This window comes from Eschscholzia californica, unplaced genomic scaffold (genome assembly GCF_041429995.1).
Source record: "Eschscholzia californica isolate CP2 unplaced genomic scaffold, dmEscCali1.0.p SCAF_3, whole genome shotgun sequence".
Taxonomy (NCBI): Eukaryota; Viridiplantae; Streptophyta; class Magnoliopsida; order Ranunculales; family Papaveraceae; genus Eschscholzia; species Eschscholzia californica.
The window spans coordinates 5,223,346-5,326,052 of NW_028238420.1; the positions used below are offsets into that span (position 1 = coordinate 5,223,346).

At 36.4% G+C, this 102,707-nt stretch overlaps 7 protein-coding genes and 1 long non-coding RNA gene across 11 annotated transcripts; 4 read left to right on the top strand and 4 right to left on the bottom strand.

The window, feature by feature from the left end:
* Positions 1-9,125: 9,125 nt before the first annotated feature.
* Positions 9,126-13,693, bottom strand: LOC147547912 (uncharacterized). 2 transcript variants are annotated; one of them, XR_015238992.1, is made up of 4 exons: positions 13,058-13,693; positions 12,793-12,829; positions 10,494-12,307; positions 9,126-9,362 (listed from the first exon to the last, which is right to left on the bottom strand). It is a non-coding gene; the product is annotated as an uncharacterized LOC147547912 (long non-coding RNA). The 2 variants fall into 2 exon arrangements; XR_015238991.1 differs by lacking the exon at positions 9,126-9,362 and adding an exon at positions 9,523-9,925.
* A 7,931-nt stretch (positions 13,694-21,624) lies between these two features.
* On the top strand, positions 21,625-22,701 carry LOC147547913 (uncharacterized). Its single transcript, XM_086667966.1, has 2 exons — positions 21,625-22,027; positions 22,226-22,701. The coding sequence occupies exons 1-2, from the start codon at positions 21,625-21,627 to the stop codon at positions 22,699-22,701; spliced, it is 879 nt and encodes a 292-aa protein (XP_086524092.1).
* A 16,426-nt stretch (positions 22,702-39,127) lies between these two features.
* LOC147547914 (flavin-containing monooxygenase FMO GS-OX-like 9) lies at positions 39,128-46,536 on the bottom strand. The gene is made up of 7 exons (XM_086669668.1): positions 45,830-46,536; positions 45,414-45,484; positions 43,905-44,066; positions 43,101-43,183; positions 42,634-42,769; positions 40,091-40,264; positions 39,128-39,500 (listed from the first exon to the last, which is right to left on the bottom strand). Exons 1-7 carry the CDS (start codon positions 46,380-46,382, stop codon positions 39,297-39,299), a joined length of 1,383 nt encoding a protein of 460 aa, XP_086525794.1. The 5' UTR covers positions 46,383-46,536; the 3' UTR covers positions 39,128-39,296.
* A 9,923-nt stretch (positions 46,537-56,459) lies between these two features.
* LOC147547915 (JmjC domain protein JMJ24) lies at positions 56,460-63,329 on the top strand. 2 transcript variants are annotated; one of them, XM_086671794.1, is made up of 14 exons: positions 56,460-56,873; positions 57,194-57,767; positions 58,088-58,230; positions 58,343-58,442; positions 58,579-58,711; positions 58,806-58,860; positions 59,379-60,066; positions 60,273-60,602; positions 60,931-61,377; positions 61,464-61,536; positions 61,746-61,831; positions 62,052-62,171; positions 62,264-62,334; positions 62,950-63,329. In XM_086671794.1, the coding sequence occupies exons 2-14, from the start codon at positions 57,249-57,251 to the stop codon at positions 63,041-63,043; spliced, it is 2,859 nt and encodes a 952-aa protein (XP_086527920.1). In that variant the 5' UTR covers positions 56,460-56,873; positions 57,194-57,248; the 3' UTR covers positions 63,044-63,329. The 2 variants fall into 2 exon arrangements, with proteins under 2 accessions (XP_086527920.1, XP_086527921.1); XM_086671795.1 differs by having other exon boundaries at positions 56,527-56,873; positions 57,237-57,767.
* Positions 63,330-67,506: 4,177 nt separating this feature from the next.
* LOC147547916 (uncharacterized) lies at positions 67,507-70,637 on the top strand. The gene is made up of 3 exons (XM_086671760.1): positions 67,507-67,774; positions 67,982-68,071; positions 68,596-70,637. The coding sequence occupies exon 3, from the start codon at positions 68,625-68,627 to the stop codon at positions 70,332-70,334; it is 1,710 nt and encodes a 569-aa protein (XP_086527886.1). The 5' UTR covers positions 67,507-67,774; positions 67,982-68,071; positions 68,596-68,624; the 3' UTR covers positions 70,335-70,637.
* A 14,529-nt stretch (positions 70,638-85,166) lies between these two features.
* On the top strand, positions 85,167-87,655 carry EDL2 (EID1-like 2). Of its 2 annotated transcripts, XR_015238324.1 has the most exons (4): positions 85,167-85,220; positions 85,302-85,339; positions 86,391-87,310; positions 87,400-87,655. XR_015238324.1 is itself a non-coding variant. In XM_086671157.1 (2 exons), the coding sequence occupies exon 1, from the start codon at positions 86,544-86,546 to the stop codon at positions 87,291-87,293; it is 750 nt and encodes a 249-aa protein (XP_086527283.1). In that variant the 5' UTR covers positions 86,410-86,543; the 3' UTR covers positions 87,294-87,310; positions 87,400-87,547. The 2 variants fall into 2 exon arrangements, 1 of the variants encoding a protein (XP_086527283.1); XM_086671157.1 differs by lacking the exons at positions 85,167-85,220; positions 85,302-85,339 and having other exon boundaries at positions 86,410-87,310; positions 87,400-87,547.
* A 1,391-nt stretch (positions 87,656-89,046) lies between these two features.
* Positions 89,047-96,974, bottom strand: CLPB3 (casein lytic proteinase B3). The gene is made up of 10 exons (XM_086671208.1): positions 96,287-96,974; positions 95,625-95,843; positions 95,030-95,267; positions 93,945-94,140; positions 93,368-93,422; positions 92,852-93,002; positions 92,293-92,601; positions 91,556-91,821; positions 89,846-90,772; positions 89,047-89,490 (listed from the first exon to the last, which is right to left on the bottom strand). Exons 1-10 carry the CDS (start codon positions 96,575-96,577, stop codon positions 89,161-89,163), a joined length of 2,982 nt encoding a protein of 993 aa, XP_086527334.1. The 5' UTR covers positions 96,578-96,974; the 3' UTR covers positions 89,047-89,160.
* Positions 96,975-98,915: 1,941 nt separating this feature from the next.
* LOC147547919 (heparanase-like protein 2) lies at positions 98,916-101,814 on the bottom strand. The gene is made up of 9 exons (XM_086671700.1): positions 101,403-101,814; positions 101,276-101,312; positions 100,800-100,983; positions 100,566-100,717; positions 100,250-100,483; positions 99,986-100,175; positions 99,758-99,883; positions 99,465-99,564; positions 98,916-99,371 (listed from the first exon to the last, which is right to left on the bottom strand). Exons 1-9 carry the CDS (start codon positions 101,619-101,621, stop codon positions 99,051-99,053), a joined length of 1,563 nt encoding a protein of 520 aa, XP_086527826.1. The 5' UTR covers positions 101,622-101,814; the 3' UTR covers positions 98,916-99,050.
* Positions 101,815-102,707: the final 893 nt, after the last annotated feature.

The window sequence follows — 102,707 nt, forward strand, 5'->3', positions numbered from 1 at the left end:
CCCCAGAATCATCCTATGATTCCATCTTGCAGACACCCTCGTTTCTTCCGGAAATGTTGGGTGTATGCTCAATCCATCTTAAGTGTTACAAGAAGTTAGATTCGAGCTTCATCTTAATAGATACCAGACGAACTCTCAAGTTTAAATATTGTATCTTACTCAAGAAGAGCTGCCAGCCTTGCAAGCTACAGAATGAAGACGGCTCTACAAACAGAAGTTATAATTTGCACTTCTTCAACTCTGATATTTTGTTGTATTTCTTTAATTATTGTATTTATGTTTTTCTTCTTAGTTTATTGTAAAGACTTCTTAATATTAATGTAATCCCTTTCAAAAAAAAAAAAAAAACTATTTGCCAATACTAATTTTAGCATCTTTGTAGGTAATACTTCTTTTGTAGTAACTAAAAGAAGAATTATTCTCAACAAAAAGAAAACTAAAAGAAGAGTTAATAGTACAAAGAGAAGAACCGACTTGTTGTCGATACCAGTTCTTCTACTAACAAATGAGAAATTGCGGGAGGAAAGTACATATAGAGAATAACTAATGCAGAATTTAATAGTTCAGACAGAATTTAACCGTTGCAAAATATAAAAATAACTAATGCAGATCGAATGAATTCCACGAAAAATTGAATTCGTATGTACATAATTAGAAGAACTAAATCAATAGTTAATAATAAATATAAAAAAGTAAATATAAGAATAGGAGTGCTATAACAATTTTAATTCTTATTTCACAAACTTGAGCTACATCGAATTTAGGGTGTTAATCTGTTAACAAGACCTTCAAAGAAAATACATGTTTGTAAACCATTATCTTTGAATTCCCGGTTTTAATCTGAAATAAGAACTTCAAAGATAATGGATTACAAACATATATTATCGAAACTCTCTCAATTCTTAAATAATGGGAGCATGTTATGAAAATAAATTACATAAAGTGGTTGGTGGGATACTCTTACTTGCATGCATTGTAATCATAATATAGTCTCCGCCTACTTGAATATCTCTGCTCGCAATGAGTAGAACTCGACACTCGCCTATACGCCGAATCTGAAACATCTTACATTTTGCTTCTTCTTTCCGCATCCATGTTTCATGTATATTGGACTTTAGACTAATTCATAAATGCAAATCATTTAAATCATTCATCTCTCATTTGACTAGCTAGGTATGTCGCCCCAAAAGCTCGCTCAACAGATGATTCTCCCAACAATGTCAAATATTCTCTTCAATACCCTCATTTCCACCAATATCCCGGCGACTTCACTGAATGGACCCTAAGGATCAAGTCGATGACATCCCATTTACCATCTACTATCTTCGAGATTTCCATATCGAAGATCGGAAGCTTTACTCTCTGTTGGTTTTTGTTCTACTTGGGAACCCATTGAGTGCCTAAATAGTATGGCTTATTAGGATGAAAACTCACCATATGTTCATTAACAAGCTGGCAGATGAAGCTATTCCCATTATGAACTTCATAACTTCCCAACAACCACCCACATTATTTCTTAACTTTTCCCGCGGTTATCATATTAGTGAAGAAGAAATAATCGAATTTTTTTCCAGAATGTGGGGCGATTATGTGGAATCTCTCCAAATGCAAATAGTTACTTCAGACAAACAACCAATGTTTGCACACTTGGTGGTACGAAATTTTTCGACAGTTCTCTTGGTTCTTGGAGGAAAAGAGTTGGTCCAGTATAAAGCGAACGCCAAAAACCTACGGATCCGACGTCATGCACCGAAATGGGGCTAGCCCTACCGCCACCCCTAGCACGAACAACATCCTGAGAGCATTAGTATGGTTCATTCAACACAATGAAAAAACTACTAGGATTAGTAGTATTGGCTTTTAAGTTTTTTTTTTTGGTACAAGATATTGGTATAAAAAAAACTTGATACCAATATCGAAACAAGAGAAAATCAAGAAGTAGAAGTAATTAATCATAACGGAACAATGACTATTTAATATCGAAGAGACAGCAATGAAGTAAAAACTTGACACTTCCCTTGGTACCTCTAAATTATCAATGCCGTGAACCAAATTCACTTATAAACTAAGCAGTTCAAAGTGATGGGGATTGGCTCGAGATTGGTCAATGGAAGATGCCGATCCCAACCACATCCAGGCTGAACTCCAGCCGCATTTCACTAACTGTTGGGTCTGCGCGTGTATGTGTTTAGTTCTACTCTACCAATTCGAATTTAACCCTAACTATTAAAAGTTTCTAACATAACAAGTTAACAACTATCACGAGGTTTGGGCGTGAGACGACTCAGGCTACCCTGATCCCTATGGGATAGCGGAGTTACTGCGGTGGACCGGATAATCCCAAGAACTACTTAGCCATTTGCTTTTAGGACACAAAATGACTAGTTAAACTTGATATATACTGACACTTAACAATTCATTATTCTGTCCCACTAAACCAATGAAGGGTTCAATATTGATCCATCAACACGATCAAATTAGTCACGAGATTGTTAGGGTTATAAACAACATATAGTACTAGATATAAGAATTCTCATTTTTATATCTGCGTTCCTCCGACCTCAAAACAGGCTTTGTATTAGTTGAAGTGAACTCTGCGGCTTATGACGCCAATTTAAACAATCTCCTCTTTGGATTTTCAGTTGGTTTGTAGGCCAAAAGCTTCCTCTTCTTCTTTGATAAAACCAAACTCTTTCGCCTTTTTCGATTATTTGAAACAAAAATCCACAACAACCCAAATATCAAAATTTAATCATTTTTACCCTTAGATGGCTTCTTATAACTTAAAGATTTTTCAATCTCGAAAAAATCAATGATTTTAGTTCGAACCCTAGGGAATTCTGCAAATGAAATGAAAATAATCCATTAATGAAAAAATATATTGAAAATAGAGGAAAACCCTTAACGTAAAAATTAGAAACCCTTTAGGAAGAAACCAAAGTACGTACTTTTAAGTTTCTTTGTTTTAAACAAGAGGGACCAAACCATGGTTCAACAAGGACTCAAACCAAAATGGGTGTAACGCCAAATAGATATACTCTCGGAGAATTTTTTTGATTACATGAAAGATATCGATAATCGATTAAATTTCATGTACTCTCTGAGAATAGTGTGTTGATATACTCTCTGAGAACTGTTTCGATAATCGATTTCTTTCGTGTAATCAAAACAATTCTCAGAGAATATATCAATTTTGCCTTAAATCCATTTTAGTTTCAGTCCTTGTTGGTTCATGGTTTTGTCCATCTTGTTCTAAACCAAAAAAGCTTAAAAATACGTTAATGATTTCTTCCTAAAGGATTTCTAATTTTTACGTTAAAGGCTTTCCTCTATTTTTAATACATTCTTTTCATTAATGGATTATTTTGATTTCATTTGCAAAATTCCCTATGGTTCACATCCCGCACCCCCGACCACAGAGGCTTGATAATGTTTTTTAGGTACATTTAAGTAAGAATTTCAAAGATCCACCTGTTTGACTAATTTATGAGTAAATTGTCTTCCAAAGTTCCCGGGCCAGATCTTTAATAAAAAATTCTTAATTTTTAATAGAAAATGAACAACGCGTTCTTTTAAAGTTCTTAAAAACAATTTGAACTAATAGCGCGAGACTTCAAAGGTCTTAAGAACTTTGAAGAGATAAAATGTTAAACGCATAACCCCTACTTAAAGTTAAAGATCATGATTATTACAATGTAAGATTATCTTACTCTATTTGAAGTATGTTTGAACATATTTTATCACACACTTGTAGGAAGTTCATGTAGATTCTTTAGCTCAAGTGTTTATTTTGGTCACGCGCCCATTTTGAGTCTAGTGAAATATATTGTTTGTTGATAGATTAATTGACATTCGCTTTTCCAAATTTACCTCCCGTTAAAGCAATTAATCGATCTCCCTCTAACGTAATTGACTTATACTTAGTAATGAAGAAAGCTCCTCATAAAAGTTTTCAATGTGGGCCGGTGAAGATAAGTTCGGGGTCAATTATTTTAGTGGGATGTTAATTGCAAATAAATTTCAACCGTCTAAACTGGGTGCCGAAAAGAAAAAAAAACCTTTCTCATTTTATATACTAGTCACAAACAGAAAAATAATCCTATTCTATTTATCAAAGGGAAAAATTGTTAGATAGTATTCAAGTTGCAAATAACGTTATGTAATCGTCATTATTTTTTGTCCGAAGATGACTTAGTCTGGGTCGGGTTTATCTGAACTTGAGTCATCTAGGTCGAACTGATTATTGTTAGAGTGAGAATAGTCATTTCAGATTAATAAATTCTTGATTCAGACTTACTATATATATGACTCGAATAGAATTGAAATCACTCTCAATCCACTATTCAAATGAATCAGATAGATGAGCCCGATAAAAGATCAAACAACCTTAAGTCCACCCGAGTCAATTCAAATATCAAATTAGATTTACGATCTAGTTTTGAAAAAAAAAAACGAAAACTACCTACATCTTGACAATCAAGAAAAGAAATTTGGCAAAGTAAAAAACTTTGCTCCAAACATAATTAAATAGTCTGAAATATAATAAGAGATTTAATTACCGTATTTATGGAGTGATGGCTTGGAAGTTGCTTTCCCATACCACACATTCCTAAATTGTTTCACCTCATCAACATCGTTGTTGGCATGGCGTTTCAATTCTATGAAAAAAACTGTGAAAGAAGTTTTAAATCCAAACATAAATTACAGGATAAAGTTCATTCAGAGTAAAATAACATGGACAAAATCAAAATCAGAGAAACTTACCATCATTTTCGAGCCCTTGACCTGCTCATTATGTATCTCAAACGCCATATTTATCATTTCAGATAGAAATACTCTTAAGATGGCAGAGAAAGTGTCTATAGCGTTTCTTTTTATATAGACCTAAAGCCCATAGTTATCTCTCCAAACCGCGGCGATGAGCCCCTAGTTTTGACAAAATCATGGTTTTCAAATATTACTTCCCCCGTCTTACGTGGATCCTAAGATTCTAGTTTCTAGAAATATCTCTCTTACTCAATGTGCTTTTATTTTTCTAATATACAGCTGCGCAAGTCACGTTGTAAGAGTATATCGCCAGACTCCCAGACATTAAATTTTAAGAATATCTCCAAATCCTTGCTATTCAGGGATCTTATGTACTAATGAAAAATCTTCCTTTCATTGTTTTTTGGAAAAATATAAACTTTTCTTATCATTCTAATTTTCTTATAGCCAGAACAGAAATTAATAGGGTTGATTTCGTTTTGGCCCCCATATTGTGACCAACTCGCCGTTTTGACCCCCAATTGTGTCTAGCAGTTCGTTTTGGCCCCAGAGGGCCAAATTTTTTACCAAATTATCCTCGAAAGCCAAAATGGAATTATTTCTAAAAAAAAGGATAAAGACATAAAAGCCACATCACCCCATTTCTTTCTCCTCCACTTCACCTTATTTTTCCTCCATCACACCACCTCCTATCCACCTCACCTTCTTATCCGGCTAATTGTCGCCGGCCGGAATAAAAATTTCGCCGGTAACCTCTAACATAAGAAAAAAAAATTCTTCTTCTCTGTCTATCTCTCCTTTCTCTCTGTCCTACCTCTCATCTCTCTCTCTAAAACCTCCAGCGAAGGAAACCCCTTCGCCGGAGGTTTTAGAGAGAGCGATGAGAGGTAGGAGAGAGAGAAAGGAGAGATAGACAGAGAAGAAGAGAGAGAAAGGAAGAAGAAGAATTTTTTTATGTTAGAGGTGACCGGCCGGAATTTTTATCCCGGTCGGCGACCATTCGTCGGAGAAGAAGGTGAGGTGGACATGAGGTGGTGTGATGGAGGAGAGATAAGGTAAAGTGGAGGAGAAAGAAATGGGGTGATGTGGCTTTTGTGTCTTTATCATTTTTTTCAGAAATAATTTCATTTTGGCCCCCGAGGATAATTTGGTAAAAAATTTGGCCCTTTGGGACCAAAACGAACTGCCGGACACAATTGGGGCCAAAACGGTGAGTTGGCCACAATATGGGGGCCAAAACGGAATCAACCCAAATTAATAAGATGTGATGATTTTTTTTTTTTTTTTTTTTTTTGTTGAAATTAATAAGATGTGATGATAAAATAAAATTTCCTTTTTTCCGTAACGGGTGTGGATAATTTTCTCATTTTGTGAAAGAGACGTGACCTTCTGATTAATTAGAAATAGGGTCATGAATATTAACTGTTAGTTAACTTTAACTAACTACCGGAGGTGAATTTATTGAATACAAAAGAACAATTTATAATTTTTAAGGGCTATGTCAGGTATTGTCATTCTAAGAGTTTCTTAATTGTTATCAACTCTTTGTATGTTTGTCTCGCCAAAAGATATGTTGGGAACTGAAGTGCATTTCTCCATTCTCATGTTATACAATTACAAATTAATTAACAGTAATTAGAAATAATTATTACGGAAAAGACTAAACATCTTAAAAGTTAGGTCGTTAGGGCTTTGACTATAATCTCATGCTGAATGTTTACGTTGTTATATTTTGACTCCAGTTATGTTCAATTAGATGTTTTATGAAATTAAAGAAAGTTCATATGTTTATGAATCTGAATGTAGTGTAAAATAACCCTAGAATTTTTAAGAGGTAACAATTCTTCGTCGGCATAAAAATTAATTGACAATGGGTACTCATACAAACCTTATTAACAACTCCACAAAACAAATTGATCACAGCCCTCCCTAGCTATTCAGACGTTTTTAGTTATTATCAACTACCAACCAAGAAGTTGGGCCTTAGCGTTTACAGATGCGATGTAGCTTGGTATAGCCCATGTGACCTAGCTAAGATCTCGTCGTCTCTTATAGATGACCTAAAAAATTTATCCTCCACTGTGACATCCACAAGGAGTTCTGCGGGAACTCATCTTACTTGCTCATTTCTTTGCAGGACCCAACTCAACCCCTTGTACTCTTGTTGCAAAGTTTAGTGAACTTAGTGCCTGACCAAGACATTGTATGCAGAACAGTTTCCACAAGCATCAACATATTTGAGTCATTCCTCGCACGGTAATACATAAACGTAAAATAACGAACAAAGTTCATTTGCAAGTACCATGTCATACATCCAATTTTTTTGTACAATGTAGATAGTTTTCCCATAAAACAAAGACAAAGAAGCAACCCAGACATAAAAAAGTAAAACTAATAACCAAAATATATCTTTAAATTCTGAAACCATTAACATTAAACTCTATAAAAGTATCATCGCTCCACACTAATAAGCATCTTAATAAACTCAATTGAGAAAAATCTGGAGAGAAAAAAGTACATGTATCCCTAGTAATCTCTCCTACAGGATATATTAGGTCTGTAAATCAAAATCAAAATCAAATCCAAAATATATCATCTTAAAACTTGAGTAAATTAACATAAATGAAACCAAGTAAGCCAGAGTTAATTAACACAAACAAAATTAATTTCTATAATAATTCAACCCTTAACAAGTTACATTATGTTAAACACCAAATAGGTCGAAGAAAGCAAAACTATTAATTTAGATCAATACCTGAATCAATCGAAGATGAAATTCCAGAATCAACTACTCAAAATCACGAAATCTAAAAATTCGAAAAAGAAATAATTTTAGCTGCGTAGAGAAAGAGGAAGAGAGAACTATCAGCTAGTCAGAAAAACTATTTATTTGCCAAAAAAGGATTGTATGTTCTAGAAAATCAGATATGTTCTGAGCTATGATAGTCACTACAAAAAAAAATGGTGTATGGCCGACGACCATTCCCGACAGTTTTACCCAATTTCCGCCAGCAGTAGTTGCCTTTTGCCGACAGATTTTGTTAAAACCGTCGGTATAGGTTGACCACCGCAAACACTCCTTTCTACCTGGATTTCCGACGGAATATCTTTCCGTCGTAAAAGAGAATTTCTCGACGGTATTTTGTTCGCCGTCGAAAGTCAATTGGCGCGGACGAATTATTTGGCGAAAAGAAATCGTGCCCCCGTGAAAAGAAATTTTCTCCCGACCGACTTATTTAGGTTTTCCGTCGGCAATGAGAAAAAAAAGCCTTAATTTACGCAGCCACGACTTGCATTCCCGACTCTTTCTCTCTCCATACGTTTTTCGTTCTTCGATTAAGACCTAGATTAAGCAGTTACAACTTCACTTTCTCTCTGCAGCTTGAAATCAAGAATGTAAGTTCCTCCACCCCCCCCCCCCCCCCCCCCCCCCTCTCTCTTTGAACTTTTCTTTGTATGTTTTACTCAAGCTTGAATCAGTCCCTAGGTCAATTGCTGAAGGGTCTTTAATGGTTGATTTATGAACATGTTTTGACTTCAAATTCCTACAGATTTCTTAACTGCCTCACAAGGTATTCTCTTGTTTCATCTTCAAATTAGTATAGCTATTTATCATATTAGTGAAAATATTAATAGTACATTCTTCATTTGCTTAATGATGTTTCTTGAACTATTTTGATGTTTTTTAAATGTGTGTGATGCTTTTTATTTGCTTTCTCATTGCAAACTTTTTTTGCTCTATGCAAACTATTTTTTGTTTTCTACAAATTGTTGTATCTATATAACAAAACAGCTTGGTTGTGACTAGGACAAGCTGACTAGGATAAAAAAAAATAAAAAAAAGTTGCCAACTGGATTGGAAGATGACACCTTGTATTTAATCCTTAAATTTCACCTTAAATGTTCTCATATAAATCACCTTTACTCTTCCAATAACCAATTCATTTAGTAAAAAAATCTGGTTGGTAATTTAAATTCTCAATTAACTCCTATATTATCACATATAATTGAGAAGTAATAAATTATTTAATTCTCTTCTAATGGGAGCCCTAATGTCGAATTGACTACTCACAAGTACCCAAACCATTCACAATCCACACTCAGATGACTGTTCATCATCCCTTGTAGTCTTAAAAACCAGATATGTTGTGTGTTACGATGATGTTGTTTATCGTTTGGATTTTGTTTGATGATGTTTTTTTTATCTATTTTGATATGTGTGTATATATATATATATATATATATATATATATATATATATATACTAGGTATAACCCGTGCCCAAGGGCACGGGCAAATATCGTCAAACACAATGGTAAATTGTATATAGAAAATGATAATGATATAAAAATCCAAAATGAAAATTAGGCAATACCATAAATTCATGTCATTTAAAAATAAACATAAAATACCTTTTGACCAAATTGTAAAATGTTCTAAATACCCATTCGGAGAGGAGATCATAAAAGTTACATTACATTCCATGCAGATTTTGACAAATAACATCAAGGACTGAAACTTCAATATTAACATGAAATGAGATGTAAAACAAACTTTCAGTTGACTTTGTACGAGATTACTCATAATTCGTAAACCTGCAAAAAGAAAAAAAAACGAAAAAGGTTACGGTAGAGAGTGTATTGATACCCATTGAAAGCAAAAAAATGATAAAAACACACAAGAAATAAAGTGAAGCCAATTCGAGCAACAATGAAATTTTAGACGTATAGGGTCTTTTCTAGCTTAAAAAAATTGTTGAAGCAAGAACAATAAGAAAAGTAAAAAGGTTACGGTAAACAATATTAGTAGAAACTTACAGTGACAAAAAAAAGAAAAATAGACTTTATTCAAAATCTCTTGAAGAAATACCATGTCAGACAAAAATGTAGAGTTTCTGCTACTAATGAAGGTATTCAAACACAATAATGAAGTAGTCAAAACTCTACACCAGTTTCATTTTTATTATGAATTATGGTATCTTTTGTGCTCCTAAGGTGAATTCATCATCGGAAGCGAACGCGGGATGTGCATCGAATAGGCAGAGATAGGTTCTCCAAAAGCACTTAAGAGGAGAATTCAACTATATATTACGGGATTACCGAAGGTAAGTTATCTATATCTAGTCATTTGGAGCTTTTGCAGAATCAGATGGCATAACCTACATCGCGAAATGAATTCAACATCATGAAATGAATATTGCGAAGAGTCGAACTCTTTTTTAACTGAAAAATTGTAAAGTTGACAATAACTGATAAGTGGGGACATAATTCTCCAAGTAATAGACGTCAAACCTATTGAAAACAATAAGAAATAGGAGTACAAAACTTCACCAATGATTTAAGTTATTTAAAATAAAAAAGACAATAATACATATCAAAATTGAAATCTAAATGAACATAAATTCTATAAAAATACTCTGAAGTGGTAGGAAGAAATATTAACAACATATTTATCAAAGAGTTAGTTTTCGATACTTATAACCAAAATATCCAGTTTGACGCAAACAAGCTTACAATTCTTAAATACTAAAATTTTACATTTTTTGGAAAAAGATGATCCCTCAAAAGTAATTCCTCAAAAGTGATTCATGTAGCACAAAAGTTACAGAAATTTAATTCATTGTTTTTCCTGAAAAGGATGTTGTCTGCAACTAAGTCTAGAAAGAAAAACAAAATGAAACTAAAACATAGGTGAGCATAATAGAAGAATCAGTGAGACTAACTTACTTGTATCTTATGCTATTATATGATAAGAAGATACGCAGAACCCAAATCCAAATCCAAAATCAGAGGCTTGATTTTAGTATGTCTTTTCCCTTAAAGATGTACAACCATAAAGCATCTCATATAGAATAAAACCTGCATTCCATAAAATATGTGTTGTGCTAGCCCAATAATTCTCCTATTTGAATAGAAGTAGTAGAAATTATAACCTCCCACACAAATTAGATAATCTATCATGATTCAACTAATTGAATGAAACATTTGAACACAAATCCAATAATTCGCTATTTAAATAGACGTAGTAGAAATTGTAACCTCCAACGCAAGTCAAATAATCTATCATGATTCAAATAACTGAATGGAACATTTGAACACAAACCCAATAATTCCCTATTTAAATAGATTTAGTAGAAATTGTAACCTCCAACGCAAGTCAGATGATCTATCATGATTCAACAAATTGACGTCTACCATTTTATGTGAATCTCGGATCCCTGAATTATAGGTATCAACATTATCTTTTTACATGCATAAAAACTCAAATAGATTGTATGCAATATAGTAATGGCACCTAATTATATGAGCAGATTGGGCTACAAAAATGGGTGATCCGCCAAGAAGATTTGAATTCAGAGCTCAGCTCATAAAAAAACACCAAACTAACGTGAAGTTAAAAACAATGAGATATAACACTGAACTCACTCCATCAACATACAACTTAATAACAAAAACAATAACGAATTAAATTCGTTGTATCTAAGCATGGTTCATGGGAAGAAACCTAAGGAGCGCAAAATTTCTTAAGAATCACATGTATAAAATAAAAAGTTGACAAATCCACATAGAACGGTATTTTTAGATATAAAAAGCAGTAGCATATATATGTTAGGTAACTATAAGAAACCTAACTATAAATTTCGAAGGAGAGCCAGAAATAGAGACTGAAACAAAGAAGATTTAACGTAAAAGAAAGAGATTTCACAACTAATGAAGATATGGTAGAATTTTTGCATGAAATTTGTTACTACCAATTTAAAGGTAGAGAAGAAATTAGAAGCTACAGTTTTAGGGAAATAGCTAAAATACACCTCAATTTATCGTAAGCCCCGCTTTTAATATTCACCTTAAGCCACCAAATTGAAGGAACAGGATAATGTAATGAATTCATTTAGGAAATTTGTCGAACACTTAGTGTGTGTCAATGGTAAATATTGTAGGTCTCAATTTATCTAAGCACAATTAAAAAGAGAACAGAGAAGAAAAATCTAAATCATATTAGAGTTATCAGTCAGCAACATCAAAGTTATCCTCGATGAATCAGAATAAATAAAACCTTAAAAAATTTACACAGAAAGAGAGAGTGTGTATACCTGTAAAGAATGAAACAGTAAAACACTTAAAGATAAATGATAATTAGAGAGATGAAAAGGTCTTACCATTTTCTAGGAGCATCCAATAAATCTACTCTTAAACGGTGAAAATATTATACACCTGTAAAGATTGAAACAAAGAAATGCGCAGTATTATATATCTGTAAAGATTAAAACAATAAAACCATAATCTAAAGAGAGAGAGAGAGAGAAAATGAAATCGAAGTAATATCAGAAAAGTAGATAATTTTGCAGCTAGATCTCTAAACCTAAATCTAACTACCAACCAAATCGAACAAAACCCTAAATCCCTGAACCTAGAGGATGAAAATAAATAACATCACTCATTGTAATTGAATAACAATGAACCAATGACCACGAACCCTAAGCACCATTTCCATTTGCAAATATTCTGCCATGATTCATCAAAAACCTAAACACCTTAACCTGAAAAGAAATCCATAAAAATCATGAGAACACCATTAAAAAGAAATGAATAAAACTCTAAATCCCTGAACCAAGAGGCTACAATTCTTAATCAATTTCTCTAAACCTAAATCGAACTACCAACCAAATCGAACAAATCCCTAAATCATTAGAAAACTATTAAAAACAAATGAACAAAACCCTAGATTCCTAAACCTAAATCGAACAAATCCCTAAATCCCTAAACCAAGAGGTTGAATAACCTGTAATTTATTTTCAATACTTATCATCGAAGGATCTTCGTCTATTCAAGATCAAATTAGGTGTATTGTACTTACAGGACTTTCATTTTAGAAGAACTCATCCACCATATATAAGTATTGAAAATAAAACTATTTCGATCAAATTAGGTATATTGTACTTACAAGACTTGCATTTTAGAAGAACTCCTCCACCATATATAAATATTGAAAATAAAACCATTTCAATTTGGTTTAGATACTTACAAGATCATTCTTCCATGATTCATCAAAACACCTGAACCTGAAAAGAAACCCATTAAAAAGAAAGGAAGAAAACCCAAAATCAAAGAAATTGATGAAGAACCCATCCACCATATATAAGTATTGAAAATAAAACCATTTTATTGAAAATAAAACCATTTCGATCAAATTAGGTATATTGTACTTACAAGAATTTCATTTTAGAAGAACTCATCCACCATATTAAGTATTGAAAATAAAACTGTTTCGATTTGGTTTAAGTACTTACAAGATCACTCACTGTAACAATGAAAACGAACCCTAAACACCATTTCGATTTGGAAATCCTCTGCAATGATTCATCAAAACACCTTAACCTGAAAAGAAACCCATTAAAAAGAAAGGAAGAAAACCCTGAATCAAATAAATTGAAGAGAATTTGAAAAGAAAGTGATGAAGAAAAAGAATTGACGAAGAACCCATCCACCATGAAAATAAAACCATTTCGATTCGGTCTAGGTAGTTACAAGATCACTGTAACAAAGAACCAATGAACACGAACCCTACAACACCATTTCGATTTGGAAATCCTCTGCCATGATTCATCAAAACACCTGAACCTGAAAAGGAAACCATTAAAAAGAAATGAACAAAACCCTAAATCCATAAAAGAAATTGATGAAGAAATGGAAGAAGAGTGAAGGAGAAGATAAGAAGATAAGGAATTCCATCAGGTCATCAATTTCTTCATCAATGTTTTGTAACATCAGGTCATCAATTTCTTCATCAATGTTGGAACGTTTGGAGAGTTGTAACGCGGGAAGGGAAAGAGGGATAAGGCGCCAGGGAATATAACCGACCATATCAAAGGGTTTAGTCACTTTCTTCTTTGAGTAGGTCAATAAATCAAGGTGGGTAATAGATCTAAAGGTGAGAAACCTATCAAATTCGCAACGGACGGCCGGATTTGTCTTTTGGCTTGTCCCAGTCAGCACAAAACATTGTGTTTTGTTATATAGATATATAATGTCTTTTAAAATGTTTTGCTCATTGCAAGTTGTTATTTGCTCGTTGCAAATTGTTGTTTGCCTGCTGCCAACTATTGTTTACTAGATGCAAATTGTTGTTTGTCCCTGAAAACCAGATATACTCTTAGTTATGATGTCCTAAAATTTTATTATGTACTGTACATAATAAAATGTCCTAAAAAATTTCAGTAAAATAGTAATGTTTAAATACATTTTTATGTACTGTACGTAACAAAACGTCTTATAAATTTTCAGTAAAATAGTTTACCTTTTCAAAGGAATGTACAAGAAATTTTATTGTGTACTGTACACAAAAAAAAGTTCTAAAATTTTTCAGTAAAATAGTTTACGTTTTGGAAAGAATGTGTAGGAAAATTTTATTATGTACTGTACATAACAAAATGTCATATAAATTTTCACTAATATAGTTTACCTTTTGGAACGATTGTACAGGAAATTTTATTATGTACTGTACATAACAAGGATCGTTGATGATTTATGATCGGTTTCGCATGGTTAGGTTTCTACGAAGAGATTTCTTCGGATATCTTTGATTCCATGGATTCATGGATCTTAAAATCCTAAAATCAAGAAAGGAAAAAATAAAAAGTAAAAGTGAGAAAAGGAAGCCAAGAATAAAGAAAGTAGTTAAACAGATAGATGAATAATATTTGTAGAGAAAGAAAGAAATTTGAAAACAAAAAAAAAAAAATTGGTTAAGATTGGAGAGAGAAAAATAATGACAAAGAAAAAAATAAGGCATAAGGGGAGCTGGAGATTGTTGTTGGGGAGCTGTACTACAAAATCAATTTTTTGTACTACAGCTCCCTATACCAATTTGGTATTAGGAGCTATTTTTTTGGATCTGAAACTAAATAATGAAATATAGATGGATTACAAAAAATTATATAATTCAATTTTACTCATAATCTTCATCCCCATCGCTTGAATCGCCGCCATCGATTGAATCACCCTCATCTTCTTCGTCTGAGACTTGATTTCCCTTTTCAGCAGAATCTTGATATATGCTTTCGAGGGTGTCTTGCATTTTGTTCCTCGATTTCGGACTTATCGGTTTGTTTGTGTCTTCGCCACCACAAGCTTTCCTATTATCTAAAAGTTTACCAATTCGCTTGTTCTGCAAAAACAAACATAAAAATTCGAAGTGCATAACAAGTTGTAGTAGTCTACGTTTGTTTACAGTAGTTGATAAAAGATTTAGCGTACCAAACGCCTAAGTACCAGATCCAAATCAAAGAACATATTGCAATAACAAGTTTTGAAGCTAACACAACAATCTTAAGTATAACAAAAGGGGGAAAACAAACAAGCAACTAATATCATCTTATGACAAATTCTCAGCAAAATCTTAGATGTAAAACTCACTAAAACCCTAAATATAAAACTTACAAAAACCCTAGAAATTAAAAGGGGAAGAAAAACTCACAAGATTTTGGTTGATGTCTTCTTCATTAGAGAAAATACTAGGGAAGAATTAGCCGGAATTTTGTAGTTGATGACTGGAAAAGATTAAAAGAAGTCGGACAGAGATTAGGATAGACGATTTGAAGAGAGATCGAGTGGAAGAAGAAGGCACCGTTTTTTTCTTTTCTTTAATTCTGGTTTATTTTCATATATTACACTTGAGTCCCTTAAATTGTGAATCTTATAAGGTCTTTAAAATAATAACTCAAAATTTACATCTCCCTTTACTAATTTTGGCAGCTCCCCAACCATAATAGTTCCCCAACAACAATCCTTAGCTCCCCTTACCATTGGCCAAAAATAAGAGATAAAATAGATAAGAGAGAGAGAGAGAAATTACGTGAGGAGAGAGAGAAATTACTTGAGGAGAGTGAAAGAAAGTACGTAGAAGAAAACGTAGAGAAATAAACTCGGGCTTGTTGATGGCATTTTTGTAATTTTTGAGAAATAAATTCTGTAAATAAGATGATAAAATATTCTGGAAATAGGATAAAAAAAAAATTCTGTATTTTTGTAAACTCACCCACTCCCCTGAGCCAATGGACCTACATCTCATTTTTCTTCTGTAGGAAACCTCTTTCACATTTCCCACATTGATTTGGATGTTTTTCTCACTCCCTCTAGATTTATAGGCAGGACAAGCGGGTCATTTTTAAATTTCTTATTTCTTTTTACCTAATTTCCACCCCAAGTGCTTTTTAGTCGTTATGATATTTCGATGGCTTCTTTCACCATTACAAATCTTTTTTTGCCTAGCTGCCATTGTTGGAAAAATCCAACATATGTGGGCTCACCTATGTAAAAGTGTGTGTATGACTATCTTAAGGTATGGTCAAGTCAAATGGTAATTTAATACGGTTAACTATTGACCAAAGGTATCAAAGTGTCATGGGATAAACGTGTAGAGACTATTAAATGATTTTTAATTTCATGAGGGGTCAAATTAGAAATAAAATTCTATAAATAGGGGTTATAGTCCTCATTTGGATTTCTGCTCAATCTCTCCAATTCTAACTTGAGTATGACATCCCTTCATCACAAGAGAGATTATCTGGAGAAGAAGAACCAAATGGAAGATCATCAACCCAATCAAGTCAATCACTTGAGGATATGGACCAAAAGGTACGCTCCGCTTATATTTTCTTTAATCTCTTTGAATCTAATGGAGTTTATGTTATACGTGTATGTTTGTTATTTGGTTTAATCATAATCCTGTGAGAAGCATGATTAGATTATGATTTACGTATAAATTTTACAACAAGTGGTATCAGAGCCACTCCATTTTTAAGTTCATTGAGATAATTTTATGATTTCTCAAGTATTTTGTTCGTTCTTTTGAACAATATTAAGGTTAACTTTTGGAGATTTGAGGTTATCGTGATATTATATAATAATAATATTATTATGAAGTTTTGAGTGTCTTGATCATGAGAATACTGAAGTGATGTATTGTTCTCCGTTAAAAAGGAACAATTCGGTATGATTTTGGAAGAACTTTTGGTTATTTTAGTCTTCAAATCATGATAAAGTTAAGTAAAATTTATTTTGTATCAAGAAAATTAAGGTTAAAAATGGGTAGAGTTTTTTTTATGATCTTCATTGAGGAGAATTATGCTTTCACATATGATCATGTTAAGGTTTAATAAAATTATTTTGGATAAAAAAAATTTAAGGTCCAAAATTATAATTTTCTTTTGATTATTGTGATCTTTATACTCATCATAAAAGATATATGATTTCGATCTTCATGATAATCTTCATATTAAGAAAAAAAATATGGGTTCACTTGATGTTGAACACGATATAAATATTAAAGAGAAATTGTGTTTAATTGATTTTATTTAATAATCAAAATGTCGAACACGATTTTAGTATTAAAGAGAAATTGTGATTAATTGGTTTTATTTAATAATCAAAATTTAGAACTGAAACAAATTTGGTTGGATTAATTTGACTATGAATTAATTTAAACTGGTTTACATAAGGAAAATGTTGATTATTTAGTTTGATTAGTTTCTTTTTTATTCTCATGATCAAATCCTAGATTAAGATATGATTGGGAATGAAACCCATTTCATTAGTTTAAGATAGAGAGAAAAAAAATAATAATTAATTGATGAAGAAAAAGAATTTAATTAATTAAAATGAGTTTAAAGTAACAATAACTCATCTTGTAACCCTGGCTTTAAAGTGGGTAATAGATCTTTAAATTTTAGTATTTAATTTAAATAAGGATTTTTGAGTCAACAGTCCAAAATCTGGGGGGTAAACCCAAAAAAAATCCACTCTTGCCCAAAAATTAGTTGCAGGTCCAAATGTCAGTTTTTTTTTTATTCCCCTCTTGCCCTTGGACGGGACATGCTGACGTTTTTCCTGAAAAAAAAAATGTCTGGTAAATAAAATAATTTACCAGTACACGAAAAATTCAAAGTTTCAAAATTTTTTGAAAATTTGAAATTTTCAAACGAAATTTCAAATTCCCGCCCAGCAAACCATCTCTTCTCGGTAAATAAAATAATTTCCTGTAAACAAAAAATTCCAATTTTCAAATTTTTTTGAAATTTTCAAACGAAATCTTTTTTTCGAAATTTCAAATTCCCGGCCAAAATTTGAAAATTTTAAATTCCCGGGCAAATTTTGAAAATTTTAAATTCCTGCCCAGCAAAAGTGTCTAGTACAGAAAAAAAATTCCAGTAAATAAAATAATTTCCCGGTCACAAATTTTTTTTTTTCGAAGTTTTGAAATTTTCAAACGAAATTTCAAATTCCCGCCCAAATTTTCAAATTTTTTTACGAAATTTCAAATTCCCGCCCAGCAAAAATGTCTAGTACAGAAAAAAATTTCCAGTAAATAAAATAATTTACCAAAAAAATTTGCGTTTCCCGGGAATTTTTCGGTGGCTGTTCCGTAATTTTCTGAACAGTACACATTCTGATGGACGGGTTGTCAGATTATTTTTCAGAAAAAAAATCGTTTCCCGAGAATTTTCGATGGCATGAACGGTAAATACTTTATTTTCTAAGGGCCCTTTACGTAATTTTGACCCCCCAAACTGACACATTGGACCTCCTTTACATTTTTAGGCAACTTTGGATAGGATTTTCATTTTGGCCCCCTTTTTGGACCAATGACCCAATCCCTCTTTAAATAATGGCCTTTAAATTGAGAAGTAACCTCCACTTTAAAGTGGGTTGAGGGATTTTCAGTTTTAGAACTCGACTTGGATAATGTCCTTTGAATTGAGAATTTTCTTCCTTTTAAGTGGGAATTGATTATTTGATTAATTTAATTATTTCAATTTATTATAATGGGACCACTTTTACATACCACTAATATGGTGATGTCTGAATTGTTTAATGAAATTTAGTTTGTATAATCTTTTTTTTGTGGTAGAGGGACATATTTTCGTGAAAGAGACTTACGTTTTTGTCAAACAAGACTGTTTTCAGTAATAATCTTTGGATAAGTTATACATATTTATTTACAATAAAGTCATTTTACTGAATTATAAAGAGTGACTTCAGTCGGACTTTGTTTGACGAAATAGGACCAATCATACTAAGTTAGTGGTATGTTTGGGCACTATTTTTTGGACTTTTTCGAGTTATAGTTTTTTTTAAGAACTTGAAAAGATATTAAGGATTTTTCTACTCTAAATTTAAATAACAGTTCATGGGTACATGCCTCGAATGATAATAATCTAACATTTGAAAGAATTAATTGAAGCAAAATGTCGCCAAAGTGACCTCTTTTGTGTAGATTAATTTTTGACAATGTTGGACTCAGTTATGTGTTTGTAAACTCATGCGAACGTTATGTGGCCCAAAGGAAGTTTAATATTTGACAGAATTACAAATGCACCTGTGGTGATAAATGTGTGATGATTATTAGGTTTCCATGTGAACAATGACTTTAACCAAAGATGAACTTGTTGTTTAACATTATTTATCGTCAATATGTGATTGCTGCAACAAGGTACCACTTACAAATTAATATTACTGTCCAAAGACCTAATATTAATGTTGTGCTCGGTATCTTGGATGTAACCCATACTTATTTAAATGTTTTTAGAAAGTCAACCTAAGTATGTGAGCATGTAGGTAATTTTTCATTCTCTGTGAAGTTAAACTGTATGTGACTCCTACACCAGTGATTCTTGCTGAAAATTTTGTCGAGGTAACTAAGGCCATTGATTTTCTTGCCGAAGTCGGAAAAGGGTTTGAAAAGTATGATAAGGCAGAAACATGAATGCTTTCAGTTAACCTGACATCTATAAGGTACCAAGGCAATGGAAACATGAAGGAGTATATAATGAAGATGTCTCATATAGCTTCAAAACTTAAGGCACTAAATCTCGAGTTGTATGAGGCCTTACTCGTGCATTTGGTATTGAATACTCTTCTTACACAATTTGGTCAATTTAAGGTCAGCTATAACTGACAGAAAGAGAAGTGGACTCTCAATGAGCTCATTTCTAACTGTGTCCAAGAAGAAGAAAGAGTGAAGCATGAGAATTATGAAAGTGCTCATCTGACCAGTACCTATAAGAGAAAGGGCAAAGAAGGAATGAAGGAGTTTTCAAACATTTAGAGTTTTAGGACATGGTAAAATTCCTAGTCTAAAGTGAGTACACATTTGAGGATGTTCAACTAAGGGTATAAAAGTAGATGTTATAAGTCGAATAAAAGGATAATTTGACTCTAGGAAACATGCAACTACTTTATTGGTCTCGCAAGAAATCCAGCGCTATAAAGTTTATGGTCCCCCAAGAACGTTTTTTTTTTTTTTTGAACTTCAATATATTTTGAGGATGTTGAGTTTAGGGGAGAAATAAGGTTAGACATTGTCTTTAAGGAGGAATCAGTTGTGATCCCTACTACTACTTCTGACAACGTACCAATTATCATATGTACGATTGTCGAAGAAGCAGATTTGGAACCTTTAGAAGACAATGCTGAACAACTCCCCTCTCTAGTTCAGGAAGTTGTTCCTGAAGAACAAACTCAACAACCTCAAGAGGAAGTGTCATTAAAGAGATCCAGTATAGAGAGGAGAAGTGCTATTTTAGGTGATTACATAGTATATCTCCAAAAATATTAGGACATTAGTGGGTTGACGAAAGACGACCCTATCAAATTTCGTCAAACCATGCAGGATTCAAAGTCTGAAAATGGATCAACGTCATCAATGAAGAATACAAATCTATGCAAGACAATTAAGTTTGGGATCTTGTCTCATTACCAGAATGTTAGGAACTCATTGGTTGCAAGTGAATTTTTAAAACCAAACGAGATTCGAAAGGTAATGAGAAAAGATATAAGGCTCGTCTTGTGGCTAAAGGCTTCACTCAAAAGGAAGACGTGGACTATAAAGAGACTTTCTCTCTAGTTTCTTTAAAAGCCTCTTTTAGGAACTATTATGGCACGTGTTACAAATTTAGGTCTTGAGCTGCATCAGATAGATGTTAAAACAACGTTTCTCAATGGAGACATTGATAAACGATATATATGCAACCAGAAAATTGTTTGGAATTGGTGGTGTCTACTAATGTCGTTTAGCGGAATCACAGACATCACATGTTTAACATTAGTATCTCAGGATCACATGCATAAACTAATGATAAACTAAGAATCACTACAAGAAAAAACGGTCCTAACGACAAAAATTGTTGTCGCTAAACATTGTATTTTTGTTGCAAAAAATGTTTATCGACGAAAAATATTGAGTCGTCACTTGGTCGTAGAAGCACCGTCAGGGAATGTATTTAGGGCAACTCCAATGTGGGGCTCGGGCTCCCAATTTTGGGAGCCCCTGAATTTTAGGAACCCCGGGGCTTAGAGCAACTCCAATGTTGGGCCCCCAAATCTAAATTTTGTACATGTGTGGTGTACGTGTGTGAGGTTTGTGTTTTAATTTTCACCCATTAAATTTTGGCTCTAATATTTGAAATTTCAAATTTTACCAAAATTTTGGGGGAAATTTGAATTTCAAATTTTACCAAAATTTAGGGGGGAATTTGAATTTCGAATTTTTTTTACTTTTTGTTCACCTATAAATACAACCACTTATCCATTAAGTTTTCTACATCTTATTTCTATATTCTCTACATTTTCTTTCTACATTCTTTCCATCTTCTCTCTCCCTTCAATTGATGATAGTTATGAGTTAGCAAATTTGATCATTCAACAAGAGTTAGAAGATAGGGAAGATGATGAATTTTTATTTGGATTGTATCTAGAAGAGTTACAAGAAAGGGATCAACGACCACGTTCCCGTCATGTTGGTTCTATTCCGGGTCATCGTACGATAAATCGTAACAGAAAAGAGGGTCATGAACGACTGATGCGTGACTATTTTGTTGAGAATCCACTTTATGATGCTGCTACATTCCGAAATCGATATCGCATGAGTCGTGATTTATTTCTTCATATCCTAAATACGTTGGTTGCTCATAATCACTATTTTGCACAAGAGCCAGAAGCCTTCGGCAGAATGGGTTTATCGCCACATCAAAAGATAACTGCGGGTTTGAGAATGCTTGCTTATGCGACACCAGCAGATGCAATTGACGAATACCTTCGACTTGGAAAGACGACTACAATCGATTCACTACGAGAATTTGTATCAACGATCGTCAATGTGTTTGGCCCTCGTTACTTAAGGTCTCCTAATGAATCTGATATTTGTAGGCTTTTAACACTTGGTGAAAAACAAGGATTTCCTGGAATGCTCGGTAGTATAGATTGTATGCATTGGGCGTAGAAAAATTGTCCGATTTCATGGCACGGACAGTATACTGGTCATTGCCATAATCCAACAGTCATACTAGAAGCTGTTGCATCGTCGGATCTTTGGATTTAGCATGCATTTTTTGGGTTGTCTGGATCATTGAATGACATCAATGTGTTGGAGCGTTCTCCGGTGTTCGATGCAATTGCCACAGGTAAGGCTCCAACTGTTAATTTTGAGATTAATGGTAATCAACATGATACGGGTTATTATCTCGCTGATGGGATATATCCACAATGGGGTTGTTTTGTTAAAAGCATACAAAATCCGTTAACTCCGCAAGAACAATATTTTACGAGACGTCAAGAATCGGTAAGAAAAGATGTTGAACGAGCCTTTGGTGTATTGCGAGCTCGTTTTGCTATCATCCGAGAACCGGCACGTCTTTGGGATGTAGAAACACTAGGTGATATCATGAAGGCATGTATTATGATGCATAACATGATAATCGAAGATGAAGGACCTAATGCGACTAATGATTTTGATGGAAGAATTCCAGAAGAAGTGGTTGCTGGGGGAAATGAAGAAATGTTCAATCGTCTTGGTCGAGTTACAAGCAAAGATTTGCATACACGATTAAGGGCAGATCTTGTACAATACTTGTGGAATACTAAAGATCGCAACGACTAAACGAAACTATTTCCGTTATTTTACTTGTTTTTATGTATTTCGATTATGTGTTTGTAGGGAGTTATTATGTATTTCGATTATGTGTTTGTAGGGAGTTATTATGTATTTCGATTATGTGTTTGTAGGGAGTTATTATGTATTTGGTTTTCAATCAATGAAGTGCTATTTAAAATAACTACATAAATTCATACATAATCAAAACAACTAAAATTCATACATAATCAAAACAACTAAAATTCATAGATTTTCCTTTTTCCAATTTGAGAGCAATATCCTATGAATAGCAAGTTGTTCGGGATCCATTTTTGAAGTATCTTTGCCAACCAAGTCTATCCCCATTTTCATCCGTTCAACCTTGTTGTTATCTAGTTGCACGTCTAATTTTTTTGCTTCCACCTCTAATTCTTTATGTTTGTAGTCTATTTGTTTCTCTTGAAGGAGCATACTTCCATCGATAAGTTTATCTCTACTATTTTGTTTCTCCATTTTCTCTTTCCAAAATTCAAGCACCGCGGAAATTTCACTACCTTTGGATTTATCTCTAGCCTCCTTGCTTGCTTTTCTTCCAAGTGGTCTTTGTTGGGTTATTGAGGGAGATCCTTCGTCTTGGTCAAAAGAATTTTTTCTTTTGTGATGGTTTTTCAAAATTTTATAACAATGTTCGAACTTAAATTCTTTGTTGCCGTTTTGTTTAAACATCGCTATTGCGGAATTTATCTACAAAAATAAAATTTTAAATATGTGTCAAAAATAAAACATAATGTTGTCAAAATGTAATAAGAGTAATTACCGGATCATTATCATTTTCTCCGTTTTTTGGGTTCCTTTGCAACAATGCCAAATACCCACAAAACTTCGTGAAAAAATATTTTACGCGACAAAAAAAAACCTTGTCTTTAAAGATATTATTGGGGACAATGCTGCTTTTTTTAAGCGATAAATTTTTATCTCGGAAAAAACATTTAGCAACAAATTTTATAATGGTCATAAAAAATATTTTTCCCAACCAAATAATATCGTCATAATGTTATCTTTTCTGAGACAAAAATATATCTTGACACAAAATAACTAATTAGCGACAATTTTTTATTTTGTTACTGAAAATATTTTTTCGCGACGAACTATTTGGTCGTAAACACATCTTATAGCAACGAAATGTCATTTTCTCTAAAATTTGTCGTTAATTTTTTTCTAGGACATAAAGGGAAATACAAGTTTTTTTTTGTTTTAGTGACAATTCTAGCAACGAAATTGTGAAACGGTCGTTGAAACCCGCTTTTAGTGACATATTTCATTTCGTCGCCAGAAAAATGGTCGCTAGACCTGTTTTTTCTTGTAGTGAGTCTAGAAGATTACCTTAATCGCTAGTTTTCCCTCAAACCTTTCCAATCACTTTAGAAGACCAAGAGCTCCAATTGTAGCTCCTCTACTTGGGACACCGAGTGGTCTACTTAATCTCCCACCTGAAATCTAGCTAGAACTCCAATGGTAGTTTGATAAGAAGAACACTTCTTCTTAAATGACTAGTTGATAGCTTTTGAGAATTAGCTCACTTTCTCTTCTCTACTTGATGTTGTAGAGTAAGAAAGCTCTTTGAGAAGTTCCGCACCTTATTCACTGCCCTAAGGGTCATTATATAGAAGCCTAATAAGAGTCCACTTCTGATTTGGTTTCCTAAAAGACCTTTTTGAATAAGATTAAGGAAATAGTCGAAAATAGAAACTAGTTGTTATTTTCTCAATCTTTGATGAGGGAACGTCCAAACCTGACCAAAATTTTCAGATCTAACCTTCCCTATTAGGGGAACCGACCCTCCAATTTTCAGCCCAATCCGGGCCCAAAAAGTCCCTTTTTGGCCCTAGGCCCAAAACTCCTCTTTTGGACCTTTTGTGCTATCTTTGCCTAAACTTGTTTTAGGTCTATGAGACATATTTATGGCGTTCTCCCATGATAATATATTTCACTCCCACTAGTCATATCATCCGATTAAATAGACATTCTTATGTGTAACCCGTTGTACGATCCGGTCGAAGTTAGCCGCGAAGTACTTCGTAATTCGACGATCGTAGTTGGTTTCTAGCTAAACACTACGACCCCTAAATAAAGCGGACTTGATGATATTTTTCATCAATTGTCCTATTCGAAAAATTGCTCGCATTGCAGTCTTGGTCGAAGTGTAGGGATTTACATCCTTCTACTAGTGTTTATAGCGGAAATATGACATCTAATGTCTACACTAGTATTCCCAGGATCACATGCAAAACTAGTAATTAATCTAATGGAGATAGTAGATTACCTTAATCGCTTTTCCCTCGAACTAGTTGAATTGATTGAAGAAGACCAAGAGCTTCAAGTGTAGCTCCTCTACTTGGGACACGAGCAATCAATTTGATCTCCCACCTTGTTGTATAGCTAGCACACCAATGGTGGTTGGAAAAGAAGAACACCTTCTTCTTTGACTAGATTGATAGTAATGGGAATTAGCTCACTTTCTCCTCTCTACTTGATGTGGTAGAGTAAGAAAGCTTAGAGAGAAATTCCACACCTTATTCTCTGCCCTAAGAGTGTTTATATAGAACCCTAATAAGAATCCACCTCCTTTTAGGTTTCCTAAAACACCCTTTAGAATAAGATTTAGGGAAATAGTCGAAAATAGCAACTATTGGTATTTTCTCAATTCCCTAAGGAGATGACGTCCAAACCCAGCCAAAATTGGCAGATTTAATGTTCATAACATAAGTAAATGTCCCTCCAAAAATCAGCCCAATCCGAGCCCTAAAAGTGCCCGAATCGACTAAGGCCCAAAAACCCTGTTTTTGGCCTTTTTGTACTATCTTTGCCTAATTCCTTTTTAGGCCTATGAGATATGTTTATGGGACACTCCCATGATTATATCTCACTCCCACTAGTCATATCCTAGATCAATTTGTCACTCTTATGTGTAACCCGTTGTAGGATCCGATCGAAGTTAGCCGCGAATTACTTCGTAATTCGACGATCGTAGTTGGTCTCTAGCTACAACTCTACGATCCCTAAATCAATCGGACTTGATGATCTTCCACATCAATTGTCCTATCCGACAAATTGTTCGCATTGTCACCTTGGTCGAAGGACATCTCCTTCAACTCCTTCACGAAGGACATCTCCTTCGGACTCCCACTTGTACTTAGAACGAGTGCAATGCTCGATTCCCGTGTCAATTTGTATCTCATCTGATATGTCACATCATTCAGACTTTCTTGTTACCGAACACAACTGTCAAATACAAACAATTAATTTCTTAATCCGTTTGAGTGCGGCCATGCATTTTCAGTTGCTACTCATCAAGCGGCCGTGAGACACTTTTCCTAATAGAATTAGGACGACACAATCCATTCTTGTACTCCCACTCAACTTCACGTCTATCATGTCCTTGAAGGATTTATCCGTTCGGTCTGAAGGAGATGTCCTTCCGAAGGAGTGTCCTTCGACCAAGGTGGCAATGCGATCAATTTGTCAGTTAGGATAACGATGACCACACGTAAAGATCATCCAGTCCGGTCCAATTAGGGGTCGTAATGCTTTGCTAGAAGCCAACTACGATCATCGGATCAAGGAGTTGATTCGAGGCTAACATAGACCGGATCCTACAACGGGTTACACATAAGAGTGGTAACTTGATCGGAGAGATTTGACTAGACGGGAACTGGCTAAAGTTGGATGGGATTCAACTGGAAAGGCCGAAAGGGTCCGAATGGAGATTCGGGACAAGATAGAGGAAGGCTCTTTGGGCCGGCCATGAGATGGCCGACCAGAGTAAGTGGGCCGGCCATATAAGGCCCATAGTGGGCTGCCCTGGCCGGCCACACTTAAGGGGATTATCAAAATACCCCAAAAAGGGTATTTTGGTAATTATCTTTTCTGTGACCCAGAAAATAGAAAACCTAATCTGAATGAGATTCTAATTAGGGTTTGTCTATATATTGGGTCAGTTGAGAACAGAGAAGGTGTGGATTTTTCTCTAAGGAAAATTATACAGCTCTCTCTCTCTCTGAATATACAGCTATTGGAGAGAGAGGAATATAGAGAGAAAGTTCCCATTCTATCAATCTAGTCAAGAAGAAGAGTTCTTCTCAACCTTCTACTAAGTCCTAGCAGTCTGAAAAGAAGGGAGATCAAGTCTATTCACTCGGTGTCTCAAGTAGAGGAGCTACAGTTGGAGCTCTCGATCTTTGCATGCGATTGGAATGGTTCGAGGGAAAAACGCGTTAAGGTATTTATCCCTCTCTAGTTCATTGATTAGTTTGTGCATATAGGTCCTGGGCAATCTAGTGTTAAACATGAGATGTTTGAGATTCCGCTTACAACACTAGGTAGTGTATAGGATACACCAAAACCCTACAGTGGCATCACGAGCCGGTTGCATGAAACTATCTCTGACTAGTCGAATTAGATTCGAGCTTGATTGATTAGATGATTTTATGTTTAAATAGGGATTTAGACATAGAATTGATTAGTTTAAATTAGATTTAGACTTAATCTGATAGAAAATTGAAAGAGTTTCAATGGAAATCTTTAAAATTTGGTGTTTTTGAAAAGAGTTTTCAAAATAAAATTTTAAAGTGGATGGTTTTTTGAAAAGAGTTTTCAAATTGCTGGGTTTTTGGATGAAGAATCATCAAAAACAGCAAAAAGTTGGAATTTTTGAGAAATTTGGAAGAAAATTGGGTGCTGTCCAGAGACCGGACTGACCAGGACGCGTCCCAGGACGCGTCTGGCCAGTCGCGGACGCTCAGGACGCGTCCCAGTCCTTCCCGGACTGGGAATCCGAGAGCGTCTCGGATTAGGACGCGTCCGAGCATCTCGGACAGAAGGACGCGTCCGAGAGCGTCTCGGACAGGGATCCCGAAGGATCCGCGTCCAGCACCTGAGGTCGCGTCTTCCAGACGCGACCACAGAGACATGTCCGGACGCGTCTCGGATTGAGAATCCGGACGCGACCAGGACAGACCTTCTATATAGCGTCTGGGACGCGTCTGGTGAGACCAGAAGCTACCTCGGACTGGGAGTCCGAGGAGCACAGACTTGGGCAGAGCGTCTGGGACGCGTCTGCTGGGATGGAAGCGTCTGGCCTAGGGCCAGGACGCGACCACCCGAGGGACAAGGCACGGTCTGGAACGTGCCAGTCCGGGTCTGACCTTGGTTCAGACCTTGACCGAGACTTGACTGGGTCAAGTCAAAGGGTCCCTTGACCAAGTTTGACTTAAGTCTTTGGAGTTAGACTCGGGTCTTTTGGGCCTTGACTTAAGTGGGAGGTTATTTTCTTCTGCCAACTTTGACCATATTTTTTCCGAAAGCGACCCGGGCCCACCAAAGCCCGAATCGGAGTTTTTCCAAAACGATTTCAAAATCTTTTGAGATAAAACCAAACGAGCCATTAGTCAGAATTATGAGATAATTAGACTTAAGGCACGTTAGACATAGAGATGTCGGTAGTATCTCCCGAAAAGCTATCTAGAACATAGCAAACCTAGATTCGACCAAAGTAAGCGAATCTCATACATACTTGGGTGTTTTATGAATGTCATATTATTATGTGTGTATGGATGTGAATGCGGGTTCTAGTATGGCCATAGAATTGTTCTATCTTGTTTTTAAGCACGGATGGGTGCCCGATGTAATGTATTTAATTTCAAGTTTTATACGATCTGCGAATCGTTGAGTCTTGTAATTAGAGTTTAAGGGTACTATTGAGTCCATTGAAGAGCCAAAGGATGAGATCGTGGTTCGAGTGGGAGAATTCAATGGATGTTCGAGGATGGAGATCCAGGCGAACGGAGGTTAAACAAGCGAAGAACCTAAGAAGATTAGATCTTTTAGGTTAGGGGCCATACTAGGATCATATCTGCTTGATTTATTTTCTCGCGCGCATTTACTTATTTACGTTTTGTGTGGTGTATGATTATGTTAGAGTTCACAGTAATGCATGCAAACAAAAACGTAAGAGTCCCCAAAAAGAATTTTGAGTAATGCCTACCCAGATTAAGACACCTGTTGCGCCCTTGTTCATCGATGGTGGGTCATGCCAAAGCAGGGTGCCATCTTTTACCTCGGGACAATACGGGTAGACCTATGAAGAGGTCTACATGTCTAAATGGTTATTCTCAACGAGTCAGCAAAAGAGTTTTGGATTTCGAGGCAAAAGGATGAATCTAACACATAAGTGTTATTCATCAACCAAGAGTCATATGAGATATGATCAGTAAGGAGTTACTCACCCAGGAGGGTGAAGTTAAGGGCAGTGCCAAAGTACGCTTAGCTTCACAGGAATGGGGTCTTGGAATCGTATTATTCATAGGGGGACGGTTTTTCGTTGAATAATATGGCAAAAAGTGTTTTTGCGTAAACATTGAATGTAGTACTTAGCAAAATCCTTATTTTGTTTCTGTAGAGTAGAGATGGCAAATAGGATTAGTTCACGTTTAGATAGAGATCTATACGACTTTCTAGATTGGGAGGAAGATCAGAGAAGAGTTCTCGATGCTTCAAAGAAAGAAAGCGTAATAGAGCTACCAGAAAGGGAAGTGGAAGTCGGTGCCTATGTTATAGAGGTCAATTTGGCAGATATGGCTGACTCTCCCTCATGGGTATATGATACCGGATGTGGAGCTCATATAATTTCAGAATTAGATGAGCTCAAGGAGGTCAGGTATCTGACAAAGAGCGAGATGGTTCTACGAGTCGCAAACAAGGCAAGAGTTGCTGCTGTGGCTGTAGGAACTTTCGAGCTCAGTTTAGAGACTGGGTTGATATTAGTGCTACGTAATTGCTATTACGTACCGACTATATCGAGGAACATCATCTCTGCGTCGGTGTTAGACAAAGAGGGATATCACGCTATAATAAAGGACAAGAGTTGTTCTTTATACAAGGGTGAGATGTTCTATACCAGTGCTAGGCTGCGTAATGGTCTTTATGTTGTGAACATAGAAGACGAAATCCTGAACATAGACACGAAACGGCTTCGTACTCATGATTCTAACCAAAGTTATCTCTGGCATTGTCGTTTGGGTCACATTAACATGAAACGCATGCAGAAGCTTCATGCAGATGGACTTCTGGGATCGTGTGATTTGGAATCGTACGATACATGTGAGCCATGCTTAGTGGGCAAGATGACAAGATCGTCCTTCAAGGGGAAAGGAGATCGGGTGAGTGAACCCTTAGGACTGATACATACGGATGTATGCGGACCTATGAGTACACTCGCGAGAGGTAACTATGGCTACTTCATTACGTTCACTGATGACTTCACTAGATATGGTTACGTGTATCTAATGAGGCATAAGTCGGAATCGTTTGAAGTGTTCAAACAATTCCAGAATGAAGTAGAGAATCAGCTTGGCAAGAAAATAAAAGCCATTCGATCGGATCGAGGTGGTGAGTATTTGAGTCAAGAGTTTGAGGATCATCTTCGGAGTTGTGGAATAGTTTCACAGCTCACTCCTCCAGGAACACCTCAGATGAACGGTGTGTCCGAGAGGAGGAATCGAACATTGATGGACATGGTTCGATCGATGATGAACTTAGCCGATCTTCCTAACACTTTCTGGGGGTATGCTCTAGAAACGGCTGCTTTCACACTTAACCGAGCTCCGTCAAAAGCTGTAGAAAAGACGCCACATGAGATGTGGACTGGAAAGGTTCCAAAGTTGTCTTTTCTCAAAGTCTGGGGTTGCGATGTTTATGTAAAGCGTTTACAAGGAGATAAACTAGCACCAAGATCAGACAAGTGTGTCTTCGTCGGTTATCCGAAGGAGACAAAGGGGCATTACTTCTACAACCCGTCAGAGAACAAAGTGTTTGTTGCTCGTGATGGTGTCTTCCTTGAAAAGGAGTTCCTTTCCAAGAAGACAAGTGGGAGAAATATAGAGATCGAAGAGGTTCGATCTGAGCAACAAACTGGCACCGTTGCACCGATGTCAGAAGTCGCGATTCCTAACTATTATGAGCCGATAGAAGAGGAAAGAGGGGATGAGATGGTAGATCTCGGAGATCCTCCCGCGCAGAGCGAATGTGATTCGCAGGAGAACCCTCAAGGAGTTGAGAGTGTCTCACCTGTTGTTCAAGCCCCGCGTAGGTCCGCAAGGCTGATTGAGTTGTCTCAACGACAAGAGTTGTTGTTGGTAGAGGATAACGAACCCAGCACCTACAAAGAAGCTATGACGAGCCCAGACTCCGAAAAATGGCTGGGAGCCATGAAATCCGAAATGGAATCCATGTCTGAGAATCAAGTTTGGGACTTGGTTGATTTGCCCGATGGGGTAAAACCCATAGGATGCAAATGGATTTTCAAGATGAAAACAGACAAGGATGGAAACGTGAGTGTTTTCAAAGCTAGACTGGTGGCAAAAGGTTACAGACAAGTCCAGGGTATAGACTACGAAGAAACCTTTTCCCCTGTCGCGATGCTTAAGTCCATTAGGATTATTCTAGCAATTGCAGCTCATTACGATTATGAGATTTGGCAAATGGATGTCAAAACCGCCTTCCTGAACGGTAAGCTGGAAGAGGATGTGTACATGACACAGCCTGAGAGTTTTGAGGATTCCGGGAATGCTGGAAAGGTTTGCAAGCTTCAAAGGTCCATCTACGGGTTGAAGCAAGCAAGTCGGAGCTGGAATCTTCGATTCGACGAGAAAATCAAAGAGTTTGGTTTTCTGAAGAATGAAGAGGAATCTTGTGTATACAAGAAGGTTAGTGGGAGCAACCTAGTTTTCTTGGTCCTGTATGTGGATGACATACTGATCGTTGGAAATGACGTTCCTATGCTTGACTCCGTGAAAGAGTGGCTTAGGAAGTGTTTTTCAATGAAAGACCTAGGAGATGCAGAATATATATTGGGCATCAAGATCTATAGAGATAGATCGAGGAGGATGATTGGACTTAGTCAAGAGACTTATATAGATAAGGTTCTTGGGAGGTTCAAGATGGAAGACTCTAAGAGAGGATTCCTACCCATGACACATGGTACGACGCTTAGCAAGACTCAGTGTCCCCGAGATCCTGATGAGCTAGCACACATGAAGAAGGTGCCTTATGCTTCGGCAATAGGATCTATCATGTACGCCATGGTCTGCACTCGCCCAGACGTCTCATATGCTTTGAGTATGTGTAGTCGTTACCAATCTAATCCAGGGGAGAAACACTGGACCGCAGCCAAAAATATCCTGAAGTACTTGAGAAGGACTAAGGATCACTTTTTGGTGTATGGCGGGAAAGAGGAACTAATCGTGGAAGGCCATGTGGATGCGAGCTTCCAAACGGACAGAGATGATTTCCGATCGCAGTCGGGATATGTCTTTTGTCTAAACGGAGGAGCAGTAAGCTGGAAGAGCTCAAAGCAGACTACTGTAGCAGACTCTACTACGGAAGCAGAATACCTTGCCGCTTCGGAAGCAGCGAAGGAAGGAGTTTGGATAAAGAAGTTTATCTCCGAACTTGGTGTAGTTCCTAGCATAGAGAATGGGGTTACTCTGTATTGTGACAACAATGGAGCTATCGCCCAGGCTAAGGAACCAAGGGCACACCAGAAATCCAAACATATCCTAAGGAAGTACCACGTGATTAGGGAAATCACTGAGCGAAAGGATGTGGTCATTTGCAAAGTCGATACGGACGACAACGTTGCCGATCCGTTAACTAAACCACTGCCTCAGCCCAAGTATGAGAGTCATAGAAGAGGCATAGGTATAAAGCGCATCGATGAATGGCTTTAGGTTGTAATTGGATTAATGAAAAGGGGTTTTCATGTAATCAATTAGCTACATTCAATAAAAAGAAATAAAGAGTTTATTTCTGTCGTTAAATAATGGTTTAGTGTTTAATGACGGTCCAAAATAATGAGGAATTCCAGGTAGGTTTATCAGATACGTGATCTGGTAAATGGAACTCTACTAAGTGAACGTGGAATAGATTCATTATTGAGTCCCTAGTCCAGGTCATTGCATGGACAACAATGACTCAAGAAGACTAGCATGGGAATTGACTGATAGCGCAGTTCCATGGGCTATAGGAATATAGTATTTAAGTCAATTACATGGATGTAGATTGGGGAATCTACATTGGATTAACCCAAAGATGAGAGTTTTTTCAAGAAGTTGAAAAAGGCGTCACAAACTCTCATAGGCAAGATTGGAGAGATTCCGTAAACATGAGTGCTCCACTCATCTTATGTAAGGAATGTCGAACTTTGGTACTGTCAAACGCCGCGCCGTAAAAGGAGGTTATAAAGGCAGCATACTGGGGGAGACAGGATAGACATGAAGTTAAGTGGGAGTACAAGACTGGATGATGTCCTCCTATTAAGTTAGGAATAAGTATCTCCGGGCCACTTGAGGAGAAGCAACTGTGAAATGTGTGGCCGCACTCAAATGGATTAAGAGTTAATCATTTGAATTGACAGTTGTTCTCTGGATCAAGAAAGTCTGAAACGTGTGACGTATCAGATGGGATACTAAGCGACATGGGAATCGAGCATTGCACTTGTTCTAAGTACAAGTGGGAGACTGAAGGATTTATCCGTTCGGTCTGAAGGAGATGTCCTTCCGAAGGAGTGTCCTTCGACCAAGGTGGCAATGCGATCAATTTGTCAGTTAGGATAACGATGACCACACGTAAAGATCATCCAGTCCGGTCCAATTAGGGGTCGTAATGCTTTGCTAGAAGCCAACTACGATCATCGGATCAAGGAGTTGATTCGAGGCTAACATAGACCGGATCCTACAACGGGTTACACATAAGAGTGGTAACTTGATCGGAGAGATTTGACTAGACGGGAACTGGCTAAAGTTGGATGGGATTCAACTGGAAAGGCCGAAAGGGTCCGAATGGAGATTCGGGACAAGATAGAGGAAGGCTCTTTGGGCCGGCCATGAGATGGCCGACCAGAGTAAGTGGGCCGGCCATATAAGGCCCATAGTGGGCTGCCCTGGCCGGCCACACTTAAGGGGATTATCAAAATACCCCAAAAAGGGTATTTTGGTAATTATCTTTTCTGTGACCCAGAAAATAGAAAACCTAATCTGAATGAGATTCTAATTAGGGTTTGTCTATATATTGGGTCAGTTGAGAACAGAGAAGGTGTGGATTTTTCTCTAAGGAAAATTATACAACTCTCTCTCTCTCTGAATATACAGCTATTGGAGAGAGAGGAATATAGAGAGAAAGTTCCCATTCTATCAATCTAGTCAAGAAGAAGAGTTCTTCTCAACCTTCTACTAAGTCCTAGCAGTCTGAAAAGAAGGGAGATCAAGTCTATTCACTCGGTGTCTCAAGTAGAGGAGCTACAGTTGGAGCTCTCGATCTTTGCATGCGATTGGAATGGTTCGAGGGAAAAACGCGTTAAGGTATTTATCCCTCTCTAGTTCATTGATTAGTTTGTGCATATAGGTCCTGGGCAATCTAGTGTTAAACATGAGATGTTTGAGATTCCGCTTACAACACTAGGTAGTGTATAGGATACACCAAAACCCTACAGTCCTTCCCAGCATCCACCTTTATAACCTCCTTTTACAGCGCGGCGTTTACGGGAACTAAAGTCGGACATTCCTTACATAAGATGAGTGGAGCACTCATGTTTTAAGGAATCTCTCCAATTTTGTCAATGAGAAGCGTTTGACGTTCATCACGAGTGATGTACTTCTCATTTGAGCGTTATCCTGTGTATAATCCTTATTACACACCCACATAGTTGAGTCGAATATTCCTATTCCTATAGCCCATGAAACTACGCTATCTCATCGACCTCACGTGCTAGTCTTCCTTAGTCGTTGTTGTCCATGCAACGACCTGGACTAGGGAGATGATAATAAATATTTCAAGTTCACTTAATAGGATTTCATTCATCAGATCACGTATCTGACAATCCTATTCGGAATGTTTTATTATCCGTGGGTTGTCGTTTAAATACTAAACCAAATTTAGTCGACTACGAAATAATTAATTTATTTTCGATAGCGAGAGTTTGTAAATTTGAGCCTCTTCCGTAAAAACTCATTTTACCCACTCAATTTACTTGTCAAGGTTTATTCAAAATATACCTCATGTCTTAGACTTGTGTATGAGTCTCATACTTTGTCTTAGGTGACAGTTTAGTTTGACTACGGATGTAGTCCGTTTAAACTTTGCTAATTATCAATTAATTTGAAGATCGCTCTCTTCAACCTTGATAATTTCTAGTAATCTTTACTAGTATTAAGGCTTTATTTCTTTTGTAGAATTTGCAACAGTTCCCGGCCAGAAACGCTCTCAGCCTACTTTCCTTCTATGTCTAAAAGTTTGCTACGATGACTTGTTCAACTTTAGACTACTTCATCCTACAACCTTCTAGGATGCTCTTAAGTAGTGTTTCAGATTCTTCAATCCGAATTTGGATGTTGACATCAGTGATCTGGATGTCTAAATGTTAATCATGTTCTACATGATCGACTTTATGTTTTGTACATAAATGTCTCTTTCATGCGTGCTCGCTTATCGGTGTCTTCTAGACTCCGAGTCTTGCAACGCTCTCTGTCATGAATTTTTGGGTCGAAATTCTTATAGACTTTTTCGAGTCTTAGAACTTTCGAATTTGGACTTCAAGAATCTTTCGGTGTACAAAAGATTCATAATCCTATCTAATCGATCTATGCTTATAGACCTTTGATGCCCAAAATGACATTTTATCCTTTTGTGTGTGGTCATGTATTGAGTCAGTTCCTGACTGTTTTAACAACATTTCTATGTTGTACTCATATCTTGTATGTACTCTGCATACGGACCTGGAAATTTTGTTACCCCCACTTACCTTCTTGAAATTTCGTGAGTCGAGATTTCTTCATTCCTCGGGAATCAAACTACTTTGATTGCCTTTATGAATCAAAGATTCCAACTCTTGCGTGCTTCAATCCTTTGATGGATTCCTGAAGCATGTGTATGGACATAACTGGACTTAGAAGAATCTTATTCGTCTTGTCTAGTTTTGGGAAACACTAAGGTTTCCATCCTTCTCAGTTTTCTTATCATGGAAAACTAATTTAAGTCTTCTGTTGACTAAATTATCAAGCTTCATGACTTGATGAGATATGGATTATATACTTTTTGGCTTCTGGCCAAAAAGCTAGAGTAGGTTTCCGACTATGCGCAGGTCTTTTATCTCTTCAGAGAGAACTTAATCTTCTGAGTTCTTGAGATGAACTTTTGACCTTAAGGGCTTTTGAGCAACAATTTGGATTACTCTCAACTACTTGAGAGTTCTGCTACGAATTACATTCACAATGTGCGTTAGGTATTTAGATTCCATCTTTATCTTTTGTTTCCTTTCGAGAGGAACCGCGGTTAACTGTCTTTAACAGTTTTGTTGCTCTTGGTCGAACTTAATCGGCATGTACAATTCGCATGACTTCTCATGACTTTTCTCATGGTCGGATTAAATCGACTTGTACTTTTCTCCCACTTATTCTTGTAATAGTTAGTACCTTGTTACGCTAACTACTACAAGAATACCATCATGAGCAACAAACACTTTGTTCTCTGATCGGTTGTGGAAAAAAGTCCAAATTTCTAAAGAAATTGCGTCAGACTTTTAGTTAATTTTTGTATCCTTGTAAAAATGCTTTTACACAGGCCTAGCTTTAGACGGAGTAGGTTAAGTGCGAAAACAACCGTTTCTAGAATATATCCCAAAATATTCGGAAGACTGGTTTAAACCCATCATTGATCGAATCATGCATAGCAGTCTTCAATTACTCCCACTGAATCCACCATCCGTCGGATGTGTTCCATGGAGCGAGTTGGGAAATTGTTTCTCAACTCCTTTGATGGTTATCAAGTATTTGACTCAAGTTTTCACCACTCCAAACGTAATCGGATGGCTTAAACTATCTTGCCAAAGTGATTCATTACTTCGGTGTGTACTTTGTTTGAACTTTCAAACATTCCGACTTTATGGTTTGTATGTTTCCATACTTCATGAAGTTGTCAGGGTACGCATTGAAGTAGCTCTCTTTAGCTTCTGCAAGTAAACTTATAGGTCTGTATAACCACGTATGAGTCCTAATAGATTACTAGTCTCTATGTCATTTGAAAAAGAGTGACTTTGTCAATTGGTCCTTAAGACCTAAGCGACAATGCTGAAGTTAATGAGTTTGAGTCTCTTGATTTCATCCATTAGCAATGTTAACCTTCAGTTAATTTTACCACTGGTTTCTACAAGAACAAAATAATTATTATTAAGTTCTAAGCTAAATCAGTGTTTAAAAAAAGACTTCGATCCCTTTCAGCATCCTTAGCAATACTGCTTCTGCTCCCTCTTGGATCTTTTCTCCTTTTAGTCAAGTATGTAATTCCCTTGAGCTCCCACTGAGCCGCTCATCTAGTCTCAAATACCTGAATTCCTTTTACCAAATCTCAAGAACCTTTCTTAGATTTGATATTCTCGTATGTTCTGCTCAGTTGTTCGTAACAATCTGAGTGACTCATCTAAGGTTTTATCTATCTTTGTTCAATCGACATCGAACTGGGTGATAGATGAATCCTGTTGTCTTCTCTTAGGATGACTTTCAGATTGCCTTGGAGGTTTCGTACCTCTTCGTTTATGACTTTTGTAGGAACTTCTTCCTCAGTTTGTCTTAATGGTCGTGCTAGCATCCATTACTCTTCTAAAGAGAATGGTATATGATTGCTTGCAAAAGGCTTTTGACCTTCTCTGGTACGAGTCAACATTGGGATTGGGTATTCTAGTATTCTTTCCTTTTGAATCTGAGAATCATTCTCGGATTCCTTATACCATTCTAGGAAGTTGATCAGCACCTCCCTTAGGTGTGATTCAATGTTGAACTCGTTTCCCTGTGTCATCTTAAAACTACATAAAAGAATTGCAAAGTTTTAAACTCGTTATCATTTTGGAAAAATTCAGTTTTCCCACATTATTCAATATAAAACCGTCCCCGATTGAATAACGTGATTCCAAGATCCCAGTTCTTCGGAGTAAAGCGGATTAGGGCCCTGCCCTCGACTTCGTCGTTTCAGGTGAGCGAACTACTTCACCGATCATACCTTTATGACTCTCGGTTGATAGATTTCATTGATGAATGACTAATCTATCCTTTTGCCTCGAGTATCCAAAACTCTTTTGCTGATCTCGTTGAGTGGAACCATTTAGACATATAGGCCTCTACCATAGGCCTACCCGCATTGTCCCGAGGTAGAGATGGTACTCTGCGAAGGCCAACCCACCATCACGAACAAGGGCGCAACGAGTGTCTTAATCTGGATAGGCACTTCACTCAAAATTACTTATGGGGACTTTTACGCTAGTCTGGTGTGTGTTATACTGAACTATATAGCCTAACTAACATCCACAACATAAAGCGTAAATAAGTAAGTAAACGCGTGCGAAAAAGTAAATCAAGCAGACATAGATCCTAGTATGGCCCCTAACCTAGAAGATCTAATCTCCTTTGGTTTCTTCTTGTTTTATCTTTGGTTCGCCTTAGATCGCCATCTTTGAACCTCCATTGATTTTTGCCTTTGGATCTTATCCTCGAGCTTCTTCAATAGACTCATTGACCCTAAACTATAATTACTAACGATACGCAGATCGTATAAACTTGAAATTAAAATTAATTACAAATTCGCACCCATCCGTGCTTAAAATAAAAAATAAAAGAAACAATTTCTATGGCCATACTAGTTTCCCGCATTCACATCACATGCACTCGTATAATATATAAAGGCTAAGAATTATATATGCATGATAATCTGGGAGATACTTTGGTCGACACCCATGTCACATTACGTACCTTACGTCTAAATTCAAAACACTCGATTAATGGTGCGTTCCAGTTTTATCTTTTATGATTATTAAAATCAATTTTAAGAAAAACTTCGTTTTGGGATTTTTGAAAGCCCGGGTCAATTTTGGAAAAAATTGGTTTGATTCTTAATGGTTTTACAAATCAATTTTAAGAAAAACTCATTTCGGGCCTTCGGGTGGCTTGGAACAATTTCGGTAAAATTTAGGTGGAATCGGGAGAAAATTTTGACTTTCGTCGAAAAACTCCCACTCGGGTCAAGACCCGTAAAATTTCGGCCCGTGGACCTAGGTCAAACTCGAAAAGGCCCGGAGCATCCCTTGGTCAAGGCCCAAGACCCTAAAGTCAAGGACCAACAAGGTGGTCCGGGCCAAAGAGGCCTAGGATGCATCTTGGTACGGCCAAGCATGGTTCGCCCCTAGGCCAATAGCTTGGGTCTGCCATGCACAGTTCGGCCAAGACCGGATGTGTCTAGGCCCATGCTAGATGCGTTTTGGTCTTGGCCAGGGCTAGGACGCTGGTCTTTGGCCCAGACGCCCATAAAAACATTAAATTACATTTTCAAAAGCAAAATCAGAACTCAAACGCCCATCTTTCTAGTAACATATATTTAAAAGATAACTGTAATGTCATGCTACATTGTTGTGTAATTCTTGATCAACGAAAACCAAGAAAAGAAAAAATATCGATTTTGTAGTATCCAAAATTTATGAATACTACATATTCTCTAGATAATTAAGAACATTAAAAATGTGATAAAGTTTAAAGATCGTCGTCAAAAGCTTCAGGGCCTAGCTGAGTGAAATGAGAGCTCTGATGAGCTTCTTGGATCAGTTCTTCATCATCCCAAGAATCTCTGTAAGTTTCCAAGTTTGTAAATGAATTTCTTATAGCAGCAAGACATAGTTCTTTCCTCCATTCTTCTAAATGTGGGAATTCACAGTAATCTCCGTACTTATCACAGTACTGCACAAAAGATACACACGCCATTGATCAATATATGCTAGGTATAGCATCTGCCATATCGGTGGGGTTAATGTCAGTCGAAAACATAACTTGAACTTTTTAGACTAGGCATTACGACAACCCCTAAGTGATCATGTCGAATTAAAGGCATTGATGGATATCAACATAGTCAAAATTGTCCTTCGATCCGCTGTAAATATAAACCTCTCATCCTGACTTCCTCAGTTCCTCCTAACCGAGTTTGTGAGAGTAGTCTAACATGACAAAAAGGCGGTTCCTTAACAAATAATATAATGTCTAGGTGTTCTCTGCTAACTGTGGAGGGTTTGAGATGGATGGTCACAAATTTAACGTGATGTCAGAACTAGGTCCACACGTAATAGGTTTTAATAGGCACACGTGCTCTACATTACCCAAAAAGAAAAAAAAAATATGTGTTAGACTAAAAAATGCCACAAGGAGGCGTGTGAAAATAGTCTCACATGGAAGAAAGACCATCATTAGTAACCATGATCATAGATTGATCCAAGTATTCGTATAATGTGATTGAAAAATAATTCAATGGATAATAGAAATTAGTGAATTATTACCTCAAAACAAGCAATATCATGAGTATTATGCTTTGGTATGCCTTCATCTTCCCTTGATCTATAAAATTCTTTAATGGAGTTCATCATATCCTCCCATGATGGCAAGCTTCTTTTTCCAGCCAGGACCTCAGCTATCCATTTTGCTTGTGATTCAAAGAAAGGAAACCCTATGATCTACACATAATATGTATATATCAAAATTAGTACTTCTATCTGTATGTGTATTTTTTGTTATACTGACTAAAATCAAATTTATTGTATTTTAGACCATTTGTCTAATCACTCAAAACCATCATACATGTTTCTCAACATTATTCTGTCCCATTGGTGGCAGAAAATTGGGGGGCGAGTTGAGTTGGCAGGGGTGTGGCTGAGGAGATGATACAAGTACAACCACACTGGACCCCTTCTATTTTTTTTTTATGAGAACTGGACCCCTTCTAGCTAGTGTGTTTTTGCAATACATGACAATAAATATTAGATTTAATTTATTTATTTTTTGTTGCATTTAAAGTTTATATATGAAATATTGGAATGAATGGTCCAGTGGTAGCAGTTTCACTATAAGGAGTATAGCTATCAGTCACAAACAGAAAAGTCAAACACAGTAAATATATGGGACGTCTAAAACTATTGAAACTGTCCAGAATACGGATAAATGTTTAATCCGGTTTGGGACTCGTAAAACTGCTTTTGGCAAGCGTTGTTGGCGGTTCTCAATTTAAGGAGTGTCCGTTTATTTTCAGAATTAAAAAAAGATCGGTGAGGCGGTGAGATCAGGGTTCTCAGTGAGCTATACAAACTGAAACTCTATGTATATCTTTGTAACTTGTTCTTCATTTATAGTGAAAATTATCACGTCATTATTCGCCATGGAGCAGGTTTAATTAAACCAAACCACGTAATACTCTTATGTTTTTGTGTGGTTGTTTACTTTCTTTACTGCTTTCTTGGTTTTTTTTGTTCTTCTTCGTAGTAAAAACACACACACCTTTCGCTATTCACACAGAGTTTCTTTGACAAAATCCCATTTATGCTCATAGTTTCCCTAAGGGTTATTTTCCTAATAGCCCCCAACTTTGTGACCGGTTTCCTACCTAGCCCCCTACTTTGTCAAAAAAACTCAGATGACCCCCTTTTTCATATTCCGTTATAACACCGTTAACTAGTCATCACCCCTCTCTCATCCAACTCATTGCCTCTCTCTGCCACCTCATCTTCTCGCCACCTCATCGTCTTCTGCGGCGAAGGTCGTCGGTCCGAAAATTTCCGATCGACAACTTTTAAAGATTAAAAAAAGTTTTTTTTTAAAAACTCTCCTCTCTTTCTCTAAAAAAAAATAAATTTCCGGCCGACAACCTTCAACCATTTAAAAAAATACATGTTTGAAGGTCGTCGACCAGAAATTGGTCGGCCGGCGACCTTCACCGAAGAAGATGATGAGGTGGCAAGAAGATGAGGTGGCAGAGAGAGGTGATAAGTTGGATGAGAGAGGGGTAATGACTAGTTAACAGTGTTATAACGAAATCTGAAAAAGGGGGTCGTCTGGGTATTTTTGACAAAGTAGGAGGCTAGGCAGGATACCAGTCACAAAGTTTGGGGTTATTAGGGAAATAACCCTTTTCCTAATAATATCTCAGATTGTTTTACCATAATCTTTTTATCCCGCTTTTTTCTTTGTCTCTTTTTTCTCCAGTTTTTACCTCTTTCCCTTCTTCATCTCTCTCTTTAAGTTATTTTTTTTTTTTGAGTTACTTGAGCTAATATATTTAATATTTTTTCTCATAACTTTATATGTATAGTATTTATAAGGTGCATATTTGTATTGTCGGCTTGGATTATTGTCGAGTAATTAGAGAAGTGATAATATAGAGAATTATGGAATGTGAAAAATGATCAATGAATTTGGGGAGATAAAATAGCTACAAATTTCGAAGATTATAGATGGCTTCCAAATAAGAGCCTCAATCAATTCTGAGACACCCCTAAAATCTTAGTCACGCCATAGTGAATTTGACGGTTAGGATGGGCCGAGTTATTTTCTCTCTTTAGATACTCGACCCACCGTTGGCAGTCCTCTCAGCTGGTCGTCTTTTATATGTTTTTGTGATGAAAAGTTCTATTCATCCCTCCATTTTGGTCCCTCCCCAAGCCCTCCGCTGATTGGCGACATATCACTTGACTGTGGAACAATGGAGAGAATGGTGAGAAAATATACTCTAATGATATGTCGCCACATTAGCGGAGGACTAGGGGAGGGACCAAAATGGAGGGACGCGAAGTGATTCAGGAGGGGACGGAGACGGTAGTGCAGTAGTTCTCGGGGCAAAAACAGAATAGATATTTTGATTTGTGATATCGTAATTGCTTATGAAGATCTTTCACAAATTGAAGCCATCAAGTAATTAATTAGTATTTTCAACAAAAAAAAGAAATTAATTAGTACCTTTTGTATGTGACTTGGACCTAGAAACAGGTTTTGATTAATTTGATTTAAAGGACATCAATGTTAAATTAGGTTTAAAGAATTAATTAGGGTTTACCTTTCTAGGGATACCAACAAAAGAGAGATTTGGAGCAAGTGAAGGAGGAAAAGTATGTTCAAACAAAGGTCCCACTCTATCATCATCTATTGTCACTATTTCTTTCGTATCAAGAAATGGTAATGAATAAGAATACCTACAAAAGAGATAGAGAAGAAATATTATAATAATTACTACATAAATATGATTCTTTTAAGTATTAAAATTTTGAAAGAACGAGTTATTACCGAAATACCAAGTTTAGCATGAACTAGTTCACTCTTTCTTCTTAATTACTTTAAATTTTGATTTACTCTATAAAAAAATTATCATAAATAAAAAAACATTCTCGAAATTTCTTTCTTTGACTATTTCATAAGATTTAGACTATTTTTCATGCTATACCTATAACTGATATTTTCTTCTGTTGAAATAACTCTAACTGATATCTATCGCAGCTTTTAAACTGTTGAATAAATGTGACGTACCCTGTACAATAGATGATAGTGTCAGCGATGATACTAGAACCGTCGATGAATACAACACGTCCATCCTCACAAAGGCATTCAATCTGCGTGACATAATATTTGATAATTTTATCGGGATCATAATTATATAATGATTTATTCCAAAACTATCTAAAGAAACTATCTGGCACCATCCATGCAATTTACCTAGTTTTAAGATATGGTTTTACCGAAGTCCAAGAATGGAAGACAAAAATCCCATGATTTTGTCTTAACAATAACTAACAAAATTTTAATTCTTTGGATAGTACCTAATGTTTTAGGAAAAGTTGATATCTTAACCATACAAAGTGATTAAATGATTACAATTCACAGGTCAGCCCATCACCATTTCAACACTTGTGATTTTGTCTAGATAACAATATTATATCGAGACCTGTCATTCGCATAAAGTCTAAAAATGAATCCTGCCACACGTGCATATCATGGTGTATGCGCGATCTAGATATAAATGTACCACTTGTAGGTGTTCGACCGCGATGGGTGCACATGTTTTTAAAAATTGTGTACCAATATGACGGTGCATATCGTGGTGTATGCACGATCCAGATATAAATGTACCACTTGTAAGTGTTCGACTCGATGGTTGCACATGTTTCTAAAAAATGTGTACCAGTAAGACGTGTTCCTCTATGATGGTTATGTTACCACGCTAAATATTCAATCTCCTTGTTGTGAACACATAAAGTCCTTTAGTCAAAAGAGATCTACCGTCTCGTAAGGCACATTAGACGTCTAGTATACATATAAAACTAAGATATGTACCTGTGGATGAAGGATTAAGTGCTTGTGATGTTTGGAAATGACTTTTGTTAAGCCCTCGGAGATTTCAAGGGATTTGGCACTAAGATGAATTTCTTTTGCTACACCAACTAACTCCATTGCAACATCTGTTCCACTTAAAGAATTTCCTACAACAACAACTACCTGCATCCATTTATTTACTTAATTAAGTTGATTTTCAAAAAAAATATACTAAATCAATCTCACAACAAAACCTACAAAAATCCTAAATTACAGCGAAACCCAAAAAATATAGTGACAGTAGTGCGATATACTACAAATATGCATCGAGCCATAGGACGTGTTCCTCATGGGTGATGCTGGGTTGCCTCTAATCAACCATCTTTATGAAAAAGTGCATCAAGATAACATAATAACTTTAGATTTTTGGTTTTACCTTTTTCAAAGAAATTCTTTTTTGAGATTAGTAATTTATCTTACTCTCTATTTATTTATTATTTTATCTATATACACGGGTTTATTGGTCAATGTAATGGAATGACAGTCTTAACTCTTTCTACTACGGGGCCATGGATTGAAAGTCTAAAAGTTAGGAAAAATTCGGTCTAAGATCCACCCTTAAAGATCTATAGGTTTTTAGTCCTTTGTCTAAAATGTCAAAATACCCTCAGTCAACAGATTTTATACATCTGGTAGTTTGTGCAATGCATCTGATAGCTTGTTTATGCATCTGGTAGTTTGTATATTGCATCTAACAGTTTGTACAATACATTTTTAAATATGTAATCCATTTTAGTCTATGATTTTAGGTTCTTAGCATCTGAAAAATTAGGTTACGATCTTGACTTTGTATGAGTCTTAGATGTAATGCATTTCTAATTCAATGTTAGTATATTGTATCTAGTAGTTTGTACAATGCATTTTTAAGCGTGTAATTGTATCTGGTAAATTGTATTATCATTCCTTACACATTCTTAAAAATGTACATATTGTAATCATTAGACAAATAGAACATGCATTTAAAGAAATGTACAAACTATCTGAATAATGTACCACACTATCTAAATAATGTATCATAATTCTGAAAAATGTGTACAGAATTATGTGTATAGAGGGGTAAAGTTGGAATAAAGAAATAAATATTTCCCTAGAGATGGGATTTAGTGTATTGGGATCCGTTTTTAGACTAGATGTGGGTTTATAGTTTGTTTTTGGACTTTTGATTCATTTTGGGAGATAAATGGACTATTTGTACCAATAAGACGTTGTCCCCCCCCCCCCCCCCCCCCCCCCCCCCCAATCTGGTCACATTCAGAATAAAACAAATTGATGATGGTAGGTTGACATCATGTAGCAGACTCTTTTTTGTGAGACAACATTGTTGTAAAAACATAACTATGAAAAAAAATTAAAATATCCTTCTGTCTTATTTGGCACCTAAGCAATAGAGCACACCAGTGAGTGCACGAGGAGGGTCATTTATCATTTTTGATTTTCCTATCAGATTGGATCTTATAAGGAAGTAATTACCTCATTCATGAAAGGATCTGGAACCCTGTAAATGTGACTATGCACATGCTTTCTTCTCCATTTATCCATTCCTTCATGTAAAAATGGAACAAAATCATCAAAATAGAACATGCATCAATGTATTTAAAACTAGGGTTCATTAAAAACAAAAAAATAAGTTTGTTTTTTAGTCGAATCTAAAACTTGTTTGGATGTCTGAACTGACTCGAGTCTATTTTAGAAAGTTTGTTTTGTCTAATCTTGATGTCTTGATTCATCTGGTTTGATGATTTGATTTGATATTGGACTCCAGACAAGGGAAAAAACACCACAAGCTAACAATGAAAATTTTCTCTTTATTTATAAATCTGACACTCTAAGTTAAGAAAAGATACTTGACTTTAGAAAAGAGTAACATAATATGAAAAAGGGCAAACCTTTAATGTTAGGCAATCTAGGCTGAGAATAATGACCAGTAGCAACAACAACTGCATCAAAAACCTCTTCAACTACTTCCTCAGACTTTCTCTCTCTAGATCTAACAACCCATTTTTCTTTACCAAATTTAGCAAAATCCAAAATACCCACATATTCAACCTTTGTATTGAATCTTATCATCTCTCTTAACTTGAACCATTGACAAAAGTCTTTAAGATACAATAGAAGTTCTTTATGACCAGGAAATCTTCTCATATCTCTACCTTTCTTAAACAAGAAAGGAAAATCACTAAAACCCATTATCTCTCTAGGTGAAGTTAGTCTAAGAGAAGCATACATACTACTATGAACTTGTAGGTTTTTTCCTTTTCCTAATGGATCTTCCTTATCAACTCTAGGTTCATATAACCATTGTCCTCCAATTTCATGGTTTTGTTCCAAAACTACTGCAGTATGACCTTCTTTTCGTAGCTCCCTCGCAGCTACAAGTCCCGATGGTCCTGCACCGATCACACAAACGTGCTTCGAAGATGAGTCTAGTTCTGATACCATGTTGTTTACAATTTCTAGTAGTTGTGTAACTTGGGTGTTTTGGGAACTAGATACCAACTCTCTCCCTCTTTCTCTTGGTCTTTTATAGGTATAATTGGAGAGCTCAAATGTGTAAAAGTGCTACTCATAGTTTGAATAGAGACAGTTTGCCTTCAAGGGGACACAAATGAGTAGTCAAATTATTTGTAGGTAGAGTTTTCATTTTTTTTGTTGCCAAGTAAAATATATTTAAAATTAATTTAAGTCCTAATTTATTTAATAAACAAAAAATAAAGTATCAATTACATATTTTCTTAAAAGGGAAAGTACCTCCTTTGTGGATTTTGTATTTCTAAGTCGGTCTCCACTCTCTAACCTTTGGTATATTTTTTTTTTTTTGTTGAGACTCCTTTGGTGTATCTTAATCTATATAAGCTTTTTTCCATCTATACCTTATGAATGGAAAGTTGAATACATACATTTTCGGTGTCGCACCCAACATAAATCTTCGGCTTTTCTCTCATGCATGTTAGGTATTTCGTTTAACGGAATACTTTATCTTCTTATATGGTAGTTCACAAAATCTCTTTACGTATTTTTTTTTATTTCTATTTTTTTGAATTTGTCAACAGATTGAAGGACCTCCGCACTTTACAAATGAATTAAACTAAACCAGAAATAAAACTATAGAAAGCCAGAGAAAACTAACAACCAAACTAAAACCAAAAATGTGGAAGTCTGGAGAAACAAAAAATTCTTGGTATGTTGTATTTCTATCACACCCATCTAATTCCTTTAGTTATGATATACTAATATCCATTAGTATAAGCAAAACTTGACTAATTTCTATTAACCATACAAAAATTCCTTCGATCACAAGGCTTTCTACAATTGCTATTAGAAGTATAATTTAATGTTTGACATTGGTTACTTGCATTATAATTCTAGTTTGATTATGATGATATATTTAGAGTTATTCTATAAAGATGAAGTGATAGATCATATATTTGTTCATTTTATTTGTTTCTTTTGATGGTGCCACTTTAATTGTTGGGTTATTTTTCAAATAGCCCCCTAATATATTTTTAGCTTCCCGCTAACTCTCTAGTCTATAGAAAATATCCAGATGGTCCATTTTTTGTCTTTACCGTCATATGACCGTTAAAGTTTGATTTTATATTTCAAAGTTACTGTCTTTTTAATTATTTTACAACAGTTTTGTTTCCCTCTCTAAAAAAGTACTTTCTTTCTAGTAACTCTATTTTTAATAGCTCTCTCTCATCAACTAAAACTTACAGATCTCTCTCTCTCTCTCTCTCTCTCTCTCTCGAAACCATGGAGGACATTTAATTTAATTGATCAAGTTTTCCAGATCGGAGAACAGAGCCCCGATATTGTTAACAACAACAACAATCATGGATGGCAAAAGGTTCTTTATCCTAAGGGTCGAAGGAAATCACAACAACGAAAAACATCAGAATCTGACAAGTTAATATTCGTTCCAACGGTGTATATACCAACAATTTCTGAAGTAGTAATCATCTTTCCCTCTCTTCTTCCACCAATTAAAAACAACACCCAGAAAAAAAACTCAAATCCACCTAATAATCACTTCCAGTCACCCTCTATCGATCTTAGTTGTTCAAATCCAAGTACAAAATCCGAGAACTACAACACACTCGATCATATACAATAAAAAAAATCAACACGATTCAAACTTACCATGATATCTACCAATAATCCCTATAGTGGAAACAATTGAAAAGATCTCTTCTAGGAACAAGAATTGATTCAGGGAAACACTTATCTCATTTCTCGGTGCCTGGTAACCGAAATCGTTAGAAAGCGAGAGAGTGCTTGACTACTACACTGATGCTTGGTAGCGTTACCATCCTCCTCTAGTCCTTTTTCAGTATGTGCGCGTTATATGTGTGAGCAAGTACTTTTTGTGTAACAATAGCAGTAGAAGATTAAAAATTAATATCTTAACCTTCTAAAGAAAGAGAAAATTCAGGGATGAAAAAGATAAGAGAAATTTTATTCATCCCTCCATTTTGGTCCCTCCCCAGCCCTCCGCCGATGTGGCAACATTTCACTTGAGTGTGGAGCAATTGGAGAGAGAATTATGAGAAAATATACTCCAGTGATATGTCGCCACATTGACGGAGGGCTGGGATAGGAATCAAAATGGAGGGATAAATAGAGTTTTTGAGAAGGAGATGAGAGAGCGAGAGAAAAAGATAATTGATGGGAAAGAAATAAAAAGGATAAACTTTGGATAAGAAAATTTGATTTTAACGGTAACTGTAAAAAAAGAGCAATCCGAGTAGTTTTGATAAATTGAAGACTAAGCAAAAAGCTGGTCATAAATTAGGGAGTCATTTGCAAAATAACCCTTAGTTATTTAACAAACTTTTGGGTAACTACTTTATTGCATGAAAAATATTTTAATAATACCATTAAACATCATTTTATCATTAACATTTTTAAGTTAATTAGATAAACCATTTTTATGATTTCTTCCGTAACTACTAGAGTGTGCTTTTATAGGAAAATGGTTCTTCGTAATTTTTGGTGTCGTGAAAAGAAAAGAATTCAACTAAACGAGTAACTGTGTAAAAAAAATAATTATATCTACCATTCTTAGATTATATATCCACTAGAGAGTTACCCAATCTTGTAAGGAAAGGTAATCTAGTTACATGATTATACCAACAAATTATCTTACACTTCAAAAATTTTAAAAAATTGTGGCAGGTTTCATCAAGGGCTAGCTAGAGTTTTTATTGTAGTCCCCACAAAATGAAAATCCCTTCTTGAAGCTAAGGGAACATCTAGGATTAGGGAAAAGTGACATTTGGACCATAAAAAGACACATAGTACAAAATTATTTTGGAAGGATGATAGTATTGACCGACCATGCAGCCAGCAGTGTTATAATTTGACTTTAACTAGGGTTAAACTCAATTCAATAGTGATCATAGTCTTTCATGCCATATGATATCATTATCAGATCTCCTACTACTCTCCTATTAGGTACACAAGGGTTATTCTTGCTTCTACATTACATTACAACCACCTACGCCGGCAATTTGGGTTGCTTTTCTTGTTTACTTTGTTTCAATTCTAGATTTCGTTTTTCATGTTTCTAATTTATTAATATATAAGAGAGATGTTAGAATAGTTAGTCCCACATTGTAAAATTGATAAAACTTCTCTCTTATGTAACTCTTTATAAGGAACTTATGTAATAGTTAGAAAATCAATACAATTTCCCTTTTCTTACATGGTATCAAAGCTTCTAAGTTTCTTTTTTGGGTTAGTTAATAGAGTCTTCCGCTTGCCGGCGGCGGTAGTCCCATTAATGGCTACCGTCCGCCGAGCTTTTATCGATTTTTAGTTCAAGTTTAGTGTTTTTTTCTTCCTTTCCAATAAGAGTAGTTTCTTTTCTATTGTTGAGATCTAATCATTCTTCAATACTTTTCTCAATAGTATTTGAAGATGATGAAGATTAACAAGAAGATGAAAGATCCAAACAAGAGTGATTTGTTGAAGAAATCACATGATATACTCTTCAATGATCTCAAGCATTTCAAATGTCAAGTCCTCCACAACATCAAATCTATGTGTATCCATGGTCCATGAAGCTATATTTTGAGAGAAACAGGAAAACTATTAGAGAGGGGGAAAAGAATTCATGGAGTTCTTGTTAGAATAGTTATATACCCCATGTTTATCTTGAAACTATACTTATAGTTGTCCAAAATCTTGATTTCCAATATGATGCACATGAAGTGTTTGATAGAATGTATCAAAGAAATCATGCTTATTCTCAAACATGGTTTTCTTTTGATGTTTGAAAACATGTTTGCGGGTTCCTTTATGGCAAAAGAGTTAATTCTCTTAGTTGATTTGCTCATACTTCTTATATCCAAGATGAGGGCTCTCAAATGTTTGTTCCTTTAGTAATCTACTTGATTCCATTAGTTTTTCATAACATCATACGAAGATGAGATAAGAGAAAAAAATAGAAAAAAATTGAAGTGGGAAGGTTCAAGAATGGTGATTGCTAGTGGTTGAAAAAGGTTAAAATCAGAAGATCAACGATATGGAGTAATAATCATGTGTGAGAGCTATTAAAAGCAAGGAGTATATCTCCGCCCACAACCGGACAATGGGTTATAATTGTCCGCTTTCTCTTTAAATAGAGAAAATACCTGGCAATGGCGCCAACTTTTCTTCACATGGTCTTCCAATGGAGAAAAGATAAACAACACCTGGTAATGGTACCAACTTTTCTTCAGATGGAGAAAAGAAAAACAACAACAAAGAACAATAAAGAACAACAACAACAAAGAACAACAACAACAACAAAGAACAACAACATAGCAACCTCACAATGATGTCTTCATATCAATACCAAGTCAACATCTACAAATTTTAGCAAACTCATGAATTTTTCACTAGCAAAAATCATTCGTTTGAGAGAGAATGTTAGAATAGTTAGTCCCACATTGTAAAATTGATAAAACTTCTCACTTGTGTAACTCTTTATAAGGAACTTATGTAATAGCTAGGAAATCAATACAATCAATACAATTTCTCTTTTCTTACAAGAGAATAATTGATTAATCTTGAATATAATCAATTTAAAATTCAATTTTTAATGTTGAACTAGGTTTCTAACGCGTCCTACAGACGTTGTAGATCCATCTTTACTTACGCCTTCGCGAGAAACTATTGAGAGAGAGAGAGAGAGAGACGGAGATAGAGAGAGAGAATAAGCCAATGGTGGTGGTGGAAGGAGATGAAAGAAGGACTTCTTAAGATTTGAATGTCCCAGAAAAATGGTCGGTCGGCGTCTCGGCGACCCTCTGTCGGAGAAGATGGTGAGGTGGCGAGAAAAAGATATGAAGTAGATGAGAGAAGTGAAGAAATAGAGGAGATGCGGAGAGGGGACGAAAGACAGATACTTCTATGGTGGTGGTGGGAGGAAAAAAAGAAGAAGTTGATGTTTTAAGATTTGAATGTTTTCAGAAAAAGTGGTCGGTCGACAACCTTTTGTCAGAAAAGAGGTCAAATGAAGAGAGAGATAAATGAAGTGGATGGGAGAAGTGAAGAAACAAAAGAGAGGAAGAGAGATGATGTGGCTGATAGAGAAAGATATTCTCTATATTTAATATTAGGATATATTTTAGAAGATATTCTATAGTTATTTAATATTAGGAGTTTCTATATTTTAGAAGTTATTCTATAGTTATCTAATATTAGAAGTTTCCATATTTTAGAGTTTCTAAGTAATTTAGGAGTTTTCATATTTCTATATTTCTAAATATTAAATCCTAGTTGAAGTCTAAATTCTCTAATTGTAGCCTATATATATGGCTGAGTTCATAATAGTTAGGGATATGAATATGAATATGAATATTGAAGTTATTAATAAAGTTTTCTATTAGTTTTACGTTTATCTTTGGTTGACCTAGAGAAAGACTTAGGTTCTTATCAGTGTGGTGGTGGAGACACAAATGGTGGTGGTGCGTGAGATACAATGGTGGCGATGGTGGTTGAGGTTTGGTGGTGGTAAAGGTACAGTAGTAGTGGAGGTACGATAATGATGGAGGTATGGTGGTGGTGGCTTAGATACAATGGTGGAGGCTTGAGGTGTGGTGGTGATGGAGGTGTGTAATGGTGGTACAACGGTGTGGTGGAAGTTTAGTTGTGGCGGTGGTGGAGTAAAAATAAATAAAAAATGGTAATGTAAAATTCGTGCATATGTTGAAGAAAAGTTGCGCAACTTTAAAGTCAAAAGTTAAACATAACGTGAAGTAAAAAATATTCACGTTACCAAACTAACTTTTTTAATTTTCTATTTAAATTAATAAGCGAAAAAGTAACTTATTTTGGTGTTGGCAACCGTACCTAAGTAAAAATAAGTATCCTCAACAAAAAAAAGGAAAAAACAAAAAACTAACTACTATAAATAATTGTTTCGAAATTTAAAAAATAATATATAGTATAGAAGATCTTTAAGTTATTGTTAAAAGAAGGTTTCTAGTTTACTTTAGCTTTCTCTAACATTAATCCTGCATCCGCCACTAATTGATGTATGAAAGGCACAAATGTATTAGTATATATTTATCTAGTTATAGGAATTCAATCAAGAGGAAACTAACTAGAAATTAAGAGTAAATCATTTCCGGTTACCTCATTTTGCCATATAAAACGTTTTAATTAAATTTTAAAAATAGACTCGATACATGACCATCCGGTTCTCATGAATTTAACTCTTCTGGTGGGCGTCCCCGAACTTTGGGCATGAGAGATTAGTCAAAAAGTTCGTTTGAGTCTACCCAAGTACTCAAATAGCTAAAGTTGTACAACGGTTCCGTTACTGACTTTTTAGCCTCGTCCACAAACCAATCTGAAAGATTCAATTGCTAGATACCAAGCTGATCCATTCATGATTTGATTTGGTTCGTTACCGAACCAAACTATATCTGAACGATTTGGTCCGGTTGGATTACCAAAACAAGAAGTTATATACACTTCAACTAAGCCCTTCCATCGCAATCGTAAAGAGAAATGGCGAGAGTGGATCTCCTTGTCTAATACCCCTGGACGGATCTCAGCTTTTCATTGGTGCTCAGAAAACTAAGGTTTTCAAGGATATACTAGATCAGATCAAGAATAAGCTAAATAAATGGAATCACTCTTTTTTATCCCAAGCTGGTCGCACTGTGGTCATCTCGGCCATAGCTGCAGCCGTACCCCGATATCAGATGCAATGCTTTGCAATTCCAAAAGGAATTAGCAAACGCATCAAGTCCGTCCAACGGAACTTCTGGTGGGGTAAGTCAAAGGGTATATGCACCAAAGCCTGGTCATATATTTGCTTGCCGAAGAGCATGGGGGGTCTGGGCATCCATCTACCGGAACTTGACAATACTGCTTTACTCTCTAAGATGGCATGGAGACTTAAAACTAATACGGAGGCTATGTGGGCAAAACTTCTCAAAGCTAAGTACTTTCCCAACTCGGATAACCCAGGCCCAGCAAAGGCACATCACTCTTGGATCTGGAAAAATATAAGAAAACACTACAACATCATTGAAAATCTATCCACTTGGGAGGTACACTCAGGTAATGATATTAATATATGGTCTGACAACTGGATTCCTGAAATAAATGGAACGTTGATAAACAACAACAACTCCAATCTAACCAAAGTGGCTCAGCTTATCACGAATAACAATTGGAGTAATGATGCACTCAATGCCAACTTCGATTCCAATACTCAAAACCTCATCAGAGCCATCCCGGTGAACAACGAAGGTAAAGATCAACTCAAATGGAAGCTTACCAAATCGGGTAAATTCACTGTTGCATCTATGTACCATCACTTAAGCACCAATAATATCACCCAAAATCCTAGCTCTCATAACTGGAAGTTCATCTGGTCTCTCCCGACCATTCCACGTATCCAAATCTTCATATGGAAAATTTGTAACAAAGCTCTCCCGGTTAGAGAGAGAATTGGTAAATACATTGATAACAACACTAAATGCCCAAATTGCATAGACACTGAATCTATTGAGCATGCTCTATTACACTGTGCTATAGCGAAAAATATATGGTTCAAATTCAATATCATCTCAGAGAATATCACGTCCATTGAGGAGTGGATCTTCTCGTGGGAAGAAAATCCTGACCTTTGTTATACGAAAGAGAATATTCACTTTACTACTATCCTATGGATCTTATGGAAAATACGATGTGACCACTGTTTTCAACATGAAATCAATGATCTCCATCAAATTATCAAAATGATAGAAAACTTTCCGAAATATAACAAAAAACCCGAGAAAAACAACCAAAAAACCAAAGAAAAATGGCAGCCTCCGACCAATGACTTTATTAAGATTAATGTAGATGCATCGTTCTTAAATGTAACATCCAATACGGGAATCAGTTTAATTGCTCATGATGTAGAATCAAAATTTATAGTAGCGCAAGTCAAATCAGCGAGAGCGAGAAACAGTGAAGAATGTGAAGCCATGGCAATCTTATTCGGTTTAGAATGGGCGAAAGCAAAGAATCATAAATCAATAATCATTGAAAGTGACAACATCAATCTCATCAAACACCTTCACAACAAACATCATACAATTAGCTGGCAATCTCATATCCACATCAGAAGAATTCGAGAAAGTAGAAAAGAATTCGATGCGGTCCAATTCAAATACACAAGGAGAGAACTCAACTCGAATGCAGACAAATTAGCGAAATGGGCAAGGAAAAGAAACAAAAGCAAGACGTGGAAGAATGTTCCTTGTATTTTAGTTGATAAATATTGTAATAATGTTTTTATAAATTAATGCAAAGCTAGTTCAACAAAAAAAAAAAAGAAGTTATATACACTTCAATAAGAAATTTTAACTTCAAAAGTTAGATCTATTTTGTTATAGAACATTTTTTTCGCTTTTTAATTATATGATATCTTTTTTAATATGGAAATTTTTTGATGTGTCTTACGTGCTGACTTAAATATCGATTCTCCACCATCTATCATGATCATCATATATTTTTTATATATATAATATATATTGTACATCAAAATCGTGGTTTGGCCCTTGATTCGGTTATGGTTGTTGGGGTCCCTCCTTATAATAAAAGGACTCCTAGTTGGAATAGGATTTCCCTTATTCCTTGTTTGGAGAAAAAATAGAAACTTCTATTTTTCCAAGCCTAAAAAGGAATTCCTATTTCTATTGGTAAACCTCTCTATTTATCATTATAAAAGGGAATGAAAGGGAAGAGATTATTCACAACAACTTTCAGAACAAAGAGAAGTCAGAGAAAGAGAGATTTCTGAAGTGGTTCTTTCAAGAGAGATTGAAAGAGAAGAATATTGGTTTGAATAAAAGAAGATTATTAATCTTGTGAAGCAATTTAGTTTGTGGTTATCTTCTTCAACCCTTAGTAATCTAGGGTTTGTTCTAATCCTAAGGAGTAAGAGATTTTTATTTCTTTGTTTCTTTGTTCAGTTTATCCACCATAGTTTGGTGAAGAGTTGTTATTCTAGAGTGAGTCTACTTATCTTGAAGAGTTGGTTAATCCTTTATTTGTTTAGGGAAGAATTGTTATCCAAGAGTGTTTCTATACATCTTGAACAACTAGTTTATCAATCATAGGTTTGGTGAATAATTGTGTAACCCATTATTTAATTATAGTGGAAGATTTCTGGACTAGGTCATGTGGTTTTTTACCTTATATCTTGGAGGGGTTTTTTGCCACGTTAAATTATCTTGGTGTCTCTGCTTTTACATTCACATCGTTTATCTTCATATTCCTGAACAAGTTAATTAGGTTATTTTCCTAACAATGGCCAGTGTTTTGGGGAAATCAACAAAGATTCCGAGACAATAAGTTTTGGGTGGAATACAAATTTTTTTTGTTTCCTTCAAACATCACCCTTTCAATTTTTTATTTTTTCTTCTTCTCCTTTACCTCAACTAGAACTCCAGCGACTTCCACCGGATTCCGGCGGCTTCTATCATTAACACCGACGATCCTCTCTCTCTTCATCCCTTTCTGTCTCTCTTTCTCTAAATTCCGGCGAAGAGAATGGTCCCTTCGCCGGAACCTTCGTTTGGAAAACTAGACGAAGGTCGCCTGGATCTGAACTCCAGAGCCAGGCGAAACTCTTTTGGATCTGGACTTCAGATCCAGGCGAAGGTATCCTCCCTTCGTCTGGTTTTCCAGACGAAGATTCCGGCGAAGGGACCATTCCCTTCGCCGAAATTTAGAGAGAGAGAAAGGAGAGAAGAGAGGGAGGCAGAAGAGAGAGAGAGAAAGGGGGGGAGAGAGAAGATAAGTCGCCGGCCGTCGCCGGCAACATCCGGCCGACGATTTTCTGCCAGTGATTTCCGGGGTGCGTTTAGTTTGCGTTCTTTTGGTTTTGCCCCGTCTTCTCCGCAAATTTATCTGCTTTCCCAAAGCGGTGGCCTTCGGTTATTAGTCACACGAATCCATACACTGAACCAAACATTTTGACTATGATCTTTTAATATACGAGCCAATCTGAATAACCCTTGTTTTGATCACTAAACCACAATTGATTTGATTTGTTGGGATATTAAATGTACATGGCCAAGACAAAAAGCATGGGTGCTTCTACCCGCACGACTCCAACGTCCGGTTATAAGGGTGGCCTGAGATGAACCGGTCATAGTTAGTCAAAGTCAAAGTCAACTCGTTCACCCACTGACTGAGTTACCTAGTCGGTACATTTCCGATTCAGTCACAGTTTGCAGAGTACCAGAACAATAAGGAAGAAAGACAAAAGTTCCTCAAAAAGTTCTCTTCATCTAGGGCATCGCCGTTACGAACAGGAAACACTTTTCCTCCAGTTCGGGAAACCCTAAGTTCCCAATTCTTGTAGCTCAGAGAGAAACAGAGGGAGTTGAATATTATCGAAGCCCTAATTCTGCAAATCAAAGACTGTTAAGAACGGTAATTGAAATTCCAATCTATATTTCTTTCGTTTTCTATTAATTACATATTTCTCAATAGAAACTCTTGAAATTCTAGGGTTCGTATTGGTTGATTCCATCTTTCAAATTTAAAGTTTAAATCTTTGTTCTAGCTAAAGAGTTGTAGATAGAAGTTATACTTGAATTTTTCTTGTAAAATTCCATTATAATCACAATTGTTTGATCACCTCTCTAGGTATTTGTGATGTCATTGTGGTTGGTTTTGTTTGATGTACTCATAGGGAGTATCATCTGTTTTTAGGTTATAGATAGTTAAATATTAGCAATTGTGTTCTTCAGGTGGATTGTAGTAAATAGTTGCCTGTAACCTAATTTGTTGAAGGATTTAAAGTTGATGGATCATCAATCACGATCGACAAACTATGAGGACAATGTGGGGATTCCGGAGGATTTGCGTTGTAAAAGGTCAGATGGGAAACAATGGAGATGCAATGCGATGTCCATGCCAGATAAAACTGTATGCGAGAAACACTATATACAGGCAAAGAAAAGAGCGGCGAATTCTGCCTTACGTGCCAATATGAAGAAGAAGAGAAAATCATTAGGAGATAGTGATGATTACATGGATGGTAAGAATGACGATGAAGATACACCTCCGATGAGCTTAAAGAGTGGAGAATTCTCAGCATCTGTCTCTGGTAGAAAACATATGGATATGGTTCCCAAAAGTCACACGAAGTATTCTCTTGAGTCTCCTCCACTTAGGAATTCCTCCACCCGCAATCCAAAAAAACTTAATGATGACTTGGAAAGAGATATCGGAAGGTTTGATGAGAACCAGAGATCTGTACATAAGTCGCTCACTCCTTCTGCCGTGGAGTCCTCAAGGAACAAAACTCCGAGGAACTTTGAGGTCAGTCCTTTGACAATTACGGGTTTCACTTTCTTTTGAATTTCGTGTTTCTAGCTTAATTATGAAATGTTAATACAATACAGGTTAATCACTAAAATAGGACTGAGATCTACTACTTGATCAATATTGGTTTATTACCATTGGGCATAGGTCTTCCATTATCTTAGATAGCATGATAGAATGGGTGGTCATAACTTATAAACCTACAATCATGATAACCCAGTGAGTTTTAGAATAGGACATCTACTTGGTCTGAAATCTGAATCATCTTATGGATTATGGTGAATCTAAGTGCTTTCCCGACTCTTGTTTTTGAACAGGAACACTCTGATGGGAGCACAGAGTCATCTTATGGGGCTGGTGGTATAACCTGCCATCAATGCCGGAAGAATGACAGGTCCAGAGTTGTTTGGTGTATGAAATGTGACAAGAGAGGATATTGTGACTATTGCGCATCCAAATGGTAAATTTGCATTCATTCAGTTGAAGAAACTACATTCGTCTCTAAATAAAGACCTAGGGTTCCCCTCTGGTAGCAGTTTAACTTCTCTGATTACATGCTAACTCTCTTTCAGGTACCCTGATATATCACTGGATGAGATCCAGCAGGTCTGTCCTACATGTCGCGGGACATGTAATTGTAAGATGTGCTTGCGCAGCGGGAATCTGATCAAGGTATGTTGTTAATAAATTTTTATATTTGTTTGAATAGTATTTTTGCATTTTCATGCATATTGCGAGACATTTAGACTGGAAATTCCGTTAATTGTGATGTTCTTTATCAAGTTTATTTTTTCTTCCGGAATTGCAGGTTAGGATAAGGGAGATAGGTGGCCTAGATAAGTTGCAACATCTCTATTCTCTCCTATCTTCAGTTCTTCCTGTTATCAAACGGATCCACTCTGACCAAAGTTTTGAATTGGAACTGGAAACAAGGCTTTATGGTACAATTATTAATCTAATTTGCACATATAGACAGGAAAAAATTTCCTAGTGTGAAACATTGATACATGTGGTTTTCGTTTCTCTAATGTCCAGGAACCAAAGTAGATATTCCCAGGGCGAAGTTGAATGCAGATGAGCAGATGTGTTGGTACATCCCTGATTTTCTTAAAGAGCCTTTACATTAAGTATACAGTCCGAGTAGATCACTTGGTACTCTGTACCTTAGCTTGGAGTTGTTTCAGTTAAATAATAAATACGATCTGATTAATCAAAATAAAATAATAAATCTGTTTGAAGGAAAGAATCTGTTAACTAGGGATACATTATATGTAAAATTTGATCATCTGATCAGATTAGTCATAACCTGGAAGATTTATTCTTAACCTTAAGGTCGTGTTTGGGCGAGGAAGTGGAATGCGATTACTAGGAATAGCATTCCAAAACGATGTTTGGTACATATCCTGGGCAATCTGTACTTATCCTGGCAAACCGAACAGTAAAGTAATGTATTGCCATCACTAAGAAGCACATTGCTGATTGCAATTCTTGGTAATTGCGTTCCTATCGTGGCACGCCTATCATGGCCCAGCAGTTTATTCAAATACCTACACGTGTTCATTTTTGCATGTTAGAGAAAATTTATGTGTCTCTTTTCTGTTTATGCAGCAACTGCTGTAGGATACCGATTGTCGATTATCATAGACACTGTACAAATTGCACATATGATCTATGCCTTGCATGCTGTCGGGATCTACGGCAAGAATCTCTCGTTGGAGAGAGAGGAGAATCCTTGGAAATAGGGGAAAATCAAATAATGGATAAAAGTCAGGAAGGATCAAATGTGTCGAAACAGTCTAGGTCGTCCAGGAAAAGAATGAATTTGGCGGACCGCTTTCCTGATTGGAGAGCCAGCAGCGATGGTGCTATTCCATGCCCGCCAATAGAGTCTGGTGGCTGTGCTTGCCCATCATTAGCCCTAAGGCGCATCTTCAAAATGAATTGGGTCGCGAAACTGGTGAAAAATGTTGAAGAAATGGTTAGCGGTTGTAAAGTATATGAAGATAGTTATCCTTCATCTGATTCTAAGATGTGTCAATTTGCTAACCGAGAAGAGGGCAATGATAATTTCCTTTATTGCCCAGTATCTGAAGATATTAAATTTGAAGGGATTGGCCCTTTTCAGAAGCATTGGGTTAGGGGGGAGCCTGTCATTGTTAAGCAGGTATACAATAGTGATTCAAGTTCAAGCTGGGACCCAGTGAATGTATGGAAAGGAATTCGGGAGACCACCGATGAGAAAACGAAAGATGAGAACAGAATTGTGAAGGCTATTGATTGCTTAAACTGTTCTGAGGTATTTCCACGGGAAACTATTACTTGGGGAATCCTTTGTTTTTGCTATACATATTTGTTCCTCTTTTTTCTGTTTGCTTTTTTCCATTCTTCTTCTTAAGAATTATCCTTCTAGTGTGATGTTCTTGGGAATCAAGGAACATATCTCACTTTTGTTTTTATCGATATCTAAAAGTTTCATCTAACTGCTGCTTTTCATGGCGACAGGTTGAAATTCAACTTGGTCAATTCATCAAAGGATATTCCGAGGGACGAATCCATGAAAATGGTTGGCCTGAAATGTTGAAGTTGAAGGATTGGCCGTCTCCTAGTGCCTCAGAAGAGTTTTTGTTATACCAGAGATCTGAGTTTATCAGCAAACTTCCATTCCTTGAGTATATACATTCCAAGTGGGGACTCCTAAATGTTGCTGCAAAGCTACCTCATTACTCCTTACAAAATGATGTAGGACCCAGAATTTTCATATCTTATGGTATACATGAGGAACTCGGTAGAGGTGATTCCTTGACCAACCTCCACACCAACATGCGAGATATGGTAGGTATATTGGTTTCTTTCGTTTTGACACGCAGGTCCTTATTTAACACGTAGTCACTAGTCTACATCTTACTAGCATAACTCTTGAATTTCCCTTTTAATTAAAGTTTCTTCTAATACTACAAATGATAGAGTATCTTTAATACTTTGTTACTTTGAACAGTCCTATTTCATACACAATGATATTGACCATCTCTCTAGGACCCAACAAGCTTCCATTTAGAAACTATATAATCAGATTATACCCAGGAGATTACAAAATGCTGGTACATAAATATGTTCAAGAATTCCCTAAGCTGAAGTTCGAATCTTTCTTGAACTTCTGTAGGTATACTTGTTGATGCATACATGTGAAGTGAAACTGAAAGGTTGGCAGAGGGCGAAGATTGATAAGATACAAAAAACTTCAAGAGAATCTGAGTCAACAGAACCATTACTGGATGGAGAGGCACATTCGGATGAGATCAGCAAGTTACCTGATTCTTCACCTCATGAACATGGAACAGAAAATTTTGGTAGTTTAAGGTTGAGCACAAGTAAAGATGAGATAATGGAGGACCAAATTCTTGGTGAAACAGAAATTGCTACTGGTGAAGAAAGGAAGGGAGCTGATTCTAAACACTTGGACAGAGATGGTGGAGATGCTGTATCGGAAATTGCCCCTGCGGGAGCCGTTTGGGATGTCTTCCGTCGCCAGGATATTCCGAAGCTCATTGAGTATTTGAAAGTTCACAGGGAAGAGTTTAATCAGTCTTCTAGTCTCCCTACTGCTCCTGTAAGTACATTTCCTTCTCCTATAAATCTGTTTTCCTATTGATTAACCATGCCTATTAATGTTTTCAACTAATATTTGGATTTCAGGTCATGAACCCTCTTTACGATCTAGCAGTGTTCTTAAATAGAGATCATAAAAGAAAGTTGAAGGAGGAGTTTGGTAAGAGCAAAAACTTTTTAGATTTTAAGTTTGAATACTTGAAGTTGGTTATTGCGATGGCCGATGGTAGGAAAACAACATCCTTATTGTTGTTTATTACGTACCATATGCGTTTACGGGTTTTCTGCAATGTTTATGGACGAGAACGAACCAGAAGTTATTTAATTTTTGACACATCAAAATAAATTACGATTCTATTAATGTTATAGGAATAGAGCCATGGACTTTCGAACAATGCTTGGGAGAGGCTGTTTTCATCCCTGCTGGATGCCCATTCCAAGTGCGGAATCTTCAGGTAAGCCATTATGGGTTTGACTACTGTTTTTGTTAGTATGTCTTTGGCTAGATAGGCTATATTTGCAAAACTGGTCAGAAGATCACCTCTAAATAGTCCGACATACTGTATTTTAATTTTACTTCCAGTTTTCTGCCTTACCTATTTATCAGAATCGTTCTTGGTTCTTTATTAGCAAACGTTTTACTGATAATATGTCGCTTGGATTGGAAACATTCAGTCTACAGTTCAATTAGCCCTTGATTTTCTTTCTCCTGAGAGTTTGGAGGAATCTATAAGATTAGCTGAAGAAATCCGCTGCCTTCCATATGACCATGAAGCAAAACATCAGATGCTAGAGGTTTGAGGCATAAATTTCTCTTTTTGCTGGTCTAAACTATGTCCATTTTGTCAGCAGTCACTGAGTTTCCTACTGGTTTTTCTATTATGCAGCTGGGAAAGATGTCACTTTATGCAGCTAGTACAGCCATTAGAGAAGTACAGAAGCTAGCGCTAGATCCCAAGTAAGTAAACTCTTCCACTGATCCCCAATTACTTATGTATGGGGTTCTATCCTGATCTCCACATGAGTCGCTCTTCTGAAAGCCATGTTTGACATGGGTGAATGAAATGTGATTACTAGGAATCGTATTCCAAAATAGTGTTAGGTACGTGGGTGTGCATTACGAATTCCATTGTCAACGGAATAAGATTCTTTCTGAGAGAGGAGATTCCAAATCCAAGTGGTGGGTGGTATGTGATTGCCCCGGAATCGTCCATAAGATTTAATCTACATACAAATCATCTCTATTCAAATCCTATTTCTGAACAAATTATATAGTTAACGTGTTGTGATTACGAGGAACTACATTAGAGGATTGTTATTTTTGGACATCACATTCCTTTCCCGCACGCCAAACACAGTCAGATAGTTTATGTTTGAGGGAAAATGGTAATAAGTGATGGCTCGCCTCGCTGTCTAACTCAGAGCCTTGTCCATTCGGATATTGCCGGCCTATATTGTGTTGCCTACCATAAAAAATACACAAAAATTGAAAATAGTTACTCCTTTTTCTATTTTTCGCTGAACACCATTGAAAATGTATTAACTCTTTGTTTCATGTTTTATTTATTATCAGGGCTGGGCTTGGATTTGAGGATCCTAATTTAACTTGCCTAGTTTCAGAGAATTTGGGGAAGATGATTAGACAAAGGCAGATCACATGTGTCTGAAGTTGTATATTCTTTTTTTTTTTTGTGATTTAAAACCTAAACTTATGGCACAGTTCATGTATCTTATGTTTTATTATATTGTTCTTTTCGAGATCCAGAGAAAAAGAGTCTGCGTTTGCACACCACCGCCACTGCAGCAACACCATTAATACGGCCACCGCCACCACTTTCTTTTTACATATTTAGCTTTAAATTTTGAACCTTTCTGGTAATAGAGAATATTGTCATTTTAAATCTGAAAAATGCTTTCATCAAAACAACTTCAATAATAATAATTTTGTATGCATTTTCATAAGTGCCCTATGTATAGAAGTATGATTGCCCTATAAATGTAATGACCCTAATTTCATAATAACCTTAATAAAATAATGCCAGTATAAGCATAAAACAACCCAAAGAAAAACACAAAATGACCCAACCCTTTATTATAAACAATCCTAACGTAAATATCTGTGGGAAGGTCTCTAAAATATAATTTAATATAGTTGATCTTAACTTGCTTTAATTAATAAGATAAACCCATCTACTATTGAACTAATTTGGCCTTTGCTATAGAAATGGCATTACTTTAGACAAATGCTAAATGAAGCTGCATAATTGTTTCATAAAGCTATTTGCTAGACACAACCATATATTTTTTATTAAATTGCTAAACAACACCAGAGATCGATTTATTGGTTTTATCTAGCAAATAATTTTTTGAATCTTAGATTGCTAAATACAACTATGTTAACTTCCCAAAATTATTTAATAGACACAATTTTTTCCTTTATTAAATTATTAAACAAAAATAAATGTGTTGTATTAGTATTATCTAAAAAAAATAGTGTTATAGGTTTTAAAAAAATATACATTATTTTTATGTAGCATGATTTTATGAAATATACATTATTAAGGTTTAAACAAAGCTTAAAAATATAAATAGTGATTTTATGTAGTATGATTTTATGAATATCCCATGGGATTTTTTTTTGTTGAAATATAACCATTGGATTTTTTTTGTTGAACAATATCCGTTGGATTTTTTTTTTGAAAATATATATTTGTTTTTTTTGTTATTTGTTAATATTTAGTTAACTTCTTAGTTTAATGTACGAATATATTTTATTTATGAATACTTAATTATGGTAATAGAAATTTGAATTTTGAGAAAAAATTCGATTATATTTGATTTTTCTTTTCTTTTAGTGTTAGGTTTACCAATTTAAGACGAAATTCAATTAATTTTATTTAGTTATTTTGTTTAATAATTTTTGTAGAGTTGTGAATAGAATGGAGGAGAAATTCGGTTATACTTGATTTTTGGTGTTGGTGTTGTTTAGCAATTTAGGACAATGTTTTTGTTAGTTTTATTTAGTTATTTTTGTCTAATAGTTGTCTTTAGCAAAACTGAAGTTGCATATAGTAGCATCCTTACTTTATAAAAAAAATCTATTTGTTTTGACTAGGCAGTGCATGAAAGTTGAAACAGAGAGGGGCAGAGGGGACAAATCTATTTGTTTATAAAATAACCCAGAAAATTAATTAGGATAAAAAATTAGTGCCTCTTAATTCTAGAACAATACTCAACTAAAATAAGAATAGTCTCAAATAGGAGAAGGGGTATCTAACAACCAAAAATATAAGGTCTAGGTCCTCTCCGCTCATTGCCAATTGATTTTGAGTTAGATGACCACAAATTTAACATGGTAGCAGAGCTAGGCTCACACGTGATAGGTTTAAAAGCCACACGTGCATCACGTCATCCAAAAAAAAAAAGACGTGTTAGGCTAACCAAGCCACACGTGAGGGGACGTGTGAGAATAGTCCCACATGAGAGTAGAGCAACTAGCAACCAAAAATATAATGTATAGGTCCTCTCCACTCATTGTCAATTGATTTTGAGTTTGATAGTCACAAATTTAACACATTTCCATTAACAATAGAAGGGGTTCATACCTTTTCATATTATCATTGTTTTCCTTACATTTTTTGGGATTAAATTTCATAGGTTTCAAGAGTTTCAACTGTAGCAATTGTGATTTGAAGATTTCAACTACAATAACAATTATCAATTTTGCGATGAAAAATACGACCAAAGAAGGGTAAGAGTTCGATTCCTCATCTTCTTACAATCTTACCTGATTGATTACTTTTACTTACAGTTGGAACCTTTATAAAATCTCTACAATTTCATTTATTGGACCGCAAAACCTCTGCAATTCCGGTTTCAAGATCACACTTTCGTTCATCTATTTCTTTCGGTTATAATTCCTCATTTATTAACTGAATGATTAATTTCGTCCTCTTAAGTTGAAAAAATATATTAATTTCTTCTACTTTAGACGAATTCTTTATCTCTTCCATTCTGCCCATTCAAAACTCTTTTATGAATTAGAACAAAAAACGACCTAAAATTCTAAATATATTTGTTCAACTATAGAGAAAGACAGATGAAGAATTTTCTTTACCTGTGACATATCATCATCATTATATATATATAATGTCTTAGTTTAAGTCGAAAAACCCTTCTTTCATGATGTTGGTTACCTCCTTCTTCATCACTGGTGGTTCTTCATTCATGAGATCTTAAATCATCACCAAGAAATTGTAACTAAGACAGTAATAATAGACAATAATAGTAAACCTATGTATTTGGTAATTTTTGTTATGTTAATGGTTATGTTGACAGTAGGTGATCAATACTAAAATTGAGTTATTTGTGTTAGACAAAATTATAAGATATAAGAATGAATTAAGTTTAAATTGTTTTTAATTTTTATTAAATCCTTATATTTCAGAGCTATTTATTAAATGATCGTATAACGCTCTCTTTAAACTAATTTGTTAAAGAAATAGCAAGTACATAAATTGGCGTTCTTTAATGCATTGTCTCTACAGGATAGTGTTTTTCCTTTACCAAAATCAGGTGGTTGGCTTGGTATTTTGAGTATCTTTTGTAAATACATTTCCAACTATGCTTGCATTGAAGTGTTTAGGTACAAGCCAATTTAAAGTTAGACATGATAACAAACTCATCAAAAATTACTTATACATATACACATAAAGAGCCTAAGCTAAATGTTGGTGAATCACTAAGCTCGAAACGAAGAAATGTTCATAATTCAGAGTGACGCTCAACTGCAAGCGCGTGTGCTAGTTTTCCTTAAGAATTAGTTACCCAAATAGATTATGTTGATGGTATTATTAAATTCGAAGGTTTTTTCTATATTGGTCCTCCACTCCACCAATATATTTTTTCTTGTGTTATCCAAGACAACTTCTTCCTTGTTAAAAATATAGCAAATGCTAGCTAGATAGTTGATTGGTTCTCAATAACATATTAAAATACTCGTGAGATGTAACTTATAAGTTGGTATGCTCTCAAATCAATTAACAACTATATTATGCTTAAATTTAAGAATGCCCCTAGCTAACTGATTTACTAGTTAAAGGTGTTGGGTTTCCTAAACATTTGTTAGATGCAAATATGTCAAGTAAATTCTTAGTAAGCCTAAATTGATTATACTGACTCTTAATTATTTTTCCTTTAAAAGTGGTAAGAGTTATTAATTACTTCAACAGCAAAATAAATTTTTAAGAAATAAAATATTAAGGTTTAATTCCTATTTGGGTCACTATTTGTGACCAACTAGAAAACTTGGCCCTATATTTGTCTAACATTCTAAAACGGCACTTAAGGCAACATTTCTGGTTGCCAACTTTAACAGTTGATCGTTTATTTCCTTTTCTTACCATTTTCTTTCAGAAGTATTTTGTCTCTATCTTATCTCTTTCTTCTTCCTCAGAATGAAGACCGTCGACAGACAATAGGTCGACCATCTATCGATTTTTTTTTCATAAAAAAAATAAACAAATAACTAAATTCATCTATCTCTTTTCTTGCTACGACCCTGAAATTACATCAATCCATCGACAGACAACGAAGGGTGGTGGTGAAAGGAGAGTAGAAGGAGAGATGAAAAAACACCCTTTTTTTCTAATGAAGGTTTGTTGGCAGATGAACGGTCAATCGTTTGCCGACGACTGGCTTCCCGCCAAAGCAAAAGAGATAAGTACGTGTGAATGAAAGAAAGGACAAAAGAAGAAAGAAAAAACATCAATTGCTAAAGTCTGACTAACAAAATACAATTATGGAGATCATTTTCGATCAGTGAATGAATATCGAAACCAACTCCTGAATTGGCCAAACATTGGGGGCAAAATTGGAAATAACACAATTATTAATGATGCCAAATCCATATGATCTCTTTTTTTTGTTGTTATTGTAAGAAATCCATATGATCTTTACAACTACTATTTACGGGTCAAATTCCTTGGGTGCTAGATTGTATTTGACTCTAGCTTCAAGTGGGTATAGTTTAAATTGAGGACTAAACAGTTAAGTAAATGTTGAAAAACACCTCACTTTTAACTGCAAATTTCTTAAAAAAGACAAAAATATTCAAAATTTCTCATTCAACGGGAAAGAAATGACAGAGTGTGAAACTTTTGGTCCTTTAAAATAGGCCCTCCTATAGAATTCATCACTTTTCCAAAGGACCCAGACTGTTTCTCTCTCTCTCTCTCTCTCTCTCTCTCTCTAGAAGAATACACACCCAATTCTCATTCCAATTGTTGCTTGCACGATCTCTGAAGCAAAAGATTTGTTCAATTGGGTTTATAATAATAAACCCTAACTAGGGTTTGATTCTAATTTTCTTAATTTCTGGAGAAGATCTCATCTGAAAGGTATGATGAGCTTTTTGACTTGTCAGCTTTTTCAATTTCAGTTTTTATTAAATTAGCCTAAAAGGAGTTATGCTCTTTATATTTCATATGGTTTTTCTTCATTAACTAGGGTTGATTAATGAAGAAAATTGAGCTTTCTTAATTGACATTAGTTTGATTCATTACTAACCCTTTTTTTTCTTTTTGGTGATTTTTGTGTTCATTTAGGTTTTATTGATCAATCTTTTCATTCCAAGTTCATAATTCACAAAGGGTTTCTACAAATCTACCATTTCTGCTAATTTGAGTTGCAGAAAGGTATGACTTTTGATTCTACTTCTATGTTCATTTAGGTTTTGATCAACTTAAGTGATTCATAAAGTCTATTTAAAGAAATAATGTAGCTTTTGTTGGAGAAATTTTGTTTTCCCATCAAAAAGGGGTTCTTCCAATTGTTGTTTGTTTGAAGCTTATAGGTTTGAATTAGTGAATCATAAAATTGGTTTATCAATCATGCTAGTTACATCCTTTGATCTAGATTTGAGCATTTATCGATTCGTTTGTCCATTTGATTTTATCGGTTTACTTGTGGGTAAGAGATCAAGGCGTGATAAAATGTTTAGTGACGCGAAGAACGATGATTTATCGATTTAGCGTTCTAGAATAATCTATCTTATTCAATATTTCAACCTTGAAACTTTGGTAAAGTCTACAGCATTTATCGACTTGATTTCTCATAAAGAGAGTAAGAGACGATATATTGATCGATTCAACTTTAGATTGTTTGCTTGTTTGCTTGTTTGTTTGTTTCTCTTATCAAATAGGGGTATTCTTTCGTGCAGGGTTCTTATATTTCTCGAAAATTACATCAATGTCTGGGGAGATTATTGAGCTCCCATTGGCACCAATCAGCCCTACGACCCCGGAATCTCAATTGATCCGAGAGATATCAAAAGATCAAGACAGCAGTAATAACTCAACAAGAGGTTCAACAGGAAGAACAACTAGTTCAAAGAGTAAAGAAAGACCAGTTCCCATTTACCTAAGAGTTTCCGCTCGTTCCTGCCATGATTCCTGCAAGTATGGAGGCGATCACAGTTTTGAAACAAAGGACAGACATTTGATGCTTAAGAAGTTCATAAAACAGCAGTATGGAGTCAAAGGTCCAGGGAAAACTGTAATTGTGGAGGAGAGGAAGAAGGTTTCGTTGGTAGACCCGAAGCCTTCTCCTGTGTCAAAAACCCAAAGTCACTCACTTGATAAACCAGAAAGCATCAAGCGAGAAACCATAACCTTAACTCGAGATTTACCGTCACCTAATAAACCCAAAATCATCAAGAGAGAAAACAAGATCTTAACTCGAGAAACTCCCTCACCCGGTAAAAGAAAACTTGTCAAACGAGAAAGCATGACCTTAACTCAAGAAGCTCAATCACCAACCAAGGAAATCAATAATACTGCAAAACTTGCAAGTTCTTCGAGAAAAGTTTCATCACCTTTGGCGAAAATAGTTGGTACAGCAAAACCTGCAAATTCCATGACCAAAGTTTCACCTTCTAAGAAGGTTGTTGTTAAACCTGCAATCTCTTTGAAGTCGAAGCCGGTGAAGGCGAAATTATCTTCTTCCCCATTGAATTCCACTACAGGTTCAAGCAGTGGTATGAACAATAACAGTAAGGTTGGTGAAAGAACAGCCCGATCTAGAATTGTTGGAACGAAACCATTGATGAAACCAACATTTTCTTTGTCCCCCAAGCCTTCGGTCAAGAGAGTCACTACAATAAATTCAAGAAATTCTGATGTTATGACATTGACAACTACTTCGAATGGTCTAAATAAGGTTAGAAAAGTTGAGGCGAAGCAACCAAAAGCTGAGAAATTGAAGGAGAAAACCTTGTATGTCATTGAGCTGAAACCTGAGAGAAAAATTTCGGCAGACAGTGTAAACGGAAACCGGTCTGGTCAATTATCACATGCTTCATTATCTTCACCTCCGATGGAGAAAAGAGGATCTTCGCCATCACTGTCATTAGTATCTTCATCCACACAATCCTCTCAAGGGTATGAGTCAACCACTAGTAATGAAAGTGAATCTGTCTCCGATCTGAAAGAAACTGAAAACAGAAAAACACCAAAACCAAAGCATGTGAGAACAAGGATTCCTACTGTTCACCATGAACATCAAGATTCATCTTCGAAGCAAACATTCAGGAAAGGGAAAGTACTTAATGTTCAAGCTGAGACCAATGGGGCAAGGAAACTCAGGTTCAGAAAAGGAAAAGGTTTAGGTAACAACCAAAACGAGAAGAGTGAAGTCGGCAAGAAAAACTTCAAGAAGAGAGGAGAAACGGGTGATAGTATTAAACTCGAATCGAAAACACCCGAATCAGAAAAGGTTGTTCTTAAGCACCAAGATGTACAGGAGAAAGACGAGCAAGTTGTAATAAACAACGTTATAGAAGAAACAGCGAGTAAACTCGTTGAGACAAGGAAGAGTAAGGTGAAGGCTTTGGTTGGTGCTTTCGAAACCGTTATTTCTCTTCATGATACTAAACCTTCTGCTACAACTAGTGCTGGCTGAGTTTGTAATTGAGTTCGCTTTCGATTTTCTTTTACCATAGACAGGTTTTTTGTAAAGAATAACTTCAAAAAGAAAAAAAAAAGGAAAGATTTAAAGGTCACATTTGATTGAGGGGTGTATAAGCTTGTGAAGTTGCTGAAATGTGAAGCAAAATGGGGTTCACTTGAAGATCAAGGAACTTGGAATAAGTTTTTTTTTTTGTGTTTGTGATGTTGTTGTCATACTAATTTGATTGTTGAATAGTTTCCTTGTTGTTAATTCTTTAGCAATAATGACCAACTTAGATGTTTTTTTGTACATAAATTTCCTTCCATCTTTTATTTTCTTTTCATAATTATGGTAATTTGGGCCAGTTTGCGAGCACCATGCTAATCCACCGGGCCGATAAGTGGCCCAAGGGGATTCAAGTTGCACTCTTCGGGTACATACGTCATGTTGAAACCACTCGAGTACTCGACCACTCTTCTCTGTTTATTTGAAAGTGTTAAAGGCGTCTTCTAAAAGTGTTAAAGGTGCTTTCCTGAAGGCAAATTTTGGGGGGAGATTCTATAGAAAAGAGGTTGTTTTAACATAAACCGGACGCTTTTATCACTCCCCTGGTTATTAAATGCTATATAGACTTATAAACATGTCATATCTTCCGTAGAGTTGGCAACCCGGCGAGTCATGTTCAAACCGATGAAGCTTGTGAAACGCTTATACGAAAATAAGAACAAAAAGAAAAACACAAGTGATACTTGTTACTACTCAAAACAAAGAGTACAAACTAGCTAGAAACACAAAAGGGAAAAACAGGTAACATAAATACCATTATATTACCTGATCAACCTAATCTAAAACCAAAACCTTAAATCCAAACAAAACCCTAGGAAAACACCAAACAAGCACCACTAAAACTAAGAAAATGCTTAACTAGTATTAATGCTAAGAACTTAACCGATCGAAGATTATCGATAAATAAGTTAAGCGCAAGGTTTAAAGCACATGCATCTACTGCGGAAGCCTTCACAATGGCCTCCATGGAACCCTTCGGTTTGGCAAATAACCGCACAGTTTCCCCCATTCCAACACCTCGACTTGAATTTGTGGCTTGGCGACTCACATGTCCTTGCTTCTGCCACCATGGTCGGTCCCATTTCTGATATCGTAAAAAAAAAATAGATAGACAATATTTAGAAAAATAATTACATAAATACTAAAATATATACTTACATATAAGGAACAAAATGTACTTATATATGCATTGATGGAAACTAGCTAGTTAAACAGAAGAAATACAAACCAGTGGTGATAAGGAGAAGCAACATAAGGGCAAAGACAGTAGTTGAAAAGAAATGGGTATTGTTGGAATGGGCCATTGGATGAGAGAGAAAGATAAGGTAGCTAAAGAATATCTAAAAGAGAGTTACTATTTGGTAGTGTGATGGGAAGCTAAACTTAACCATCCTTTATATAGAGAGGTAATAGGCTTTGGTAAATGAATTAAATATGAATTTATTAGTACTATGGTATTGGGAGAAAAGATTTAGGGTTTATTTGTTTGATACCTTTTTATGTTTTGCATTCGTGCATTTGATCATGACCATGTGACTGTGTATATTCTCTTTGTCTCCAATTTTTAAATGTGAAGAAATGTAGGATTCATTTATTCATCATCAACAAGTTTAACTAGATACCCATTACGCCATTATCACAACAAAGTAGAGTGCAACCATCGATGATACAATTTGTATTTTTTGATTTAGACTACTTAACTGTTAAAAAAGAACAGGTGATGATAGTATGAGAACCAGAAGAAACATTTTTCCATAATAAATAATTGTTTATATTATTAATGTTTTTTGACGTATAAAAAGGACGGGAGATTTGATCAAACTTCCCTATAATTTTATGCTTTAACGAAAAGGGGTCGCTTGATTTCTTTTCTGATCTTCACCTCTCTATGTGTTTTTGTAATTTGCGACGACTGGTTGCAAAAGGTCTGTGACAGATACCAAAAGGATTGCGACTGGTTGCAAAATGGTTGAAAAAGTATTTGCATTGGTTGCATTACACTGGACTTTTAACTAAGCAAAATAAATTTCAACAAAAAAAAACTAAGCAAAATACATTTATTAACTTTTTAACCAAACAAAATACTAGTGTATAAGTTTTTAGTGTAAAATATAACTCGTTTTTTAATTAAAAAACATTTTAAATTAGATCTTTGACTCAATTTTAGTGTATAAATTATATAACTAGCACCAATATAAATGTAAAAAAATAGAAACTTCAAACTCCTTGAGTAGCCTGCTGAGTAGATAAAATGGAACATTGCAACACAACCCATCCATTCTGACCTACTAATTAAACAAATCCAAGTATGGATAATTTGTTTAATATCTTGCTCAAGTTTTTCTCAAGTTGATTGATTGTTTAACATTTTCCATTAAAAGTTCCCCTTCCTTTAACTCCTAGCTTTCTTTCCTCATCAGGAGCGGTTTGGCAAATATATTCATCCTACGGCTAGATTAAACAATTAAAGTAACTTAAACAATTGATATCAGAATTTCTCGATTACGGAAGACAATATTCCCGATGCCACATGAAGTCTGGCATACCGCACCGTCCCCAGCAAACCCATCACGTGCAAATTGTTATGCATTCTTTTGTTTTTGGGTTATTTTTCAAATGACCCTCAAGTTTATGATCAGTTTTCTGCATGACTCCCTAATTTATCAAAAATATTCAGATGACCTGTTTTTTGCCGTTATCGTTAAAACACCGATAATGTAGACATTGTATTCTTGAATTAACCTTCCTTGTGTCAAACATGCATTTTCATAGGCATCTTCACAAGGCTCATTTCATGACGCACTCATCTTCTTCACTTTCTCTGTCTAGAGGACTCACTCATCTTCTTTACTCTCTCTGTCTCTCTCTCTCTAAAAGACTCACTCTAAAGCCTTAATTCTTCTTCTTCTCCACAAGCGGAGAGAAATAACAAGAATTAAAATAGAGAGAGAAAGAAAATAAATTGATTTCTTAGAAAAAAAAAGGGTTATTTAGTGTATAGACCCCAGTTATTTACCTATATTAGGGATCCACCCCCAAAACGATAATGCTTTAGGGGTTACCCCCCATTCTCTATTTTTCCGTCAAAAGCCCGTTAAGTTGCGAGCGTGCCAGTCACGTGAGCTTCCTTTGACAAATTTGCCCTCTCCATCAGCTTTACTGTTGGGGGTACTTCCCTAAATAGTTGTTTTACAGTGGGGGTCCTTCACCATTTTAATACTACTTCCTATCTTTTCATAAGAAAGTTGTGATTTTAGTGAAAACAAAGTTCAACTCTCTTCCAACTGAGTAACTAGGTCGAGATTTAACTTGGGTTTGGGAGCTCAGCTATAATGGAGTTTAGAAAAGAAGGTTTCAGATAAATGCTAGCTAAAATTGGAGATAATTGTTAGGTTTGAGTCATTATGCTCAATTTTAATGTTTTCTTTGTAAATTTGTGTTCTTCAATTTAGTACTTGATCTTGAATTTGAAGCAATTAAGCAAAAGTTCTTTGCTTTTGAAAAAAATTCAAAAGTTTTTCAATCTTTTTCTCAAGATCAGATTGTTATTCATGTAATGTAGTTGGTATTTCAATCTCTTGATCTTGATCTTGATCTTGATCTTGATCTTGATCTTGATCTTGATCTTGATCTTGATCTTGATCTTGATCTTGAACAGATTGAAATACTAACTACATTACACGAATAACAGTCTGATCTTGAGAAAAAGAGAAAAAGATTGAAAAACTTCTGAATTTTAGCTGGCATTTATCTGAAACCTTCTTTTCTAGAACTCCATTATAGTTGAACTCCAAAACCCAGGTTAAACCTCGACCTAGTTACTCACTTGGAAGTGAGTTGAACTTTGTTTTCACTAAAATCACAACTTTCTTATGAAAAATAGGAGGTAGTATTAAAATGGTGAATGACCCCCACTGTAAAACAACTATTTAGGGAAAGACCCCCAACAGTAAAGCTGATGGAGAGGGCAAATTTGTCAAAGGAAGCTCACGTGACTGGCACGCTCGCAACTTAACGGGCTTTTGACGGAAAAATAGAGAATGGGGGGTAACCCCTAAAGCATTATCGTTTTGGGGGGTGGATCCCTAATATATGTAAATAATTGGGGTCTATACAATAAATAACCCAAAAAAAAATTAGATTTATCAATTAAAATAGAGAGGGAAAGAGAATAAAACTGATTTCTTATAAAAAAAAAAACAGATTTTGATTCACTTTCCCTGTTCACTTTCTCATTGAGTCCATCTTTCTCTCCCAGATCTATTTGAATCTTGACTCATTCATTGGTTGCTGATCATGTTCGAATTTCGTTTGACTCTTAACAATGGAAAATTTTTCACTTTCCTTCACTCTCTGGATTGAATTTGGTGATGATGTTGATGATGATGACATTGATGATGGTGATGATGATGATAATGATGATGATGATGATGATGACGGTGAAGACGAGCAATTCCTTTCTCTAGGTCTATGATGAACTTAAGTCTGATGTCTTTGTTGGTCTACTTACTTTTTTAGTTGCAAATGAAAATGGTGATGGAGAATTGTGGTTGTAAAGATAAAAGTTCACTTGGTTTTTCATCCACGATGATTGTATTAAGATTTATGTGGTGATGAAGAAGATGATGATTTTTAGGTTTACTCGGGATCATTAGAAAGCTAAAGAAATAAGATGATTATCTAAAGAAGAGAAATGCTAAACCTACAACTAAAAATCTGGTTTTAGTATTAAAATGATGGATAATTATTTGGTGTTGGATAGATGCAGTGAAAAAGCATGCTCTGACATGGAGGGGGTAAGTTTGGAACAGAAATTTTGACTTTAACAGTCATGTGACTGTAACAAAAAAAAAAGGGTCCCATTTCGGTATTTTCGATAAATTAAGGAGCTACACGGGAAGCTGATCACAAACTAGAGGACCATTTAGAAAATAACCCTTTATTTTCTTACCACAAAAAAGTGTAGAATTATCCTAGAGTTTACATTTCCCAAGCCCCCACGCTTTAGAGAAAGAAAGAAAACATTTTGGGTAGTTCAACAAAAAAAACATTTTGGGTGTGAAATTTCTAAAGAAAGTTGTGGAATTTGTCAAATTTTATGAAATATAATATTATAAAGAGAATTTGTGTTTTTTATCGAAGTTTCTTGTACAACAAAAATACTTACCCTTTCTCATCTCAGACCACCAATTTCCACCTACCACCTCTAACAACTATCTCCACCCACCACTTATCTTTCATTCACTCTCTTCTCCGCTTCTCCTTCCTCTTCATTGTCTCTCTTCTTCCTCCCATCTCTCTCTCCACCTCTTTTTTTATTTATTCCAGCAAAGGGAAAGTCCACTTCCCAAGAAGTTCGATCTAGTTTTAGGGACTATCCCAATCCAGTAGTGCCCTACCTAATTTTACAGAAATCCCTCAAATCAGATCTAGTCTTCGGCAAAGAAAATCTTTGCCTTTGATGGAATAAATGAAAAGAGGGAGAGAGAGGGTTGGAGATAACAAGAATAAAGTGAAAAATGAAAGAGAAAGGATGGAGAGCAGTGGGAGGTGACGATGGTGGTGGTGGTATTGGAAGATAAATATTTAAAGAAAAACAATCAAAAGTCGCCGGCAATGGCCATTTGGCGGCTACCATATCTAGATTGGAGAAAGAATAGTGGTGAGCGTTAGGGAAACAAAAACAAGAGGCAAATAACTTTTACTCAAAAAATTTGTACCCTCGAAATTTTATTGTTTACCCAAAACATTGACCATTTCACGATGTCACCTTTTACTAGAAAAAATAGTTTAGCTATTTAAATATTGTGTAAAGTTACAACTATTCATTATATGCTTTTGTTTTCTCTAAATAAGTGTTTGTAAACACACTTTCATCGTCGTTTTATGTATTAGACGCATTGAAAAGTCAGAATTTCCTTCACTTTTGGCATCTACAGACAAAATTACTTTGCCAATATCAATATATTCTTAAACTCAAGATATGGATCTTCACAACTTACTTGGTGTCGGATCACGAAAGGTTTGGGAAACAATTTGCCTTGTTACCTTTAAGTAATCTCAATCGCAAAGAGAAATAATGCTTTAAAGATAGTGTACCAAATACACATTTCACGTCTCTAATCTCCACCCATCTTATTTGTTTTTCTGTACATATTTTCTGAAAAAATTGTTTGTTCGTACAAACAGTTGGTTCAATATGCTAAATAAGTTACTTGTAAAAATGTAAAAAGGAAACAATGAACAAGCAGTAAGACAAACAAGTATTTTTACCGACCACATTGGTAGAAACCAAATATATATTTGTAACAAAATTGAAATACGCTTCGAAAATACTTTGGTTAAAACGGTCAGAAACAAAATAATATAAAAGGAACAACGTTAAAATAAGTTTAAAAGGATTTTTTAAAAATTAAATAGGAAAAATAGCAATGGACAAGATATCACTTAAAAAAATATTGAATAAAACAGAGAGAAAACAGGAAAACAAGGTAAAAAAAACTATTCAGAAATACGAAACAGGAGAAGATAATAACAATGAAAATGAAAAAAAAAACAGAAAAAACAAAGAAAATAACGTCGGAAGACGAAAAAACATTTTGAAAGGAAAAACAAGTTAAAGTGGAAATAAAGACTAAGATATAAACGTTATTTTTGGATTTGTTAGTGTTTTTGGTAATTTTACCCCCGGAGGCTTCTTTAGCCTTATGAAACTATAGGGGCTCTTTCCTCATGTTGAAGTTCTTTTTACGAAATAACCAATGTCCCTTCCTAAATCAAGTTTTTCGTTTTCTCAATAAAATAATTGTTTTTCGTTCAACATACGTTATAAAAAACAATAAAAAAATACATAATGAACCTACACAATATAATTGTTCACATAACGTTATTTCACAGATGTCAGAAAACATTTTTTTTTTTTTGAATCACAATTGTTACATGGATGATCATAATTATTTCTCTCTTCAAACATCATGAGAGTTACATACCTTTAAATGCAAAGTGCCTCACAATGAGAAAGAAATTGGACTAGACACGACTCAAGAAAATGACCCTAAAGGTCGAAAATGAAAAGATCCTATAGATCACGGTTTGAAAAGACCCTAAAGGTCACCAAAATAACTGAAAATACAAGTTAAGAAGATACTAATTTACAACCCCGTCACATTCGTCGGAAAACCGCCTTTGTCACCGGAAAACCGCCTTCATCATCGGAAAACTGCCATCACTGAACCCAGTACCCACCTCACCACATCACAACCACCATCGTCAGAGTACAGTCATTTGTTACATAACGCAGCATCATCGTACCACCCCTGAATCCCAGGGACCACCGTCACCACCACCACCACTCCACCACCACCAACAGTAAACATCACCACGGAACCCTCCACCAGACCACCAGATCTATACACAGCATTCAATCGCACCCCAATCACCACTAAATCCGAGTTCGATGCCACCATTACTACACCACCACGTCCAGATCTTTCCTAGGGCAAAAACCACCATTACGAACGGACAGAAAACCATAAAAGAAAGAGAGAGGAATAGAGGGAAAGAGAGTAACCCTCGCCGGATCTGGCGAGGGTTACACTACACTGCAACGAAAACGAAGAAGAAGGAAGTTGAAGAGAGAGAGACTAGAGCGATTTACCCCCCTCGCCACTTATCCGTGCATAAAACATTATTCCACGGGTTTTGGACCTCCACCCTATGCCTTGTGATAGTGTAATTGGCGTCTCCCCGTTATGGATGCTCTCATATTCTAGAAAACTGTTTAAAAGGCCCCCTCTCCAAACAGACACTCTTCATTTCAAAAGAAAGAGAAAAGGCACTCCTTTTTTTTTATGACATGAAATCAGTGAACTAAGCCGATTGAGTAACCAAATCGACTCAAGTCCATCGGTTTCGAATTTGGTGTGTTCGAACCAATTTTGTGGTTAAATCCTACCACTACTATTGAATACAACTCAAATCGGCGAACTCGTACTGAATTTAGTTACAAAATTCGGCTCAAGGTCCACCAAATACAAAACCCAATATGACTCCCGTGATTTCATCTTTTTTTTTATGTTGAAAGCCGTGATCTCAACTTAGAACTTTGGAGTTTAATATATGTACATTGAATTGAATTTTGTGACAAAATTCGACCACCAATTCTGAAACGCCTCGGGGTAAGGGGGGATTTTTTGAGGAGAGAGAGTGTCTCGAGTGACGTCAGCTAGGGTTTTTTCTCTTTCTCCTTTTCATCTTCTTCCCAACCACTTTGGCGGCGGCGCCATTACTGTTCATCTTCCCTCTTCAATACGTCGTTTGGGTAGTAATTATCTCGGCCGTCTCATCTTTCATCTCGGGAAGCAGCAGAGGTTATTAGATCTGGAGCAAACACATCATTTAATGTTATCCTCTTTCTAATTAATCGTCCCTGCTTCATCGGGATAGTGGGAGATACGTACAGGCGTTTGAAGATCCTTCCCAAAGATCTCGACGCTCCTCTTTCCCGAGACCTGAAACACCGAGGATTGGTTACATTTCACCTCGGAGTGCAGCCAGGTCAGCAGAACGCAACGTCTTGGTTACTCAACCGTCAAGTCCAAAAGCTAATTACGCAAGGTACATAATCTTTTCTCTTTCTTTATCTCTATTAACTTCCTCTCTGTATCTCTCTCTCCTCTCCCTCCTCTCTTTCGTCTTCTCTCTCTCTTCCCCTCTTTCTCTCTCTAGTATGTGGAAAGGCGTCACCGGAGCTCGAGAGTAGGCTGCTCTGGTGGTGACCTCCCCCCAATCCCCTTGCATGCATCTTAATCATGAAGTTTTGGTGGTTTCTGGTTATCGTCCTTAATGGTTTGTCATGTTCTTTTTTCTCCATTCTATTAATCCCCAAAACTCATCGTCCTGCCTCACCTTCTGATCATCCGACCATCATCTCTATCCTCTTCATCCACACTCATAATATGGCCCTTCAATCTACCCTCACTTCCCGTGGTCGTCTCTCTATTAGGTTTGATAAACCCTCTACAAAACCAGAGTTGCAACCGATCCAACAAGGTTTTGTTGCTCGCTGGTGCAACCCTTATGAGTCCTCCCTCAATTTCATCAAGAACCTGTTATACCCACAGTCTCGATTCTTTAGAGATTGTGACTATGCTCTCCCTCATGGTCCCATCAACACTTTTCTGATCAAGCCCAAAAGCTTATTTGTCCTTAATGCTCTGAATTATGGTAGGCCCTGGATTCTTAGGGGTATGTTGCTGATTTTGAAACAAGTGGAGTTCCCACTAACCGAAGCATCTGATGATCTCTTTTATGAACCCTTCTAGTGTACTCTGTATCGGATTCCACAATCGGTACAGAATAAAACTGATCTTGAAGCGATCTTCGAATGTATGGGCAAGATCATCAGGATTCGCCCTCGCAACCTAGGGTGTGTGAATAATCCTATCATTAGGATTCAATTTCTTTATGATGTCCGCTCCCCCTTGCTCGCAGTTATCAATCCTATCTTAAATGATACGGTCTCAGAGATCAAAATTAGCTACAAGAAGTTTCCAGGTGCTATCTGTCATCACTGTCGGATTGTTGAGCATCCATTGAATCGCTGCCCCCATCCACTTCAATACTACTTCTCTGGTGAAGATGAGGAGACTGACTCAGACCCTATGGAAGAAGCCATGAATGACACTATTCTTGTGTCCCCCGATCCAGTCGAGCCAATTTTAATTGCTCCTCCCTCATCTCCTGTTCATCAACCCACTCTTGTTCATCAACCCACTCCACCCCATCTCTTGTTCAATCCCTCTGGTAAGCGTCATCGTGACCAGGTTAGCCACCACTCCATCAGTTCCTCGGACTACTCAGTTGAAGAGAATCAGGTTCAATCCATGTTCTATGATAACCAGGAAACACAGACTCTTCTCGAGGAGTCTATGATTTTATCTTAGAGTTTGAATATCTTAGTGCATGGGGAGGAAGGGGATGGTGTAAATCCATCAGATTAGTCTACCTAATTATCTGTCGGTGTTGGTAGTTGGTTTTTTTTTCTTTCTTTTTGTCTTTGCTGTGTGGTTTGTTTTAGCTTTTTCTATCTTTGTATTACCTTTCTGTTGGCCAGTTAGTCTGGTACTGGTGGCCATAGAACTTGTCTGTCTTCTGTGGTTACAGACGCCTTGTTGGAGTACCATCACTGAGTTGTCCTTGACTCGTGACTTGGTGCTGCCTTTTTGGGTTCTCTGGCAACAAGTACCAGTTAGGGTTGGCCTTTTGTGGGTGTAGCTTGCAGTTATGTGATGTTTGATTTTCTAGTTCTTATTTCTGTTTATGATTAGATATTAATCTATTTAGTGTTTGGTTTAGTAGTTGTGTTGTTTCTTTTCCTTGTTTTATTTCTTGTTTCGGTTTAGTTGCTAGTTAGTCTCGGGTTGTTTGTTTCTACCCCTTTCCTTTCCTCTCTTCTGTTTCTTCATTGTTCTCTTCTCTTCTCTTTTCTTCTCTTCTGTTCCTTCTTTGTTCTCTTCTCTGACTCGGCCCTGGCGCTTGGTCCCGGCGGGGGTGCCTCTAGTTTTAGTTTTGCCCTTCTTTCCTGTTTCTTTTAGGGGTGCCTTTAGTCAGCATCGATGGACCAACCGAAACCAGATCTTTCCTTGTTAGCTTGGAACATAAGGGGTTGCGGGCAATACCTTAACAGAAAACACCTCTACCGGCTTATTAGATGCCACAGACCAGACTTTATATTTCTATCCGAGACCAAGGCCACGACCACCCACCTTAATCAAATCCTTAAACTTCACGCTAACTATAATATGGTGGTTGTTGAACCAAAAAATAAAGCTGGAGGGTTGGCCTTTTTTTGGACTAAGGAATATGAGATCACTACTATTCATGTTAATGACAATATGATTCACACGAGATGCACACATAATGAACACGGTAATAGTTTTGTCCTGACGGGCTTCTATGGGAGCCCCTATAGGAAAAACCGTATGTCTCCTTGGATATCCCTTAATAATCAGAAGATTGATCCTTCAATCCCATGGGTTGTCATAGGGGACCTTAACACCATTTTACACCCTTCGGAAAAAGAGGGTGGTCGTCGGGATATAACTAGTCATGTCACTAAAATTAATCAAATGATTACTAACCTTGGTCTCAGAGATGCGGGCTTTAAGGGCACCACCTTCACGTGGACCAACAGACAATTTCATGGCAATCTCATTAAAGAGAGGTTAGACAGAGCACTCACGAACCACTCCTGGCTGATTGATTTTCCTTCTTCCCTTGTTACTCATCTGCCCGGAGTGGGTTCGGATCATATCCCTATCCTCCTTACCACCTCTTCTAATACTAATCTGGGAAAGCGCCCCTTTAAATTCATTAGAACTTGGATGTCCCACCCGGAGTGCGGAGAATTCATCAAAGATCATTGGTCTCCCATCCCCCAATCTATCCAACCCAAGCTTAACAACTTAGCTATCAATCTGGCTAGGTGGAATAAGCGGGTTTTTGGTCATCTTGATACCAAAATTCGCCACCTTACTGAGGCCATTCAGCAGGCGGCTAGCGGACAGGATCTTCACGATTTACATCTGCAACTGGAGGAAGCCTACAATCAGCTTGAAAGTCTTTGGAAAGAGAAGTCTAGAAACGATAATATAAAGCTTGGCGATCAGAACACCAATTTTTTCCATGCCAAAGCGATTAATCGAAATCGCAAGAACCGCATCACCGCAATAAAAGACACTAATGGTTCTTGGGTTCAGGAAGACATGGAAATTGCTAACATCTTTTCTACTAATCTCCGTGGGATTTCTACCACTACTGATCCGGATATTTCCGAAGAGTTACTTGATCTTTTCTCTAGGCAAATTCAAGACTCTTCCAATCTTGCTCTTATTAGTGTTCCTTCGGAACAGGAGATTTATGCCTCTGTGAAGTCTCTTAAAGCAGATTCGGCTCCTGGTCCGGATGGTTTCCCTCCTCTGTTCTATCAGGCTAACTGGGACACAGTGAAACTGGATATCATCAATCTCGTCTCGGATTTCTTTTCTCAGAATATTCTCCCGGAGCAGGTCAACCACACGCATATCTGCCTCATCCCCAAAACCAAAACCCCTCAGGCCACTTCGGACTATCGCCCCATCAGCCTGATGAATACCACCTACAAAATCATTACCAAAATCATGGCTAATCGGCTCAAGCTGGTGCTTCCTGATATCATTTCCCCCTTTCAAGCGGCTTATGTCCCTGGCCGTCAGATTACGGATAACATAATCATCAGTCAAGAGATCGTCCATTCTTTCAAAATCAATAAAGGTTCAAAGAGCTACTTTGCGCTCAAGCTTGATATGTCGAAAGCTTTTGATCGGGTCGAGTGGAGCTTTTTAGAAAACATTATGCACCGAATGGGTTTTCACTCTCAGTGGATTAGTCTTGTTCACACCTGCATCTCGACTTCGACTATGGCTGTTCTGATCAACGGTCGCCCCGGCCCTACCTTTAATGTTAGCAGAGGGATTAGGCAAGGTGACCCTCTTTCTCCTTTTCTGTTTGCTCTGGCGATGGAAGGCCTCAGTCGTCTTTTGGAGTCCAATAGGGCTCCCGTGTCTTTTCAAGGCTTCCCCATCCCAAAAACCAACATCAGTATCAAACATCTTCTTTTTGCTGATGACTGTATCATTTTTGGTCAAAACTCCCTCGTTAATATTAATTCTCTGCAGCATATTCTGGATTCTTTTTGCTCGGCGTCGGGGCAGATGATCAATTTCACAAAGTCTACGATCTTCTTTTCGAACAATACCCATCCAAAATTCAAACGTATGATCATTCGTAACTTTAAGGTTCATCAGTCCTCCAATATGGACAAATACCTCGACACCCACCTGTTTATAGGGGCCAATAAACGGAAGCTGTTCTCTTCCCTCACCACTCAGATTCAGAATAAGCTGTCTAAATGGCAGGCTTCTCTCCTCTCTCCAGCGGGCCGCGCTATTGTCATCCAAACAATAGCAGCGGTTGTTCCCCGATACCAAATGCAATGCTTTGCCCTCCCTAAGGGTATAAGCGATCGCATTGAAGTTCTTCAGAGAACTTTCTGGTGGGGAAAATCTAAGTCTATTCATACCATCAACTGGTCCGCCATCTGTCTCCCCAAGAAATTGGGGGGTCTTGGATTCCGTTTCCCGATCCTCGACAACCACGCGTTTCTTAGCAAGCTAATTTGGCGTCTTTTCAGATATCCGGGCTCCCCTTGGGCTGATATTCTTAAAGCGAAATACTTCACCAAGGATAATAAACCCAAAAAGGCAAAGAATCATCACTCGTGGCTTTGGAAATCCCTCTCCAAGCATGTGGACAAAGTTACCAAGTTAATGTTCTGGGAAGTGAATAAAGGTAATAATATTAACATATGGTATGATTATTGGATACCTAATCATCCTCCCCCTATATGTAATACTACTAATAGTACCCTCACTAAGGTTTCTCAACTTATTACTGATAATCATTGGAATATGAATATACTAACTCAATGCTTCAACCAGGATATATGTAATTCCATTTTGAGTATAAATCTGCAGGAACATCTAGATGATACAGCACGATGGACGCTTACCAAATCAGGTAAATTTACCATTAAATCGATGTACTATTATCTACGCACTGAACATAATGAATATGAGTCTAAGAAATGGAACTTTATTTGGAATCTTCCTATCCAACCAAAAATCAAACTATTCCTCTGGAAATGTTGTACAAACAGCTTGCCGGTTCGAGGTAAAATTGGGCAGTTTATTGGCCAAACCTTAGAATGTGTTTTCTGTCGAGCCCATGAATCTCTAGTTCATGCCCTTTTACATTGTGACTTGGCAACAGTGGTATGGTTTCACTTTAGTATCATTTCGGGAAACATTACTAATCTTACTGACTGGATTATAACGTGGAATGATATTGATGAGCAGATTAGTAGTCTTTTCGCTAATATTCTTTGGCAGATCTGGAAAGCACGATGTGACAGATGCTTTTCCAATGTGAACATCCTTCCCATGATGGTGATAGATCAAGTAAAAGGCACACCGAACCTCCTCAAGCATCAGCCACCATCTCAACCTTCAGTTAGAAATACCCAATGGTCTCCTCCAATAGCTCCATTTATTAAGATCAATGTTGATGCCTCCTTTCTGGAGGGAACAGTAATGGCAGGGATTGGTTGCATCATGTTCGATGATCAAGCTAACTTTCTAGCAGCTTCAGCATATAATTATAGAGGCCAAAATGCGGAAGAATGTGAATGTTGGGCGATCTTTAAAGCCCTCCAATGTTCAACATCACGGAAATTCGCTTATCTTCATATTGAAAGTGACAACAGCAACATTGTGCAAACGCTTAACGGGTCACAAGTTGATATTAGTTGGCAAGCAGGCAAGCTCTTCGACAAAATCCGTCTGCTTGAAGGAAAATTCACCAAAGTCATCTACACTCACATCAGTAGGGAAGGTAACGAGAAGGCTGACATCTTAGCTAAATGGAGTCGCAGGAATGTGGGTACCTGGATATGGCGAGACCTTTCAGATCTTCCAGAATCCTTACGAGCGTCTTTGAGTTAGGTTCTGTGTTTTGGTTTTTTCTCAACAAAAAAAAAAAAATTTCTGAAACGCCTCTAATCAAATGCAGTCAAAATAGATTTACGAAGTAAAAAAGTTGTGAGGGGCGTCAATAACACTACTGAGAGGCGCCCTTAAAAGCTTCCAATGAATTTAAGTGCAATCAGACTGTAGAAACACCAGTTTTACACTTCTCAAATTGCCAGCCAGATGGAGAATACCCTCTACTGAAAATGTAACACTTCTATCACATCTCTCTCTCTCTCTCTCTACTGTTTTTTCATCCCTTTCTTACATGCACAAATTCATTTTCTAGGGTTTTGAGATGATGGCAGAGTGAGTGTTTCCGATTAGGTAAGGACTTTATTATTTGAATCATTTTCTTGTGTTCTTTACTCCTGATTAACTTAATTTGGATAACCATGTGTTTTTGGGTAATTTTCATTTGAAGTTAGGGAGATAGTATTTAGGTTCAATGTTTGAATTTAGATTCAATTCGGAGTATTCTAAAAGAAATTGATTGTGGATCTAAGAAAAATCAGAGCTTTTGAACAATGGGCACTTTTTGTAGTTAACAATTCTATAGATGTTACAAGTTTTTAACTGAATTTGCATAGGAGTTGGAGTTCTTCAAGTAAACTATAAGTCACTCTAGTCTTTGCTATTCTACTTTAGGGTTTAGTCACTGCTGGTCAATGCTTTACTAATAGTTTAATAGACTCATAATGTAATATCCAGAAGATTAAAAGAGGTAAAGTTATGAAGTTTATTTGGTATAAGATGATTTGGGTGAATGAAGTTGAAGTGTGTTATATGATACTACTCGTCTACCGTTAGGGCTTGTGAATAGAGTGACCGGCGAGTATTTGATTATCAAGTTCATTTTTTGTTGGTTACTTTATGAAATCTTATGTAGATGAGCCCTTGGAGGTGAAGCTCGTCTTCTGATAGTCTCAAAGATGCTTAATCCCATAATTAATGGTAATTGTTCTTATATGAAAAGCTCTTTGAGAACTTTATGCTCATAGAAGACTATTTTCTCGCCAATATGACCTATGTGAGCTTAAGATGCCTAGTATCCATTTGGGAGTAATGAGGGTTGTCACTTAGATTTACAGGTGGAACCTTGGGATCAGCTGATATTGTATACTAGCAATATGGAGATGAAGCCTACATTGTAATTTTGTATTTTCTCCGTCATTTGGCCCTGAAAATTTTGCAAGTACATGAAAATCGTTTTTTTTGTTTCTGTTGATACTAGCAATATGAATGCATGATCCTTGTTAGAGATACCTTGTGCTTTGTATTGAACTATACCATCGCAGTTAATATGTTTTCATGTTTTAAGGCAACTTTTCGATCTACTAAAACTAAAATACCATATCTAACTAAGTTCTTGCTTTAGGATTTTGATTTCTGATCTTACTGTGGAACTTGTCTATCGTCATCTGTTGTAATGGTTTTCCGCCACTAAATCGAGCAATTGGTCCCCCGTCCACCAACGATTCTTGGTGTTCAGGTTTCATTTCTGAAGTTGATTTGAACCAGCTAGAAAACTATGATAGTTGTGAAGCAGTACCGCTGCTTACACTCCTCAAGTTGCCGATGTACAAAAGGTCACCTAAATGAGGATGTGCTTTTCCTCGTATTTGAACGACTGAACTGGAACCCTAGATTGATTGCTACCTTGTCATGTGTTTGCAAATGGTTTGATGATGTTTCTAAACGGGTTTTATGGAAAGAATTTTGTCGGACACGAGCACCAAAAATGATGCTTGATCTGCAATCTAGTGGGAGTCACAGTGTGGACGGTAGCTGGAAGGCACTTGCGAAGCTTCTCATTTACTGCTCAGGGTGCACAAAAGGAGGACTGTTTAATAACATCAATATTCCTGGACACTTTGTGTACAGGACTCGGTTTTCAAGCACCTCTGGGAAAAGCTTTCTTTTGCCACAGTGCAGAACAGATGTTTTATACGTATCAGACCCATGTGAACATCTTGATCAGGGAGAAGAAGGTGACGATGTTGGATTTTTTCGAGGAGTTTTCAAGTCATTCTCAATGTCTAGAGTGAGAAAGATGCTAATAGATAGGGATGCCAAGCTCCATCCGACAGAGGTGTGCCCATACTGTAAAGCAAAACTATGGAGCATGTTGCAAGCTAAAATGGTTCCACGGAGTGCGGGTGGAAGGTTAGGTGCTTATGATGATTGTGTCGAGTATTATGTATGCCTTAATGGACATTTGATTGGGATCTGCACTCTCTTACCTCTTTCTGATTCTGAGGAGGCATCTGAACTTGAGTGATATTTGGAGACTGTCAGGTTTGCGCCCTTAATTATTTATACACCAATTTTCTTGTTAATTCCAACCCAAGTTCCTGACTCGGGTCTTCTTCTTCTTTCGTCTTCAGATCTCAGTCTAGATCTGCTATTTGTTTGTTGGCGCTGTGCATATATGTCTGGCAACAAACCTGAAGCAGGCTCTTAATGCTCAGAGTAAAGTGCATACAGTATTTCCTTTTTGAAGCGAAGTTATTTGTGCTATTACTGATCTTCTTCCATCATAGTTATTGTTATTTTTGTTATTTTGAACCGTGAAAATATATGTACATTGTATGTGTTCGAGTAGTAGTTTCACATTCATGAACATCACTAAGCTATGGTTAATCATGCGTCTTACTTTTAGGCTGTATAAACTGGTAAATTGAATATGGTATAGAACCAGTTTCAATCGGCGTGAGAAGGGAAAATTCTACAGAGATACACTTTATGTTCTCTCAGATTTCGCCCCCATATTTTGACCAGCTCACCCGTTTGGCCTCCATATTGTAGGCAAGTTGGTCGCAGTATAGGAATTGACGGTTTTATTAAGGTACATGATCAGATTTCAGAAAAAGGAAGTGACGGTTTATGAGCTTCTTCCATCTTTTTTTATATTGGGAAACTCCCGTTTTGCAGGCCAAACGGCTAGTTAGGAAAGACTCCCAATCTCTCGGAGGGGTCAGCCAAGGGTCTTTGACAAAAGAAACTTAGGACCAAGGATAGCTTCATGATTCAGCACAAGTTTTTCAACTTTACCAAAAACCCAAAGGATGTTTGTACAGGAGCCAGTCCTCCTTTTCGTTTTAGACCCGTCGGTCTATAGACGCTCGGCCTTGTTACCCACATTGTCTATTCACTTCCTGTGCGCTCCTTCACTTTTTCTTCATATTCTTCTTCCTTCAGTTTTATTTTGAATTTTATTCCAAAATCTTCATTAGAAGTCTCAGGTCCTTCGTGCTTGGTAAAAGGTGTAATTTGTAGTTCATTTACTTTCTTATTCTGCTGTCAAATGAGTGAGACAACCCAAACCGGCCCCGGGCAGGGCCAACCTCCTGGCCCATTAGGCCGGCAAAACTCTCTCTCTCTCTCTCTCTCTCTCTCTCTCTCTCTCTCTCTCTCTCTCTCTCTCTCTCTCTCTCTCTCTCTCTCTCTCTCTCTCTCTCTCTCTCTCTCTCTCTCTCCCTACTCTCTCTCTCTAAAGCTCCGGGGAAGAGGATGAGCAGTCTCGTTTGGAAATCAGGGCTCCTCCCCTTCACCGGAGTATTTAGAGAGAGAGAGAGAGAGGAGAGGATTTTTTTTATGTTTGAAGGTCGCCGGCCGAAAAAATTTCCGACCGCCCACCTTCGTCGGACAAGAGAGAGGTGAGGTGGAGAGAAAAATGTGAAGTGGAGAGAAAGATGTGAGGTGGAGAGAGAGGTGAGGTGGAGAGAGATTATTTGTAATTAATTTTATTGTGAAAATATATTTATTAGAAGAGTAGTTATCAGGGGCCAAATTTGAATTTATGAAAAATTAACGGGTCAAAAGGTTCATTCTGCACCCAAACCCAACAACCAATGTTCAAGCTTCATCATGCACCCCAAAGCTGATGCTACAAACTTATATGGCATTTTGACAACCATTGGACTTTATGATCATTTACTTATAAACCCTACTTCTCTTCTGTCCACATTCAGCAAACAAAACACAAAGGAAATTTCACCTCAGTGGAACATGTAAATACGTTTTTAGCTAACTTTTTATTTCTAATTTAAGCTTAACATTTGTATAAGATTTTCTTGTTTCTTATGTAATAGAGAAGACTTCAAAAAACAGACGAAAATATGGAGTATATTAACCTATGTGCTATCTCAGAGGGCCTCAGAAAACGATTTCTGGTCTTCTGCTGGTGATTCGTCCGAATCGGAGTTTACTTTCCTGAAAGTAAGTTTCTGTTGAGGAAGCTGACCATTGGAGAAAGCAGAAACCTCTGTGTCGATTAATACAGTGTCCTCGTCTTTGAAGTCTCCCCTCAAGATACCCTTGGCAAGCTCATTTTCGACATTCTGTTGAATAACACGCTTCACTGGCCTAGCTCCGTAGTTGGGATCATATCCAAGGCTACCCAAGAGTTGAACTGCTGCCTCTGTTACCTTGATTTTCATCTTTCGATCGGCAATTCTCTTCTGTACTCGCTCCAACTGCAGCAGATGAAGAAAAATGAGTTAGTTATATCGATATAAGTCCTGAAGTTCAGAAGAGCAACAAACAAAATGGAAGAGAAAAAAAACGAAAAACGAGACAAGATCAAATTCATAGGATGAACAGTTAATTCTAATAACCCATCCTTTCACAAAATGATATACGGAAAAGGTCGATAGATGCTATCAAAATCGGGTAGAAAATGAAATCCCAGAAACAATAAAACTAACCCTGCAACTAAAAGTTAGCCTTTTGAGATGGATGCTATCAAAATCGGGTAGAAAATGAAATCTCAGAAACAATAAAACTAACCTGCAACTATAAGTTAGACTTTTGAGTTCTAGAGTAACATACCTGTAATCTCACGATACTGTTAATTTGCTCACGATCAAGAGGCCGGAAAACTATATACTCATCTACCCGGTTCATGAACTCAGGACGAAAGATTGATCTAGCAGCATCCATTACCCTCTGCTTAATGGTATCATAAGCTGAATCCTTCGATAAGGTTTCATCATCAGCGTTGAGTAAGTATTGTGACCCCACATTTGAAGTCATAATGATGACGGTATTGGTGAAGCTCACAGTTCGACCCTGTGAATCTGTTACCCTGCCATCATCCAGAATCTGAAGGAACACATTAAACACATCGGAATGAGCTTTCTCGATTTCATCAAATAAGATTACAGCATAAGGTCTCCTTCGAACTATTTCTGTCAATTGTCCACCCTCCTCGTACCCAACATAGCCAGGTGGTGCCCCTATCAATCTCGAGACTGCGTGTTTCTCCATGTACTCACTCATGTCGATTCGGACTAGGGATTCCTCTGTGTTGAACATGTAGGAGGCTAGAGCTTTGGCTAGTTCCGTCTTACCTACTCCAGTGGGACCCATGAACATGAAACTAGCAATTGGACGGTGAGGGTCTGAAAGACCTGCTCGGGATCGTTGAATGGCTTCTGCTACTGACGTTACTGCTGGATTTTGACCTACAACCCGTTTATGCAGCTCTTCTTCTAAATGTAACAGCTTTTCTCTCTCTGATTGTTGCAGCTTAGAAACCGGAATTCCAGTCCATTTGCTGACAATTTCAGCAATATCGCTTCCTGCGACTTCTTCTCTAAGCATGGATTTTCCAGTACTTAGATATTCATTCAATTCTTTTTCAGCTCCTTCAAGCTGTCGTTGCAAAGTATTAAGACTCCCATACTTCAGTTCAGCAGCACGATTGAGGTCATACTCTCGCTCTGCTTGCTGAATCTCAAGATTAACCCTGTCAATCTGCATAACAAATAGGAGATTAAAAAACAATTAACTATATCAGCCTAACTAGGCCGACTCAGCCGAGCAACTCCAGACCGGGTTGGGTGGGGTAGCCCAAGCAGATCCTGGCTGAGTCCCCGAGCCTAGGGTTTGCTCGAGTAATTAAGCTGACTAAGCCAAGTCCCAAGTCAGCTAGACTCGCCGAGCCACCGAACCTAGTCAGCATAGTGGACTTCTATTTTTCCTCCTTATCCATCTTCAATGTTCCTTCTATCTGTTTTTCCTTGTTTCCTCCTTTTCATTCTTTTTCTGATCAATGTTTTCCTCTTTTTTTCCTTTGTTTCTTTCTTTATGTTATTTCCTTCCCCACTTCCCTTCTTTTCCTTTCTTATATATATTTACTATCTTTCTTTTCTAGTTCCTTCTCTGTATTTTTCCTTCTTTTCTTGGTTCCTTCTTAGCTTAATTATTTCACTAATTCCTTCTTTCGCCATTTTCTTTCTTCTATATGATATTGAGTATATTTCAAGAAGCATGTGACACGCGCGCACACACACACACACACACATATACATTTAAGAGAATACCATGTGTATGATCATATAAGACTTGGCATAACTCAGTTTGAAGCATATGCATGAAAATAACATAAGGACTATCTATGTAGTTAACAATTGAAGTATTGACACATAATCTTGCATCGGCCTTACTAGGCCAAGTCCGAGTTTAACATCTTAGTTCTGTTTGCCTCTCTTTAATAGAGAAAATATCATGGTAATCAAGATTATAAGTATCACATACCTCTTCTTTGATGGACTGAATACGTGTCATGACGGATTTTTCATGTTCCCATTGCTCAGTCAGTTCTGTTTGCCTCTCCTTTAATAGAGATAACTCTGCGTCAAGGCGACTTAACCTATCTTTAGAAGCTTTGTCTGTGTCGTTCATAAGAGAAAGGCGCTCCATCTCCATCTTCAACACAGTACGGTTGATCTCATCCAAGGCAGTAGGCTTTGAAGTAATTTCCATTTTTAACTTTGCCGCTGCCTCATCAACTAGGTCAATCGCTGGGACACACAAGAATTTATTAGCACACAATCTCAACTCCTAGAAAGTGTAACCTCAAGCAGTAGTTAACTGGTTATGCATGATAAATGTGTCAAACGTGCCCAACTAGGGAATTCCAAACTGGTATAAAAGAGATATGCTTTCTTTCCATCTGAATTAATTGTCTTCCCTTTCTCAAAAGGACAACATTCATCAATAGAGCATAATAAGATACACTGTATAATAGAAAACAAAGCCTTTCGTGTTTGGGGGAGTTCCTGCCGCTTGGAAGGTACTGAGTAAAGGACTAGTGGAACTGGGGTTTTGGGCATAAAGATTCCATTCACCAGTAGTAAGCCAAGCCCTTGGGAAAGGTGGGATATCAATCCATTCATTTAACATCAAATGAACATATAGATAAATTAATGTTTGAAGGAAACCAGCATTGGGCTTTTATTTAGACAATACACACAACCCTTTATTTAGATTACCTTTGTCTGGCAAAAATCTTCCACTGATGTAGCGATCTGAGAGAATTGCTGCCTCGACAAGTGCACCGTCAGAAATTCGAACTCCATGATGTAGCTCATATCTTTCACGCAACCCACGCAATATAGATATTGTATCTTCAACTGTCGGTTGATCAACATAAACTTGCTGAAAACGACGCTCCAAAGCCGGATCTTTCTCAATATATTTGCGATATTCATCAAGTGTTGTTGCACCAATACATCGCAGTTCTCCTCGGCCAAGCATAGGTTTCAATAGATTACCTGCATCCATAGCACCATTCGTGGCACCTGAACCCAAATGAAGAGGATGTCAGTACCCTCTAATTTCAATGTAGAATTAGATTCAAAGAAAAAATTCAGTCACAAGTACTCCATATCAAGCATCTGACAAGGTAATGAAGCGCCCAATGTTAAACTAGAAATAAGTTTTTAAATCAGATTATACAAAACCTTTTAATAAAAACAAGTCATTAAATTCTACTTTGACCAAGCTTTTACTAAATTAGACGTATGCAATGCGTATTAAATAAAAGTTTACCTGCTCCAACAACAGTGTGGATCTCATCAATGAAAAGGATCGTTTGTCCATCTGATTCAGTCACTTCCCTAAGAACTGCTTTCAGTCTATCCTCAAATTCCCCACGAAACTTTGCACCAGCAATTAGTGCACCCATGTCTAGAGAAATCAACTGCAGAAAAAGGTAAATGTCTTAGTTTTTTTAATAACTGATGCATAATTGTATCATTCTTGGACAAATATTACCAGTGCATTTTGCCTTGTATGAAATAATTCAAGAAATTAAGCAGTCAGTGTCCTGATACTCAAATTTAATTTGAAGATCAGTCTATAATTTGTCAGGTTAAATCGCTGAGTGAGAGGAAATGTGGAATTAAAAATGCTAAACTGGTGACTAGTCAATAACTTTATAAATATTTATAAGCTGACAAGATCAGGTCAGGAGTAGTAGCATTTATCATTCAAATACATAAAATAATTAGCATTCCTCATATATTACTACGCAATTCAGTTAAAAGTTAAAACATAAAACCCTACCTTGCGGTTCATCAGAGCTTGAGGAACATCCCCTTGAACAATTCTCTGGGCAAGCCTGAAACAAATAAAACCAAGCAAGAATATATCATAACAATGTCAACTGATGTCGGCGAAAAAGTTGTGATGGCTTAACTATCCTATCTGATGCTAGAATACCAAAGAAATGCATACTAGTTTCCTGAAACACAAGAGGTGCATACAAAAAGAGAAATAAGCTTAACGAAACAACTCATTTTGGTTCTGGGTTACCAAGCCCGAATCTAGACCTTGGAGGCTAGGACCAACAACTCAAGCGAACCTAGCAAAGCCTTCACAGCGGGATCACCAGCACGCACAGGTATGAATTCAAACAACAAATATTGCTTCATTTATAATGAATTGCACGAGGCTTCACTTAGAAATGCTGAAATGACTGGGTCAATATTTACATAATAGCCAGCCACATGAACAGACGCGACTGATCTAGCCCTAGTTTTGAAGCCTTCATAACTGAGTTGGACTAGGGCCAATGTACCGACCTCAGCTCAGTAGGGTCTTTTATGTACCTATATACATGAATATCAGTGAAAACACTTACCCTTCTGATATTGCAGTTTTCCCAACACCTGGCTCACCAATTAGTACAGGATTGTTCTTTGTTCTCCTTGAGAGGATCTGTATGCATCTTCGTATCTCATCATCTCTTCCAATAACTGGATCGAGCTTCCCTGCCCGTGCCATAGCTGTCAAATCCTTCCCATACTTCTCTAAGGCTTCATACTTCCCCTCAGGATCTGCTACAAGTTCGAGATGTGAGACTAGACCATCAAAATTTACCTACTTCATATGACATTACCACGTTACCATGAGGAAGTTCCCGAGAAGGTAGTCGTGGCAATGAAGAACTCAAGTTGAAAAACTATATCTAAGTGACTATTTTACTAGTTAGACGATGAGCACCGTTTACTAGTTAATGTATCTTATTCCACAGCAAAAAAAGAACCAATACAAAACTTCTTTTCAAGGTTTTCCACATTTTTTTCCCTTTTGAAGAGAAAGTTTCAATAAATTAGATTTACAAGCGTTAAGCTAACAGAAACGAGACGCATAAAGCATTAAAAGCTACAGATTTTTCATCAAAGCCTTACAGTGAAAAATACAATAATTATCGAATACCAAAATCATCCAATTGTTCGCCTTAGCCAACAAGGAAAGAAAATTGAGAACCGCTTATTTTATCTTATCTTTTCGAGAATCGAAACACTCTCCTTTAAAAGTAGCTCTATATGGTCACAGTATTCCATGCAGGATGAGGCTCTAAAGCCTTCCACATTAATTCCAAAAGTCACTTGCAACTTAGCAGTAATCACAAGTACAATGAGAACACCTCAGTGCCATCATACTTATATATGTGCTACATTGTCATAACAAACCCAGTTTGATGGTTCTACCACAAATGTTACCATGCCAAATCGACAAACCAACCTAGACCAATTTACTACTTCTAGTTGTTTAGACGTTAGAACTAAAAATAGATGCAGGACTGACAGGGACCCAGAAAAAGAGATGGTATAAAATCAGAAGATCGTATGTCATCTTCATTCAATCTCATTTTTATGCAACAATATGAATGAAAATTATCAGTTATTACCATGAAAAGAAATGAAAAATAGCCATAATCACCTTGGTCAATAACTTTTTGACTACCCCTTATGGCCTCTATTGCTGATTTCAGACTCTTCAGAGAAATTTGGAAGTCCTTAAATAATTGCTTCCCAAATCTTTGATCTTGTACAAAACCAAGCACCAAATGCTCAACAGACACAAAAGAATCATTGAATTCCTTCTTGTAGTCCCTGGCGCGTTGAATCAGAGCTTCCAAATCTCTCCCTAACATTGAACCAGCTGATTCACCAAAAACCTGTGTGGTCCGAAGATATAATACGTACACAAATTATTCTAAAATACAAAAAAGAAGTAGAAGATAGGCAGCGGCTAGATGTGAACATTTGGAACTTCATCACAAATCCTCCATCATCACTGCAATATAGTATATTGAAACTTCTCTAACACTATCTCGACGACACTGAACTTTCTAAGTTTCTAAGACGGCAATTCACCATGATCCAATTTATTAATTCTTGTGAATGATTTTCTATGAAGTGGCAGATGCTGAATTCAGATGCTACTGTCTACATGCACCACATTTAGCAGCAATTTGGGAACTTAACATATACAAGAAAGCACAAGGCCACTAGTCCAGATAACATAAGTTTACCTTTGGTTGCCGTTGAATGAACTTCTCAGCAGCTTCAAGGAGGCGTGTGTTATCAACTCCGACCTTGGCAAAGATACGCCGAGCTAGGCCATTCTTCTGCTCCAGAAGAGCCTTCATCAAATGTTCCGTCTCTACGATCTGATGCTTGTTCTCTTTTGCCACTTCGGGCGATGAAACAATTGCTTGCCAAGCCATCTCGGTGAATTCTTGTTGAGTAATCTAGCATTAAATCGAAACCATAAATCAATACCACAGAGCACACACGTATTACTTGATTCCCCTCGATTTCCTTTCTCGAACTAGTTTGAAAGACTAAAACAGTAAAAAGCTTATACAGGGAAGTGAAGGGGACATTGAAACAAAAACACATTCCCAGTAAATTACACATCCCCTAAAGTTGAATGCCTCACAAGGAGGATGAAAACTAGATGATTCCCACCTCTGAGAACCCTCCATTATTTCAATTTCTTTTGGTGATCAATCATGAAATTGATTTTAGGTGATGCCTAATGTGTTCATTTGTCATCTCTTCAATTTGGAAAACCAAAAATCACCCTAATTCTAGAATAAATCAATTTGTTCATATCAACAATGCAAGTACAAAACCCATAAGAAAGCTTGAAATCAAATATAATAGAATTAAACATGATAAAATAACTTACTCGTCCATCTTTAGAAGCTTCACATCTAACAACAAAAGAAGAACCTCGTGAAGAAGAAGAAGGATTTTTTCCAAATCTCCCAATTCCACTAGTAAAAAAGACATTTTTATTACTAGTCTTCAATGCATTAGAAGATTTAAGGGTTCTAGGGTTTGAATTATTATAAGTAAGACGAGAGAAGCGAATAGGATAAGAAGTGAAAGAAGTTGTTTTTCTTTCACTGGAGTAACTCTTAGATGATGATAATGAAGGGGAAAATGGAAGTTGAACACCTGAGACTATCGTCTCCATTGAAGAAGACGGAGAAGAAGAAACTTTACTATGAGAATTGAAATGAAGGGGATGAATCTCTCTTTCTCTCTCTCTTTAAAGATGCAAAATATGGAGGAAATGTGGGAACTTTGCGTGTTAATTGAGGAAAGAAGAGGGTTCTCGAGAGATGTTTTTAGAGAGAGAAAGAAATAGAGGATGACAAAAGAGAAGATGGAGGAGGACGCTAGAGAGTTCAGGAACTCTTTGGGATCCCGAATGATTGGATAGAGGCCTCTTATAGGTAAATCCTCTCTAATTTCAACAAATAAAAAAAAAGGTAAATCCTCTGAAAAATGAATATTTGTTGTACGATGATGCGGACCAACCTCATGGGCATTGTCCCTTTTGATACTTTTGAGTTTCAAGATTTTAAAATGTCTCACTAGAGAAAGGAGCACCACACTCTGTTTTTGCCACTGACGTGGAATTGCTTTACAACACACAGGGGCGGCCCAAGTTGATTTGAGGCCCAAAGCCAATTTAAAAATGGGGGCCCTTTTAGGTACATAAAGAAAAGTACAATACGAAAAATTTCATCTTGCTCGAAGGCGGTTTCGATCCTCTGCCTATCACCACAAAGATTTAGTTCCAACCAACTGAACTATAGGTTGTTTTTTGATCTGAAGTCTGGTTCTAATTTTATATACTTGAGTTGGACAAGCCTATTGAACTTCGAAGTAAGAGGCCCTCAAGTATGTCGAGGCCCAAAGCAGCCGCTTTGGCTGCTTTGGGCCTGGGCCGCCCCTGACAACACACCATCCCAAGATCACATCACAGTAGAGCGAATCATGATGATAAGATGATAACATGTTATATGATGGTGCTAACCAATCTTTTGGGTTGCTAGTAATATCGTTTGTGTTTGGCACTTCTGAGTCTCACGGTTTTAGAAGACCTCACTAGAGAATGGTGTTTCACCTCTTAAGAAGAACACCACACTCCGTCTCACCACCGACGTGTCGTCGGATTGCTTGACAGTAATCTTTAAATTGTCTATTTTCTATTGATAATTTAGAGATATTTTATTTGAAAAGCTTCTCCAATGTGATATTTTTAATTTATATTTTGATTAAAAAAGATTAATTAAATTATTTAAGTGACACTCAGAGACTTTAAAAAAAGAATAATCTAAATTTAGAGTGATTTCTTAAGCGTGTCTGTAACAAATGTTGCACATTTCTTTTTGTTACACTAAAACGTTGACGCATCACTTTAGAAATTCAAGTTGAGTTTCGCATTAGAAATAATTTTTAAACAAATATTCTAAAAAGAATATGTGGGGCTCTAAGATTAAGAGTTTAAATATTGCATTGGATATGCTCCAAAGGTGAGAGTGGAGATTTTTGGACAAAATATACGTGAAATTTGTACTAACATTTCAAGATATTTGAAGAAACTTTTTTTTTTTTTTTGATGAACAAGATATTTGAAGAAACTTGATGATTAAAGATATGTCCCAAGACATTCAAACTAATGAACTATACATAAACTGTCTTGTGGATATTTTTTATACTTCTTTTTGGCCTCCATAAGTATCTAGCCGTTCGATTTGGCTTTTGCCGATTAAAAATTTCAATTTTCTTCAAAAATACTCTTACGGACCAAAATGAAATTAATCCCAAAAAATATAAAAATATTAATGTCCACGTCATCTCCTCTTCTCCACATCATCCCCTCTCTCCTCCACCTCACTATCTCTCTCTCCACCTCATCCTTCTTCTTGGTCAGAATGTTGCCATTTTTAGCTCCAAATTTTTTATTTGAAGGTATTTTTAGCTCCAATAAAAAGGAAACAAAAAATCACAAAACCTACATAGGACTCCAAGTTTTAGAGATTAAGACTTCCATTGAAGATGCTCTTGTTCTCTGGACTTCAGAGAGCTTTGGACTGAGATATAGATTTTTGTTGGAATTTTAATTGCCACTTGAGGCACACATTGGGGTAATGAGATTACAGTATTTGGATTGGCCAAATCAACCATCTCAGATAGCCTAACTGACTTGAACGTCCGACTCCCTAGATAATTAACCCATCCCGTCTTCGGGCAACAGGAGAAGGAGCGAAGTGTAGCAACCGGAGAAGAAGCAGCCAAAGTGTGCCCATTCAAGGAGACCGAAGCTCTACAAAATTGTGGATTGTGGTTTATAGTGTTGTGGTTAAAGCTTACAAACTCAAATGCAACAATGTTGAATTGTAGCTTGACTAGTCTATGGAAGAGACTATGCTTCGAAAATAAAAATAAAAAAGTAAGATAAAGTAGCATAACATATAAAGAATTGAACATAAAAACGTTGAAAAACGAAATCGGAACCGATATAACAACAAACCAATCTTCTTATTAAGAAGTAAATGGTTTCATGAATTTGTATTCAATGTTAGTTTTTAGTATCCAAGAGAAAAAAAAAATATACATGAAATGACTTATATCCCTTCCTTTAACAAACTCATATCTCAAGCACAGGCAGGGGCATTAAAATCTCTAATAGTAACAAATACAATAGAGTCTGGGGCAACTTTGATAGGGGTTGAACCATCAACATGAATAGGATTCAAAGAAGGAATATCAAATGAATTTGAAAGAAGTAAAGGAGACCCATTTAGTAGAACTACATCACTTTGAATATTTCCATCTTTTGGAGTTAAATGGTATTCTTCTCTTTGTTTACTACCACCATCATTTACTGCATTTGGATATAAATTCATATCCCCTTCGACACGAACATTAAATGTAGTTGAATTAGACATGTTGATCAGTAGTACTGTAACACCCGGCTGAAAATAAAATGATAAAGATCATGTTACAAGTTAGAAATTTGAAAACGAAAGGAATATGGAGAGTAGTAAAATAGTAATATTGAGGTATACCTTTTGTTTTGAACAATGAGAGTAAGCGCGTAAATAAGGAGACCCGAAGTGAATCGTCGATAAAACATTCTTTCCCATTAATCGATGCCATAAAAGCGCGCTGGTGGTAAAAAGAAATTAAAATAACTATAAGAAATTATTGACGACTTAATTGTGTGTGTCTCACTTGTTTTGATAATGGGTATACAAGTCATTTCAGGTTATTTCAGATAATGGTTTATTAGTTCGGACTTATCTTGTGTCTGACTAAAATGTATCTAAACTCCGCTAAGGATTATGTGTAGAAGACTCACCCATAGTAATCAGGATTTGGGACGAAAGTTGTGGTATTAAGGAGCCCGTAATTTCCACCGATCAATGTTTGTCTGCAGAAAACCTTGTGCCCAAAGGTCGAAGTCATACCAAGCTGATCCAAATACCTGCTCAATTCGGGAAACAACTTAAGTACGATTCGAGAATCAAACATAATTTGAGAGTTGATTCGAAGAGAAAGGTGAAGAGAAAAGAATTAGAGTTCTCACCAGAAGCTATTAACGAATGTATGAGAGACAGATTTGCCTCCACTGTTGTAAGCACCACCGGATTCTCCAACCCACGCAGAAGCCCATGGGCCAAATTTCTGCAAAGTTGTCTGAATGTCCTTGTATGTCTGAGCTATTTGATCAAGATAAAATGGATCTTGAATCTTGAATATCAAGGTAGGATCAACACCTGAAAAGATTGATAATGAACATGAGCACTAGATAGGAATATGAAAATGAGCTTAGGAAGATGATTTTCTATACCTGCACCAAGATTGTAGATATGGTGAGTTAATCCATCAACAACATTAGGTCCTGATTCTTGTAAGAAGGTAGAAAACCATTTCTCATCGTAAAACCCTCCGGGAGCTAGTAAAGTCGGTTGTTTTGTTGAGTTCGAATAAAGTTTTTTGAGTAGCTTTTTGAGATATTTAACATCTTTTGCGTATTGAGTAGGGTCTACTCGTGCAGCTATTCCACCTCCACATAGCTCATTTCCTATTCATAACAAAATCTTGTGTCATTACAAGAAACATGAAAGAAGAGAGCCTTATAGTATTAAGTTATGATCTTGAATTACCGAATTCCCATCCGTCGATCTTGTATCCCTTTGACAGAGTATACTTGATAAAATCACGAGCGTTTCTTGAGTTCCAATCACCACCATAGAGACCGTCTTCGGTTAACCTTTTCCTCCCATAGAGTGCATTCAAACCAAAAAACACTATTGCTCTGAAACAAAGATGAAAACCATTTTTAGTTGTTTTTCTAACAAAAACAAGAATTTGAAATCGAGAAAGAGATGAAGCATTACCCTGTTTGACCAAAGAAGGAATTGATCTGATCCCATTTTTCCATTGTAAGACATCCATCATTGAATCCAAACAATCCTGTCGTCATGTTTTCGAAGCTGTCGCAGGTCTTAACTGATTTTCCCACTTTATACAACACTTGATCTTGCATCGAACCTCCAATTCTGATTCTTAGAGAATTAAAAGCTGAAATTTCATAAAAGTTGATCTTACAAACTTCATAAAGAAAAAAAAAACATCAAGAGAAGAACACCCATGTTCAAAATTTTAACACAAGTATAAAAACCAATACGAGAAACTTGTATCAATCACGAACACAAGTTTTTTTAATCCACTTACCTTTGATAATCGACAATCATTCATGCAATTTATAAATAATACTAACTTTCATATAGCTAAAAACTATGACTAAATTTTATCACAACTTCGAAATAATTACTTAATCAAGATTACCAATTAAGTTTTCTAATCCACTTACCCTTGATAGCTTTTGGAAGAATTGGATTGTTCAAATCCTGTGAAAAAAAAAGCATAAATATTTTCAGATTAAACATGTAAAAATGGATTAATAAAGAAAATTACGTAAAATAGATTAAAAGACATACCAAATTCAGGATACCAGCTTTTCCCCATGGACATTGACCATAGTTGCATTTTCCTTCTGGCCACCAATCTAGAGTTGCACATATAAAATTATCATCTGTTGCAGCAATTGAGATTACCCCTTTTATGCTAACTTTAATGTCTTCATCGGCTAAAATTGGGGAAAATCGTGTCACAAGTAGCGAAAGAAGAAGAAATCTTACACCTACGAAAATACCCATGTAGGAAAAACTATGAGAGATGAGAAAGAATGGAAGAACATATATACTTATAAGATAGAGAGAGAGAAATAAGAGAGTGGATGATACCCATGAGAGATGTTAAGTTAAGGATATTTCTGTTAAGAAATGAAAGGATGAAAGAAAGAAAGAGGTTGGATGCCAAAAGTTTGAAATTAGTTAGTAGTTGATTAGAAGTTGGGTTTTCAGGTGGACACTAATTTGGAGTTTGGTCAAATTCAAACATATCCTAAATTTTCTATTACTTGTTACTCTGTTGACTTTGTCATATTTACAGTCATAAAATGAGAATTATTGCCCTAAAATTGTATGCATCATAAAAAATTAAAAGATTACCCTTGGGAAATTCTTTAAGGAAAAACTATTGGAAAGTGTTTTTTTTTTCAATTATATGTAAACCCGGTTGGAGACTCAATTGACCAAGTTAGATTTCAAAATATTTGTTTTTGTTTGACAAGATTAACAAACTGATTTAGGATGATTTTGAGTCTATTTTAGGTAAACTGCCCGGATAAGTGATACGAGAAAACAAAAAAACAAACAAAACCGAAATTTGGTAGTTTGGATGATGTTAGAGTTTAAGAGTATTTAACAAAAGTAGGTTATGTTTGTTTTCTTTTTCATACTTGAAATCTAAATTGGGTCCTTTTTAAATCGAGAAAATTTTGTTAATCATTTTGTTGAAAAATGGCCTAACTTCTGAAATATGTCAAATAATGAATACGCCCATACTAAAATTGAACTTTTTCTCAATATTTGAACGGAATTGAAACAAAAACCGTAGATTGCAAAATCGAGTTCTTCATCAGTTTAAGGACACTCTCTCTCCCTCTTCCCTAAGGGGTTGATGGCATTCTCTCTGTCTGTAACTAAAACGAGGTAGGATGATTGCCCTTATGGTTCCCACTTTCAGTCTTTCCAAATATCAAATTAAAAGACCTCAAATTGCTTTACTTAGGGTTCCTTCATTTAGTAAAGTTACTCCACTCTTAGTTCGATCAGTAAATTTTGTTGGTTAATTGTTTTTTTTTTTAGTTTCCTTAACATTAATTTCATTTTTATGTTTGC

Excerpts from the sequence above, each read along its gene's own strand:
- LOC147547916 (XM_086671760.1), top strand. The coding sequence starts at position 68,625 with ATGTCTGGGGAGATTATTGAGCTCCCATTGGCACCAATCAGCCCTACG.
- CLPB3 (XM_086671208.1), bottom strand. The coding sequence starts at position 96,577 with ATGGAGACGATAGTCTCAGGTGTTCAACTTCCATTTTCCCCTTCATTA. Across the intron at positions 95,268-95,624 it reads TCATTCAACGGCAACCAAAG|GTTTTTGGTGAATCAGCTGG; the intron begins GTAAACTTATGT and ends CGGACCACACAG. Across the intron at positions 89,491-89,845 it reads ACAGTATCGTGAGATTACAG|TTGGAGCGAGTACAGAAGAG; the intron begins GTATGTTACTCT and ends CATCTGCTGCAG.
- LOC147547919 (XM_086671700.1), bottom strand. The coding sequence starts at position 101,621 with ATGGGTATTTTCGTAGGTGTAAGATTTCTTCTTCTTTCGCTACTTGTG. Across the intron at positions 100,484-100,565 it reads GATCGACGGATGGGAATTCG|GAAATGAGCTATGTGGAGGT; the intron begins GTAATTCAAGAT and ends TGTTATGAATAG. Across the intron at positions 100,176-100,249 it reads TATCTACAATCTTGGTGCAG|GTGTTGATCCTACCTTGATA; the intron begins GTATAGAAAATC and ends CAATCTTTTCAG.
- EDL2 (XM_086671157.1), top strand. The coding sequence starts at position 86,544 with ATGATAGTTGTGAAGCAGTACCGCTGCTTACACTCCTCAAGTTGCCGA.
- LOC147547915 (XM_086671794.1), top strand. The coding sequence starts at position 57,249 with ATGGATCATCAATCACGATCGACAAACTATGAGGACAATGTGGGGATT. Across the intron at positions 58,443-58,578 it reads GCAGCGGGAATCTGATCAAG|GTTAGGATAAGGGAGATAGG; the intron begins GTATGTTGTTAA and ends CCGGAATTGCAG. Across the intron at positions 61,537-61,745 it reads AAAGTTGAAGGAGGAGTTTG|GAATAGAGCCATGGACTTTC; the intron begins GTAAGAGCAAAA and ends TTAATGTTATAG.
- LOC147547913 (XM_086667966.1), top strand. The coding sequence starts at position 21,625 with ATGCGTGACTATTTTGTTGAGAATCCACTTTATGATGCTGCTACATTC. Across the intron at positions 22,028-22,225 it reads AATGCTCGGTAGTATAGATT|GTAAGGCTCCAACTGTTAAT; the intron begins GTATGCATTGGG and ends CAATTGCCACAG.
- LOC147547914 (XM_086669668.1), bottom strand. The coding sequence starts at position 46,382 with ATGGTATCAGAACTAGACTCATCTTCGAAGCACGTTTGTGTGATCGGT. Across the intron at positions 42,770-43,100 it reads ACTATCATCTATTGTACAGG|GTATTCTTATTCATTACCAT; the intron begins GTACGTCACATT and ends TCTCTTTTGTAG. Across the intron at positions 40,265-42,633 it reads TTGTTGGTATCCCTAGAAAG|ATCATAGGGTTTCCTTTCTT; the intron begins GTAAACCCTAAT and ends TATTATGTGTAG.